Genomic DNA, 144,179 nt, shown 5'->3' with positions numbered 1-144,179 from the left:
TAAAATTTAGCAATTAATTTTTATATCATTATCTATTTCTTAAGGAATACGTTTCTTTTCCTTTTTAGGGTAAAGTTATTTGAGATATACTCCGTGAAATATTTCCTTTATTTCTTTGAGGCTAGGACATGTCAGATCCTATGGTATGCAACCAAAACATCATCAAAAGCAAATTTCCTTTGTTAAATTTATCTTGTTTCCCCTCCCCCACATAACAACAATTCTTTTCTCGTCCACTTTTTACATGTGCTTGTTATAGTATAAAAGTTCCCAAGAATATTTTTAACTTACATTTTTATTATTTGTTTCTATAGACATTACACTGTGGTCTAAAAATGTGAAATGTATAACGTCTGCTGGTTTACATTCATTGAGTGTCAGAGCTCAATAAATAATTGGAATGATTGTATATGAATTTTAGTCATCTTTGGGGCATCTTGATGGAGTTAGCTAATGTGTGGGACAAGAAAAAGGTAATTATCCTAATTTCTCTATTGTGTTCCTAGTTGCCACACATAGGGAGGAGAAACTGGAGAAATTATTTAGGTAAATGGCTTTGATCCTTAAAAAAAATGATGGAAAAATCTGGAAGAGAGACAATATACAGTACAGTATATTATTATGGCTCTTATACATACTGCTTTGTCTCTTTTAGTATTTATTTGGTTTTGGATCAGTTAGGATCTTACACTGCCATATAACAGAATATCTAATTCAAACCAGCTTAAACCAAAGGAAGAATTTATTGTCTCTTTTATATGCAAAGCCCAAGGATATCCAGCTTTAGGCACTACTTGATACAATGACTCCAGTGGGGTTAGCTATCAAACTTTCTACATCTCTTGGTTCCCATTTCTCAGTGTTAACTTAATTTCTAGACTTCACATAGTGGCAAGATGAGTGCTCTTTGCTTCTGGTCTAATTTTTTCTTAATTTAAGATCAGCAAGGAAAAAATGTTTGCTCTTTCCAAAGTTAAAACAAAAAATCCTTCTTAGTATAATTGGTTTGAATTCTGCCATGAGTCTACTTCTGAGGTACTCACTATGGGTAAGAGTATACTATGTATTTAATTACCTAAGGATAAAAAATATACCAGTAACTGGTCTAGAGATTAGAATCTGTTTCACCAAACCAAATTGTTTAATTATGGGGAAGGAGTGATATTCAAGAGGAATTTTGGAGAATTAGTATCAAACGAATAGACCGTAGCTTTTGGTAAACTAAAAGAAATATGTAAATACATAAAATAAGCAAACAAATATATATCCTTCAAAGTTTGGGTATACAGTTCCAAATTCAAAATTGTTTTCCCTTAGAACTTTGATATTACTCCCTTGCCTTTATATGCAGGACTGGCAATGAGAAGTCTGATATTACCTTGATTTTTATTGCTTCAATTTTAAGAATTAATTCAATGTCATATCCAGAGCATTTTTTAGTAGTTTTCTTTATCCAAGGTCCTACTCTACACTGGATAGATCCTTTTAGATTAACTGAAGATGTAAGTCTTTTTTCAGATCAGGGAATTATTTTATATCACTTAATTGACTATTTTCTTTCTTCTATTCTCTGTTTCTTCCTTCCCCCTTTTTCTATAATTTGATTATTTCCAGTAATTCAGTATAACAAACTTCTGATTTTATGCTTCATTTCTCTGAACTTTTCTACCATAATTTCCATATTCTATATTTGTGAAGTATTTTGGAAGTATAACACAATAAAATCCTCCCACTTCTTCTGTTGTGGCTTTTCTGGCGTTCTACAGATGCCATCTATGGAAGAGTTTATTTTATTTTTATTTTGAAATTCACATTTTTCATTTATAGGGTATAAAACTGCTTTTTAAAAGTAGCATTAGTATTCTATAATTAGTATTCTTTGGATTTTACAATTAGGAAGAGATAATTGCTCCTACCCTAGCTAGTAAAGCAATCCAGATAATCTATAGAATCATAGTTTTTGTTTGGTCTTGTTTTAACTATAATGGAGTGAAAAGGCAAAGAAAAATAAATAAATGAAGTCCACAAAGCAGCCAATACTTGGCAGAGTAGAGAAGCATGGCTTCTTTCATCCCTACTGAAGCTGTGGGAGAGAATACTATGATATATGCGTATAAGGAGAAACTGGCTAAAATTTTAATTAACAATTATTTGTCATGTGTTGGCTTGAATAATGGATAATAATCATCCACAGCCATAGATGAATCTGTACTATTCTACTAACTCTTTTTTCTACGAACCTTCATTAAGTGCATAGCTCATACACTGAAGACTCGAGGCAGGGTATATTTGAGGCTTATGGACGCTTTACCAAATGCAAAGTAGTAGCCTCTTGAAGGGTGGGTGTAAAGCAACGGAGTTGAGACCAATCTCTCCAAAGTAATTCTCTTCTTCACCAAATGCTGAAAACTGGGAGGAGGGCAGTAGAGTGGAAAGGGACCTCACAAGGTGTAAAAAGAGACCTCTCCTGGTTTGGAAAGTTTATACGTAAGCAATAAAGCACAAACAGTACACCAATCATCTTATCAATAATGGCTGACAGAAGGAGGGGCATGTTTTATACTGGGAGTATATCTTTAATTTCTACTGAGCTTTATTTTTAATCATAAAATGGCTTGTATAAATCAAAAGTTACAAGATGCACAAGGAAGCAGACACAAGTGACCCGTGAAAGAGAAGCAGCAGTCAATAGCAGCATGCCCAGAGATAGACCAGCTATTGTAATGATCAAGCAGAAATCTTAAGCTATGAGTATAGATGTTGGGGCCTAATGAAAAATTTGGACATCACGAGAAGAGATGGGCGATTTCACTAGGGAATAAGGGTATAAAAATGAAATATACATATACATTTATCAGAAATGAAGCATACACTGACAGGATTAACAGCAGCGAATTTAAAGATAGGTCACTAGAAAATTTCCAAATAAACATTAAAAACTTCCGGGGTGTTTTGGTGGCTCAGTGGGTTAAAGCCTCTGCCTTCAGCTCAGGACGTGATGCCAGGGTGCTGGGATTGAGCCCCACATCAGGCTCTTTGCTCAGCAGGGAGCCTGCTTCCTCCTCTCTCTCTGCCTGCCTCTCTGTCTATTTGTGATTTCTTTCTGTCAAATGAATAAATAAAATCTTAAAAAAAAATTAAAAACTTCAAAACAAAACAAAAGAACAGAGCATCTAGCACCTGTATTTGGAGTCCCTTAAATAAGTGTTTATAGTTTCAGAAGGGGAGATTAATACTGGGGCAGAAGAAATATTTTAAGATATAATGGCTGAGAATTTTCCATAATTAATAAAAGATCAACTTGTAGATCTGAGAAGTTTAACAAATCCCAAGTATAATAAAAACAGAAAAATGTATGTAGTCTCACTATAGTCAAACTGTTGAAAACCAAACATTAAAGGGAAATTTAAAGAGCGATTAGAGAAGAAAAAAACATATATACAGTGGAAAAATGATACCAATGACAGATGGTTTCTTATCACAAACAATGGAGACCAAAATAAAATGAAATAATATTTTAAAATAAAGTGTTAAAAAATAACCATCAGCACAAAATTCTACACTCAGCAAAAATATCTTCCAAAAGTGAAGATGGGATATAGATTTTTTTCAGACAGACAAAAGCTGAAAGAATTCTTTCCACAGATATTTTCTACAAGAAATAATAAAGAAAGTTGTTCTAGCTCTAAGGAAATGATGTGAGAATGGAAGTTCATATATGTGGGAAGGAATGAAAAACATAAAAATGGTTAATATGTAGCTTAATGAAAAAATATTTTTGCTATTGTTCATTTTTGCCTATTTTAATAAACTTTATTATTTACTGATTAAAGCAAATAATAACATATTTTAGAATATATAGCACATGTAAAAGTAAAATCTATGACAAGAACTCAGTGAGAAGGAAAAAATCTTATAATACTATGTTTTTACAATTCTTCGTATTACTTGAAGGTAGAATGTAAAAAGATAAAGTATCTATTAAAATCATTAAAGCAATATTGAAAAAGTAACACAAAGAAGTGTAGCATAAAATTTAATAAAGGAGATAAAAATGCTGATTCATCTAAAAGGGAAGAAAATAAACACAATGGAGGAAATATCAGATGATACAAATATAAAATAAATATGATAAAAGGCACAAAGCTATCAATAATTATGTTAAGTATGTAAGAATTAAATATCATGTAAATAAGACAAATACTGTCAGACTTTTTAAGGCAAGATCTACCCTATGATGCATATAAGAAAGACACTTTACATAGAAAGATACATTCACAGTGAAAGTAAAAGTATTTGAAAAGTACACCAAAAATAAGAAAGCTCAGACAAAAGGAATGTGTCTTAACAGAAATAAAGATAAAAATTTTATGATAGTCAATTTATCAAGAAGACATAATAATCCTAAATGTGTGTATACTTAATAGCAGAACTTGAACATTGTGATATTGTGTCTTATAATAAGAAATATGTGGTCTTTTTTGCCATTTCTGCCACAGATCTCCTAAAACACTTCTAATTTCCTAAGTGATAAAAGCAATAGGAGCGCCTTGTGTTAAAATATTTGGTCTTTTGTCCTGAAATATCTTCAACACCATAAAGGTAAAAGAAGTGTCTTGTTATTCATAGTAAACTGATTCAGTCACACTTGAGTTTAGTTTAATGGGGTGACTCTTGGAAAGCCCCTACGGATGGGGGTTCATTGCCACAGGAACCAACCATGATTAAAGGGTTGGAACTTTCAGTCCCACCCCTCAATCTCTGGGAAAGGGAGAAGGGTTGAAGTTTAAATCAATCGCCAATGGCTAATGATTTAATCAATTGTGTCTATTTATTAAAGCCTTCATTAAAAAAAAAAAAAAACAACAATGGGGTTTGGAGTTGGTTGAACACATGGAGGTGCTGAGAGTGGTGCATCTGGAGAGGGTCTGCAATCTCTGTGCTGTTTCCCATATAGCTTGTTCTATACATTTCTTCTATCTGGCTGCCCCTAAGTTATATTCTTTTATAGTAAATGGGTAACCTACTAAGTAGAATGTTTTCCTGACTTCTCTGAGCCACTCTAACAAATTAATACAATAAAGGCTATGGGAGCCTCTGATTTATAGCTTGTCATTCAGAAACATGGGTAAAAAGTTAGATTTGTGATTGGCATCTGAAATAAAAAAGGAGCAGTCTTGTGGAACTGACCCTTAACCTGTGGCATCTGACCCTATGTCCAGATAAATAGTGTCAGCATTGGAATAGATTGTAGGATACCTAGCCATTGTGTAAGAATTAATTGGTGTAGGACCAGAGGTATCAGAATTGAAGTATTTTGTGAATAGAGTGTTAGTGTAAAGGAGAAACAGGAGCAATATTTCCCCTCCTACCTTCAGGTCACAAAACTTGATAAAACTGAAAAGACAAATAAAACAAATCCACAAATATAATTAGAGATTTTAATACCTCTTTATCAGTAATTGCTAGAATGGGTAGTAAATTTTTTTTTATAATGAGCTTATATATTATAAACCATTTCAACCAACTTGATTAATATTTATAGAGCATAATAGCCAACAATTTCAGATTACCCATTCTTTACAATTACAAATGCAACATTCACTGAGATAGAACATATGCTGAGTAACAGGCGCGCCTGGGTGGCTCAGTGGGTTAAATAAAGCCTCTGCCTTCGGCTCAGGTCATGATCTCAGGGTCCTGGGATCAAGCCCCACATCAGGCTCCCTGCTCTGTGGAGAGCCTGCTTCCCCCCCTCTCTCTTTCTGCCTGCCTGCCTCTCTACCTACTTGTGATCACCGTCTGTCAAATAAATAAATAAAATCTTAAAAAAAAAAAAAAAAGAACACATGCTGAGTAACAAAACAAGTTTTAATATGTATCAAAGGATTAAAATCATATGAGGCTATTCTTTACCAGGAGGAATTTAAGTTAGACATCAGTAATGGTGAACTAACTGCAGATGCCAAATAATTTAATTTAGAAAATGTACACTTGTTTCTTTTCTTTTTTTAAAGATTTTATTTATTTATTTGGAAGACAGATCAGAAGTAGGTGGAGAGGCAGGCAGAAAGAGAGGAGAAAGCATGCTCCCTGCTGAGCAGAGAGCCCAATGCAGGGCTTGATCCCAGGACCCTGGTATCATGACCTGAGCCAAAGGCAGAGGCTTTAACCCACTGAGCACCCAGGTGCCTCTTTTCTTTTCTTTTTTAAATTCCGTTATGTTCGTCACCATACAGTACATCATTAATTTTGATGTAGTGTTCCATGATTCATTGTGTATAACACCCAGAGCTCCATGCAATCCATGCCCTCCTTAATACCCATCACCAGGCTCAAATAATTGATGGATTAAAAAAGAAACTAGAAAGGGAGATAGGAAATATTTCAAATTGAATTATAATGAAAACAAAACACATAAAAACTTGTGGGATGCTGCTACTATTAAACCATTACTTAGAGAAATATTTATAGATTCAAATATATATATTCTAAAAGAAGAAAGGCATAAAGTTAACACTAAAATTCAACCTTACAACACTAGAAAAAAGAAATTAAACCCAAAGTAAACAGAAGAAAGTATCAGAAATAAGACCAGAAATTAATGAAATAGAAATGGACAAACAAATCTGACTCTTCATAGTCATTAATAGAATTGACAAAACTATGGCAAGATTGATTAAAAAGAAAGGAGAACAAACAAAAAAAATACCTATTTGAGAAATAAAAAAAGAAGAAAGGAGACATCATTATAGTTTCTACAATTTATTACAACTGAATCAAGAAGAAATAGAGACAATATGAATAGTTGAAAATCTATTAGGGAGCTTGAATTAGTAATTCAAAAACTTACCACAAAGAAAACCCCAGGACCAAAGCCCTCATTGGTTAATATTTTCAAGTGTTTAATGAATATATAACCCCAAACTGAAATTCTCAGAAAATAGAGTAAATGAGCATTTTCTTCTTTTCTTCATGAGGTTAGCATTACCCTGATACCAGAACCTGATGAAACTATAACAAAAGAAAATTAAAGTCCCATATTCCTCATGATTACAAATACAAAAATGCTTAACAAAATATTAGCAAATTGAATCCAGCAATACATTATGTTAAAGTTTTACTTCAGAAATGCAAGTTTGATTTAACATTTTTTAAATGTTCATTTTAATTAGATTTTATTTTAATTTAGTTTTAAATACATTTAATTCACAACATTGATGTTATTATCTCAAAAGATGCAAAAAATTTTTGACCAAATTCAGCACTCCTTCATAACAGTGTCAGCAATGAGAAACATAAGGAAACCTCTTAAATCTGATAAAAAACAACTATTTCCAAAAATCTTGCAGATAATTACATTCCTAATAAAAGAATAATAAGCTTTGTTCCCTGAGATTGAGATCAAAGCAAAAATGTATGTTTTCACTATTTCTGTTTAACATTTTGTTGTAAGTCCTAGCCACTGTAATAAGTTAAGAAAAAGAAATAAAAGACTTCTTCAGAAGAGAAGTAAAAGTGTTGTTAATTGCAAAAGGTATGGTTGTTTACATAGCAGATCCAAAGGAAAACCAAAAGCTGTTCTAATAACTAAATTTAGCATGGTATGGTGTTGAAGTTCAATATAAACTATTTTATTTCTGTATACTAGCAATGAACAAATAAAAAATTAATATTTGTAATAGTGTTGGAAAATATTGACTACATAGTAATAAGGTTAGTAAAAGGTACAGGACCTCTGCACTGAAAATTATAAAATATTAATGGGAGAAAGTAAAGAAAACCTAAACAAACAGGGATCAAGACCATGTTTATGGTTTCAAAAATTCAATATTGTTAAGATATCAGTTTTCTTCAAATTGATCTTTAGTGTCAAAGCAAGCTTGGAACATCTGGGTGTCTCAGATGGTTAAGCATCTGCCTTCAGCTCAGGTCATGATCCTGGGATCATGACCCAGGTCCTGGGTCAAGCCCCATGTTGGGTTCCTAGCTTAGTAGGGAGACTGCTTCTCCCTCTCCTTCTGCCCCTGCTTGTGCTCTCTCTGTCTCTGCCTCTGTATCTCTCTCAAATGGATTAAAAAAAAATCTAAAAAACTAAACAAAGTTTTTAAAAAAAATAGATTCAAAGCAAACTCATTCAAAAGCCCCAATAAATATCTTCCCCTTGGAAACTAACAATCTATTTCTAAATTCATATGAACATACAAAGAATCTAGACTACACCAAGCAATCTTGGAAAAGAGGAATAAATTGGCAAACTTTAGATTATTTGTCTTTAAGACTTAGCGACACTTACAAAGCCCCAATCATAAAGACGGTGTGATATTGGCTACTTTTAGAGAAGTAGGTAGAGTCAAGAAACAAGTCCATATATGCACAATTGACTATTGAACAAGGTACCAGGTGAAATATATACCCATATCCACTAGAACTGCTAAAATAAAAATGATTGACAATACCAAATGTTGGTTAGGATGTGGGGCAAACAGATATCTAACACATTGAGAGTTGGAGCGTAAAATGGCACAGACATTTTTGAGAACTGTTTGGCATTTTTTAAAATAGGGCTAAACTTCTATTTACCCTGTGGCCTTGAAATTCCATTCTTAGCCAAAAATACTTCTACAGGAATGTTCATAGCAGCTCTAGTCACAGTAGCCTCAAATTGGAAACAAGTCAAATGTCCTATGGCAGGAGAATGGATCAGTAATATGTTATAATTATACAACAGAATACAATTTTTTGACTAAAAAAGTACGCAACAATGGTGAATGTCAAAAGCATTTGGTTGAAGGATTGTATACTTTATGATTTCATTTATATTACATCAAGAACAGATAAAATTATTCTATGCTAATTTAAATCAGAAAGTTTTCTCTCTTGGGGAATTGACTAAAGAAGCAAAAGAAGTTCTGAAGTGATATAAATGTTTCAAACTTGTTTTGGGTGTTAGTTACACAAGTATGCACAATTATAAAAATTCACCGTACTGAATTCTTAAGATCTAGGTATCGATATAAATTATACTTCAATTTTAAAAAGTTTGTGGGCGGTCTCTTGCTTGCTCTATTAAGTTTATTTCTTCAGGTGTTAATTCCTTTAATTCTTAATTTGTTGCTTTTATTTCATGATGTTGATTTTCTTGAAATCTCTTGTGATTTGTGGTTGGATGTTATCGTCATATTAGAGAGTCTTTATTTACCTATGTGTCTGTGTGGTTCTGTTTCCTATTGCCTGCCTAATTGTAGAGCAATGGTATGACATGGTGGTGGTGGTATATACTAGTAGCTCATTTCTCAATGATAGATTCTTTTCTCCCCGTGACAGTGGGGTTCCTCACTGCCTCTTTGTTCCATGTGTATGCAGTCAATGCTGCAGTCTTCCAAAGATCTCTGTTATTGCTCTGTGTGTGTGTGTGTGTGTGTGTCTTTATTGAAGGCAGAGAGATTGGTTAATCTGCTAAACTACTTCAAATGTGTTTACACACCAAATAACCCTGATGGTTGCTCGGCTCTCTGAGTGTGAAACAACCTTGAAACTTCTTCTACCTTCTGTGGCAATTTTCTTCATGCATATTTATTTTAACTGCTTTCCATGTGGTGCAGATTTCCTAAAATTTCTGGCCCAAATTAACTCCCTTATGTTTTTCCAGTGCTGTAATGAACTTACAATTAAGGAAAATGGGTGTGTTTTCTGTCATTTGTGGAGACTTAGAGACAAACACATTTGCTCTATTTGCCATCTTAATCCAATTCCTGAAGTCACTTTTAATTAGCAGCTTTGTTGATACTTTACATATTGATGTACCTTAGTGACTCTCATAATTACATTTATGTGGCCCTGTATAATGGTCTATTGACCTGCACTCTTGCTATTTGTAAGATAGATATTTGACAAGTACCAAATAGTAGACAATAGATTGATCTCTAGAGTACAGGCAGTTTTGAAAAGGAGAAAATTACTTCAACATGTTTGTGTTTGCAAGAAATGGGATTGATCTTTCAGAATCTCTACCTGGAGATTCAACTCAATAGACAACCCTAAAATGAGAATAAAGGAGAGACCTCCTCAAAATCACCAAAAAATCTTCCCAAGCAACATGGCCCCTGACTATTTATCATTCTACTGTTGACTTAACACTTGAGGAGGTTGTGTCTATAAATGAAGGATGAATTTATGTACTGAAGTCAAGTGCTATTTGCTGAGGATACTGTGACTTTGATTTGACTTTTCTGGCTGATAAAAGCAGATGGGGAAGGTTTTCTCTTATTGTTTGCTTTCCCATTAAAAATAAATACTGCCAAAAACAAGGATTGAAGTACACAGTTCCTTCTCTCAGCTGTTATTTAGAGGTGGTCCAAAACTCTTCTCAGAACATTAGATAGTACAAATTCATAAGAAGCCAATAGTGAAAACAGCATTTGCTAGTTAGTTCTTTATCTGCCCACTGTACACAGATTGTTTGTAACATCAAGAGCTGATATGATATTGTTCATGAAGTGTGCTATTCTATTGACAACTTTCCATGTTATAGAAAAGGAAACTGAATGAAGCATAATTAGGCAATTTAGATTCATTTTTAAAAGAATATAGAAAAGATTTGATGAAAATTTAAGGCCTTCACAATGTTATTTAAAGGAAGTCTAACTTTGGTGGTTATTGGCATTAAATCATTTTTATCTAATAAAAATTTGGTACTGTATTTATAGTTTCTAAAAAGTAGTTTAACAGACTCTTCTGACTTATATGCTTTTATCAACAGATTTTATTTAATGTTGTATCTTTAAAAAATTAGTAGGAGCACCTCGGTGGTTCAGTCAGGCATTCAACTCTTGATCTCTGCTCAGGTCTTGATTTCGTGGTTGTGAGTTCAAGCCCCATATAGTACTCCACACTAAGTGTGGAGTCTACTTTAAAACAAAACAAAACAAATCCTTTAATACACCTTTAATGTATATTAATACGAACAGGCAGTCATCCCTTCTACAGGACAGCTTTGTTTTTCTCTTTTCTTTTATAAATTACAGTGCAACCAACATCTTTGCAAATAAGTATATGGGTGTATATTCTGATTATTTCCTAGGGGTTTATTCAGAGAAGCAGAATCAACCGTTCAAAAAGGGGTTGTATAAATAATCTAGTTGTGGTTTCCATCTCCTAAATTATTTCCAGGATTTTGGTAGTGCAAGGAGCTGGCTATTTCTTTTTTCCCTCATCAATCCTAATGCCACTTCCTTAAAAGTTGAAGAAGATGACCCATTTTTCCCTTCATAGTTATAGGAATAGTTGTGCTCTCTTACTGGAACCTATCAACAAGTTCCAAGACCCATTTGTATGATTTGAAGATCTTTTTAAGGCTTCTGAAAACTATAATCAAGTTATTTCTGGAAATGTTGCTTCAATTTATATTCCCACCAGTGTTATTATAACCATTATTGGATATTATGATTTCTTTAGAAATTTTGATAAATTAACATTTTAAAAGTGACATTTGTGTATTCTCATTTTAGTTTACATTTATTTGTTTGTTAAAAATTTGAGTCATTTATATTTTTACTTTTGTGAAATAGATATTTATGCCATTCATCCATTTATGCTATCATGGTTTATCTTTTATCTACAAATAATTTAGATTAATTAAAAGCATGCACAACTTGACACAGTTCATTGTCCATTTGGTAAAGATGTTCTGATCTGATGTATTTTATAAATTGGTTTTATATTATTTTATGAAATATGTATATATATGTATCCATAGTCAAGTGTATAAATTCTTTTCAATTGCTTTTATCTATAAAAAGTACTTACTGTTTTTTAAATTTTTAAAATTATGATTAAAAATGTTTACTATTGAGGTGTAACTGACACACTATGTTTTATTAATTTTGGTGTACCACAAGGTGATTAGACAGTTCTATACATTACAGAAGACTCGACAGAAATGCAGTTATCATCTGTCACTATAAATATTAATACAATAGTATTGACTGTATTTTCTATGCTGTACTTTCCATTCCCGTGACTTATTTATTATATAACTGGAAATTTGTACCTCCTGAACCCTTTTATCAATTTCTCCCATTTCCCCCAAATCCCTCACCTCTAGCAACCATAAGTTTTCTGTATTTGTGAGTCTGCTTCTGTTTTGATTTTCCATTTTAGATTCCCCATATAAGTGAATGGTACTCATATGGTACTCGTATGGTATTTGTCTACTCTTGTGGGACTTATTTCACTTAGCATAATACCCTCAGGTCCATCCATGTTGTTACAAATGACAAGAGTTTATTTTGATTTATGACTAATATTCCATTGTGTGGGGTGTGTGTGTGTGTGTGTGTGTGTGTGTGTGTGTGTGTGTGTATGTGTGTGTGTAGTATGTATCATGTCTTCTTTACCCTTTCATCTGTTTATAGAAGCTTAGGTTGCTTCCCTATCTTGGGTATTGTAGAAAATACTGCAATAAACATAAAGATACATATATCTTTTTAAATTAACATTTTCATTGTCTTTGACTAAATGCTAAGTAGTAGAATTAATGGACCATACAATATTTCTATTGTTATTTTTTTTTTTTGAGGAATCTCCATACTGTTTTCTACAGTACTTCATCAATTCTACCAAAAGTTCATGAGGGTTTCTTTTCCTTCACACCCTCACCAACACATGTTACTTCTTATGTTCTTGATCCTAGCCATTCTGAGTGGTATGAGGTGATATGTCATTGGATTTTTATTTGCATTTCCCTGATAATTAGTGATGTGTTGAACATCTTTTCCTGTGTCTGCTAACCATCAGCATGCCTTTGGTAATATGTCTATTCAGGTTCTCTGCCTATTTAATCAGATTGCATGCAGTTTTATGGTCTGAGTTATATAATTTCTTTATATAGTTTTATATTAAACTTTTTTTTAAATTTATTTTTTATTTATTTTCAGCATAACAGTATTCATTATTTTTTCACCACACCCAGTGCTCCATGCAATCTGTGCCCTCTATAATACCCACCATTTTGTACCCCAACCTCCCACCCACCTGCCAATTCAAACCCCTCAGATTGTTTTTTAGAGTCCATAGTCTCTCATGGTTCACCTCCCCTTCCAATTTCCCCCAACTCCCTTCTCCTCTCTAACTCCCCATGTCCTCCATGTTATTTGTTATGCTCTACAAATAAGTGAAACCGTATGATAATTGACTCTCTCTGCTTGACTGATTTCACTCAGCATAATCTCTTCCAGTCCCGTCCATATTAAACTTTTATCAGGTGGATCATTTGCAGATATCTTTTCATTCAGTAGGTTGTCTTATTCTTTTGTTGATGGTTTCCATTGCTGTCAAAGCTTTTTCTTTTGGTTTATCCCCAATAGTTCATATTTTCTTTTGTTTCCCTTGACTGAGGAGACATACCTAGAAAAGTATTTCTATGCCCAATATCAGAGAAATTACTACATATGTTTTCTTCTAGGAATTTTGTGGTTTCAGGTTTTACCTTTAGGTCTTCAGTTTATTTTAATGTGTAGTGTAAATAAGTGGTTAAGTTGCATTCTTTTGCATGTAGCTGTCCAATTTTCCCAACACTTGTGGAAGAGACTGTCTTTTTCACATTGTATATTCTTGTCTCCTTTGTCATAGTTTGACTATATAAATGTGGGTTTATTTCCAGACTCTATTCAGTTCTATTGATCTACTTTTTGTGCCAGTACTATACTGTTTTGGTCACTACAGCTTTGTAGTATATCTTGAAATCTGGGATTGTGATATCCCCAGTTTTGTTCTCCAGATGTCTTTAACTATTTCATGTCTTTTGTGATTCCATACAAATTTTAGGATTTTTTGTCCTAGTCCGGTGAAAAATATTGTTGGTATTTTGATAGAGATTGCATTAAATCTGTAGATTTCTTTAGGTAGTATGTATTTGTTCTTCCAATCTATGAGCATGGATATTTTCCATTTGTGTCATTTTCAGTGTCTTTCATCAGTGCTTCATAGTTCTCAGAATATATATCTTTCACCACCTTGGTTAAATTTATACCTGGTTATTTTATTCTTTTTGATGAAATTGTAAATGGAACTGTTTTCTTAATTTCTCTTTCTGCAACTCCATTGTAAGTATATGCAAATGCAATGGATTTTTGGATATTAATTCTGCATTGTGTGACTTTACTGAATTCACTTTAACAGTTCTTTTATGTTTGGATGGAGTGTTTAGGGTTTTCTGTATATAGTATTATGTCATCTGCAAAGAGTGAACATTTTACTTTTTCCTTACAATTTGGATGCCTTTTATTTCTTTTTGTGGTCTGACTATTGTTACTGGTACTTCCAATACTGTATGAAATGAAACTTGTGAGAGTAGACATCCTTGTTTTGTTCCTGATCTTATAGAAAAGGCTCTCAATTTTCTAGCATTGAGTATGATGTTAGCTGTGGGTCTTTCACATATGGCCTTTATTATGTTGTGGTAAGTTTCCTCTAAAGCTAGCTTGTTGAGATTTTTTTTTTATCATGAATAAAAGGTTATACTTTGTCAAACAGTTTTTCTGCATCTTTTGAAATGATCATATGACTTTTATTCTTTCTCTTATTTGTAATGTAACATGATGATTGATTTGTGAATATTGAACCACACTTGCATCTCCGGAATAAATCCACTTGATCATGGTAAACATCTTTTTTTTAATGTGTTGTTGGATTTGGTTTGCTCATATTTTGTTGAAGATTTTTTCATCAGAGACATTGCCTTATAGTTTTCTTTTGTTTGCAGTTGTTTTTGTTTTTTGTTTTTTGTTTTTTTGTTTTTTTGTTTTTTAAATCTAATCTTAGTAGCTGGCTAGTATTGGCCTAGTGGAATGAGTTTGGAAGCTTTACTTCCTCTTCTACTTTTTGGAATAGGTTGGAATAGGTGTTAATTTTTCTTTAAATGTTTGGTAGAATTCACCTGTGGGGCCGCCATCCTAGACTTTTGTTCTTGGGAGTTTTTTGATTATTGATTCAATTTAGTTACTAGTAATGGGTCTGTTCAAATTTTCTATTTCTTCCTAATTCAGTTTTGGAAGATTATATGTTCTAGGAATTTATCCATTTCTTCTAGGTTGTCCAATTTGTTGGCATATAATTTTTTTGTAGTATTCTTTTTTTTTCCTTTTTTCTTTTACTTTATTTTAAAAAAATTTTTAATATCTTTTTTTTATTAATTTTTTATTTTTTATAAACATATATTTTTAATACTTTTGTATTTCTGTGGTGTTGGTTGTTATTTCTCCTCCTTCGTTTCTGATTTTATTTGAATTTTCCTTTTTTTTTTTTTTGATAAATCTGGTTGAAAGTTTGTCAATTTTGTTTCTCTTTTCAAAGAATAAGCTCTTGGTTTCATTGATCTTTTCTATTTTTTTTAAATCTCTATTTCATTTATTTCCACTCTGATCTTTATTATTACTTTTTCTTGTACTGACTTTGGGATTTGTTCTATTTCTAGTTGCTTTTGGTATATTTTTAGATGGTTTATTTGAGATTTTTCTTGTTTCTTGAGGTAAGTCTATATCACTACAAACTTCCTTCTTAGAATTATTTTTAAGGTCTCCCAAAGATTTTTGACTGTTACACTTTCATTTTCATTTGTCTCCATGTATTTTTTAATTTATTTTTTGACTTCTTCTTTGAATGGTTTGTTATTTAGTAACATGTTATGTAAATGTTCATGGTTTTGTTTCTAGTTTTGTTTTGTTTTGTGTTTTTTCCCTGTAATTGATTTGTAGTCATATACCATTATGGTAGGAAAAGATGCTTGATATTATTTCAATCTTTCTAAATGCATTGAGACTTGTTTGTGGTCTAACATGTGATCTATCCTGGAAAGTATTCCCTGGGGCACCTGGGTGGATCAGGAAGTTAAGCATTTGCCTTCAGCTCAGGTCATGAGGTCATGATCTCAGGGTCTTGTGATTGAGCCCAGTGTCAGACTCTCTGCTCAGTGGTGAGTCTGCTTCTCCCTCTCCCTCTGTGATTTCTCTCACTCTCACTGTCTCTCAAATAAATAAATAAAAGTCTTTAAGAAGAAAGAAAGGAGAAAGAAAAAATGTTCTCTGTGCACTTGAAAAGAATGTACATTCTTCTGTTTGGGGGTGGAACATTTGATATATATCTGTTAAGTTTATCTGGTCTAAAGTGCTATCCAAAGCTGTTGTTTCCTTATTGATTTTTTTTCTCAGCATGATCTATCTATTGATTTAAGTGAGATGTTACTGTCCCCAACTATTATTGTCTTACTCTCACTTTCTCTTTATGTCTTAATATTTACCTCCTGTATTTAGGTGTTCTTATGTTAGGTGCATATATATTTATAGTTAATTTATCCTCTTGTTCAATTAATCTGTTTATCATTATGTAATGCCTTTTGTTGTCTCTTGTTACAATTTTGGCTTATAATCTTTTTTGTCTGATGTAAGTATTGCTACCATGTTACCCCTTCCACTTCTATTTAAATAGAATATCTTTATCCATTCCTTCATTTTCAGTCATCTCTATTAGTGTCTCTAGGTCTGAAGTGAGTCTCTTGTAGACAGTATATAGATGGGTCTTGTTTTTTATCCAATCAATCAACTTGTATCTTTTGATTGGAGCATTTAGCCCATCTACATTTAAAGTAATTATTTACAGATATGGACATACTGCTATTTTTTGTTTTTTTTTTTTTTTTATAGCTCTCTGTTCCTTCCTTATTCGCTTTCTCTTTGCCCCTGTGATTGATGACTTACATTAGTGTAATGCTGGAATTCCTTTCTCTTTATTTTTTCTGTATCTACTTAGGTTTTTATCTGTGGTTATTATCAGCTTTATATATAACAGCCTAAATATATAGCAGTGTACATTAATTTGATGGTCACCTAAATTGTACAAATTCTGAAAGTACTGTATTTTTACTCCCCCCTCCATGTTTTATGTGTATGGTTCATGTTTTAAACCTTTTTAGCTTGTGTATCTCTAAATTAAGTTTTGTAAAAATAATTGATTTGGGTACTTTGGTGTTTTAACCTCCATACTGGCTGTATAAATGATTAACATACTGTTTGCTATATGTTTGCTTTTACCACTGAGATTTTTTCCTTTCATAATTTTGTTCTAGTTATGACATTTCATTTTTTGCATAAAAATTCCATTTAACCTTTATTGTTAGGCTGGCTTAGAGGTGATAAACTCCTTTAATTTTTGTCTAGGAAACTCTTTATCTTTCCTTCAATTTTGAATGCTAACCTTACTGAGTAGTATAGTCTTTATTGTAGGCTTTTTCTTTTCAGTACTTTGAATATACCATGTCACTTTCTTCTGCCCTGCAATTTTCTTCTGGAAGATCAGAATTATCTGAAATCTTTATGCTATTTCCTTTTATGTAACTCTTTGCTCTCTTGTGCTTTTCAGATTCTTTTTATTTAATCTTTGACATTTGGATAATTATGTGTGTTTGTGTGGACTGCCTTAGGGTCATCTTGATTGGTGTTTTCTGTGCTTTCCAGACCTGGATGTCTCTTTCCTTCCCCAAGTTGGGCAGATTTTTAGCTGTTATTTCTTGAAATATTTTTTTCTGCCTCTTTTGCTCCCTCTTCTCCTTCTGGAGCTTCTATAATGTAAATGTTAGTATGCTTGATATTGTTCTACAGATCCTTTAATCTATCCTCATTTTTAAAATTCTTTTTTCTTTTTGTTCTTCAGCTTAGGTGCTTTGTTATATCCTCTCTTTGAGGTCATTGATCCATTCTTCTGCATCATCTAATCTGCTATTGATTCCCTTTAGTGTATTTTCATTTCAGTTTTGTATTCTTCAATTTTGATTAGACTTTAAAATTTTTTTTTCTTTCTCTTTGTTGAAGTTTTCACTGAGTTTATTTACTCTTTCTCCAATCCAATAAGCATCTTTATGACCACTACTTGGAATTCTTTATCAGGGAAATTGCTTATCTCCATTTTGTTTAGTTCTTTCTTCTGGTTATGTCTCATGTTTCCATTCGGAACGTATTCCTCTCTCATTCTGATTTACTTCCTAGGTTTTTATGAATTAGAACAGCTACTTCTGATCTTCAAGGAATGGCCTTGTATAGGACAGTTTCTGTGTAGATTTCTTTTGCCTGGTGGTATGGCTGACTGGGTGTGTAGCAGGCATGGTCAGGGTATTCTGGGGTGCTCTGCACCATGGCCACTCTGGTGGGATGCCTGGAGCTAATGAAGGTGTAGGCCTGGGGTACCTGTGTTGCTTTGGTGAGGTGGCTGAAGCTGTAGTGGGCATTGTCCTGGGGAGTCCTGGTGAGTCTTTCATGCTCAGTACCTTGGTGGGATAGCTGGATCTAGGGTCAGTGGAGGTGGCTGCCTTGAGAGCCACCTGTGTCTGGTGAATAGTAGGGACCTGAAGCTCCCTAAAGTGGCTGCCTGGCCCTGGTGCTGATACCCTGTTCCCATTTTCACTATGACATTGGTGGAAAAGCATATGGCTTTCACTAGTCCCTCCAACTCTGGAAAGCATTACCTCAGCTCTCTAGGGTTCTTTCTTTTATTTTCTAGTTCTTTGAAACTATGTGTTTGTTTGTTTGTTTGTCTCTTTCTTTCTTTTTTTATGTGATCCAGAGTAGCTGGATCAGGCCAAGCTGAGGTGCCTTGACTTTGCTCAGTTTGTGTTATCAAGATGGAGTGGAAGCTTAAATAGTTGTACTTACCTGATCCTCCAACTCTAAAGAGTATTTTATAGATACCCCATTGTTTGGCAGACTTTTAAATGTTGGTTCCTTTAAATTTTCATTGCCCTTTCAAACTGAAGCTTTTTTTTCTGCACCCCAGGGTGGATGAATCTTCTTCCAGCCCCTCAGTACTATCCCTTTCCACTGCAGACTGCAGCTTGGGGGAGGATTCCAAGGGTTACTGTGTCTCAGACTCCCTAGCTGTTCTCTTTGTGGTCCCACATCATTTATTATGCAGAAGCTGTTCAGTCAGCACTCAGTTGCTGTTCAGTCAGCACTCAGTTTTATCCAGGAGGAATGCACTATATTAGGTACAGATTCAGTGTGTCCGTGGAGAAGGTGAGTTCAGTCTTCTTAGATTGCCATCTTAGACGCTGCCCCTTTCTCCTTTAATTTTTAACCTAGTTTTTTTCATGATATAGATATAGCTAATGTTAGTTAAGTGTTGTCTTTTAGTAGATCTTCCTTCAAAGAATATTCCATTATATATTCTCTGTTATTTATAATTAACTTTCTTCAAATACAATTTCAAAACACTTTACATGCATTTATCATTAAGTAGTGATTAATGATCCACATGCAATTTTTAGAGACTTCGTAAAATTCTTTTCTTCTCTTCTAGCTTCTAGCCTCAGAAATTTTTAATGTGAAAAGATAGGCCATCCCAGATCAGTTTTATCTTAGAACTCCCCCAAATGTTTGGTTTGAAGTTAACAGACTAGGTTCATAAAAGTTTTGATGGATAGGGTCTGATGAGTTGGAATTTTGGGTGCTGAGTTGTGTTTTGTTTTGTTTTTTCCCTAAAGTGGGTAAGATGCTCTCCGTTTTGCATTTCAAGCAAATGCAGCCCAGTTGTGTCCATGGATCTGTCATCAAACACAGCTCAGATTTCAGCTTTAACTTATCTAAATATAGGCTTACTGTGAGTGACAAGATCCTGGTAAATGGCATTCTCTGCCATCCTCTTTGATATTGTTTCTAGTAGGATGACTCATGGCTATGCTTTGCCCTAGAAAAAGTCTCACTACACTAGAGAGTTTTCATTGAGAAAAAACATCATTGACAGATCAGCTGCCACCTTGACAACCCGGGTTGTTATTCTGCTGTCTGGCAATCAAACAGTGTTTACTTTTCTAACACTGACCATCTGAAGGGAATTTTAACTGGATTACTCTGCTGTCAGGTAAAAAGACAATTGAAAGTTCACAAATACAGAGATGCCTTGGTTTCTTGGTGGGATCCCATAAAATTCTCAATATTAAAACACTTGGGTATTTTGTTGTATCATGGATTTTTTGAAGAGTACAAAAATAGCTATTTTGATTTTGTATTTTATTTGGCTAACAAATGCATATACAAACATAGGTTTAATATGAAACTTTCTTGCTATACTTGCAATATACTTCATGCTATATGGAACTACAATACCTTGAGGCATGGGTTTCATTAAGGAAGCAGTGTTCTTCGGTTCCATTGATGATTCCTTTTTGAATGAATGACAAATGCCATTAAGCCACTGAATTTGAGTATTTGGTTTCTCATTCAAAATGTTACCCAGTGGCTAAAAAATGGTCATGAATTATCCATTCTAGCCTTTGGTGCAGGTGTCCGTTGTAGTATGATCTTTCTTTGTCTTGAGGGACTTTGACATCCTCATTTCCCACTTGGAGCATCATGCAATTTGAGTGTACACTGAGCTGAAAAATGATTCCAGCAAGGAGGATTCAATTTCCCCTTAGCATGTTCTCAGGACATTCAGGATGCTTTCCTTTCTTCAGATGTGGAACACAGGAGGTTTCTTGTTGATAGGTTTTATGATTGATAAGGTTACACTGCCTTACTTACTCCCTTTTGTATTTTCATGGGTGGGAGGAGGTTCAGGGAGCAAGTTAAAATACCATGTGAATATTCCAATAAGAAAACTGTCCTCTCCTATCATCTTTGTTTGTTTGTATCATCTTTGATTGTTACTTCCTCATCAGCTCCTCACTTTTTGTCCCAGAGTTCTTGAAGGATAAACTGCTCTCACTTTTGAAAACCAGAGATGTGGAAGAAATCACATTTGAGATTTTATTACTCCCTTCAATTTTGCAAATTAGTCTGAGTGGGTAGGGAGATCTTTGAAGATTAGTATGTGTTTTATAAGGTCATGCAGTGGTTGGTGGTTACTCAGACCTGTGTCTTAAGGTCAGTCTGCCCCATATATTTAAATTATTCCCGTTAAATACCTCTAGTCCATCAGGAATCTGGAACAACAGTCCTAGCCTCCTTAAGTCCTGAATGGATGAAGGCTCTCTGGAGTCAGTTCTGAGATTGAAAAGGTGTTCAGTTGATACTTTAACCCTGCCAAAGGCTGGGATCCAATTTCCCTCTGTGAGCCCTAGTAACCGACAAGGCTACTAACTCTCAGTCTTCTGCCTGTAACTTCATTAGACTTTGGTGGATTCTAGGTACTTCTGCATTTGCCTTCATTGTCTCCCGACCTCTCTTCCTACACACACACACACACACACACACACACATACACACTATGTTTTACAACTGTATTAGTATAGGGACAAATATAATCCAGGCTAAATTCATTAGTGTATGTTTATTACTATTATGTTCATTTTTCTTCTAATTTTAAAATAAAATGAAAAATATTCAGAAACTCATAAAAGTATTATGGGCTCCAGACACTGTGTCTAAAGGATAAGTATGCTCTGCTCTCATGTATTTGACCAAATATATTTTCCTTATTCTATCATTTAAACTACAGCCTTTCCCTATTATCAAGCCCAGACCCTGCTCAAACCCTGCAAAGCATTTTGTGTGGGATTCTGCCAAAACAATCAGCTGCCAACTGGTGATGTATTTTTTACTGAGAAAGATCACCCACAACCATGGCTCTGCTATCTAATTCCAAGCACTGCTTCTTGCTAAGAACCTTTAGTGCCTCACTCAGTTCTTAAATATGACCCCCTTGGATACTGACACAGGCCTTGGGTACACTTGGGTTATATCAGCTCTGTTATTTGTGCCACCAGATTATTTTTTAATGAGGCCAACCCTACAGACAGTCCCTCTTGAGCCTGATTTTCTTCCTTCCCTGTGTCTTTCAGTGGCATTGCAACATGCCTCACTGAAGAGTCTACTATTTATTCTCTGACTGCTGGCAAGATGATGCAAGCCAAAAAAAAAAAAAAAAAAAAAAAAGCTATTATGCGTAAATTCTGTATCTTAGAAAATAATTTTGTATTTCTTTGTGGCAATGCAAACATGAGATAGAGCTCTTGGTTCCGCTATGCTATTCCTCCCAATTTCCCATCTACTCATTTTCCTGAAGAGTTGTTTATTTCACCTGTGACCACTTTTGTTCATGCAGTGAATTTAGCAAACACTTGTTGAGGGCCTCCTTTGTGCCAGGAGCTTTGCCACTGCTCCCTTGTTGCCTACAGATTCTAAGAGCAGGTACTCTAAAATTATGGGATTAAAATTAAAGCTCAATTAGTTGTTTTTGTTGTGTTGTTGGGTCTTTTATTATGAAAATAAAATACGCTTTTGGAAAACACACTCAAATAATAGCTAAGTATAAGATTACATGGGACAGTGTTGGATGTCTCTCTGATTCTTCCAGTGATATTTCTTAAAGGGCCCTGATCTTCATTTTCCTTGTGCTTTTCTCTTTTGCTTTCAAAACTTTTCATTTCTCCTTCACTCTTAAACGTTTTTGTCCTTCATCTATTATGACAGTATTTTAAAAATCTTAAACTTTTACTTCCTTTTCAAAGGATTTTTCCTATCAATTATGTGACCCTCAATTTTTATCTTGAGATTTTTTCTAATTTACTTGTTGGTTTCTTCTAATTCAGTTCTATTAATGTGTCTTCAAGTTTTAAGGACATGGGGAATTGTGCTTATAAATATGTTATCTCTGCTGTCTTGGAAACAACTTTTTTTAACTCATCTGTATATATCTCCATTTTATAAATCTAAAATCCCTATGATTCTAATAGTGTGTCTTTGTGTTTCAGAATATGTGTTTAATCAACCTTTATCCAAAGATTTCATATATGACATCTTTTTGCCAGTAATTTCAAATTTCCTTTTGGCAGTTGGGAAATCATTCATTCATTCATTCATTTCATAGTTTCAAGTTTTTATTTAAATTCCAGTTAGTTAACATACAGTGCAATATTAGTTTCAGGTGCAGAATTTAGTGATTCATCATTTACATACAACATCCAGTACTCATCACAAGTGTACTCCTTAATGCACATCACCTGTTTAACCTATCCTTGCCCACCTCCCCTCCAATAACCCTGTCCTCTAGTTAAGAGTTTGTCTCCTGGTTTGCCTCTGTGACCCACCCTTCCTCCCTTCTTTCTTTCTTTCTTTCTTTCTTTCTTTCTTTCTTTCTTTCTTTTTTTCCTGCTATGTACATCTGTTTTGTTTCTTCAATCCCATATACGAGTGAAAGTATTTGGTCTTTTTCTTTCTCTGACTTATTGCACTTAGCATAATACTCTCTAGCTCCATCCACATCATTGCAAATGGCAAGATTTCGTGTTTTTTTTTTTTTTTTTTTTATGGCTGAGTAATATCCCACTGTATACGTTATACCACATCTTCATTCATTCATTAGTCAGTGGACATTTGGGCTCCTTCCATAATTTGACTATTGAAGATAGTACTGCTATAAAGATTAGAATCAATATATTTGTATCCTTTGGATAAATACCTAGTAGTAGAATCACTGGATCGCAGGGTAGTTCTATTTTTAACTTTTTGAGGAACTTCCATACTGTTTTCCAGAGTGGCTGCACCAGTTCACATTCCACTGTATATATACACTGTAGGTGCCGATATGTTCTATTTGCCCTTGCAGACATACTCTCCCTTCATCTTTTTTCACACTGCCTCTGCCCCAGGAGGCAAGGACTACTGCAAAGAGCTTTCTTCTTTGTTAGCTTACAATTTGGTTTAGCCAATGGGTGGGGGTGGGGTGTGGAGGTGTTCCAGGAAGTTGGAGAGTAGGGAGGATTTGAGGTTAGTGTGTTTATTCCTCAGCATCCTCCCTGCCAGGTTGTTACAGGTTGGCCATGTTCCTCTGTTGAAGTGTACGGCTCCTGTCATAAAGCCTACACCATGAAGTTTCCCTCTAAGTTTCTGGTAACTGATTCTTTCCCTTCTCCTTCTGGTCTGAGATTTGTAAGCATGGGTGTGAACACTCAGATATTTCAATCCTCCTTGTTGCTTTTCCTAAGCTCTTCCCACACTATGATAAATAACCACTTTCTTAAATTCTTTTTGATTATGTAGTTTGAATGTGCCATTTTTGTTTCTGCCAGGGCCTTAGTTTGTGTTTTTAAAATCTACTGAAGGTATTCAGAGGATATTCTCTAGGTTCTCCTTTATATTAAAACATAGATTTTGTTTGCTGTTTGTTTTAAATTCTCTGTCTATAATTGCTATCATGGTCTGCCTGCTGGAATCTCTGCCATGAACAGCATTCCGGGGACTATGGTGATGTTGGCAGTGAGAGGAAGATTTTTATTCTCTGTTTACTTCAGAACATCTTTTCCTTGGTGGGATCTGAGATGAAAACAGCTCTCCCATTACAAACCTCTAGAACATTTCCTGTGTAACATCACTACATATCCTTCTGGCAAGACCATCTCAGGATGTAACAATTTAACCACCTCACACCCAGGACAGGTACAACTAAAAGAGCACCTTGACTTAGGAAAGCCTACTATGACGGGGATGCTGACCATCTGCACCCCATTCACTGATTGTAATAAAGCAATCATCTCTTTTTTTCCTTATAATGTAGGGGTGAGAGGAGACACTCTCGTCTCCTCCCATTTACATGGAAAAATATGTCACATTTTGGATTTGTTAGTTAACAGCAGGGACAACTTTGCACATTAAAGTTTTCTAGCAAAAACTCTCTAATTTGTACAATATTTAAATGCTTCTTCTGACATATCATGATTTTTTAAGTCACTGTTTGTCTTTTACATTTTAAATCAGATTCAATTATGAAAATACCTTTTCTTTTCCATGAATATCAGAAGCCTCTACTAACTACTTGTTTGGAAAGAAATTTGCAAATTATTCTACTTACATATTTATTTATAGTATACATTACATTTATATATTTTATATGTTATATTTATATTATATTTATGTACTTACATATAGCCTATTATTTTTAATTTTCTTTTTATTAAAGTATAACTGATGTATAATATACTAGTTCCAGGTATCTAACATAATGATTTGATATTGGTATACACTGTGAAATGATCACAATAAGTATAGGTACCATTTGTGACCATAGAAACTTATTAAAAAAAATTTTATGATGAAAACTTTTAAGATTTACTTTTTAGCAACTTTCAAATGTGCAATAGAATATGATTGACTGACCTCACCATGCTGTATATTATATCCCCATGTCTTACTCATTTTATAGCTGGAAATTTGCATTTTTGATCCTTTTTACCTATTTTATTCACATCCCCAAACTCTGTCCCCTTTAGCAACCACAGATCTATTCTCTGTAAATATGAATTTTGTTTTGTTTATTCATTTGTATTTTAGATTCCACATATAAATGAAATTATATAGTATTTGTCTTTCTCTTTCTGACTTATTTCACTTAGCACCATACCCTCAAGGTCCACCCATGTCATGAAGGGCAAAATTTCATTCTTTTTTTATGTTGAGTAATATACATCATGTATGGCTATACCACATATTTTTTATCTACTCAACAATTAGCAACACTTAGGTTGTTTCCATATCTTGGCTATTGTGAATCATGCTTCAGTGAAAATTGGGGAGGGGGGCTGGGTCATGTATGTTTTCAAATTAATGTTTTCATTTTCTTTGGATAAATACTCAGAAGTGAAATTGCTGGATCATATGATGTTTCTATTTTTAACTTTAGAGGAACCTCCATACTGTCTTCCACAATGGCTATACCGTTTACATTCCCACCAAGAGCACACAAGTGTTCCTTTATATAGAATATGGCTTATGTATTTTTAAGTTTAGCATTCTTAGTTATTAATTTGAGTCTTCTTATAAAGTGTGTTATTAAAGTCATTGATAAATAATCAGATTTCTAGATGGAAAGTTTATGGCTGGTAAAATGATTGTTTTCATGTTCAAGAGACCTCTACATGTCCTTGCAGTCCTTTAAAGAGATTTCATACATAAATTGGACAACCTTTACTTGATTAGAATACTTCATTAGTGTGAATATATCTCACCTTGAACTTGTCAAATAATTGAAGTATTAATTTTTTTCCTTAGATACTTCAGTCATGGACAAAGTGATGGTCAATAAATTATGTGATTTTGAGGAATGCGAGGAAAGGAATTTTTAACACTTTCTGGCATGCAATGAAGTGTTGTTTTTCTGACAGCCATGGTCTTTTATTCCTATGACATTTAAAACTGAGTTTTAGACACTCTGGGGTGTTGATATTTAGCGAAATATATTCCAAATTGGTGTTATTTCTTTAGATCAGTGGATGGTAAACTATGGTCCCTGGGTCAAATCCTGCCTGTTTTTATATGACTTCTGGGCTAAGAATGGTTTTATATTTTTGTCATATTAAAATTAATTTTATAAATGTGAAAATGGTATGAAATTCAAATTTCAGTGCCCATAAATCAACCTCTATTAGAATGCAAACCACATTCATCAATCACATGCCCAGAGCTGCTTTTACAATGTAACAGCAGCATTGAGTAGCTGAGGCAGAGACTGCAAATTGTGAAAATCTCTGGCCCTTTACAGAAAAGTTTGATTACTGTGTTTTAGATAACCAAATATAGTTTTTCTTTTCCTAAAATAATAATCTAACTGAAAGTGTCTTGGTATCTATTGAATCAATGATTTTCAAAATATCATCCCATGTTTAAGTTTTTAACCAATATTTTTATAAAGGATAAGAAGTATGCCAGCATTACTCCAACAGCAAGAGCCATAACTGTGAAGATGATAGAATCATATGAAATTTTTTAGAGGTTATTCTCTTGCTTGGTTATCAAGTATGACATATGACATTGTACTGTATATTTGATAGCGCTTCTGAATATCTTCAAAACTTTATACAAGAAAGAGTACTAAGCCTCTTTTGCTTCAATCTCATCATATCCTTATGAAGTAAAGACTACTGCTGTATAAAAACCATTACTACACATGCCCCCTTTGTGTATAAAAGATACATTTATAAGCATAGTATCAATATATTTTCCTCATCTTTGTATTCAAAATGGGCCCCAGCAAGTGTGAGAACAGGTGTTTCAATTATGGTCTTATACAGGACTCTTGATTCTTGATGGACAATTGCACATAATATCTTTATTTGTTTTTTTTTTTTCCCCTTGCAATCTAGTTCCCAGCAGGAAATTTACTGAGCTGCCAACTTAAGATCATCTAATTGACTCAGAAAGAATCTGAATGAGTTTCTAAATATCCAACTGAAATCAATTGTGACTCTCTTTATTTTAGGCCCCAGGCAGATTGAAATTGAGACAATAAATGGAAGCACCTCATTCTGAAAGAAGGAGAGTTGGCAGCTTCACAGCAAGCACCACATACATACACTCACTTACACCCATGTATATACACACACGGACACACTCACACACACTCATTTGCCAGTCATATATTCAGAAGGACTACATGATTAGATATATGTTTGGCATTTTAAAATCTCTAGCTTTCTAAGAGCCATGATTTCAACAATCTAGAAAACATTTCCTTCAGTAGAAGGATAATATTGAGAAGCGTTGGTGGTAGTGGGAAACTATGACTAAATGTATTTTAATTATATAAAGACTTTTGTGCTCTTAGTTTCTACCAAAGGTCTTGAGACCCTATTTTTTTTTAATTTTTTTGTAGTGTATTTTACACTTTACCGAGGGAAAAAGGTCTCCCCAAGGTTCGTCTATTTGTGTACATTTTCTGTTAACTGTTTCATTAAATCCCAATTTACGTGAATTAGAAACAAGAATTTCAAACAGCATTGTTATGGGTTTAGTAGCCCATCTGCTGTTCTCTCCTCTTTTCCTAACAGAGAAGGAATGACTGTGAGAATAAACAATGTGTTTAACTTCACCCTTCAATGTTAGAATTTTAAGTCTCTGAATCTTCAGGACAGAGGGACCTGAATGTTCAGTTTTTACTGTGTTTTGTAATGATGATCACTATTAGAAATTCTGATGAGAGGGGTGCCTGTGTGGCTCAGTGGATTAAAGCTTCTGATTTCAGTTCAGGTCATGATCTCAGAGTCCTGGGATCCAGCCCCACATCAGGCTCTCTGCTCCGTGGGGAGCCTGCTTCCTCCTCTCTCTCTCTGCTGCCTCTCTGCCTGCTTGTGATCTCTGTCTGTCAAATAAATAAATAAAAATCTGTAAAAAAAAAAAAAATTCTGATGAGAGGTGAAACATTATAGCACAAATTCTAGTGAGCATTCTGTAATTACACAAACATATAGCATGAACTGTTGTTTCCAGAAGGAGGTTTAATGGTGGAGCACAGAAGTCTGGTGCTGGGCAGAGAGGAAACTATTTCATTTCAGATTCTTACAAAAGAGGTTCTTTTTCCAGCAGTGGAGTTCAACATGCCCTATCCCTCCAAGAGGAAAAGATGGTGCTGAAGAGAAAAATACAATAGCCTGATTATACACAAAGAAAAGTCATTTCCAACTCAGCTAAGAAAGCAGAACCCAGCATTTTGCAAACCATGTTGGAGGGAAGAACATCATTAGGGAAAAATTCAAGACAAAGCTTGGAAAAAGATTTTATCCGCAGGCCCATTTTATGCTCTTAGACCAATAAATACCAAATAGAGTGTAGAACTGTGGACACCACACTAGACCAGAGCACACTGGTTAATGGTTATTTTTAGGTGTTTCTCACTGGAAGTCGATACCATACAATTGCATAATTTTCTTAGTTGTTATGTGATTATACTAAGCTAAATGTATTCAAATCTAAGGACTCTTCTTTTTAAGAAAATGGAGAGACTTAAGTTTTAAAAATTGTTAATAATCATTAATAAGTATTAAGACAATATTTAATCCTGATATTTAGTCTCATATGAAGAATATGCGAACATATGTAACATTCTTTCCCATCATCTTCAAAATTACTGCATCCAATATTAGATATTGTAGGTGGTTAAGATAAAATCAAACAAAACACATGTGTATTTTAAAGAGGATACTAGGAACCTATCTTTTCCCATAAAATCAGGGCCCTATTAAAGACAACATTGTGAGTCCTAAAGTCAGGCAGAGTTCCAAACCTGGTTCTTCATTATCTATCACCCTAAGCAAAGCATTTGGCACCCCTAGATATTTCCTTATCTGTTATAAGGGTTTATGGATTTACTAGGACTGTCATAACAAAGAATCACGAACTGGATGGTTTAAAACAACACAAGTTTATTGTCTCCATTCTGGAGGCTAGAAGTCCAAAATCAAGGTATCAACAGGTGAGTTCTTTCTGAGGGCTCTGAGGGGTAATCTGTTCCATGCATCCCTCCTAGCTTCTGGTGAGGACTGACAATCATTGGCATTCCTTGTCTGCAGAGTCATTGCTCCAATCTCTGCCTCTGTCTTCACATGGCATTTGCCCTGCATATGTGTCTAAATTTCCCTTTTTTTTTTTTATAAGGACACCAGTTATATTGAACTAAGATCTACCCTAATGACCTAACTTTAACCTGATTGCATTTGTAATTTCTCTATTTCCAAAGAAGTTCACATTCACAAGTAGAGGGGCTATGACTTCAAACACATATTTTGAGGGACACAAATTCAACTGTAACAGTAGTTAATAATCAAATACCTTCCTCACAGCAGTAAGAAAAGGAATAAATAAATTAATGATGCAAAGGCTACTGAGAACAGGTTTGTGTCCATGAAAAAAACAGTTTATGGGCTCCCGAAGTCCATCATGTTTAGCTCTGTAATATAGACAGACTCTGGGCTTTATCCACAGGACAGCTCAACTCCACTTGTTATCTTGGCAAATTATTATTATCATTATTGTGATTTATGACTTATAATGTTGCCTTAACATTGCTGCTTCTGTTTGGGTGTGTCAGCTCTTTGCAAAGCTTGATGCTGTCCGTGCACTTTCTTTCTGTTCTAACTGTTTAAAGTTCTGCTTGGAAGTGGTATTGAGCTGGTATGAACTGGAAATTTGAGAGGCTGTGTGAACACAAAGACAGATGGCAGGATCCCCACTGGAATGTGTGACCAGCACATGGCTGCTATTTGTTTTCACTCTCTGGTAGTCAGCAGACACACTGCAACTGTACTGCAGCTGATTTACTTCTATAACTTTTCAGGACTGTGAGACAGTGAATAGCAGAGGTTCCCTGGACAGGCTAGTTTCTTAAAAGGGAGCGAAGAATCTTTTCATTTTTGGGAAACAGGATATATAAGGCAAGGTCCCTAGTGACAAAGTAGACTATTTTTTATTTTCAAAAGAGACTTGGAAGCCATACTCTGCTTCCCGTATAATTCTGACTTGTTTAACTTTTTCAGTGTTTTCCTATCATTTTCAGGCTAATTTCTGGGTTTCTTTTCATCCTTTGCAATCTAGTTCACAATCTGCCTCCTGAAACTTTTTCCAGATTCATCCAGATTCATTTCTTGCCTCTCCTGTTACCAACTTTCTTGTGTTCCTGAAACATTTACAATTTCCTTGGAACAAAATTTTCTTCACTTGGATGGATAATTTCTACTTTCTTAAAACTTCAGCTCAGGTTACACCTCTCCAGGGAGTCTTCATATCCCACCATCTCCTCTGCCCCCACATGGCATCTATCTTACTATTTCTCAAATTATGTTAAACTGTTTTCATTTTTCATCTGGGCTATATCTTTCTTATTTTGAATTTTTGGGTCAACAAACTAGCGCTCAATAGCTTTTAGCAAAATTGAGTTTCATAAGAATGTGTTTTTTAATCTCTTTTCTCTTTCTCTTTTTATATCACTTAGAGAAAGATAATCAAATATGTGAGAACCTATTTATTCCTCTTTTTAAAGAGTAAACTTTTATCCTTCAATTTAGGAGGAGGGCATACAAAAATTTCTAGAGAACAAGAGGTAGACTAAATCATATCTGAAAGGCATTAATTCACTCAGCAGATACTTATTCAGTATCTTCCATGCAGTCTTTGTCCTGAATCATAGGGAGCTCTCACTATAAAAAGGGCAAAACATGCAGAGATAATTTTAGTATGGTGGATGAGAGCACCAAGAAGTTACCTCCCATATTAGTATAATCAAGGTTTCCAAAACCTGAAAAGGAAGTCTTGCCTTAAAACTAGCTGAATGAATTTGTTTCAGCTTTTTCCATTGTTCATATGTTCCACAACTATCTCTAATCCTGTTTTCACCCTTACTATTCCACTTAAATGGTTTTGTTAATATCAACAATGACCAATGTGTTGCCAAATTGAGTGATTATTTTTCTTTTTATCTTATTCAACCTGTTGGTGAAATTTGTCATAGTTTCTCATGCCTTTTCAGAGAAACCCTATTTTTTTTTTAGTTTTTAAAATACCCCACTTGGTTTTTCTACCATACCTCTGACAACTCATCTTCAGTCTCCTTCGCAGACTCCTTTAGCTGACCTAGAGGCAGATATTCTGTGATTCTGGGGAAGCCTAAGCTTCAGGACCTCTCCATCACATGGCCACTTTCCAAGTCCCTGGACAAAGGGCTCATGTGGTTATAGCTTTTTGCAAAATTCGCTAAGGTAAATGATTTTAACCACGAAGGTTGTGGCAATAGTCGTAGAAGTCTCTTTCCAGTCTAAGTTCCCCATCCCACTTGCCATCATATTCAGTGCTATTGGATTAGCTATGAGCACTATTAGCATCTGGTTAAAGGAAAATTGAGTGGAAGATCTGCTTCCTTTGGATTCAGTGGGTTACATTTCTATAGATCATAATCATGTCTGGTTAGTGAGTTTATTGCCAGATATCCCAGTGGCCAGCTCACCAGCTCTTGTGACAGGAGGGTGCAGAGTAAAGGTAGTGCTGTGAAATGAATGTGGTTCTAGCATTGGATGCCCGTGGGTAGTAGAGGAAAATAAGTGCTAGAGGAAAGACCCAATTACTTTTTTATTCTTCCAGTGAAAATTAATATTATAAGGTCTGTGTAATATGCAAAAGCAATCAAAAGATGCAAACAAAAAGTGGGAAAAATGAGCATTTAACATTGTACCAGACAGTTAAAACTTGTAAATATTATACAATTTCCCCAGATTTTGTTATGTTGGTAGTATTGATCCTCCTTTTTATATCTGAAATCTATTGTAATTAATTTATCATTTTAATGTACCTAATTTTGTATTAATAAATTTTTCATAATCATCTCTGAAAAGGGCCTCCCAAATTGCATAAGCCCAGTAAAACCTAAGTTTACTTCTGAGTTGCCCATGCCTGCCATCTTAACCTACATATTTTTTAAATCCTTTCCTCAGTCATATTGTCCATTCCCATCATTTAAAAAATTATTTATATGCATATTTGTTGATTGGTTTGACTGATTTTGATCATGAAAGACCTGGAACCTGGAATTTTTTAAATTACCTTTTTAATTTCTATTATATTTTTAAACAATAAAAATAATTCCATTATTTTTAGCAGTCCATCACCTTAACCACTCAGCCACTTCGTCACCTAATTCCATCATTTTTAAAAAAAATTCTCTCCCCAAGGGAAAGAGGGAGCCATAATTTTTAGTCTGCTTACATGTTTACATTATTTATTCATGTTGAAATGTGTATATATATATATGTATATATGTCTCTATTCTTATATCTATGTCTGTATCCACATATATGTTATCTGTATATCTATACATATATGTACCCTAAATATATACCTAAATATTTAGATATAAGTGAACACACATATACAAACTCATAAAATGTAAAAATGGGATCATCTGTAAGATTCTAATTATTTTAGAAATATATATAATATCATCAATTTATTTCCATGTCAGACCATACAGACATAATTCATTTTTTTCATTCCCTGTAATGACTGCAATTTTTAACTGGTAGAACCATTTTATACTATCAGAAGGTGTAATGGAGATCTCTACCTCAGAGCCCTATGAAGGCAGGTGATGACCAGTGACCTTATCCATATGCCATTGTAAGCATATAATTTAATGTGTGATTTAATATGTGGCAAGGGAACAAAATCAGGAAGCTGTGGGTTGGTTTATTAACTAGAGTCTTAAAAACAATCAAGGTGGTAAACAAGTTTTTCTTTCTGATTTCTGACTCATTTGGCATTTGACGTTTATTAAAGGGTGATAACTGAACATAGCCTTCAGGACAATATTTGTCTTGTCCCTAAGGCTAGCAGATTAGGCTATGAACTCTGGTTCCAATTCAATGTATAACCCTTAGAAAATGATCCAACCTCTTTACTCCTCCTCATGTCATCTCCAAATTTTTAAATTACACAGCAGTTAGATTCTAAAGAATATAATTAAAAACATTATTTCAGGGCTTATGATGATCTGAGAAATAAACAGTTCTTTTGTTTTTATATGTTTAACTAAATTAAATGAGTGCAACCTGCCAACCCCTTTAGCATTTGAATTTTAAGATGAGGAAGCAATTCTGGGGGAAAGGAAGTTTTCAGAAGCAGGTGTAGAGACATGGAAGTAGGCTGGAACTGACTGAAAGAAGACAGATTTATTGGCAGGTTGGTAAGAGTCTGGAACACTTGGAAGGGGTTACCAATATTCTTGAGATAGAAGAGGGACTCCAATTAGTAGCATAGATATACTTTGAATTCATTCCAAAGGGTTGCTGTTCTGAGTCAGAATCATCAACAGCTTTACTTTGTATATATATATGCAGGCGTTATTTATTTCAGTTAATTATGGTATCAATTCCTTTAAGATTTTGGTTCGTATATATACCCTATTTTTGTGGCATTTTTTTTTCTCTTGTCTATTACATTCCAGAGAAAAGCAATTATTTTAGGTCTGTACATAGACTTTGGGATGTCAAGTGTTGAATTCAGATCCTACATAGGTATAAGGTTTACCTTCAACTTGGCCTTTGATGCACATTTGCCAGTTAATGGGAAGGATGCATGTATGGGAGGTTTAGGAGAGGCTATTAACTGTGAATGGGGCCTGGTTGGATTTACCACAGAATAAAGGCACCCTAAGAATAAGAAAAAGTGAGAGGAATTCCAGAGTGTATAAGCAGAAAATAATTGATAGTGTGCAGAGTAAAGGAGTGCTACTGAAAAAGCGTGTGCATCACTGAATGTCTGAATGTCTTTTACCTCTTGTACATGCTTGTGTATTTGTGTCTTCCTGCCTATATATTATTATGTGTCTAATGTGTTTTTACATATATGAAGAACAAAGGGGTTCAACCAAGTGGATTCTGAGGCCTCTTCAAGGTCTGGAGTTTTATCACTCTGTGATTCTGTGTTCATATATGTGTAAGTGTATATCTGGTATAAATTTATTCTGTGTGCTTATTTGTTGCAGTGTATATGCATAGTTGCACTGCAAGTTAGTGGGAAGAAGTTTCTCCCTCATCGTATGACCTCATTGGAGTCGATGAATCTCTGACTTGCTTTCTTGCTTGACACTGTCACAACTTGGGAATTGTCATGGAGTGAATCAAAGTTGATAACAACTGTGATGGTGGGTAACTTTATGTATCAACTTGCCTGGGCCACAGCGTGTCCAGATATTTGGTCAAACATTATTCTGGGTATATCTGAGGAGTTTGGGGGATTAGATTAACATTTGCATCAGTAGACCCAGTAAAGCAGATTGTCCTCCCCATGTGGGTGACCTTCATTTAATTAGCTGAAGGCCTAAATAGAACAAAACAAAAAATGAAAAAAACAAAACTGACCACCCCATGACTAAGAGAGAACTCGGCCTGCCTGATTGTTTGAGCTGGGACATCCACATTGGTCTTGACCTGCTTTCAGACTCAAGCTGAAACATCAGCTGTTCTTGGATCTTGAAGACTGCCAGCTAGAACTGAAACAACATCACTGGCTGTCTTGAGTCTCCAACTTGCTGACTGCAGATCTTGGTATTTTTAAGCTTCCTTAATCACATGAGCCAATTCCTTGATTATATATATATATATATGATTATATATATTGATTGTATATAGATACATAGATAGATACATTGTATATATTTAGGATATATATATATAGATTGATTATCTATATATATAATTAAAAATTATATATATATAAGTTTTTAATTAGTATATTATTTGCTTTGGGGGTACAGGTCTGTGAATTATCAGTCTTACATAATTCATAGCACACACCATAGCACATACCCTCCCCAATGTCCCTAACCCAGCTACGCTTTCCCTCCCTCCCAACCCTACAGCAACCCTGAGTTTGTTTCCTGGGATTATGTCTCTTATGATTTAATGTTTATATTTAAGTATAAATATATATATTTATATATTGCATTTAATATATATATTTATATATTGCATTTTATATGTATGCAAAATATACCTTATATTTTATATATTATATATTAAATATATATAAATATAAAATGTTATATATTGGTGTATTTATAATATATAAATAATATATATGAATATATACTATATATAATAAATATGAATACATATACTTTATAATAATGCATATTATACATGCATGCATGTATATACATATACATATACATATATATATGTGTGTATATATATATATATATGTGTGTGTGTGTGTGTGTGTGTGTGTGTGTGTGTGTTACTGGTTCTATTTCCTTGGCACACTGACTAATAAAGCATCCAAAAAACCTCTCAGGATGTAGTATGTTTCTGGTAACTTGCTTAGCAATGGGGCTTTAGGAGTGACTTCGGGGAAGCCTAAAGGAAGGGAGTTGGGTCTGTGTGATTCACAACTCCTTCCCACCTCTTCCACCTGGCATTAGTTCAAGAAGGGACACAACTCAAATCAAGATTATAAGAGTTTGGACTTGCCTAAAATATGTGCAAGGGAAATTTTAAACATATGTGAGGAAGGGCCCCTAAATTTCTTACACCTAAAAATGGCCCATTAGGGAGTAAAGGGGATAACCTCTTTTTTTCTATTTATCCCTTACCTTCACCTTGAAATATAACTACGTATTTAAACCTCTTATGATTTTGACATTCCTAAATATTGCAAATGTTAGAAATGGGAATAAATTGAGGCATTTTTAAATAAGGTCTTATTGCAAGTATTTCTTTGTCAAGTTCTAATTTGTTTTGACTTAGTCAATCTCATGAAAGAGTATTGGAAAAAATGAAACGAGATGTTTCAGTCCTTCTGTCTTCTCTCTTATTCTGTTTTCTTATATTTTAACTCCATAGAAGAATACCATACTAAAAGCTACAGCCCATTCTTTTTTTATTTTAAATTTTTTATTTTTTATAAACATATATTTTTATCCCCAGGGGTACAGGTCTGTGAATTGCCAGGTTAACACACTTCACAGCACTCACCAAAGCACATACCCTCCCCAATGTCCATAACCCCACCCCCTTCCCCCAAACCCCCTCCCCCCAGAAACCCTCAGTTTGTTTTGTGAGATTAAGAGTCACTTATGGTTTGTCTCCCTCCCAACGCCATCTTGTTTCATTTACTCTTCTCCTACCCACTTAAGCCCCCATGATGTATCATCAGGGAGATCATATGATAGTTGTCTTTCTCTGCTTGACTTATTTCGCTAAGCATGATACGCTCTAGTTCCATCCATGTTGTCGCAAATGGCAAGATTTCATTTCTTTTGATGGCTGCATAGTATTCCATTTGGTATATATACCACATCTTCTTGATCCACTCATCTGTTGATGGACATCTAGGTTCTTTCCATAGTTTGGCTATTGTGGACATTGCTGCTATAAACATTCGGGTGCATGTGCCCTTTGGATCACTACGTTTGTATCTTTAGGGTAAATACCCAATAGTGCACTGGCTGGGTCATAGGACAGTTCTATTTTCAACATTTTGAGGAACCTCCATGCTGTTTTCCAGAGTGGTTGCACCAGCTTGCATTCCCACCAACAGTGTAGGAGGGTTCCCCTTTCTCCGCATCCTCGCCAGCATCTGCCATTTCCTGACTTGATTTTAGCCATTCTGACTGGTGTGAGGTGATATCTCATTGTGGATTTGATTTGTATTTCCCTGATGCCGAGTGATATGGAGCACTTTTTCATGTGTCTGTTGGCCATCTGGATGTCTTCTTTGCAGAAATGTCTGTTCATGTCCTCTGCCCATTTCTTGATTGGATTATTTGTTCTTTGGGTGTTGAGTTTGCTAAGTTCTTTATAGATTCTGGACACTAGTCCTTTATCTGATATGTCATTTGCAAATATCTTCTCCCATTCTGTCAGTTGTCTTTTGATTTTGTTAACTGTTGTTAACTGTTCCCTTTGCTGTGCAAAAGCTTTTGATCTTGATGAAATCCCAATAGTTCAGTTTTGCCCTTGCTTCCCTTGCCTTTGGCGTTGTTCCTAGGAAGATGTTGCTGCGGCTGAGGTCGAAGAGGTTGCTGCCTGTGTTCTCCTCAAGGATTTTGATGGATTCCTTTCGCACATTGAGGTCCTTCATCCATTTTGAGTCTATTTTTGTGTGTGGTGTAAGGAAATGGTCCAATTTCATTTTTCTGCATGTGGCTGTCCAAATTTCCCAGCACCATTTATTGAAGAGGCTGTCTTTTTTCCATTGGACATTCTTTCCTGCTTTGTCGAAGATTAGTTGACTATTGAGTTGAGGGTCTATTTCTGGGCTCTCTATTCTGTTCCATTGATCTATGTGTCTGTTTGTGTGCCAGTACCATGCTGTCTTGATGATGACAGCTTTGTAATAGAGCTTGAAGTCCGGAATTGTGATGCCACCAACGTTGGCTTTCTTTTTCAATATCCCTTTGGCTATTTGAGGTCTTTTCTGGTTCCATATAAATTTTAGCATTATTTGTTCCATTTCTTTGAAAAAGATGGATGGTACTTTGATAGGAATTGCATTAAATGTGTAGATTGCTTTAGGTAGCATAGACATTTTCACAATATTTATTCTTCCAATCCAGGAGCATGGAACATTTTTCCATTTCTTTGTGTCTTCCTCAATTTCTTTCATGAGTACTTTATAGTTTTCTGAGTATAGATTCTGTGCCTCTTTGGTTAGGTTTATTCCTAGGTATCTTATGGTTTTGGGTGCAATTATAAATGGGATTGACTCCTTAACTTCTCTTTCTTCTGTCTTGCTGTTGGTGTAGAGAAATGCAACTGATTTCTGTGCATTGATTTTATATCCTGACACTTTACTGAATTCCTGTATAAGTTCTAGCAGTTTTGGAGTGGAGTCTTTTGGGTTTTCCACATATAGTATCATATCATCTGCGAAGAGTGATAATTTGACTTCTTCTTTGCCGATTTGGATGCCTTTAATTTCCTTTTGTTGTCTGATTGCTGAGGCCAGGACCTCTAGTACTGTGTTGAATAACAGTGGTGATAATGGACATCCCTGCCGTGTTCCTGACCTTAGCAGAAAAGCTTTCAGTTTTCCTCCATTGAGAATGATATTTGCGGTGGGTTTTTCATAGATGGCTTTGATGATATTGAGGTATGTGCCCTCTATCCCTACACTTTGAAGAGTTTTGATCAGGAAGGGATGCTGTACTTTGTCAAATGCTTTTTCAGCAACTATTGAGATTATCATATGGTTCTTGTTCTTTCTTTATTGATGTGTTGTATCACATTGACTGATTTGCGGATGTTGAACCAACCTTGCAGCCGTGGAATAAATCCCACTTGGTCGTGGTGAATAATCCTTTTAATGTACTGTTGAATCCTATTGGCTAGTATTTTGGTGAGTATTTTCGCATCTGTGTTCATCAAGGATATTGGTCTATAGCTCTCTTTTTTGATGGGATCCTTGTGTGGTTTTGGGATCAAGGTGATGCTGGCCTCATAAAATGAGTTTGGAAGTTTTCCCTCCATTTCTATTTTTTGGAACAGTTTCAGGAGAATAAGAATTAGTACTTCTTTAAATGTTTGGTAGAATTCCCCCGGGAAGCCGTCTGGCCCTGGGCTTTTGTTTGTTTGGAGATTTTTAATGACTGTTTCAATCTCCTTACTGGTTATGGGTCTGTTCAGGCTTTCTATTTCTTCCTGGTTCAGTTGTGGTAGTTTGTATGTTTCTAGGAATGCATCCATTTCTTCCAGATTGTCAAATTTGTTGGCATAGAGTTGCTCATAGTATGTTCTTATAATAGTTTGTATTTCTTTGTTGTTAGTTGTGCTCTCTCCTCTTTCATTCATGATTTTATTTATTTGGGTCCTTTCTCTTTTCTTTTTGATAAGTCAGGCCAGGGGTTTATCAATTTTATTAATTCTTTCAAGGAACCAGCTCCTAGTTTTGTTGATTTGTTCTATTGTTATTTTGATTTCTATTTCATTGATTTCTGCTCTGATCTTTATGATTTCTCTTCTCCTGCTGCGCTTAGGGTTTCTTTCTTGTTCTTTCTCCAGCTCCTTTAGGTGTAGGTTTAGGTTGTGTACCGGAGACCTTTCTTTTTTCTTGAGAAAGGCTTGTACCGCTATATATTTTACTCTCAGAACTGCTTTGTTGTGTCCCACAGATTTTGAACCATTGTATTTTCATTATCATTTGTTTCCATGATTTTTTTCAATTCTTCTTTTATTTCCAGGTTGACCCATTCATTCTTTAGAAGGATGCTGTTTAGTCTCCATGTATTTGGGTTCCTTTCAAACTTCCTCTTGTGGTTGAGTTCTAGCTTTAGAGCATTGTGGTCTGAAAATATGCAGGGAATGATCCCAATCTTTTGATACCGGTTGAGTCCTGATTTAGGACTGAGGATGTGATCTATTCTAGAGAATGTTCCATGTACACTAGAGAAGAATGTGTATTCTGTTGCTTTGGGATGAAATGTTCTGAATATATCTGTAATGTCCATCTGGTCCAGTGTGTCGTTTAAGGCATTTATTTCCTTGTTGATATTTTGCTTGGATGAACTGTCCATTTCAGTGAGGGGAGTGTTAAAGTCCCCTACTATTATTGTATAATTGTTGATGTGTTTCTTTGATTTTGTTATTAATTGGTTTATATAGTTGGCTGCTCCCTCATTGGGGGCATAGATATTTAAAATTGTTAAATCTTCTTGTTGGACAGACCCTTTGGGTATGATATAGTGTACTTCCTCATCTCTTATTATAGTCTTTGGCTTAAAATCTAATTGATCTGATATAAGGATTGCCACTCCTGCTTTCTTCTGATGTCCATTAGCATGGTAAATTCTTTTCCACCCCCCTCACTTTAAATCTGGAGGTGTCTTTGGGATTAAAATGTGTTTTCTGGAGACAACATATAGATGGGTTTTGTTTTTTTATCCATTCTGATACCCTGTGTCTTTTGACAAGGGCATTTAGCCCATTAACATTCAGGGTAACTATTGAGAGATATGAATTTAGTGCCATTGTATTGCCTGTAAGGTGACTGTTACTATATATTGTCTCTGTTCCTTACTGATCTACCACTTGTAATCTCTCTCTTTGCTTAGAAGACCCCTTTCAATATTTCCTGTAGAGCTGGTTTGGTGTTTGCAAATCCTTTCAGTTTTTGTTTGTCCTGGAAGCTTTTAATCTCTCCTTCTATTTTCAATGATAGCCTAGCTGGATATAGTATTCTTGGCTGCATGTTTTTCTCATTTAGTGCTCTGAAAATATCATGCCAGCTCTTTCTGGCCTGCCAGGTCTCTGTGGATAAGTCAGCTGCCAATCTAATATTTTTACCATTGTATGTTACGGACTTCTTTTCCTGGGCTGCTTTCAGGATTTTCTCTTTGTCACTAAGACTTGTAAATTTTACTATTAGGTGAAGGGGTGTGGGTCTATTCTTATTGATTTTGAGGGGCGTTCTCTGAACCTCCTGAGTTTTGATGCTCGTTCCCTTTGCCATATTGGGGAAATTCTCCCCAATAATTCTCTCCAGTATACCTTCTGCTCCCCTCTTTCTTTCTTCTTCTTCTGGAATCCCAATTATTCTAATGTTGTTTCTTTTGTTGGTGTCACTTATCTCTCGAATACTACCCTTGTGGTCCAGTAGCTGTTTGTCCCTCTTTTGCTCAGCTTCTTTATTTTCTGTCATTTGGTCTTCATATCGCTAATTCTTTCTTCTGCCTCATTTATCCTAGCAGTGAGAGCCTCCATTTTTTTTTAAAGATTTTATTTATCAGAGAGAGAGAGGGGGAGAGAGCCAGCACAGGCATACAGAATGGGAGGTAGAGGCAGAGGGAGAAGCAGGCTCCCTGCTGAGCAAGGAGCCCAATGTGGGACTCGATCCCAGGATGCTGGGATCATGACCTGATCCGAAGGCAGCTGCTTAACCATTGAGCCACCCAGGCATCCTAAGAGCTTCCATTTTTGATTGCACTTTATTAATAGCTTTTTTGATTTCAACTTGGTTAGATTTCAGTTCTTTTATTTCTCCAGAAAGGGCTTTTATATCTCTCGAGAGGGTTTCTCTAATATCTTCCATGCCTTTTTCAAGCCTGGCTAGAACCTTCAGAATTGTCATTCTGAACTCTAGATCTGACATTTTACCAATGTCTGTATTGATTAGGTCCCTAGCCTTCGGTACTGCCTCTTGTTCTTTTTTTTTGTGGTGAATTTTCCCACCTTGTCATTTTGTCCAGATAAGAGTATATGAAGGAGCAAGTAAAAGGGTGGTACTAAAAGGGTGGCAACAACCCAGGAAAATATGCTTTAACCAAATCAGAAGAGATCCCAAATCGTGAAGGGGGAGAAAGGGGATAAAAAGAGGTTCAGAGGTGGAGGAGTTAAGATGGCGGAGAAGTAGCAGGCTGAGACTGCTTCAGCTAGCCGTAGATCAGCTAGATAGCTTATCCAAAGTATGCAAACACCTGAAAATCCATCGTCAGAATGAAGAGAAGAAGAACAGCAGTTTTGGAAACACAAAAATAACCACTTTCTGAAAGGTAGGATTGGCGGAGAAGTGAATCCAAAGCGACGGGAAGATAGACCGCAGGGGGAGGGGCTGGCTTCTGGCAAGCGGTGGAGCAACGGCACACAAAATCAGGACTTTTAAAAGTCTGTTCCGCTGAGGGAAATCGCTCCAGATGCTAAACCGGGGTGAAGCCCACGCAGGGTCAGCGTGGCCTCAGGTCCCGCAGGGTCATAGAAGGATTGGGGGTGTCTGAGTGTCGCAGAGCTTGCGGGTACTGGAACGGGAAAGCCGGCTACAGAGACAGAGCCGACACTAAGCTCCAAGCTCCATGTTACCTTGAACCGGTCGCAGGCTCGGTGAGCTCAAAGCGTGGCCGGAGGACAGGCAGATGGGAGTAACTGGGCGCTGTTCTCTGAGGGCCCTGGGCTCTCGGCTCCTCCAGGCTGGAGACCAAAAGGCCGCCATTTGTATTCCCATCCTCTGGAACTCTACGGAAAGCGCTCAGGGAACAAAAGCTCCTGAAAGCAAACCTGAGTGGATTACTCAACCAGGCTCCTGATAAGGGCGTTGCAATTCCGCCTGGGGCAAAGACACTTGAGAATGACTACACAAGCCCCTCCCCCAGAAGATCAACAAGAAATCCAGCCGATACCAAGTTCACCAACCAAGGAGTGCGGTTTCAATACCAAGGAGAGCAGCAGAATTCCAGAGGAGGAGAAAGCAAAGCACGGAACTCATGGCTTTTTCCCTGTGATTTTTTTTAGTCCTGCAGTTAAGTTAATTTTTTTCTTTTTCATTTTTTTTTTTTCTCGCCTTCTGGTAAAATTTTTTTTTAACTTTTACCTTTTTCTTTTTTTAACGTTTTTTAACTAGTTTATCTAATATAAATATTTTTTCTTTTTTATATTCTTCTTATTTGTTTTTTTAAATTCTTTTCTTTTTTTTCCTTTTTTCTATTTTTTTCTTTCTTCCTTTTTGAAACTCTTTTTATCCCCTTTCTCCCCCCTCAGGATTTGGGATCTCTTCTAATATGGTTAAAGCATATTTTCCTGGGGTTGTTGCCACCCTTTCAGTATTTTACTTGCTCCTTCATATACTCTTAACTGGACAAAATGACAAGATGGAAAAATTCAACGCAAAAAAAAGAACAAGAAGCAGTACTGAAGGCTAGGGACCTAATCAATACAGACATTGGTAATATGTCAGATCTAGAGTTCAGAATGAACATTCTTAAGGTTCTAGCCAGGCTCGAAAAAGGCATGGAAGATATTAGAGAAACCCTCTCGAGAGACATAAAAGCCCTTTCTAGAGAAATAAAAGAACTAAACTCTAACCAAGTTGAAATAAAAAAAGGTATTAATGAGGTGCAATCAAAAATGGAGGCTCTAAATGCTAGGATAAATGAGGCAGAAGAAAGAATTAGTGATATAGAAGACCAAATGACAGAGAATAAAGAAGCTGAGCAAAGAGGGAAAACAGCTACTGGACCACGAGGGGAGAATTCAAGAGATAAGTGACACCATAAGACGAAACAACATTAGAATAATTGGGATTCCAGAAGAAGAAGAAAGAGAGAGGGGAGCAGAAGGTATACTGGAGAGAATTATTGGGGAGAATTTCCCCAATATGGCAAAGGGAACGAGCATCAAAACTCAGGAGGTTCAGAGAATGCCCCTCAAAATCAATAAGAATAGACCCACACCCCTTCACCTAATAGTAAAATTTACAAGTCTCAGTGACAAAAAGAAAATCCTGAAAGCAGCTCGGGAAAAGAAGTCCGTAACATACAATGGTAAAAATATTAGATTGGCAGCTGACTTATCCACAGAGACCTGGCAGGCCAGAAAGAGCTGGCATGATATTTTCAGAGCACTAAATGAGAAAAACATGCAGCCAAGAATACTATATCCAGCTAGGCTATCATTGAAAATAGAAGGAGAGATTAAAAGCTTCCAGGACAAACAAAAACTGAAAGGATTTGCAAACACCAAACCAGCTCTACAGGAAATAATGAAAAAGGTCCTCTAAGCAAAGAGAGAGCCTACAAGTGGTAGACCAGAAAGGAACAGAGACCATATACAGTAACAGTCACCTTACAGGCAATACAATGGCACTAAATTCATATCTCTCAATAGTTACCCTGAATGTTAATGGGCTAAATGCCCCTGTCAAAACACACAGGGTATCAGAATGGATAAAAAAACAAAACCCATCTATATGTTGCCTCCAAGAAACTCATTTTAATCCCGAAGACACCTCCTGATTTAACGTGAGGGGGTGGAAAAGAATTTACCATGCTAATGGACATCAGAAGAAAGCAGGAGTGGCAATCCTTATATCAGATCAATTAGATTTTAAGCCAAAGACTATAATAAGAGATGAGGAAAGACACTATATCATACTCAAAGGGTCTGTCCAACAAGATGATTTAACAATTTTAAATATCTATGCCCCCAATGTGGGAGCAGCCAACTATATAAACCAATTAATAACAAAATCAAAGAAACACATCAACAATAATACAATAATAGTAGGGGACTTTAACACTCCCCTCACTGAAAAGGACAGATCATCCAAGCAAAAGATCAGCAAGGAAATAAATGCCTTATATGACACACTGGACCAGATGGACATCAGAGATATATTCAGAACATTTCATCCCAAAGCAACAGAATACACATTCTTCTCTAGTGCACATGGAACATTCTCCAGAATAGATCACATCCTCGGTCCTAAATCAGGACTCAACCGGTATCAAAAGATTGGGATCATTCCCTGCATATTTTCAGACCACAATGCTCTAAAGCTAGAACTCAACCACAAGAGGAAGTTTGAAAGGAACCCAAATACATGGAGACTAAACAGCATCCTTCTAAAGAATGAATGGGTCAACCGGGAAAGTAAAGAAGAATTGAAAAAAAGCATGGAAACAAATGATAATGAAAATACAATGGTTCAAAATCTGTGGGACACAACAAAGGCAGTCCTGAGAGGAAAATATATAGCGGTACAAGCCTTTCTCAAGAAAAAAGAAAAGTCTCAGATACACAACCTAACCCTACACCTAAAGGAGCTGGAGAAAGAACAAGAAAGAAACCCTAAGCGCAGCAGGAGAAGAGAAATCATAAAGATCAGAGCAGAAATCAATGAAATAGAAATCAAAATAACAATAGAACAAATCAACGAAAGTAGGAGCTGGTTCTTTGAAAGAATTAATAAAATTGATAAAACCCTGGCCAGACTTATCAAAAAGAATAGAGAAAGAACCCAAATAAATAAAATCATGAATGAAAGAGGAGAGATCACAACTAACACCAAAGAAATATAAACTATTATAAGAATTACTATGAGCAACTCTATGCCAACAAATTTGACAATCTGGAAGAAATGGATGCATTCCTAGAAACATACAAACTACCACAACTGAACCAGGAAGAAATAGCCTAAGCAGTAAGGAGATTGAAACAGTCATTAAAAATCTCCAAACAAACAAAAGCCCAGGGCCAGATGACTTCCCGGGGGAATTCTACCAAACATTTAAAGAAGTACTAATTCCTATTCTCTGAAACTTCCAAAAAATAGAAATGGAACGAAAATTTCCAAACTCATTTTATGAGGCCAGCATCACCTTGATCCCAAAACCACACAAGGATCCCATCAAAAAATAGAGCTATAGACCAATATCCTTGATGAACACAGATGCGAAAATACTCAACAAAATACTAGCCAATAGGAATCAACAGTACATTGAAAGGATTATTCACCACGACCAAGTGGGATTTATTCCAGGGCTGCAAGGTTGGTTCAACATCCGCAAATCAGTCAATGTGATACAACACATCAATAAAAGAAAGAGCAAGAACCATATGATACTCTCAATAGATGCAGAAAAAGCATTTGACAAAGTACAGCATCCCTTCCTGCTCAAAACTCTTGGGCGCCTGGGTTGCTCAGTGGGTTAAGCTGCTGCCTTCGGCTCGGGTCATGATCTCAGGGTCCTGGGTTCGAGTCCCGCATCAGCCTCTCTGCTCATCAGGGAGTCTGCTTCCTCCTCTCTCTCTGCCTGCCTCTCTGCCTACTTGTGATCTCTGTCTGTCAAATAAATAAATAAAATCTGTGGAAAAAGTAAACTCTTCAATGTGTAGGGATAGAGGGCACATACCTCAATATCATCAAAGCCATCTATGAAAAACCCACCGCAAATATCATTCTCAATGGAGGAAAACTGAAAGCTTTTCCGCTAAGGTCAGGAACACGGCAGGGATGTCCATTATCACCACTGTTATTCAACATAGTACTAGAGGTCCTGGCCTCAGCATTCAGACAACAAAAGGAAATTAAAGGCATCCAAATCGGCAAAGAAGAAGTCAAATTATCACTCTTCGCAGATGATATGATACTATATGTGGAAAACCCAAAAGACTCCACTCCAAAACTGCTAGAACTTATACAGGAATTCAGTAAAGTGTCAGGATATAAAATCAATGCACAGAAATCAGTTGCATTTCTCTACACCAACAGCAAGACAGAAGAAAGAGAAGTTAAGGAGTCAATCCCATTTATAATTGCACCCAAAACCATAAGATACCTAGGAATAAACCTAACCAAAGAGGCACAGAATCTATACTCAGAAAAATATAAAGGACTCATGAAAGAAATTGAGGAAGACACAAAGAAATGGAAAAATGTTCCATGCTCCTGGATTGGAAGAATAAATATTGTGAAAATGTCTATGCTACCTAAAGCAATCTACACATTTAATGCAATTCCTATCAAAGTACCATCCATCTTTTTCAAAGAAATGGAACAAATAATTCTAAAATTTATATGGAACCAGAAAAGACCTCAAATAGCCAAAGGGATATTGAAAAAGAAAGCCAAAGTTGGTGGCATCACAATTCTGGACTTCAAGCTCTATTACAAAGCTGTCATCATCAAGACAGCATGGTACTGGCACACAAACAGACACATAGATCAATGGAACAGAATAGAGAGCCCAGAAATAGACCCTCAACTCAATGGTCAACTAATCTTCGACAAAGCAGGAAAGAATGTCCAATGGAAAAAGACAGCCTCTTCAATAAATGGTGCTGGGAAAATTGGACAGCCACATGCAGAAAAATGAAATTGGACCATTTCCTTACACCACACACAAAAATAGACTCAAAATGGATGAAGGACCTCAATGTGCGAAAGGAATCCATCAAAATCCTTGAGGAGAACACAGGCAGCAACCTCTTCGACCTCAGCCGCAGCAACATCTTCCTAGGAACAACGCCAAAGGCAAGGGAAGCAAGGGCAAAACTGAACTATTGGGATTTCATCAAGATCAAAAGCTTTTGCACAGCAAAGGGAACAGTTAACAACAGTTAACAAAACCAAAAGACAACTGACAGAATGGGAGAAGATATTTGCAAACGACATATCAGATAAAGGACTAGTGTCCAGAATCTATAAAGAACTTAGCAAACTCAACACCCAAAGAACAAATAATCCAATCAAGAAATGGGCAGAGGACATGAACAGACATTTCTGCAAAGAAGACATCCAGATGGCCAACAGACACATGAAAAAGTGCTCCATATCACTCGGCATCAGGGAAATACAAATCAAAACCACAATGAGATATCACCTCACACCAGTCAGAATGGCTAAAATCAACAAGCCAGGAAATGGCAGATGCTGGCGAGGATGCGGAGAAAGGGGAACCCTCCTACACTGTTGGTGGGAATGCAAGCTGGTGCAACCACTCTGGAAAACAGCATGGAGGTTCCTCAAAATGTTGAAAATAGAACTGTCCTATGACCCAGCCATTGCACTATTGGGTATTTACCCTAAAGATACAAACGTAGTGATCCAAAGGGCACATGCACCCGAATGTTTATAGCAGCAATGTCCACAATAGCCAAACTATGGAAAGAACCTAGATGTCCATCAACAGATGAGTTGATCAAGAAGATGTGGTATATATACACAATGGAATACTATGCAGCCATCAAAAGAAATGATATCTTGCCATTCGCGACAACATGGATGGAACTAGAGCGTATCATGCTTAGCGAAATAAGTCAAGCAGAGAAAGACAACTATCATATGATCTCCCTACTATGAGGAAGTGGTGATTCAACATGGGGGCTTAAGTGGGTAGGAGAAGAATAAATGAAACAAGATGGGATTGGGAGGGAGACAAACCATAAGTGACTCTAAATCTCACAAAACAAACTGAGGGTTGCTGGGGGGAGGGGGTTTGGGAGAAGGGGGTGGGATTATGGACATTGGGGAGGGTATGTGCTTTGGTGAGTGCTGTGAAGTGTGTAAACCTGGTGATTCACAGACCTGTACCCCTGGGGATAAAAATATATGTTTATAAAAAATAAAAAATTAAAAAAAACGGGTTCAGAAAGAAAGAAAGAAAAAAAGAAAAAAATATAAAAGAAAAGAAAAGAATTAAAAAAAAATGAATAAATAAAAATATAAAAACGAAAAAATATATATATTAGGTAAACTATTAAAAAATGTTAAAAAAGAAAAGGGTAAAAGTTAAAAAGAATTTTAGCAGAAGAAAATATAAAAAAAAAAAAAAGGAAAAGAAAAAAATTAACTACAAGACTAAAAAAATCACAGGGAGAAACCCATGAGTTCCGTGCTTTGCTTTCTCCTTCTCTGGAATTCTGCTCTCCTTGGTATTGAAACTGCCTTCCTTGGTAGGTGAACTTGGTCTCTGCTGGATTTCTTGTTGATCTTTTGGGGGAGGGGCCTGGTGCAGTGATTCTCAAGTGTCTTTGCCCCAGGCAGAATTGCACCGCCCTTACCAGGGGCTGAGCTGAGTAATCCACTCGGGTTTGCTTTCAGGAGCTTTTTGTTCCCTGAGCACTTTCCGTAGAGTTCCGGAGGATGGGAATACAAATGGCGGCCTCCTGGTCTCCCGCCCAGAGTAGCCGAGAGCCCAGGGCCCCACTCCTCAATGCGCCCTCAGAGAACAGCGCCCAGTTACTCCCGTCTGCCTGACCTCTGGCCGCGCTTTGAGCTCACCGAGCCTGTGACCGGTTCAAGGTAACACCCAGCTGCGAGCTTACTGTCGGCTCTGTCTCTGTAGCCGGCTTTCCCGTTCCAATACTCGCAAGCTCTGCGACACTCAGACACCCCCGATCCTTCTGTGACCCTGCGGGACCTGAGGCCACGCTGACCCTGCGATGGCCTCAGCGGAACAGACTTTCAAAAGTGTTGATTTTGTGCTCCATTGCTCTGCCGCTTGCCGGGAGCCGGCCCCTCTCCCCGGGGTCTATCTTCCCGTCGCTTTGGATTCACTTCTCCGCCAGTCCTACCTTTCAGAAAGTGGTTGTTTTACTGTTTCTAGAATTGCTGTTCTTCTTCTCTTCGATCTGCCGATGGATTTGCAGATGTTTGCAATATTTAAATAAACTATCTAGCTGATCTCCTTAGTAGCTGAAGTAATCTCAGCCTGCTACTTCTCTGCCATCTTGACTCCTCGCTACAGCCCATTCCGAAGGAACATTGATTCTTTACCAGGACTTTGACATGTTTCTGGGCTGTTGTAGCCAGGGATTCGTCAGGATTATCGGAAACCACATAAGAGTTGCAGAAAAGAAACGGGAATCTGATTATTAGAAAGTGGTTACATTGAATTCAGTACTCAACACTTCTGAGCTGGAGGTAGAATTCCTTGGTGGCTCCTCCTCCTTTGGCCACATGGCCCAGATCTAGACCAGTACCACTTCTTTCGCTGATTTCTTTCTCACTTAAAAATGATCCTTTGCTCTCAAGACAGGAGACAGCATTTTCAATTGCTTGAACATTTTATGTTTTTATTTGCTAGTTGATTGATTGTGAGTAAAGCTATATAAGTTTATTAAGTGAAGATACAGAAGAAGCTTTTAAGAGGGGAGGGCTGCCTGGGTGGCTCAGTAGGTTAAAGCCTCTGCCTTCAGCTCAGGTCATGATTCTGGAGCCCTGATATGGAGCCCCGCATCGGGCTCTCTGCTTGGCAGGGAGCCTGCTTCCTCTTCTCTCTCTCTCTGCCTGCCTCTCTGCCTAGTTGTGATTTCTGTCTGTAAAATAAATAATTAATTAATTTAAAAAAAAAAAAAAAAGAGTGAGAGGGGTCCTGCCAGGTTTGGTCCTTTATAGAAAGCTATCCAGGAAATTTAAATCCTTTTAACATCTTCTACTGATAACACCTTCAATGACTTACTTCCTTTTTAGGGTCTGGATATTCTTTGTTGATCACAGGTGATTATCATAAAGATACCCACCCCACATGACCCACCCCACACACCTAGGGCAGGGTGGTCCTCCACCCCACATTTTTAAATTTTTCATGCCTTTTTAAATTCTTCCTTATGTTTTTATCTTATTATTATTTTCCATTTTAAGCCCAGTATAGTTAACATATAGTGTTATTATAATTTCAGGTATATAATATAGTGATTCAACAATTGTATATATATTACTAAGTACTCATCGTAATAACTGTTCTCTTATACCCCCTTCATATTTCACCCATCAACCCACCCATCTCCTCTTTGGTAGCCATCAGTTTTTGCTCTACAGTTAGGAGTCTGTTTTTGGTTTGTTTTTTTTTTTTTTTTTTTTTTTCTCTTTTATTCATTTGTTTTGTTTCTTTAATCTACATATGAGTAAAATCAGATGATATTTTTCTTTCTCTGACTTATTTTTCTTAGCATTATATTCTCAAGCTCCAGCCAGGTTGTAAATAACAAGATTTCATTTCTTTTTATAGCTGGGTAATATTTCACTGTGTATATTTTTTTCTTTTCTTTTCTTTTCTTTTTTATTTTTACTTTTAAAACTTAGTAGTTTATTTACTTTGCATAGCTTTTTAAGATACAGAAACAGCAAATCAAAGGTTATATTCTCATATTTTATTCCTGGTGATAGGGAATTTTTTAGACAACTAGTAACTTAAAAATTATAATAATCTGCTGGGGATGTCATAAGCCCTTTACATTCCCAAGGTAAAAGAAAAGCAATGTCCAGCATTTAGCCCCAAGCAACACCAAACTTGAATGTTAACTTTTGATTAACATAATGAATAAATTCATATCACTGCAGGAAGGGAAATTGAAGAGCATACATTCTCTACCTTCCTCTCTCACTGTGATTATTCTTTATCCATTCATCTATCTCTGGACACTTGGGTGGCTTCCATAATCTGGCTGTTGTAAATAATCCTGCAACAAACATAGGAGTGCATATATCATTTTAAATTAGTGTTTTTGTATTCTTTGGGTAAATGCCCAGTAGTGAAATTACTGGATCATATGGTAATTCTATTTTTAATTTTTTGAGGAAATTCCATACTGTTTTCCATAGTGGCTGCACCAGTATGCATGCTGACCAACAGTGCAGAAGCACTCCATTTTCTCCATGTCCTCACCAACACTTGTTTCTTGTGTGTGTGTTTTTTTTTTTTTATTTTAGCTATCTGACAGGTATGAGGTGATATCTCATTGTGATTTTGATTTGCATTTCCCTGATGGTAAGTGATGAGCATATTTTCTTATGTCTGTTGGCCATCTGTATGTCTTCTTTGGAGAAATACCTGTTCATATCTTCTTCCCATTTTTAACTGGGTCATTTGGGGGTTTTTTGATGTTACATTGTTTAAGTTTTTTAATGCATTTTGTATACTTATCCTTTACCAGATAGAGCATTTGCAAATATCTTCTCACATTCAGTAGTTTGTCTTTTGTGTTTTTTGTTGTTGTTTTTCTCCCATTGCTGTGCAGAAGCTTTTTATTTTGAGTAGTCTCAGTAGTTTCTATTTGCTTTTGTTTCCCTTTTCCTTGCCTCAGGAGACCTAGCTAGAAAAAAATGTTGCTATGGTCTATGTCAGAGAAATTACTGCTCTCTCTCTCTCTCTCTCTTTTTTTTTTCTTTCCTTTTATTTATTTATTTATTCCCCCCACATTTTTTTTTTAATTTTCAGCATAACAGTATTCCTTGTTTTTGCACCACACCCAGTGCTCCATGCAATACGTGCCCTGTCTAATACCCACCACCTGGTTCCCCCAACCTCTCACCCCCCCCCCGCCCCTTCAAACCCCTCAGATTGTTTTTCAGAGTCTATAGTCTCTCATGGTTCACCTCCCCTTCCAATTTTCCCCAACTCCCTTCTCCTCTCTAACTGCTCTCGTATAGGATTTTTATTGTTTCAAGTCTCACATTTAGGTCTTCAATCCATTTTGAGTTTTGTTTTTGTTTTTGTTTTTTTGGTGTGTGTATGGAGTAAGAAAGTGGTCCAGTTTCATTCTTTTGCATGTTTCTGTCCAGTTTTCCCCACACTACTTGTTGAAGTGACTGTCTTTTCCCCACTGCATATTCTTGCCTCCTTTGTCAAAGGTTAATTGACCATATATTGGCTCTCTGTTCTGTTGCATTGATCTATATGCCTATTTTTGTGTCAGTACCATACTGGTTTGATTAATATAGCTTTGTAGTTTATCTGGAAAACTGGGATTATTGTGCCTCCAGTTTTGTTCAACTTTTTCAAGAGTGCTCTGGTTATTTAGGGACTTTTGTGGTTCCATACAAATTTTCAGATTGTTTGTTATGGTTCTGTGCAAAATTCTTTTGGTTTTCTGATAGGTGTTACATTAAATCTGTAGATTGCTTTGGGTAATATAGATATTTTAACAATATTCTTTCAAACCATGATTATGAAATATCTTTCCATTTGTGTCATTTCAGTTTCTTCCATCAGTGTTTTATAGTTTTCAGAGTATAGGTCTTTCACCTCCTTAGTTAAGTTTATTCCTAAATATTTTATTATTTTTGGTACACTTATAAATGACATTATTTTCTTAATTTTTCTTTCTGCTATTTCATTATTAGTGTATAGAAATACAATGGATTTCTATATTTTGATTTTGTATCCTGTGGCCTTACTGAACCCATTTTTCAATTGTAATAGTTTTTGGTGGAGTTCTTAGGATCTTCTATATATAGTATCATGTAATCTGCAAATAGTGAAAGTTTTATTTCTTCCTTACCAGTTTGGATGCTTTTTATTTCTTGTATGATTATTGCAGCTAAGACCTCCAGTACTATATTGAATAAGAGGTGAGAGTGTACATTCTTGTCTTGTTCCTGATTTTAGGGGGAAAACCTCTGTTTTTCAGCACTGAGTATGTTAGCTGTGGGTTTGTCATAAATGGCCTTTATTATTATGTTGAGGTATTTTCTGTCTAAAGCTACTTTGTTGAAAGCTTTTTATCAAGAATGGATGTTGCACTATGTCAAATACTTTTTCTGCATCTATCAAATGATCATATGGTTTTTATCTTTTCTCTTATTAATGTAATATGTCATACAGATTTTGTGAATATTGAACCACCTTGAATCCCAGGAATAAATCCTCTTGATCATGGTGGATGATTTTGTAATGTATTGTTGGATTCCATTGGTTGTTGCTGTTGTTGTGTTTTTTGTTTTGAGAGAGTACACCTGTGATTGGTAGAGAGGGCTGGGGGTGCAGAGAAGCAGAGGGAGATGAAGATAGAGGATATTAAGCAAGCTCCACATTTAGCACAGAGCCCAATGCAGTACTCATGACCCCTGAGACCATGACCTGAGCCGAACCGAAAGCAAAAGTAGGTTGTTCAAATGACTGAGCCACCCAGGTGTCCCTAAATTCATTTTTTAATATTTTGATACATTGGCCTGTTGTTTTCTCTTTTCTTTTCTTTCTTTTCTTTTCTTTTTTTTTTTTAATGTCTTTATCAGGGAAATGCAACCTCAAAGAATGAATTTAAAAGCTTTACTTCCTCTTTTATTTTTTGGAGTAGTTTGAGAAAAATAGGTATTAACTCTTCTTTAAATGTTTGGTAGAATTCACCCCTAAAGCCCTCTGGTCCTGGACTTCTGTTTGTTGGGAGTTTTTGATTAGTGATTCAACTTCAATGTTGGTAATCAGTCTGTTCCAATTTTCTATTTCTTCCTGATTCAGATTTGGGTGGTTGTGTTTCTAGGAACTGATTGATTTATTTGAGGTTGTCCAATTTGTTGGCATATAATTTTTCATATTCTCTTAAAATTGTTTGTATTTACATGATGTTGGCTATTATTTCACCACTTTAATTTCCAAATTTAAGTTCTCTCTTTTCCTTTTAATGAGACTGGCTACTGGTTTATTAATTTTGTTCATCTTTTCGAAGAACCGGCTTCTGGTTTCATTGATTTGTTCTATTTTTTTTTAGTTTATTTTTCATTTATTTCTTCTCTGATCTTTAGTGTTTCCTTCCTTCTATTGGCTTTGAGTTTTGTTTATTCTTTTTTTCTCTAGTTTCTTTAGATGCAAGGTTAGGTTGTTTGAGGGTTTGATTTGTCTGTTTGTTTTGTTTTGCGTCTTAATGTAGGCGCATATAGCTATAAACTTCCCTAGAATGCTTTTGCTGCATCCCAAAGATTTTAGGTTCTTTGTGTTTTCATTTATATTTGTCTCCATGTATTTTTTTCATTTCCTCCTTGGTTTTTGTTGACCCATTCATTGTTTAGCAGCATATTATTTAACATCTGTGGTTTTGTGCTCTTTTCAAATTTTTCTTGTGGTTTATTTCTAGTTTCATTGAAGAAAAGGTGTATGTATGACTGATCTTTTTTAATTTGTTGAGACTTGTTTTGTGCCCTAATGTGTGATCTTTTCTGAAGAATGTTCCATGCCCTCTTAAAAAAAATGTATGCTTTTCTGTTGTAGGATTGAACTGAATATATCTGGCAGGTCCATCTCGTCCAAGGTGTTATTCAAAGCCAACTTTTTGTTATTGTTGATTTTCTGTTTGGATATGTCCATCATAAGTGGGGTGTTAAAATCCCCTACTATTACTGTATTACTATCTGTTATTTCTTTTATGTTTGTTATTAACTGCTTCATGTATTTGGGTACTCCCATGTTGGGTACATAAATATTTACAATTATATCTTCTTGTCAGACTGTTCCATTTATGATTACATAGTGTCCTTTATCTCTTGTTACAGTTTTGTTTGAAAGTCTATTTTGTCTGGTATAAGTATTGATACCCTGGCTTTCTTTTCACTGCTATTTGCATGATAGATCTTTTCCCATCACTTCACTTTCAATCTGCATATGTCTTTAGGACTGAAATGGTCTCTTATAGGCAACATATAGATCGGTCTTGGCTTTTTATCTATTCCCTCATGCTATCTTTTGCTTAGAGTGTTTAGTCCCTTTACATTCAAAGTAATTATTGATAAGTAAATATTTATTGCCATTTTGTTGTTGTATGGTTATTTTTGTAGTCTTTGCTATTCCTTTCTTTTGTTCTCTACTCTCGTGCTTTGTAGGATTTCTTTTGCAATATACTTGAATTTCTTTCTCTTTATGTTTTGCATATCAGTTACTGGTTTTTATTTGAGGTTACCATAAGGTGTGCGTACAACATCTTATGCTTACAGCAGTCTGCATTAAGTTGATGATTGCTTAAGTTTGAACCCATTCTTACTGCTCTACCCTCCTTCTCCCACATTTTAGATATACGGTGTCATACTTTACATTGTTTTATTTTGTGAATTCCTTTACTGATTTACATAGATATGCTTAATTTTACTGCCTCTGTGCTTTCTGCCTTTCTCACTCTACCTTGTGGTCTTTCCCTTCCATTCAGAGTCCCCTTTAATATTTCTTGTAGGGCTGATTTAGTGGTCGTGAATTTTTTTAAGTTTTGTCTGAGAAACACTACTTCTCCTATTTGGAATGATAGCCTTGCTGGATAGAGTATCCTTGATTGCAGTTTTTCTCTTTCTTTCAGTAGTTTGAATATATTATGCTACTTTCTTGTGGCCTGCAAAGTTTCTGCTGAAAAATGAGCTGATAGCCTTATGGGCTTTTTCCTGTTTATAGGTGTCTTCTTTTCTCTTGCTGCTTTAAAAATTATTTCCTTTTGCTACTTTTTTTTTTTGCTATTTTAATTACTATGTGTCTTGATGTGGACCTCATTGTGTTGACTTTTGTGGGGGCTCTGTGCCTCCTGTATCTGGATTTCTGTTTCCTTCTTCAGATTTTGAACATTTTCATCTATTATCTCTTCCACTAAGTTTTACTTGCCTCCTTTTCTCTCTTGTCTCCTTTTGGAATCTCTACAATGTAAATGCTATTAGTTTTGATGGTGTTGTTGTGTTCCTGAGTATATTTTCATTTATTATTTTTTTCTTTTCTCTCTTGTTCGGCTTGATTGTTTTCCATTACTCTGTCTTCTAGGTTACTGATCCATTCTTCTGCTTCCTCTAGTCTATTGTTTATTCACTCCAGTGTGGAATTTATTTCTGTTTTTGAGTTATTCAACCCTTCCTTGTTTTTTTGTTTTGTTTGGTTTTTTGTTTTCTATGTCTTTGTTGAGGGTCTTACTGAGTTCCTCTGCTCTTTGTGAAGTCCAGTAAGTATCTTTATGACTATTCCTTTAAATTATGCATCAGGCATAATACTTATCTCTGTTTCATTTAACTCTCTTGCTGTGATTTTCCTATTCTTTCACTTGGGGCATATTCCTCTGTCTCCTTACTTTATCTAACTCTGTGTCTGTTTCTATGTATTAGGAAAGTCACCTAGATTTGCTTTTGAGAGTAATGGCTTTATGAAAAAGATGCATAGTGCAATGTCCATGTTCACAAGAGTGAGGCACTTCAGGAGTATTTTATATATGTTATATGTGCCCTATTGTTGTTAAGCCATATTTGCCTTCAATCCAGTCATTTGCAATAGCTTTTTTTGCCTGTTGTGAGCAGCATTTCATCCTTGTGCTTTTAGTATTCCAGTATGGGGCCACCTTGGGCTTGATTTGGGTCAGGCCAGACATTTGCCAGAGGTATGTTGCAGTGAACTTCAAGATACTCTCCCTGTGGTGTCCCCTGGTAGGATTTCATTAATGGGTAGGGCCTGCAGTCAGACCAGATGTCTGTCCCCATTGCACTGCTAGGGCACAAACTGTGTGTGGTTATATTCTCCTTTCCCTGGGCAAGAATTACGTTTGAATTGAGTGGTCCCTGTCAGTCTGATTACATACTGTCAGGCTTATGACACCACTTTGGATGGTCTCTGGCCAAGGGCATATTGGAGGGGGCAATTGCACAGAATTCGAGAGTAGGATTCTTAATGCTGGCAAGGTCCATGCTGGTCTGCTGTGGAAGGGGAGCTTTGGCCATCCAGTGAAACCTGCTGATATTGGTCAGGTTGGATGGCATGGATGCACAGAAGTGTGTGGATGGGGGTGGGGGGGAGGGTCCTGCTGTCAGTGAGCTAGATGGAAATTGTTGGTGCTACACTGGTTCTTGAAGGCATCTGTGTATCTAGGCAGGAGGGCAGGAAGTGGGGGAGTGAAATAGCAACTGCCAGCTCTTTTGTTCTTGGAGAGTTCTCTGAAAGTTACCCACACCTTCCAGTTAAGTTTCCTTCCTGTGTTACCCATGTGTTTTTCAAACTGCTGCTTCTAAGCTTTATCTCAGTGGGACTCATTGTTGTGCTATCTCTTTAAGGGCAGGGACTCAGTTTCCTATTGCTCTCTGTTTTTCCAGATCTGAGCCAGCTGATTTTTATTTTATTTTTAAACATTTTACTTATTTGACAGAGAGAGAGTAGGCAAAGAGGCAGGCAGAGAGAGAAGAGGAAGCAGGCTCCCTGCTGAGCAGAAAGCCCGATGTGGGGTTTGATCCCAGGACCTTGGGACCAGGAACCAAGCTGAAGGCAGAGGCTTTAACCCACTGAGCCACCCAGGTGCCCGAAACCAGCTGATTTTTAAAGTCCCAGATATTAAGCCCCACTGATTGTAAAAACATGTGAAGCCAGGTCCCTCTGGCCTTCAGAGCCAAATTTTGATAGGGATTTGTTCTCCTAGTGTGTGCTCTGGCCATGGCTGGGATACCCAGTGTGAGATACTCTTCTTTTCCTCTCTGTTCTCACAGCATCCCCAATTCCAGAAAACAATCCCACAGGTCTCTTTGTCTCCTGATCACATCTATGTCCTTTCCTACCCTCTTCAATACAGACTTTCCTACATTGGGCTGTGGAGAGTCTGTTCTGCCAGTCTTTTGATCATTTTCTGGGTTATTTATACTGCCTCCTACTCTGCCATATTTCTCAGAAATTCATGTCTTATTTCAAAAAGGCAGTGATAATACCTCACTGGTCCCTCAGTTCTTGGAAACCTACCTCCAAGCTTCTAGACTTCTCTATCCCTCTAGGTTTTATCCACCAGATGTGTGTTTTTGAGAACTGATAGGTCATATGTATATGATACTGATGTAGAGTCTGTAAACTCAAATATCTAACAGGAGCACTTTAGATGACATAAATGGGCGTGTATATACTGTGATGAGGTAGATGAGCTGTAGAACCCATGGTCTGTTAGAAGAAAACAGGGAAAATATGAGTTTATGTGAAACATTCCAGTTTGAAATAAAGCTTCCTAATTAAACATATTTTGAAAGATGTGGACCAAATTTTGGAAACTGATCCTCTATTTTGTGACTTCTATATAGAAATGATCTTTTCTTTGACATGTTCTAAGAAGTGGGATAAAATGTGATGATAATGTACTAGAAATTTATTTTTTATTTTTTTAAAGATTTTATTTATTTGACAGACAGAGATCACAAGTAGGCAAAGAGGCAGGCAGAGAGAGAGAGAAGGAAGCAGGCTCCCTGCTGAGCAGAGAGCCCGATGCGGGACTCGATCCCAGAAACCTGGGATCATGCCCTGAGCTGAAGGCAGAGGCTTTAACCCACTGAGCCACCCAAGCGCCCACAGAAATTTCTTTTAAAGAAATGTTATAATCATTCTCAGAATAACTTTGCTTTCTTTTGCCTTTTCTTCTATCTCACTTCCTTTTTGCTTTCTTAAAATAATAATGTAAATAATTTTATCTTGCTGGTTAATCATAATGTGGTTATATATTCTGTTAATGTAAAAAATATATATATTATGTATATGCATGTATATATGATATATATGTACATACACATATATATTCATGTATATATGAATGTAATATATATAACATGAATATTAAGTGCATACATATCTGTATACAATATCATAATATATTTGCATATATTGTATAAGAAATATTACATATAATAGCTAATCTTATATTTATAAGTGGTTTGAAATATATAATTTTCTCCACTATTTGCTTCATTTGGAAATCAGATATTTGGCAATATAAGCATTTAGAATATAATTATGAACTTGGGAAAAAAGTTAAAAACTGTCATGAAACTTCTGCACTTTCTTTGGAAAGAAAAATAATTGTCATCTTCTAAACAATCATGTATAAAGAAAGGTAGCCCATTGGAAGGAGCACAGAGGCAAAACTGGAAGCTAGGATGACTTTTTAGGAGGCTGCACATTTAACTTTTCAAAAGGAGGTGGGCTGGCATTAAAGCGAGATCTTCAACTGTCAGTTTGCAGGCCCAATTTCAATGTTCTTAAGTGATTTGAATTTGATGGCTTTCCAATTTTATTGTCCTAACTGTTGTAATACCAGCCAGAGTTTTCCTTATTTAAATTACACGCCAAGCATTTGAAGGCATTTGAATTTGTATTCCTTGTTCTAAAATGGCATTATGGGATTCAGGAAAAAAAGGAAGACCTCTGTAGAGAGGAGTCCAAGAAGTATTTCATAAGAGAAAAAAAAAATGCTATCTTTTTTCATTTTCCAAGATATTTGGGACCTGTGTTATCAGCCACCTTTCTGTGTTGGACAAGATCATGACTCACCATAACTTTCTTTCCAAGGAAATCTTTTCTAAAGCAGTAGCCACTGTTTTTTGGGTTACTTTCATTCACTCGATGAGCAGAGTTTTCTTAGTTGGTCTGGTCTTGCTGTCCTTCAGAGTGCAGAACATTCTAAATTTGTGGACATGGGATGTGTGTGTGTGTGTGTGTGTTTGTGTGTGTGTGAGTATTCATTTCCAACCTCTAATACAGGGGGTAATGACAAAATTAGTCAAAAGAAAGTAACAATACTTAAAGAAATTGAAATTTTATTGAAATTCTAGTCAGCTTTTTTAGTTTTTTTTTTCTGAATCCCGTTCTTGCATAGTACTGAAAACTTTTAACAACATAGAAAGGATTTTATTTTAGATCTTGTTACGTTAAGCTATGTAGACTTCAGCCCAAAGGAGAATTAGATTAGAACTGTTGCTGCCTCAGTGGAAGACTCTATCTCTGATAAACTCTGTTTACCGATCTTGCTCCTATGCGAAACCACTTCTGTTGCCCCCTCAAGGTTCCTGAAGGAGGAAATAACTTTTCACACTTATACTGATGACTCTCCGCTCAGGCGTCCTACATATTCTATAATCACTTCCCTTGGAGACCCCTCAAGGTGGGAATGGGATAGACCCTCTTGCCTCTGGTCTAAAGATCCTTCTCCTGATGCTCAGACTTTCCTACAGCCACTTTTCTGGAAACCCCAACAAAAATCTCCCTTTGTCTAGGTTTTTCTGTCAGGTATAATTTCACTAGTGGGTTGTTGAAGCTGCTTTTTTGTCTTTCCATATTGTTCAGGTTTTTTTTTTCACTTATTTAAAATCCACATCTAATCTTAGCCTCATTAGAAGACATAGAATTCCCAGAAGGCTGGCCATGACACATCTCACAATGACTAGTGTGTCTCATCAGATTCGTCAATTATTAGTCTTAGAGCCTCATTCTCTGATGGGCCATGACTGATTATTCTATTTCTACTTCAGAGGAGCAGAGGCTTACTTTACCAGACCACACAAATAATTGTAGCTAGAAATCAGCAAGTGATTTAACCCAACAATTTTCCAAGTCATGTTTCCTAAAACCCTACTAATATTCCACAATCAAATACATTTATGATGTAATGCATACTGTAACCCATTAAGGAAAACCACCATTTATATAACTCATTAAAGGCCCTGTGAAGTCCTTCAGTAAAGCTATTTGATGAGTTTTTATACCATGTATATCCTAACCTAATTTTCCATGGAATAACTCCTTTTTTTCCTAGTAGAAATACCTTTTTGAAATATTTTTATTTTTTTTATTTTTTTTTTTATATTTTTATTTTTTTAATTACTTTTCGTTGTACTAGAATTCATTGTTTATGCACCACACCCAGTGCTCCATGCAATACATGCCCTCCACAATACCCACCACCAGGCTGGCCCAACTTCCCACCCCCTGCCCCTTCAAAGCCCTCAGGTTGTTTTTCAGAGTCCATAGGCTCTCATGGTTCATCTCCTTCTCTAATTTCCCTCAACTCCCTTCTCCTCTCCATCTCCCCATGTCCTCCATGTTATTCCTTATGCTCCACAAATAATTGAAACCATATGATAATTGACTCTCTCTGCTTGACTTATTTCACTAAGCATTTTACTAATCTGTAGACCATAGATAAGGAAACATGGATTTAATGCTTTATGGTGTCATCTCGCAGTACTAATACTTTTCCCAATCAGTACCCTTTCTCACTTTCCTAGGTGACTGTTTCCCTCCGTTGCCTTTTTCTTCAAACCTGCAGTAGCCCTTCCACTCTTACTCTGTACTAATGACTTTATTCTGACCACTCACTGAGAAAACAGAAGCTATCAGAAGAAAACTTTTATATCCTCCATCACCAGATTTAGCAAGTGACTTGCATCTGTGCCCTATATGCTGTCTTCTTTCTTTTTAATAAGTCAGTTGCCCATACTCTGTTATCAGGCTGATGATGCAACTGGCACAGTGAAGCCCATCCCTTTCTGGCTACTGGAGAACTTTGTTCTTGCAATGATGCTAGTTATTTCTTATGTCATTAATTTTTTATTGTCTACTAGATAATTTCCCAGCATACAAACATATTATCTTAACTCTTGTATTTAAAAAAGAACAAAAACAAACAAAAAAATTTATTGATTCCCATAATCTTTTTTAGCCCAAACCCCTTTTCTCTACTCTGGTGTAGAGCAAAATTTCTTGAAGGGATTTTCTATACTTATTGTCTCTACTTTATCTCATTTCATTCTTTCTATAACCTACTCCAATCAAGATTTTGTCCATAAAAACTATTATTTGGCCACATGATCCCCAATTTGCCAAATCAGTCAATTCTCAGTCTTCATTTACTCGTACTCAGACTTTGACACAATTAATCACTTCTTCCTTCTTGAAATACTTTTTTCTCACAATGCGCCCAAGAGGATCTAGACATTTTGTTATTCTTAGCACAGTAGGTACTATGAGCTTTTTGTTTCCATCAGTTTCTCTTGTCCTCTTGATTCCTTGGGGTTGTTGCAAAGACAAGCCTGATTGGGTGGTGTACACACAATGGTCTGTGTCTCATTTCTGGAACTTGGGTCTTAGAAAACCCCATCTTTAAAAGTGACCCCTTGCAAACCTGCCCAACATTTGCCTTATACGGAGAGCTGAAATTTTTTATCCGAGACTGTAAACAAACCTGCCCTTTGCCACAGAAGGCAACACTCTCTCTAGCCTCCAAGGCTGTTTGCTATACATAGAAAGTATATATATATAGAAAGTCCTTTCCAACAAAGTTGTCACAAGACATGTAGAAACGTCATGGAGAATTGTTTCCCTATCAATACTTCTTCTGTCAGAAGTTCTCCTCTCGGGACGCCTGGGTGGCTCAGTTGGTTAAGCAGCTGCCTTCGGCTCAGGTCATGATCCCAGCGTCCTGGGATCGAGTCCCACATCGGGCTCCTTGCTTGGCAGGGAGCCTGCTTCTCCCTCTGCCTCTGCCTGCTATTCTGTCTGCCTGTGCTCTCTCTCCGGCCCCCCTCTCTGATAAATAACTAAAATCTTTAAAAAAAAAAGAAGTTCTCCTCTCCCAAATGTCTACATGACTTTCTACTTTATTTCAATCAGATCATTGTTCAAATGTCACCTAATTAGAGATGACTTCCTTGACAACCATATCACTCTCATCCTCTTTGTTTTTCTTTGTAACACTTAGCTCTGATGTTGTATTGCATATGAATTTAATGTTGTATTAGCTATCTGCCTTATTAAAATGCAAGCTTCATGGTGTCCAGAACTTTGTATACTTTGTTACTGTTAAATTCCCAGCCCTTGGAATAGTATCTGATAGAGTAAGTGGTCACTAAGTAGTTGTTAAATTGATGTACAAAAAATGCTGCCAAGTAACCCCACCCACCTCCTCAGTTTTTTAGAATGAATGGCTCTGGTGCTTTCCCCGTTCAAGGAAGTAATTTTTTTTTTTTTTAAAGATTTTATTTATTTATTTGACAGAGAGAGATCACAGTAGGAAAGAGGACGGGAAGAGATCACAGAGAGAGAGGAAGGGAAGCAGGCCCCTGCTGAGCAGAGAGCCCGATGTGGGACTCGATCCCAGGACCCTGAGATCATGACCTGAGCCGAAGGCAGTGGCTTAACCCACTGAGCCACCCAGGCGCCCAAGGAAGTAATTTTTTTATTATATTCTTTAAAATGAAAAATAAGGGATGCCTGGATGGCTCAGTTGGTTAAGCGGCTGCCTTCGGCTCAGGTCATGATCCTAGCATACTGGGATTGAGTCCCACATTGGGCTCCTTGCTCAGCAGGGAGCCTGCTTCTTCCTCTGCCTCTGCCTGCCACTCTGTCTGCCTGTGCTCACTCTCTCTGACAAATAAATAAATAAAATTTTTTAAAGATGAAAAATAAGTAGCTTAACCACAAATAGAATATAAATGTACATAATTTACACAAAAAGAAGAATAATGCATCTATCCCTTTGTGAATGATGAGTGTTCTCTGGATCTTGGGTGACAATATAGGGAAGTGTATGTTTTAAAATAACTTCTAGCAAAAGTGGTTAAATATTTTTAGAAAGTCTTAAATCTTTAAGAAAAGCTTGAGTTATCAGTAAAATTAACTAACATGAAATATAACTTTATGTAATTAACTTGGTTAATGAATGATTGGTTCTCTATTGAACTAACTGGTTCAGTCCCTGACAGCCCATGTTACTAAAAATAAACAGTATGCTTTGCTCTAACCTGGCCTTGCAACTATGTTAAAAAAAAATACATAAAATTGATTCACATAATTTCCGGTGGATGTTGTTATGCATAGCAGCTATGTGTCCTAACCACAGAATCCTTGGCAAGTATCTTTTTTATTTTTAAAAAAATCTCTGTCCTCTCTCCGATTTATTTAAGACCCAGGTTCTGACTCCATTCAGATACTGGACCTGTTGACTTCTGTTGGTCTCACTTCTCACCTGCAAGGCAGCAATCATTTACTCCTGAGCCCAGATCTCTGTGGTCTTTTTTTTTTTAGCTCTCAAACTTAAGTTTTGTTGTTTTTTTTTTTTTTCTTTTTCCCAGTAGAGTTACCTAGGTGTGAAGCTGATGGGCTGCTACCCACTAAACACTAGTTCTTTGGTAGATTAGAAGCTCAGGAATGGGAAGACAAGATTTCACCAGCAGCAAACTAGGAACCAGAGCTCTAGGGCCTATGGCTGAATCACTGATTGAATCATCCATGTGCCTGGACAGCAGGCAGGCTGATTTCAGGCCACCATATGGGTGTGAGGCCTGGCTGTGTTCTCCCGGACTTTCCTCTGGGTGCTAATTGCTTTAGTAAGAGAGACTGTGCAAAGCAATTAAACAGCCCCTTTCTCCCACAGTCCTAGTTCTCAGAAGCTAAGGGCTGGGACAGGGCTCCTGCTCTCCCAGTGGGTTGCAAATTGCTCAGAGTGAATAAATACATTTGTTCACTTTTCAAACTGTGACCAGCCACCTGGTCTCTTGTGTTGCTCTCAGAGCAGAAAAGGCAGATGACGGCTCCTAGTCGCTGAACTCCAGCCTATAAAAATGCTTCACCGAGCTCTGAGCTATTTTTGCAAGGACATCTGTTGCCAAAAAAGAATTTTAATTAAGCAAAAACACATCTCTGTTTTGTCCATGGCAAGGAGGCTTGTGAAAGCTTTCTTGTCTCAGATGCATGCTAAATCTGGAGAAATGAAAGCTTTAAGGTATTTTGTGAGGGGTATTTTGCTGCTCAATTTGAGGGACACAACAGATTTTCCATGGGAAGGAAATTATTGGAAGTGCATGTTTGTGCTTTTCAAACTAAGGCTCAGCCTGCATTAATAATTAATCATACGTAATATAATCTGACATGTTACCCCATGGTTTGATAAAGTCGAAAGCTATTTTCACGAGGCAACTTGCCAGTTCTTTTGCTCTCGTCCAATCTTCTTCCCAGGTGATATTCATCATTTTAACATCAAGCTTCCAGAATACCACATTAACACATAAATTAGAAGGCCCAGTGCTGTGCTGGCTGTTACAACAAGTCTGGGTAAAATTGTCCAATCAGAAAGGGGAAAAAAGTGATAAATAAAATTGGAAAGCAGGTTGTAGACATTGATACTGCACAAATTGCTTAATATTGGGTTAGAAAGGGAGGAGGCAGCCTTACTCTAGTATTCATAAAAGCAATTAAATTGGTTATTTCCGCCCTCTTCAAACACTGACATAATGGTAGATAGAAATCCTTCAAATATGAAAGTGATTCTACAACCATATAGCCTTCTAACACCTTAAGTCCTTTAGGGGCACCCTCTTTGGCAGCACAAGCATATGGGACAGCTGATTATAAGAGGGACACTTTCAAGTATCAGGTACCAAGGGAGATTGCTGGGCAGCATACGGGAATGCTTGCCTGATATATTAAGACTTTTTCTAGCCACTTCTGTTATTGGTTGGGCACTCTTTGCCCTCTTGGAGGGTAGACATATATCATTTAGGTTAATGCAACAAGGAGTATATATTTTTGAATAATAAGATCTTTGTCAACTGGAATCTAGTCTTTACACTAAGGATTAGAATACAGAATCCCATGTTGCACAACAAATTTAGAATGTTTCTCTCTACTCTAGAAACTTTCTTATAATTCACTACTCACTTTTGGGATTTACACATCATAAGGGGGAAAAAAGAATCCTCTCCTCTACCTCTACCCTCAGCATGCACCCATTTTACACAAAGCTTTCCTATAGGAATGCAGTATTAATATGTTCTACTCTAGCATAGTATCTCATTTTGACCCACTATTTTTTTTTAAATTTTCCGTTAAAAAAATGTAGTTATTTTGTCTGTGTTTGCTAAGAACCATCCCCCTCCCTAGCTCTTAACAAGATTTAACTTTGTTTTACCTAATCTCTAATGTAAATAAATAGAGCATGGATGTCCCAGGCCTCAGTTCCTTTGTGTAAAGAAATATTTACAGAATTAAAATATATACCAAATATATATATATAAATATATAAAATATATATTCATATATATCAATTAAAATTATTATTAAAATATTAAATTATATGTATCAAATATATTAAAATATATAATATATATCAAATATATATGTGATATATATTTTAATTCTATAAATATTTATATATATTTATATACATAAATGTATATAACATATAATATCTATGTGTGCATGTACACACATGTATGTATACTTCCATATACTTCACTAATTCTTTCCATACCAGTTTCATGATGATTCTTCTGAGGGCAGTGAGTGATAGCTGCTTATGTGAATTTAATTTAAAATTTGGCTTCCAACTTAGTTTTCTTGAGGCTTTGGTTTGCCATTTCCTTGTCTTATTACTGAGGACTTTTTGATTATAAGAATCCATTGAAAAGCAAGTTAAGAAAAAAAGAGAAATTTATTAACTAACAGAACTGTCAACTCCCAGATTAAAGACTTCAGAAACTGATACAACCTCCATCAATATCATTGGAACTCTATCTGTTCTTTCATTTACTTTCCTCTATGATGACTTTTCTTCATGCAGGTGTTTCTACGTAATGGTGTCCTGCTTTCATCTACCTTTGTAGTACTTTCTTTCCTATTATTCTAGCAAAGGATTGAACTCTCAGTACCATGGTCAGAACACAGTCTCATGTGGACTGCTAAGGTTTCTATTCAGTTTTACCACTTACAAGCTATTTGACATCTGGCAGAAAACTGACCCTCTGTGCTTCAGTTTCCTCATCTGCAAATTAAAGATAATAATGGTCTCTACTTTTTGAACTTGTTGAGAGTTTTTACTATATGCACCAAGCACCCAAGTTTTAATGATCATTATTGTTAAACACAATCCATGAGCTCTATTACCATGAGCAGGGGATAGAAAATATTGATTGTACATACCTGAGTCATGTGTCTTCTTTAAAGACTTAGATGAGGGGTGCCTGGGTGGCTCAGTGGGTTAAAGCCTCTGCTTTCGGCTCAGGTCATGATCCCAGGGTCTTGGGATCAAGCCCCACATCGGGCTCTCTGCTCAGCAAGGAGCCTGCTTCCCCCTTTCTCTCTGCCTACCTCTCTGCCTACTTGTGATCTCTGTCAAATAAATAAATAAAATCTTTAAAAAAAAAAAAAAAGACTTAGATGAGATCATCTCCCAGTTAAAACACCAGAGCCAATAATCAAAAGGGAGTGAGTGATTTGTCTCTTATAAGAAAAAATAAAGAATGTAAATAATCTTAGTAATTTATATAATTAGCTAAGATACTCTGCAATATTGGTATCATTTGGAACATAATCAAGGAAAATGGTGGAGGTGAAAATATTTTTGAAATGACAAAGCACAGTGAAATTTCAACATGATTGCATTGGTGACTTGTTCTAGGGACTCAAAGCCCAACACTGTATTGAATCCTTAAAGTGGTTCCACAGCAGATCTGGCCTCTTTTGTCATGTACTTCACCATATTATTGATAACAGAGACATTTAGTTAGAGATCTGACATAGATTCAGTAAGAAACAAGGGCAAAAGAGTCATATAAATAAATACTGTTGGGGTTGACAATTTTTAAGAAATCAGAGTAGCTGGTTGTAATCAGAAAAGACTTACTCAAGAAAATAATTTTCTAATGGAAATTTGAAATCTCCAAGTAAAGCAGTATTGAACTATTAACCCTCAAAATAATTTTTCGACCCCTCCATAATATTCAACTCAAAAGATCTACTACTGCATTAAATCTAAATTCAAGGAACAATTCAACCATTTAATCAATCATTAAAACATTTAACATGATTTAGACACTGTGGACAATTTCCTCAGCCAAGTTATGAAATTTAGTCTTCCTGGTTTCTTAGGAGTGATCACAGGGCCATACCAGTTTCTTGCACAATACCAGAATCTTTGGGAATGGTGGGGTAAAAGATGAGAAGTCTTAGTGTCCATCTTTAGTATCCCCTAGTCTTGCACAATATATTTTCATGTATTACAAGTGACCTGTTTTTTTCATTTTCTGAATACATGATAATACATGAAAGAAAAAGTTAATGTTTTACTGATTGACCATGTTTATTCATGTTCTTTTGAAGGCAGTCTGTTCAGCTGTTGATACAGTAATGTCAATTGAGATTATCTTTAGGAAATCATGTGCTAACAATGCCCATTTACTTATAAAGACAACTCAGCACAATAGTGATGGGTCCTTAGATGGCTGCTCTATCTCAGAAACAGTTTATATAAAGAATGGAGTATAGTCTTCGGTTAGGCCATGCCCTTTGCAACAGTAAATATTTAGTCTTAGTTGTTACATTTATGGGAGCTGCTAAAGCTATTACATAATTACAGTCCCTAGCTACACTATATTTTGTGTAGCTTTATTATTATAAAATAATCTCAGCTCTCTCTTTCATCCTTAGAGGAATAATGTGAGGTAAATAGAGGCAGTAGCTATGCCAAGGTGTGGTTCCTGGAAGATCATCAATTGCGCTCATATAAAGGCCTTCAATGAAAAGGTACGCTCAGTAAAATATATTTTCAATATAAGTACAGCTTCTAGTCAAAGCCTTTCCTAAGTCACCCCAAATAAACATTCAATATAAATAAAAAACAGTGTCTTAGCTATATAAACTTGGTTTCAAGACAGATTCCCTGATCCTCTAGTTCCAACCTGATAACTGCTTACTGCCAATCTAAAAAGAAATTGTGGAGCTACTATTGGATAGAAGCAAATGGTATAATAATCACTTTAGTACTGGAGAATGTGGAGCAGACTTGTAGAACACAAATGGGGATTTCTCTGTTCTATTTTTTTTATCCTAAATATGACAGTGCTTAGGAAAGAATGTTGTAGTTTTTAGTATGAAAAACAATATTCAAGGTATTACCTAGCCACGTGTGGTAGGATTTTGCACAAAGTTACTGAAGGCTGTGATCTTAACAAAATTTAAGTGAAGGTGATCAGACTTTCAGAATGGTGGAGTAAATACTTACAAAAATTCACTCCTTCATAAAAACAATACAAACCCTGCAAAAATTATCAAAGTCAAATTTTTCAGAACTCTGGAAATTAGCCAAAGTCTTGAAACAATCTGAAGAGAGTTTATCCAAGAAAACCAGTGAATCTTGGTAAACACAGTGAGCTTTCTGGAATTTTAACATGCCCTATTTTAATAGCTCTCTCCCAAGGTGCATAGCACTCTTGAAGGCAACAACCTTGCAATCACTATAGCCATGAAAATAGAAGTCTAACATCCACACGAAAGAGCAGAACTAACTAGGAGCTCCTCAAAGTTCAAAGAACTAAAGAAAGCTATGTCTGTGTAACTAAATAAAAGTAGAAGAGAATGAAAATGACATCTCGCTAATAGAGGATATCAAAAACATAGAAATTATTTTTTAAAAACTTCAGTAGTTGAAAGCTGTACAATAAGTGAAATAAAAATTCACTGGATATACTCATCAGTGATGTGAACTGAAAACTTTCCAAAATTGGATGAAAAAACATTAATCTAAACATCCATGAAACTCAATGAACTTCAAGTAAGTTACACTTGTTGAGATCCACATGGAGGCACATTATAATCAAACTGACAAAACTACTTAACATAAAAGTAGGCAGTAGTAAAGAAATAAAAAATACATAAGTCTTAGAAAACAGAAAAATGTCATCATCTGTAAATCCTTCCTTATAAGTAATTATATGAGATGTAAAGACACTAAACACTGCAATCACAAATCGGAGATTGGAAGAATGAATAAAAACATGTTACTTAACTACATGCTATCTATAAGAAACATACTTTAGAATCAAAAAGACAAGTGAGTTTAAAAGGAAAAAAGATATACTATACAAAAAGAGCTGGAATGGCTATATTAAGATCAGACAAAATAGAATTTAAGACAAAAATTACCTGAGGACCCCCCATCCCAAAAATAAGACATTAAATGAAGAAAGTGTCAATCCATTTGGAAAAAAATCACAAATATAAAAATATATGTACCTAACAACAGAGCTCAAAAGGCATGAAACAAAAGCTGATAGAACTAAAGGGAAAATATGTATCATTCAGAAATAATTTCTGAAGACTTTGATGTTTCACTTTTAGTACCAAAAAGACTATATAAATTAAAGATCAAATGTAATGATGCTCAATATCATTAACCATTAGGCAAATAAAAATCAGAGCTACATTGAAGGAGGATTCTGGGAAGACTGTTGAGTAGGAGACACCGGAAATCAGTCTCCCCATCTATCAGAATAATTGTACTGGCAGACTCTAAGTGCTATAACTATTTTGAAACTCTGAAGTCTTACATTTTCTAGAAGAAAGTTTGGACAGTAACTTGTCATTAATTTTAGTCATCTTCAGCTATTAACATAGTAGTAACCACCTGTCTCCCATTCTCAGTGTATGGTAGGCAACATATGCATATGTTTGTCCATTAAATGAGCCTTTAAATGTACTTTAAATGGAGCAGTTTGTCCACAGCTTATCAAAGCCAGGGTGGACAATAAGGACTCTGTCCTCCAAATACTGAGGGTCTGTGCTTTTATCACTAACTTTTGCTTCTGATTATGGAAGTGCAGATAAACTGTTGGACAGCCATTGTTTCAGGCCCCTCCACCTCCAGCTGTAGTGAAATACCAGAGCATATTGGTATGCTTTTTTCTCCCTTACCTTTTCTCTTTTTCTCCTTTTTGTGTTCCAGATATTTAAGGACAAAGACATTCAGAGGTAACCGTATATATGAGGGAATATAGAAAGTCACCATGCTTTTTTCAGGTCTTTCCAGATCTTCTCTGAGAAGACCTTAAGTCTATGCATCAGACTTACCCATGGCTCACACCCTCTCTCCAACGATAAACAAACAAACAAAAACAAAATGGTAAACCTGGGGAAGGGAGAACAGGAACGTTACTATGTTCCAACTGTCCAATTTTCAATAACAAAAAAATAACAGGGCATACAAAGAAATAAGAAAGTATGGCTCATTTAAAGGAAAAAAAAAAAATCAACAGAAACTGCCCCTGAGAAAAAACCAGATGGTAGACTTAGGAGTCAAGGAATTTAACACAACTGCTTTAAAGATGCTTAAAGACCTAAAAGAAAGCGTGGAGAAAGTCAATAAAATTATGTATGAACAAATCAGAAAATCAATTAAAAAGATAGAAAACATTAAAAAAAAGCAATTCTGGAGCTGAAAAGTACAATAACTGGAATGAAAAATTACTAGAGGGATTAAAAAATATATTTGAGTATGCAGAAGAAATAAAGTGAATAGAGCCTGAGGGCTCAGTGGAATACTACCAGTTAGACAAACATATGTTTTTTGAGAGTCCTAAAAGGAGAAGAGAGAAAAGGGCAAAACAATTATTTGAAGAAATGACAGTTGAAACTCCTCAAATTTGATGAAAAACATTGATTCAGACATACAAGAGGCTCAAAAAATTCCAAACATGATAAACTCAAAGACCCATGCCAAGCACATTATAATCAAACTGTTGAAAGACAAAGACAAGGAGAATTTTGAATGCAGCAAGAGAGAAGATACTTGTCACATAAAGTGATTCTCAATAAGAATATTAGCAAATTTCTTATCAGAAACTTTGCAGGTCAGAAGGAAATGGGTTGACATATTCAAAGTGCAGAAGGGAAAATATTATCAGCCACGAATTCTATATAGAGCAATACTGTCCTTCAAAAATGAGGAGAAATTAAGACATTCCCAGAGAAACAAAAGCTGAGGGAGTTTTTTGTTTGTTTGTTTGTTTGTTTGTTTTACGACTAGACCTGCCACATAAGAAATGCTAAATGGAGTCCTTCAGATTGAAATAAAAGGACACTAGACAATAACTGGAAGCCCTAGTAGAAAATAAAGTTTTCTGGTAAAGGTAAATACATGAACAACTACACTGTTGTTTGAATGTTTGTGCTCATCTCTCCATGTTGATATCTTAATGCCCAACATGATGTTATTAGGAGATCAGGCCTTTGGGAGATATAGGTCATCAGGGCAAAGCCCTCATGAATGAGATTATAAAAGAGACATGAGAGATATCCTTTACCCTTTCTACCTGTGAGGACACAGTAAGAAAATACAGGAGTAGAACCTTTATCAGAACATCTTCATCCTGGAAACTTGATCTTAGATTCCCAACCTCCAGAACTATGAAAAATAAATTTGTTTTATTTAAAAGCTACACAATCTGTGGCATTTTGTTACAGCAGCCAGAATGGACTAAGACTATAAAAGTTGGTTTTATTTTAATTTTTGGTTTTTAAGTCCTCTTTTTGTTTTCTACATAATTGAAGGGACTAATTCATTAAAAAAACAATTATTAGTCTCATTTTAGTCATACAATGTATAAAGATGTAATTTTGTGACATCAGTAGCTGAAAGGAGTGGTCAGATAACTATATAGGAGCATATTTTTCATATTGACATTAAGATGGTATAAATTGATATTAAATTCTTATAACTTTAGGATGTTGAATGTAATCCCCATAGTAACCACATACACACACACCAACTATAGAATTCAAACTTATAAAGACAAAAAATATAATGTGGTTGCCAGAGACTGAGAGGATTGAGGTGTTACTGTCTAATGAGGGCAGAGTTTTAGCTTTGCAAACTGAACAACTGTCTGGGAATGGACAGTGGTGATAGTTATATGACAATATAAATGTACAATGAACAATGAACTACACACTTAAATGGTAAGTTTTATGTAATGTGTATCTTATCATAATTTACAAAAAGTAATTTTAAAAATGCACTGAGATACTATTTCATGCTTGCTATAGTTTAAACTTAAAGATAATAATAGGTATTGATGAAGATGCAGAGAATGAACCCTTGTACATTCCTGATGGGATCATAAAATATAGAATTATCATATAATACAGAAATACCACAATTTTTAGTTATGTAATCAAGAGAATCAAAAACTTAAGTCCACATAAAAACCTATACATGATTATTCATATTGGCATTATTTAAAGTAGTCATATAACTGGGAAACAACCTAAATGTACATCAACTGATGACATGGGTAAACCATATGTGGTATATTCATAAAATGGAATGTTATTCAGCTATTAAAATAATGAAATATTGATACATGCTATAATAGGTATGAACCTTGAGAATACTCTTACATGAAATAAGCCAGGCAAAAAAGACTGACTATATTATTCTATTTATCTGAAATGTCTAGAATAATAAAATCTAAAAAAAAAATAGAATTTAGATTATTGGTTATGTGGGGCTTGAGGGGAGAAGAAATAGTCATTCTACTAGGTATGCGGTTTCTTTTTGCAGTGATGAAAATATTCTGAGGTTCGAGGTGATTGTTGCAATACTCTATGAATATACTAAAAAATGCTTAATTTTACACTTTAACAGTTTGAGTTTTATGGTACATGAATTATACCTCTATAAAGTGTTATTAAAAAAAAACACTGAGACTGAGAATTTCACTGTTAGCACTTGTTCAGGAAACCTTGGCTGATGAAACAAACAAATGATGTTAGTAACAGTAAGTAGTACTATTTATTTTTCATTAGGAAAATGATTATAATTTCAATAGAATAATTATATAACGTATTAAAATAGTTTCTCCTTTTCACCCTCAGATGTGTTTCACTGATGGTTCTTATTGCATAAGTGAGTACAGATTTGCATAAATTACACAATGTAAACCCTTTCAACCATATCTGGAACAAGGCTTGTCCAGGGCAGAAATGAAGGAGCAGGCTTATCTTGGTGAATCACAAGACTGAGCCAGACACACCCCTTGTTTGGTATCTGTTTTCTCATACACCCATTTCTCAATAGGTATTTTCAAAGAGTTGAGAGAGAATTCTAGGAGAACCAGGCCAAGTTCTTGCTGTCCAGAGACAGTATCTCAAACGCTCTTTTCTCTTCCTGGCATCTTAGGATGGTTCTTATCTTGGAGTTAAAACTGTGTGTGCCAATTCCTAACAACTTATGGTGTTGAGGGTGAAACAGTCTTGGCAAGAAAATATGCAAGTATAGTGATGGACCCTCGAAGAACCTGGGGTGGGTTTCAGTGAGAGGAGGATAAGCTAAGAGCTAAATGTAGCCCTCTTTACCACCAGCCTAGAAGTGAACCGCACACTTCTCTGGCTTTTTGCCTTACTGATACTGTGCTTCCCAAGCACAGTTAGCATGTACATTAGCAGCATGAAAATACAAGTTTGGTTGAAAGTTGGTTTGGACATTATTTTGATGTTGTGGTTTTGTTATAAGTGTGTGCTTGTTTTTTAACTTTCTAAATTTTTTTCTTAAATCATTTCTCAATCGACACTTCAGTTAAAAAAGTGAATTTATATAAAAATTTTTCTAAAAACATTTTGTTCTAGTTTTTTTGTTATTGATTCATTTGTTTGAAAATAATGAAATTAATATGTAATATTTATACAAATTATATACAGATGCTAAATATTTATAGTATCAAATAATCAGACTACATGTATGTATGTGTGCACGTGTATATATATGTGTGTATGTGTGTATATACACACATAGTGTATATGGGTCTATGTGTGTGTATTAAAAATGGAAGATGGTATCGATTTGAAAAGTATTTTTATGCCCAATAATATAATAGGATAATTAGTATTTTCTGCATCTCTAAAATATAAAATTGGTATATAACTTCAGAGGCCTGAGTGTAGTCCAATTACTGTGGAGGTTGTATGTACTGGTTCAGCACTGTGATCAGAATTTTGCCTTTCATACTGATTTTCCTGTGCGATGGTTAACAACTCCTATGGAGACAATGAGGTGCTGGAATATAGGATGAATAATTATAGCCAGAATTAGAGAGGTTAAGCCTTAGATTTCCACTTCCAGATTTACTACCACTGGAGGTCTTGAAGGAGATACCATGTAAGTTCTTAAAGGTTGATACCACATGCCAAGGGCGGTACATAAAGAAACAGCCAGAATAGAAGCACAGGTGAATGAAATGTTGTCCAAGAAAACGTCCAAGAGGAAGAATTGAAGTTAAATTTAAAATGATCTTAGGTAAGTCAGAGATCCATGAAAAGAAGGAGATCAGGGTAGAAGTCTGAATTGATGAACAGAAATCCAGAATGAACCCTATGCAGTGTTAGTGGAGAATAGATTCAGAGCTGAGAATGGAGGTAAAGACACAAAGTATAATATTCAGGAGTTAACTGCATGTAAGTCTGGATCAAAATCTAGGTGAGATTGTTGAAAGTCAGCAAAGCCTGGTAGCAGATTCTGAGAAGGAAGGTGGAACACATAAGGTAGAGGAGCCATTGGTTACACTCACTGAGATCTATCTCTGCTTTTCTGGGGATCTTGGAGACCTATGAAACTTCATCTAAGAATTGGGGCTGTCATCACCAGCACCATCATCATCACAGTTTGCACCATTTATTAGTACCTAATTTACATTCCAGAAACTAAAAACCTAATACACACACACATACACACACACAAAGATAGTCCTCTGTTTTTAATTTTATCTCATTTTCACATAAACAAACAAACTAAATCGCCGCATAACAAGACAACTTGGTAAAAGTTACTAGGTAGTAAATAATGAAGCTGTTATGCAAAGGGCAGAAATGCTGTCTTAAACACTTTTTTCTCAATACTAGTACCTAACACAGAGTAATATGTAGTTCTCAAAACTTACTGAGTTGAATTTCATATATGACTAAGTTCTAAAATATTAAGCAATTTGTTTAAGTCACATGTAGATTCATAGCAAGGACCAAGAAAAATTTCTCCTACTCATAATTTATAATACTATGACCCTCATCTGGGGTATTTCTCTCTCTCTTTGAATGAGCTATATGGGGGTGTTTGACTTTCTAACCATCCTCCCCTGAGCATGCTGTTATCACTCTCAGGTTATTCTTCAGTGTTCTTTTTCTGCTGTGTTGGCACCCACAAAACAAGGATGGGATTTTAAAAATTTACTTAGCACAATATCAAGCACAGGGCCACTTTACTGCCTTTTGTCTTTGATGAAAAGATCAGAACCCTAATTCAGAAGAAGCTGAATTGATTTTTATACAATGTTTTTAAAATTTATTTTTGAAGCACAGTTGACATACAATGTTATAATAGTTGCAGGTATACAAAATAGCAATTAAATGATTCTATCCATTATTCAATGTTCACCACAGTTGTTTAGTCATCATCTATCACCCTAAAACATTATTACAATATTATTGACAATATTCCTTATGCTATACTTTGAAGAATCTCTGTGACTTATTTATTGTATAACTAGAAGTTTGTATTTCCTAATCCCCTTCACCTATTTTATGGGTAGAGGGCTACCCATTTCCCCTCTGGCAACCGACTGTTTGTTCTCTATATTTAAGATCCTGGATTTTTTGTTTGTTATAGAAAACCAGTGACAAGTTGAAGTTAGAATTTAAGAGTTTTTTGTTTGCTTGTTTGTTTATGATTTTATCTATTTTAGAGATGGAGTGTCAGGGGTGAGGGTGCGGAGCATAGGGAGAGGGACAAGCAGACTCTGCCCTGAGCACAGAGCCATGATCCTGAGATCATAAACTGAGCTGAAATCAAGGGTCAGAAGATCAATTGGCAGAGCCACCCAGGCACCCCTAGAGTTTTTCTTTTCTTTTTTTTTTTTTAAGCTCTAACCATGTTGAACCATACCCTGAATAGTCTCAAAAAGAACTTAAAAGAAGTATGTTATGAATATAAATGCTATGAACATAAATGCTTTAAAAAGTAATATTTATAACCAAACCAAAAAGATTGTGTGTGTGTGTGTGTGTGTGAGTCTGTGTGTGTGTGTGAGTGAGTGTATGTGTTTTACCAGTATGGAGAAAGATGTAGGTGTTCATACTTTTTGCCTTGGAGAAAGAATGATGGGGTTGGAAGATATTTCAAATGGAAATTATTGACTTTTTATTAATAGTCATATTCATGTGGCTTCCCAAAAAATTAATTTACAAAAATTTATGAATCTTCATTGACTAAATTTGAACTTTGAAAACATTATTTTCATCTAGGCTCATATAGTCTGTTCCTTTATCCTAAGGAACAGAAATGACTCAGACTAGCACATGTAAATGAGATTTGTTATATTAATAAGTGAGCCATGACAGTGTAGGACCAGGGACAGGAGCACAAGTACAGCCTGGCTTCTGAGAAACTTAACCCAGAGGGTGAATTTGGATTCAAGAAGACTTTCAGAACTTCAAGAAAACCTGCATGAACCTCACTCTTGTGCTCACTTTTAGCAGTAGAGCCATACTTCCTGTGGTATCTTCTGTAACTGTACCACTATCAGGTGACAAATACTTTCCAATTTTCTCCATTAAAATTCCTGAGAAGGAGAAAGAATTGGATTCACAATCTCTTGATGTGACACCTCATAAAACATTATTCTTCTTAGTGTATGTGGGCTACAACGATATTTATCAGATGGCCCCTCCCCTGATAAAACCTACTGCCTGGGAGGTAGACTTCTGTGTTATAAAATTCGTATGGATGTGGAAGGGATGGGGGCGCCTTTGGCTAGCTCTTGCTTTTGGTAAACCCATTCAGTATTTACTTTTCTTGTCTATTTTGGCCCCTGCAGAAGAAATATTTTTACACATGTGTCTGACTTGTTATTTCTAGTTCTGTAGTTATTTCTTGGCTCTACTTCTTGCTTAACTATCATTACATTCTACTGAGATTGCTTCAGTAAAGAGCCTAACCATCATTAGACTGCAAGCTCTCTAAGGAATGGGATTATGATTGCTTAATGTGGTATCCCAGGCATCTATCTAGCCAGTTCATAGGTCTTTAGCAAATATTATTTACATGAAGAGATGGCCTGTAGGATAACCAGAGAATTCTTTGAATTTGTTAAAACAATTTCCAGGAACCTGATTTTCTTCCTCTGTTAATCCATACAGATATTTGTATTAGTGATTCTACTATACAACCTAGAGCCCAGCTGGTCTTCAGGGTGTTGACATGATTTTGAGTATCTTGGAAATGGTTATGAAAAGATGGTAGTAACTAACAAGGTGGGGCTGGGGAAGCATGAATGAGGTGGGCGCGTGGGTGGGTGACTTGTTGGGATTGGTTGTGTAACATGAAAGGTTACCTCCTCATCTGGAAATGTAATGCAAAAGAAGTCTATATAGATCTTATCTGTTTCTCTTTCTGATCTGAAAAGCTTAGAAACAGCTGTCAAACCCTGCTTGGGACCCACTCATTCTCTGCTTGTGATACGAATCCTAAGGGGGTGATACCCACACAATCATGGCATTGTTCCAAGCAACACAATAAGCTTGCCATAGCCTTGGGCTCTCACGCACTTTGTGACAGCTATGTACAGAGACACCAGAGCTGTCTGAAGGGCCATTTTCTTTCTGCATAGTTTTCAGGATACTTTTAAATGTCACCTATCAGAATTTAGTTTCTTCCCACGGTACCTTGCCTGGGAAAGTATTCTTCAGGGTGCATTTAGGTGGGAGGCATGACGTCAGTATAAAGTCACAGATTGCCTAGAGGTCAAGACTCTCCTTTGTCCCTAAGCCCTGGTCATGCTAGACTGTCAATCTTCCTGTTCTCTAGCCTGTTAGGAAACGTGTCAGTGGCATGAAAGAACACAGAGCCTACATCTATTTTAGCAAGAGTCATATAAAAGCCATTCACAGTAGCAAAAGTCAATGACATTTCAGGAAGTATTTCAATTCTACAAATCCTTTTTGGGTCCATCTAACCTACACAGCTTATATATTATAGATAGGAAAGTAAAAGGACTGGGGTAGAGGTAAAAAGATGTTATTATTTTTAAAGTTTGTACACAATTATTGCTAAGTGGTAGTGAATGAAGACAAGATATGGATATTTTATTTTTTTTATTTTTTAAAAGATTTTATTTATCTCTTTGAGAGAGAGAGCAAGCAGCAGCCTGAGTGGGAGGAGGAGCAGAGGGGCATAAGCAGACTCCCCACTGAGCAGGGAACCTGACACAGAGCTCAATCCCAGGACCCCAAGATCATGACCTGAGCTAAAGGCAGATATTTAATCAACTTAGCCCCACAGGTGCCCCAAAATAGATATTTTAAAGAGATATTTGACCCCTCTGCCTCAACATTCTAAACAAATAAAGGGAAAAAATTACACTTAATATCAACAATCATTTATTTCTCAATAGCTTTGTGGCAAAGAGCATACATTTTAGGGGTGTCATAAGAAACTGGGTTTGAATCCATACTTGAATACTTAGCAGCTGTGAGGTCTTGGCTTTAGGGTAAGAGCCCAAGTTCCTTCACATGTAACAGAGATAATCAAATATCCCTCGAATGTTTCTTGTGAGGATTAAATACATTGAGGTAAAATACAAGGACACTCCCTGGTATGCTGATTGCTCAAAAAATAGTAGTTTGCAATAAAATTCCATGTGGAGAGTATTGTCTTACCTAAGGCCCACCTGCCTACCTTCTTAGTCTTATCCAGGCTTTTATACAGCATATGACTGATGGAAACCTGCAGAGAAACATTGAACCAGGGCTTGCTTCCTTCTGTGCTTCTTAGACACAGCATTGACAAGTGATCTTGGGGAACAAGGCCTTATTGAAGCATTGACTTTGAACCCCATCATGGCTGGTGCCAGTGCCTCATTGTAAAATGTGGTGTTACCCACTCTCTGCCTCAATTTTGTTTGAATGACTTAACAAATACACCCACAGGTATCTGTCAGGCTTGGAAATACATGTTGCACTTGTTCTGTGTACCACTATAAAGAACCTTTTTATTGCCATTTGAATTTGTCTTAAGTTGACTTAAGTGTTTACCAACATTGGTGTTATGATTTCTTTCTGTTCTGGCTACTATGTCTTAGTTTCCCAACTGTGAACCTGGTTAGATATTAAGAACTAACTCCAGTCATTTCCAGCACTGAATTAACTGATTGGTTTCTATTGTCTAAATGCTTTAGTATATAAACTGAGGACTTTAATTGTGAGGTGATGTATTTTACTAACTACCTTATTCTTATGAGTCTATATATGGCATAGTACAGCAGTTAAGAGCATGAACACTAAAGCAGATTTTTTAGGTTCTAAATCCCAGAACTTACTATGAATGTGACCTAAGACAGGTTACTTACCCCCTCTGAACCTCAAGTTACTCATCTTCATAGAATGCTTATATGGATTAAATGTGTTCATATGTGTATTAAAAACAATTTTTGAAACATAGTGCTACAGAGGCAGTGCCTGTTATCATTGTTCTGCATATAAAACGGGCTGCCTCTTCCTTTTCTAGGAAAGAGCACTAATCAAATTGTACTCACAGTGCTGTTGTATTCAGTTCTAAAATCTCAAAGGTGATTGTTTTGATCTCCCTAATTACAAGTACGACTGGAGGTTAGGCTGGCATCTGCAGAGCTAAGCATGGTAGAATCTTCTGGTACTCAGAGCTGTGTATTTGCTAGATACAAGGCAGAATGACACGTTGAAAGTAACTGGAATGTTAAAGAATAGGACTCACACAAGTCACAAAAACAAGTTAGGCATGTGAACTGGTATGAGAAAAGTAAGAGAGAAAAGAGTCATATGCATCATAAAAGGGAATTATAGAATGACATCAGGAGCTAGTACCAGGGAATTTTTAAAGTGGCGTGGGGATAGGTTAATTACATTGAAAGAAAATGGGCAGAACAGCCATAATGAAACACCAGTTCTCTTCCTTATTTATGTAATTCAACATTTCCCTTAGTTCACCTACTAGAAAATCTTGACACATTCTAATATATAGCTGAGATAGGGAACACTTTCCCTTGGCTATACATATGGCCCATTAAATCAGGTTCTAGGTTGGTTATGGTATTCATAGGGGTCCAGGACTTCTTCAAACAGTGGTTTAGCATTTGTAATAAGGAGAATTATGAATCATATTCTGGAATATTTGGAAAATAATAATTCATGGTTATAACATATTTCAGAAATTATTAAAAATTAACCTATTTATGCTACTATAATTTAACATATTGTGTGTTGAATGTTATAGTTGTTTGTGTCTATTATCTTGAGCTTCAAATCAACCAAATAAAAAATATTTTATTAGATTCTTTTTTCATATGATCAATGTACTCCTTAGAGAGATTATATGATTTGTCACAAGATGTTATGTGTACTGGCTGAGTTTGAAAAACCTCATTCTGAAACAAGTAGGGGACAAGAATGAAGTCAGTGGGACTAGTTAGGAGGCTACAGCTGCTCTAGATAAGATGTGATTATAGCTTAGTCTAAGGTGGAAGCAGTGGAGATGGTGAGAAATTGTCAGATCCTGGATATATTTTGAAGGCAGAACTAACAGGAATTCCTGACAGAATGGGGTGGGTAATGGGAGAAGGTAAGGAATCAAGAGGGAATCTAAGTATATTGGCTTGAAGAAGTAGAATACTGAAATCACCACAACTGAGATGGGAAAGGCCATAGGGAATGGGGTTTAGAGAGAAAGAACATGAATTCTGCTTGGGACCTGTTATGTTTGAGATGTATATTCAACATCCAAATGGAGATGTCAAGTAAAACTACCTGAAAGTCAGAAGTGAAGTCTTGGGTGGAGATAGAACCAGGACTCTGGTACATAGATATTTTTAAAGACACAAGCCTTCAAGAAAACATGATAGGGAGTGAATAGAGATAGAAAAGAGAAGAAGATCAAAGACAGAGCCTTGGGCTACTCTGAAATTGGGGGAAGGAGGACGAATCCATAAAGTTGAATGAGAAAGAATGGCCGATAGATAGGAGGGAGGAAAAAAAAAAAAAAGATTGTGGTGGCTGGAAGCTAAGTGCAAAAAGTGTGTTAAAGAGAATTTAACTGTATCAAAATGCTGCTGTAGATCAAGATGAAGAGTGGCTATTAACCATTTTGACTTAACATAGAGTTCACTGGTAACCTTGAAAGGAATTGGTTGGTATGTGGGACTCTTCAGTAAACAAAGGTCTGACTGAAGTAGACTTAAGAGAAAGTAGAAGGAAAATATTTGGAGTCACTAAGGGAAGGGGGAATAGATATACTACTGGAGTTACAAGGTTGTATATTTTCACAGAGGTGGGAGAAGTTGTATGAGAGAGTGGGAGTTTGACCTTGATCACATGATCAGTTCATTATGATACCTCATCCTGACACTTGTACAGATTGGACAAGCATGTTCATTTTTTCTTCCCTCTTTTAGCCACCACTAAACAAGTCACAGTATAGTTGTATACTATCTTACTATCCCATCCTAAATGGAGTTGTTATGTTCTGAGTTTGTCATATTATGGTGGACTATAGAAACCTCTCTGACAGAAAGGCAACAACTAATCTGTCCACTGTGTTCCTCTGATTGACTGGTGAAGTGAAAATACTTTTTCCAGAAAATGGGAGCCTAACTGGTCATCTGAATAAGATTGAGAACTGCTCTGTAATCTCTGAGACTAATATCAGGAGCTGGACTTTGTTGTCTGGGCATTGAAGGATCAGGAGAATGAAAGTCTGGAATAATGTTGAGTCCATCAGTGGAAGAGGAACCTGAGGGGGAAAATAAGCATCTAAGACTGTCTATGACTGTGTTCCCTAAAATAAAGGATAAAGATCTAGAGAGTAGAAAACAGCTATACATATATGCCAACAGATGAGCAGACACTGTTTAGGAAGGCAGTTGTTATTTGAGGATTTGATTATCTCATCATTGTGGTAAGTAACCTTTATGGGCCATTGGTTGTCTGCTTTACTAATGTCAGGATTAATGTCAGGATTCTTTTTCCTCATTAAATAGATTTAAAAATTTAGAGAAGTGTTGCCCTGTATGTTTACAGGGTCTCCAGCAGATTACAAACTCTTTGGGAGAAAGATCAGTTGTTGTTGTTCTTTCATTAGATGCCAATTTACCTGCTCAGGGGTTCTTAAGTTATTGTACTTTCTGGTCAAATTTTCTGATGAGTTCTCTCATTATGTGATGAGCAGTAAGAGGTGGCAACCAGTCTGGTAATCTGATAACTGGGAAGAAATCTTCAGTTGTCTTGGCAGTTATCAGGGAGTGTTATGGGTGAGTCTTAAGATTTTCTTTTGTTTATTAAAATTTCCTTGTGAGAATTAATCATTGTTAAATTTGTCACGTTTTCTACCTGAAGAGATTTATTTCTCACTAAGACTTAAACAAACAAACAAACAAACAAACAAAAAAATTTCATACCTTATGCCCTTTACTTTGTGGCCAAAGTTATATTTTTGGGTTCCATGTAGCTTGCATATTAGGACAAATTAGCATTTATGAATTAACATGGGTTCATGATACCTATTTGGTCTAAAGACTGTAACAATTATATAAGGTGATAAGTTAATGAACTGCTAATTTAAACTATTATTTTCTACTTCCATCTCCAGTATTTCATTGATTGAGTCAACAAGTATTAAAATAGTAAAAGAAAAACCCCCAAATCCTTAATGGTTATCTACATTATACATAGTACAAATGCATCATTCTTTGTTTTTTAGACTTATTTTCTACTGATAAATATTTAGACTATTTCCATTTTTTACTACCATAAACAATGCTGTAATGAATAACTTTGTTAATTATGTTTTTTTTTAATTTTTAGGAATTCTGTTTTACATTTATTAATCCTTTCTTGTATACCTTTTAAATAGTTTCTTTCTGTATTCTGCCCCTGCTCTTGACTGCTTATCTTTATTAGGTCTAATTGGTAGCATAAACTAATCTCTGATACAAACAATATCAAAACTATCCAAGTTGTGATTACCACTAAAATTTCCATAACAGCCAGTTCAACAGAACTGAACTGTCATTCAGTTCTGAATGACACATATTCGGAACAAATGATCTACTAAGGCACAGCTCTAACATCAGCTCTAACTCTGACTCAACACCAGTTGCGGTGCTTAATGTTTTATATTGTGCTAGTGGCATAATTTGGGGGTTTTCTTTCATTTGTCTAAAAGAACTTTAGGAAAATCCCTGAGTGTATTGATCCTGAGAGGACCTGTCTCTCAGAGATGTTGTGAAAAATGATTTATAACATAAAGTTTGAAGTTCTTAGAGAATGATGTGTTTTTAGAATGAAAAAAAAATGGTGTATGCATTTAAACATAAATATGGTTATTATTTTAATATGTTAATAATATAATATTTTAATGGTCAATTCACCATTTCTCACATTGCTATCCTAATTAAGCTTTCCACTTATATTTTTAATCTTATATGCTCAAATCTCTGGCTGACACCTGTAAGAGATGGTCATTACTAAGTTGCACTCTCCTCTTCTCATCATTGGGCAACTGTTTCATTGCTTATGAAGAAGTATATGAACTTTAAATATATATTTTTTTTATTTGACAGAGAGAGGTCTCAAGTAGGCAGAGAGGCAGGCAGAGAGAGGAGGAAGCAGGCTCCCTGCTGAGCAGAGAGCCCCATGCAGGTCTTGATCTCAGGACCCTGAGATCATGAACTGAGCTGAAGGCAGAAGTTTAACCCACTGAGCCACCCAAATGCCCCAAGTATATGACCTTTAATATGATCAACTATTCATCAGATTTTATTAGAAGCCATTATGTGTGTCACTAGTTTGGTCTGACTTCTCATACAGTGAATCCTAGGGCTGGTCAAGTGATGGGTTAGTAGAAGCAGAATCTTCATAGGAAGATTAGTATACCCAATACCCTATCTTCCCATTTTACTAATTCCAAAGGCCATTAAAGCTAGGAGTAGTGTTTGGATTATTTGTTGTTGTATGCTTTCCAGGATGTAGGTAACTGGAGGCTGAGAAAGAGATCAGGGACAGTGGGATGATGACTTTTTCTTCCCTCCTGCTCTCATAAGGGTGTGGTATCCAAGCACTCTTAAGTTTGGTTCAGGGAACAAGAAATTGTCATGCCTGTAAACCTTCTTAAATGCAACTGTCCAGGCCATTAATTATATAAATTCTTTCTGAATAGTAATATAAACCCAAGGTGCAAAGGGGCTGTGGCAAAGCACAAAATTAAGTCTTGCCACACTCTGCACAGACAGTAACATTGTTACCATCTCCCTTCTAATAGGTTGAGTGGGACCCTGTCAAGAATGCTGCACTGATACACTTTATATTACTGGTTTCCTCACTTGCACTACATTTTATAATATTTTCTAAATAAATCAAGAATCTACTACATGAGCAGTCATTTTTTTTTCTTTTTTTTCTTCTCCAAGTTCATATTCACCTGAAATGCTGAAATAATATTTGAGGAAGTTGGATTGTTTCACGTAGGATCAATTTTAAACCTGATTTTAAGTTTTTGAATCAGATACTATGGTAATAACTTTTGTCTTCTTTTCCTTGTTAGTAACAACTTTACTTATAATTTGGAATGTCTTTGGAGCCCTTTAGACTATAATTCCCAGTCTTACAGGAAGCAGTAGTCATATTACTAACTCTGACCATTGAGAAGAAAAATGAAATTTTTAAGTGTGGCCTCCAGAAAGGTTAAGAAAAAACAAAGGCAAACTTTTGCACACATAGCCTCTGTAATTCATTCCAATTTCCTGGAATGAAGATGCAATGGATGAAGCTCCAGCAGCTATCCTAGAGTATCAATGAGATTAAAAGTCACATACTGAAGATTTTTTGGATAAAACCCAAGACTGTGTCTTTGAGAACCACAGAGCTGATAACTGACTCTGGACTGTCTAGCTTCAGAGTTCTTTTATATGAGGAAGAAATAAAATTAAACCTTGTAAACTGTTTTTAGGTTTTCTTTTATATGGAACTAACTAACTTTCTTTCTTTCTTTCTTTCTTTCTTTCTTTCTTTCTTTCTTTCTTTCTTTCTTTCTTTCTTTCTTTCTTTCTTTCTTTCTTCTTTTTCTTAATTGCAAACCAGAAACAAGGTAGCCAAAAGACAGAAATGTATTTAGTTCAGGAGATGCTGCAATTTTTCCTAACTGTTCATATATTAAATATACACTCCTGAATATATGTGCTATTGTCTAACTAAGAAAATGGATTTGATGTCTTAGCACCAAATATGGGAGAAAGGCTGCTTTGTAATTGAGGTTTTAACTTGTGGGTCTACTTTCTGAGTACTTGGGCATATTTTGATTACCTTTGGAATATCTAGCACAACCAATAATAACATCTACTTTCTATATTAATATTCTCCCATTTCTCTTATCTAATTTCCATATCCAGGGGTTTCTAAGAATACAACTGCAGCCTATTATTGATTTGTTATTCACTTTTGACACTGACCAGGTAACCAGCCATCGATGAATTCAGTAATTCTCCACCTCCTAGAAAGTATAAAAACTGAACCAGACAGAAACTCTGGAGTTCTACATGTGTATTACTGGGGCCAGTGGCACATAACTGCCTATTATCAGAAGCCCAGCATCTTCATTATCCTGCTGCTATGTTACAGATGGAACCAGGTACCAGGTCCTGAGGGAACTGCCTATCACCAGTGGGAGTGCACTGGGACTGGATGGGTCACTGTTGGATGCACAAGGAACATCTGGAAAAACTGCTGGGAAAATGCCTTAGCAATTCCTTTTCTCTACTACTGTATTTTTTTCAATGTTAACAAATACTGTTTCCTTTTAAATTTTCTTTCATATGGACAACCTGAAATTAAATTAAAAAGGTCCAGAGTTTAACATGGAGAATGAAAATTAAAAAAAAAAAAATAGCTAAGGATTTATAGGGAAGGTGGCAGAGTAAAGGACCCTGAGCTCACCTTGTCCCACAGATAAAACTAGATAACACCCACATCAATGTAAATAACCCAGAAAACAAACTGAAGACTGGCAGAGCAGACTCTCCACAGCTATGAAGAGGCCACATCAAAGAGGACAGGAAGGGGAGAGACATGGTCAGGAGCTAAATGTAACCATAGGACTGTCCATAAGTGGGAGGCACACCATGGGCATTGAAAGGGTCATTCCCTTGCCCAGGCAGAAGGAACCCATATAGGGGAAGACAAACTCCCAAAATATTTGGCTTTGAAAACAAGAGGACCATAATTTTGCAAGTTTGTATAATCAGTGGGTCTTAACATTTGGAATTTTCTTTAAAAAAGATTTGATTCTGGTAGTCAGGAGGGCAAGAGAAAACAGTTCCCACACTTAAAGAGATAGCACAATGAATAGCTTTACTGAGATACAGCATAGAAGCAGTTGTTTGGGAAATCATTTGTGGTATATAGTAGGGATATTTATTTACTGATCTCAGAGTATGGCAGGGATCATTGGAAGACTACTCCATGAACAGAGGAGCTGGCAGCTACCTATTCCCTTCCCCCTTCCCCCCCAACTACAGTCTAGACACACAGACACCTATGGGAAGCAGTACAGCACAAATATTCTCCATCTAACTTGAGACCACCCCCATGCTCTTCTGTGGATCGGTGCCCTCCAACCCAACAGCCTAGCAGGAGTTTTGGGTGGCTGCAGGTCCCCAGTGACAACTATCAGTGCAAATCTTGCTGGCATCATTTTTCTGTAGACCTGCCCCCTGAAATATACCCCAATATACCCTTGGCCTGGAGCCCATTCAAAGTTGTGTGTTGTGTGCAAGCATACCTGACAGGGGCCAATACCACTCCAAAGTGACTCCTTCCCTGGGGAGAGAGGAAGGTAACTACTCACACTGTTCCAATTGTTACCCAGAAAATGGGCTGGGAACCAATAGCTGGACTGAGTGCAGGCTCTACACACTAATAAAAGCTTCTCAGGAAAAGATACAGGGAAAGTGCCCTCAAGTTCAGTGATCCTGCATCTCTGGTAAATACCTGGTCTGTTTCAAATCAAGTCCAAGAAAAACCCAGACTGGCCACTAACAACAAAGACCAAACTGTACCCATAATAGGCAAAGAGAGCCACTGCACACAGCTGAGCTGAAGGTAAATGTGGTTCAGCCACATAGTAGGATGCATGCAACATACACAGGAGAAACAACTGAAAGGCCAGGCCAGGTTCTGGTGAACAGGGGATGCCATACTTCAGGGCATTACCAGACCTTATCTTCATAAGGCTACTATTTTTTTTTCTTTAATCACTATTTTTATTTATTTTTTAAAATTTGTTTTCAGTGTAACAAAATTCATTGTTTTTGCACCACACCCAGTGCTCCATGCCATGCATGCCCTCCTTAATACCCACCACCTGGCTTCCCCAACCTACCATCCCCTGCCCCTTCAAAACCCTCAGATTGTTTTTCAGAGTCCATAGTCTCTCATGGTTCACCTCCCCTTCGAATTTCCCTCTACTCCTTTCTCCTCTCCATCTCCCCATGTCCTCCATGTTATTTCTTATGCTCCACAAGTAAGTGACTTACTTAAGTGACTTACTTATAAGTAAGTTCACTTACTTATCAAGTAAGTGAAACTATATTATAATTGACTCTCTCTGCTTGACATATTTCACTCAGCATAATCCCTTCCAGTCCTGTCCATGTTGCTACAAAAGTTGGGTGTTCATCCTTTCTGATGGAGGCATAATACTCCATAGTGTATATGGACCACATCTTCCTTATCCATTCGTCCGTTGAAGGGCATCTTGGTTCTTTCCACAGTTTGGTGACCGTGGCCATTGCTGCTATAAACACTGGGTACAGATGGCCCTTCTTTTCACTCCATCTATATCGTTGGGGTAAATACCCAGGAGTGCAATGGCAGGGTCATAGGGAAGTTCTATTTTTAATTTCTTGAGGATCTCCACACTGTTCTCCAAAGAGGCTGCACCAACTTGGATTCCCACGAACAATGAAAGAGGGTTCCCCTTTCTCCACATCCTCTCCAACACGCATTGTTTTCTGTCTTGTTAATTTTGGCCATTCTAACTGGTGTAAGGTGGTATCTCAATGTGGTTTTAATTTGAACCTCCCTGATGGCTAGTGATGATAAACATTTTTTCATGTGTCTGATAAGGCCACTTCTTTTAAGAGCAGGAGATATGGCTAACTTTCCCAACATATAGAAATAGACACAGAGAGTTAGACAAAAATGAAGAGACAGAGGAAAACATCCCAAATGAAAGAACAGGACAAAATCACAGCAAGAGACCTAAATGAAACAGATAAATAATATGTCTGATAGAAAATTTAATGTAAGAACTATAAAGACACTCATTGAACTTGAGAAAAGAGTAGAGGATCTCAGTGGAACCCTCAACAGAGACAGAAAACATACAAAAGAACCAGTCAGAGATCAAGAACTCAATAACAAATTTATTTATTTAAGATGTATTTTTTAAAATTTTTTATTTTTTATAAACATATATTTTTATCCCCAGGGGTACAGGTCTGTGAATCACCAGGTTTACACACTTCACAACACTCACTAAAGCACATACCCTCCCCAATGTCCATAATCCCACCCCGTTCTCCCAAAACCCCTCCTCCCAGCAACCCTCAGTTTGTTTTATGAGATTAAGAGTCACTTATGGTTTGTCTCCCTCCCAATCACATCTTGTTTCATTGATTCTTCTCCTACCCACTTAAGCCCCCATGTTACATCACCACTTCCTCATATCAGGGAGATCATATGATAGTTGTCTTTCTCTGCTTGACTTATTTCACTAAGCATGATACGCTCTAGTTCCATCCATGTTGTCGCAAATGGCAAGAATTCATTTCTTTTGATGGCTGCATAGTATTCCATTGTGTATATATACCACATCTTCTTGATCCATTCATCAGGTGATGGACATCTAGGTTCTTTCCATAGTTTGGCTATTGTGGACATTGCTGCTATAAACATTCGGGTGCACGTGCCCCTTTGGATCACTACGTTTGTATCTTTAGGGTAAATGCCCAATAGTGCAATTGCTGGGTCATAGGGCAGTTCTATTTTCAACATTTTGAGGAACCTCCATGCTGTTTTCCAGAGTGGTTGCACCAGCTTGCATTCCCACCAACAGTGTAGGAGGGTTCCCCTTTCTCCGCATCCTCGCCAGCATCTGCCATTTCCTGGCTTGTTGATTTTAGCCATTCTGACTGGTGTGAGGTGATATCTCATTGTGGTTTTGATTTGTATTTCCCTGATGCCGAGTGATATGGAGCACTTTTTCATGTGTCTGTTGGCCATCTGGATGTCTTCTTTGCAGAAATGTCTGTTCATGTCCTCTGCCCATTTCTTGATTGGATTATTTGTTCTTTGGGTGTTGAGTTTGCTAAGTTCTTTATAGATTCTGGACACTAGTCCTTTATCTGATATGTCGTTTGCAAATATCTTCTCCCATTCTGTCAGTTGTCTTTTGATTTTGTTAACTGTTTCCTTTGCTGTGCAAAAGCTTTTGATCTTGATGAGATCCCAATAGTTGATTTTTGCCCTTGCTTCCCTTGCCTTTAGCGTTGTTCTTAGGAAGATGTCGCTGCAGCTGAGTTCGAAGAGGTTGCTGCCTGTGTTCTCCTCAAGGATTTTGATGGATTCCTTTCGCACATTGAGGTCCTTCATCCATTTTGAGTCTATTTTTGTGTGTGGTGTAAGGAAATGGTCCAATTTCATTTTTCTGCATGTGGCTGTCCAATTTTCCCAGCACCATTTATTGAAGAGGCTGTCTTTTTTCCATTGGACATTCTTTCCTGCTTTGTCGAAGATTAGTTGACTGTAGAGTTGAGGGTCTATTTCTGGGCTCTCTATTCTGTTCCATTGATCTATGTGTCTGTTTTTGTGCCAGTACCATGCTGTCTTGATGATGACAGCTTTGTAATAGAGCTTGAAGTCCAGAATTGTGATGCCACCAACGTTGGCTTTCTTTTTCAATATCCCTTTGGCTATTTGAGGTCTTTTCTGGTTCCATATAAATTTTAGAATTATTTGTTCCATTTCTTTGAAAAAGATGGATGGTACTTTGATAGGAATTGCATTAAATGTGTAGATTGCTTTAGGTAGCATAGACATTTTCACAATATTTATTCTTCCAATCCAGGAGCATGGAACATTTTTCCATTTCTTTGTGTCTTCCTCAATTTCTTTCATGAGTCCTTTATAGTTTTCTGAGTATAGATTCTGTGTCTCTTTGGTTAGGTTTATTCCTAGGTATCTTATGGTTTTGGGTGCAGTTGTAAATGGGATTAACTCCTTAATTTCTCTTTCTTCTGTCTTGCTGTTGGTGTAGAGAAATGCAACTGATTTCTGTGCATTGATTTTATATCCTGACACTTTACTGAATTCCTGTATAAGTTCTAGCAGTTTTGGAGTGGAGTCTTTTGGGTTTTCCACATATAGTATCATATCATCTGCGAAGAGTGATAATTTGACTTCTTCTTTGCCGATTTGGATGCCTTTAATTTCCTTTTGTTGTCTGATTGCTGAGGCTAGGACCTCTAGTACTATGTTGAATAGCAGTGGTGATAATGGACATCCCTGCCATGTTCCTGACCTTAGTGGAAAAGCTTTCAGTTTTTCTCCATTGAGAATGGTATTTACGGTAGGTTTTTCATAGATGGCTTTGATGATATTGAGGTATGTGCCCTCTATCCCTACACTTTGAAGAGTTTTGATCAGGAAGTGATGCTGTACTTTGTCAAATGCTTTTTCAGCATCTCTTGAGAGTATCATATGGTTCTTGCTCTTTCTTTTATTGATGTGTTGTATCACATTGACTGATTTGTGGATGTTGAACCAACCTTGCAGCCCTGGAATAAATCCCACTTGGTTGTGGTGAATAATCCTTTTAATGTACTGTTGAATCCTATTGGCTAGTATTTTGTTGAGTATTGTTCATCAAGGATATTGGTCTATAGCTCTCTTTTTTGATGGGATCCTTGTGTGGTTTTGGGATCAAGGTGAAGCTGGTGTTATAAAATGAGTTTGGAAGTTTTCCTTCCATTTCTAGTTTTTGGAACAGTTTCAGGAGAATAGGAATTAGTTCTTCTTTAAATGTTTGGTAGAATTCCCCCGGGAAGCCATCTGGCCCTGGGCTTGTGTTTGTTTGGAGATTTTTAATGACTGTTTAAATCTCCTTACTGGTTATGGGTCTGTTCAGGCTTTCTATTTCTTCCTGGTTCAGTTGTGGTAGTTTGTATGTTTCTAGGAATGCATCCATTTCTTCCAGATTGTCAAATTTGTTGGCATAGAGTTGCTCATAGTATGTTCTTATAATAGTTTGTATTTCTTTGTTGTTAGTTGTGATCTCTCCTCTTTTGTTCATGATTTTATTTATTTGGGTCCTCTCTTCTTTTTGATAAGTCGGGCCAGGGGTTTATCAATTTTATTAATTCTTTCAAAGAACCAGCTCCTAGTTTCGTTGACTTGTTCTATTGTTTTCTTGGTTTCTATTTCATTGATTTCTGCTCTGATCTTTATGATTTCTCTTCTCCTGCTGGGTTTAGGGTTTCTTTCTTGTTCTTTCTCCAGCTCCTTTAGGTGTAGGGTTAGGTTGTGTACCTGAGACCTTTCTTGTTTCTTGAGAAAGGCTTGTACCGCTATATATTTTACTCTCGGGACTGCCTTTGTTGTGTCCCACAGATTTTGAACCATTGTATTTTCATTATCATTTGTTTCCATGATTTTTTTCAATTCTTCTTTACTTTCCCGGTTGACCCATTCATTATTTAGAAAGATGCTGTTTAGTCTCCATGTATTTGGGTTCTTTTCAAACTTCCTCTTGTGGTTGAGTTCTAGCTTTAGAGCATTGTGGTCTGAAAATATGCAGGGAATGATCCCAATCTTTTGATACCGGTTGAGTCCTGATTTAGGACCGAGGATGTGATCTATTCTGGAGAATGTTCCATGTGCACTAGAGAAGAATGTGTATTCTGTTGCTTTGGGATGAAATGTTCTGAATATATCTGTGATGTCCATCTGGTCCAGTGTGTCGTTTAAGTCCTTTATTTCCTTGCTGATCTTTTGCTTGGATGATCTGTCCATTTCAGTGAGGGGAGTGTTAAAGTCCCCTACTATTATTGTATAATTGTTGATGTGTTTCTTTGATTTTGTTATTAATTGGTTTATATAGTTGGCTGCTCCCACGTTGGGGGCATAGATATTTAAAATTGTTAGATCTTCTTGTTGGACAGACACTTTGAGTGTGATACAGTGTCCTTCCTTATCTCTTATTATAGTCTTTGGCTTAAAATCTAATTGATCTGATATAAGGATTGCCACTCCTGCTTTCTTCTGATGTCCATTAGCATGGTAAATTCTTTTCCACCCCCTCCCTTTAAGTCTGGAGGTGTCTTCGGGCTTAAAATGTGTTTCTTGGAGGCAACATATAGATGGGTTTTGTTTTTTTTATCCATTCTGATACCCTGTGTCTTTTGACAGGGGCATTTAGCCCATTAACTATTGAGAGATATGAATTTAGTGCCATTGTATTGCCTGTAAAGTGACTGTTACTGTATATGGTCTCTGTTCCTTTCTGATCTACTACTTTTAGGCTCTCTCTTTGTTTAGAGGACCCCTTTCAATATTTCCTGTAGAGCTGGTTTGGTGTTTGCTAATCCTTTCAATTTTTGTTTGTCCTGGAAGCTTTTTATTTCTCCTTCTATTTTCAATGATAGCCTAGCTGGATATAGTATTCTTGGCTGCATGTTTTTCTCGTTTAGTGCTCTGAAAATATCATGCCAGCTCTTTCTGGCCTGCCAGGTCTCTGTGGATAAGTCAGCTGCCAATCTAATATTTTTACCATTGTATGTTACAGACTTCTTTTCCCGGGCTGCTTTCAGGATTTTCTCTTTGTCACTGAGACTTGTAAATTTTACTATTAGGTGACGGGGTGTGGGCCTATTCTTATTGATTTTGAGGGGCATTCTCTGAACCTCCTGAATTTTGATACTCGTTCCCTTTGCCATATTGTGGAAATTCTCACCAATAATTCTCTCCAGTATACCTTCTGCTCCCCTCTCTCTTTCTTCTTCTTCTGGAATCCCAATTATTCTAATGTTGTTTCGTCTTATGGTGTCACTTATCTCTCGAATTCTCCCCTCGTGGTCCATTAGCTGTTTTCCCTCTTTTGCTCAGCTTCTTTATTCTCTGTCATTTGGTCTTCTATATCTCTAATTCTTCTTCTGCCTCATTTATCCTAGCAGTGAGAGCCTCCATTTTTGATTGCACCTCATTAATAGCTTTTTTTTATTTCAACTTGATTAGATTTTAGTTCTTTTATTTCTCCAGAAAGGGCTTTTATATCTCTCGAGAGGGTTTCTCTAATATCTTCCATGCCTTTTTCGAGCCTGGCTAGAACCTTGAGAATTGTCATCCTGAACTCTAGATCTGACATATTACCAATGTCTGTATTGATTAGGTCCCTAGCCTTCGGTACTGCCTCTTGTTCTTTTTTTTGTGTTGAATTTTTCCTTATTGTCATTTTGTCCAGATAAGAGTATATGAAGGAGCAAGTAAAATACTAAAAGGGTGGCAACAACCCCAGGAAAATATGCTTTAACCAAATTAGAAGAGATCCCAAATCGTGAGGGGGGAGAAAGGGGATAAAAAGAGGTTCAACAAGGAAGAAAGAAAAAAAAAAAGAACAAAGAAAAAAAAAGAATTAAAAAAAAAGAAAACAAATAAGAAAAATATAATATATATATATATATATATATTAGATAAACTGGTTAAAAAAACGTTAAAAAAGAAAAAGGTAAAAGTTAAAAAAAAAATTTTACCGGAAGGCGAGAAAAAAAAAACAAAAATGAAAAGGAAAAAAATTAAATTAACTGCAAGACTAAAAAAAATCACAGGGAAAAAGCAATGAGTTCCGTGTTTTGCTTTCTCCTCCTCTGGAATTCTGCTGCTCTCCTTGGTATTGAAACTGCACTCCTTGGTAGGTGAACTTGGTCTTGGCTGGATTTCTTGTTGATCATCTGGGGGAGGGGCCTGTTGTAGTGATTCTCAAGTGTCTTTGCCCCAGGCGGAATTGCACCACCCTTATCAGGGGCCGGGGTGCGTAATCCGCTTGGGTTTGCTCTCAGGAGCTTTTGTTCCCTGAGCGCTTTCCGTAGAGTTTCGGAGGACAGGAATACAAATGGCGGCCTCCTGGTCTCCGGCTCCTCGGTCGAGAGCCCAGGGCCCCACTCCTCAGTGCGCCCTCAGAGAACAGCGCCCAGTTACTCCCGTCTGCCTGACCTCCGGCCGCCCTCCGAGCTCACCGAGCCTGGGACCGGTTCAAGGTAACACCGAGCTGTGAGCTTACTGTCGGCTCTGTCTCTGTAGCCGGCTTTCCCGTTCCAATACCCACAAGCTCTGCGACACTCAGACACCCCCAATCCTTCTGTGACCCTGCGGGACCTGAGGCCACGCTGACCCTGTGTGGGCTTCACTCCGGTTTAGCCTCTGGAGCGATGTCCCTCAGCGGAACAGACTTTTTTTTTTAAATTTTTTATTTTTTATAAACATATATTTTTATCCCCAGGGGTACAGGTCTGTGAATCACCAGGTTTACACACTTCACAGCACTCACCAAAGCACATACCCTCCCCAATGTCCATAATCCCACACCCCCTTCTCCAAAACCCCCTCCCCCCAGCATCCTCAGTTTATTTTGTGAGAACAGACTTTTAAAAGTCCTGATTTTGTGTGCCGTTGCTCCGCCGCTTGCCAGGAGCTGGCCCCTCCCCCCGGGGTCTATCTTCCTGTCGCTTTGGATTCACTTCTCCGCCGGTCCTACCTTTCAGAAAGTGGTTGTTTTTCTGTTTCCAGAATTGCTGTTCTTCTTCTATTCGATCTGCCGATGGATTTTCAGGTGTTTGCAATCTTTAGATAAGCTATCAAGCTGATCTCCAGCTAGCTGAAGTATCTCAGCCTGCTATTTCTCCACCATCTTGACCTCAATCCAAGATGTATTTTTTTTTTAAAGTGTATATGCACATGAGTAGGAAGAGGGGCTGAAGAAGAGAATCTTCAAGCAGAGAATCTTCCCCCACTGAGTACAGAGCCTGATATAGGTCTCTATCCCATGACCCATGAGATAATGACCTGAGCTGATATGGAGTCATATGTTCAATGGACTGAGCCACACATGTGCCCCCAAAACTGAAATATAAAATATATGAGAATGAATAAGCAGTAACCTAGAGGAAGGAGAAGAATGGATGGATCAGATATCTGGAAGAGTAGTGCACCTGGAAGGGTGATGAGCAATCAAGTTACAAATGAGAGAAAAAGTAATAAAAAAAATTATATTTAGAGAATTCACTGACACATCAAATGTAATAATATTTGTATTATAGAATCCCAGGAGAAATAAGGCAAGAAAAGGGAGCAGAAATTTTCAAGAAATAATAAGTGAAAACTTCCTTGATCTAGGGAAGGAAACAGAAATCCAGATCCAGGAGGCACAGACAGCTCCCAACATCTACAACCCAGGGAGGTCTGCACCAAGAAACATAGTAATTAAAATGGCAAAAAGAAGTGATAAAAAAAAATTTTTAATCAGAAAGAGAAAAGAAAACACGTGCAAGGTAAAGCCCATAAGGCTCATTTTTCAGGAGAAAATTTGCAAGTCACAAGTAAGTAGCATAACATATTCAAAGTGCTGAAACAAACAAACAAACACTGCAGCCAAGAATACTCCATCCGGCAAGGCTATCACTCAGAACAGGAGAGGTAAAGAGTTTCCCAGAGAGACAAATGTTAAAAGAATTCATTACCACTAAGCCAACCCTATAAGGAATACTAAAGGGACTCTTTGAGTCCCTTACTCCACAAAGAGGAGTAAGAAAAGTAGGAAGCACAAAAGCAGTAAAATTAAGTATATTTATAAAATACAGAGGATTCACAAAAGGAATTAAGGTGCGACAGCATATACTTAAAACATGCAGTGGGGGGGAGAAGAGTAAAGAATGGATTAAACTTAAGCAACTAAAAACTTAATATAGACGACTATATGTATAAGATGTTATATATAAACCTACTAGTAGTCACATACCAAAAGCCAATAATAGATATGGAAAAAAACAAAAAGAAAGGTATCCAACATATCTCTAAAGAAATCCAATAAACCATGAGAGAAGAGAGCAAAAGAACAGAGAACTACAAAAACAACCACAAAACAAGTAAAAAAAACAAGTACATACCTATCAATAGTTACTTTAAATGTCAATGGACTAAATGCTTCAATCAAAAGATATAGGGTAAGAGAATGGACAAAAAGCAGGGTCCATCTGTAGTCTCCCTACAAGAAATTTATTTCAGACCTAAAGACACATGCAGATTGAAAGGATGAATGGAAAGCTATTTATTATGCAAATGGAAGTGAAAAGAAAGATGGGGTAGCAATATTTCCATTAGGCAAAATAGATGGTAGAACAAAGGCTGTAACAAGAGACAAGGACTGTGTATATATATAATATATAGTAAATATATATAATATATGAAGGGGACAACCTAGCAAGAAGATATAACAATTGTAAATATTTATGCACCCAACATTGGACCACCCAAATATATGGAGCAGCTAGTAACAAACATAGAGAAACTAATTGATAATAATACAATAACAGGGGACTTTAACACCCCCCACTTATATCAATAGACAGATCATCCAAACAGAAAGTTAAAAAAAAAAAAAAAAAGTGACTTTGAATAACCCAGCAGGCCAGATGGATTTACCAGATATATTCAGAACATTCCATCCTAAAACAGCAGAATACACATTCTTTTCAAGTGCACCTGGAACATTCTCCAGGAGAGATCACGTTTTAGGCCACAAAGTAAGTCTCAACAAGTTAAAAAAAATTGAAGTTAAAAAAGATTGAAGTCATACTATGGATCTTTTCTGACCACAAGGATACATAATTAGAAATCAACCACAAGGAAAAAAAAATCTGAAAAGATAACAAATACATGGAGGTTAAATAACTTGCTACTATGCAATGAATGTGTAGACCAAGAAATAAAGAGGCAATTTAGAAAAATACATGGAGGCAAATGAAATTGAAAACAGAATGTTCCAAAATCTTTGGAACACAGCAAAAACTGTTCCAAAAGGGAAGTTTATAGCAATACAGGCCCACCTCCCAAAGGCAAGAAAAATCTCAGCCTAACCTTACCCCTAAAGAAGCTAAAAAAAGAAGAACAAGACCCAAAACCAGTAAAGGGAGGAAATAAAGATTAGAGCAAAAATAAATGAAATTTAAAAACTAAAAAATAATTAAACAGATCAATGAAACAAGGAGCAGTTTCTTTGAAAACATTAAAAAAAAAAACTGATAAAATTTTAGCCGGATTCATTTAAAAAAGAGAGGGGGCTCAAACAAATCATAAACAAAGGAGAAGAAATAACAACAAATACAACAGGAATACCAAGGATTATAGGAGACTATTATGAAAAATTACATGCCAATGAGTTGGAAGACCTAAGAAGAAATGAATAAATTTCAAGAAACCTGTAATCTCTCAAAATTGAATATAGAAATTTAGACGGATTACCAGAAATGAAATTCAATCAGTAATCAAATAATTCCAAATAAACAAAAGTACTAAACCAGACAGCTTCACAGGTGAGTTATACCAAACATTTAAAGAAGAGTTAATGCTTATTTTCAGATTATTCCAAATAATAGGAGAGAAGAAGAAGAAAAGTTTCCAAATTCATTCTATGAGGTAATTACCCTGATACCAAAACCAAACAAAGACCCTAAAGAAGAGAACTATAGGCTGATGTCTCTGATGAACATAGATGCAACATCTTCTACAAAATACTAGCAAGCAGAATCCAACAATACATTCACCAAATCACAAATCACAAAATCATTCACCACAATCAAGTAGGACGTACTCCTCAAATGTGAGAGTGATTTAATATATGAAAATCAATCATGATATATCAACAAGAGAAAGGATAAAAACCACATGATCATTTCAATAGATGCAGAAAATGCATTTTATGGGTATAACATACACACACACCCACACACCACACACACACTCACAGTAGGTTTATAGGGAACATACTTCAACATAATAAAGACCATATATGATAAATCCACAGCTACCATCATACTCATTGCTGGAAAACAGAGACCTTTCCCCCTAAGTTCAAGAACAGTGCATGGATGTCCACTCTCATCACTTTTATTCAACATAGTACTAGAAGTTCTAGCCATAGCAGACAATAAAAAGAAATTAAAAAAAAAAACATTCAAACTGGGAAGGAAGAAGTAAAATTCTCACTATTTGCAGAAGACATGATACTATATGAAAAACCTTAAGACTCCACCAAGAAACCACTAGAACTGATCAATGAATTAATTAAAGTCACAGGATACAAAATCAATGTACACAAATTTGTAACATGTCTACTCACTAATAATGAAGTAGCAGAAAGAGAAAATAAGATAACAATCCTATTTAGAATTGCACCAAAAAAAATAATAAAATCCCTAAAAATAAACTAACCCAAGGACGTGAAAGACATATACACTGAAGACTGTAAAATATTGATGAAAGAAACTGAAGATAACCTAAGCAAATGGAAATACATTTCATGTTCATAGATTGGAAGAATTGATATTGTTAAAATAACCACATTACCCAAGCAATCTACAGATTTAGTGCAATCTGTATCAAAATACCAACAGCATTTTTTCACAAATAAGAACAATTCTAAAATTTCTGTAGAACTGCAAAAGAACGTGAATAGTGAAGGCAATCTTGAAAAAGAAATACTTTTTTTGAAGGTATCACAATTCCATATTTCAAAATATACTACAGAGCTATAGTAATCAGAATAAGTGTGGTATTTGTACAAAAATAGACTCAGAAGTCACAGAACAAAATAAAACTCCAACAATAAATCCACAGTTATGTGGTCAGTTATATTCCACAAAAGAGGTAAGAATAGGCATTGGAAAAAGACAGTCTCAACAAATGATGTTGGAAAAATGATACCTATGTGCAGAAGAATGAAACTAGACCACTTGTTTTTCAACATACACAAAAATAAACTCAGAATGTGAGACTTGAAAGCATTACAGTTGTAGAAGAGCACAGTCAGTAATTCCCTGACATCGACCATAGCAACATTTTTCTAGATATGTTTCTTGAGGTGAGGGAAACAAACAAACAAAAACAACTATTGGAACTACAGCCATATAAAAACACTAATTTGAAGAGATATGTGCACCTCCATGTTTATTGCAGCATTATTTACAATAGCCAAGTTATAGAAGCAGCCCAAGTGCCCATTGATAGCTGAATGGATAAGGAAGAAGATATATATACACAATGGAATATTATCATTAAAAAAACGAGCTTTGCCATTTGCAACAACATGACTGGATCTAGATAATAAAATGCTAAGTGATATAAGTCAGTCAGAGAAAGACGAAGGCTATATGATTTCATTTTTATGTAGAATTTAAGAAATAAACCAAGAAAAAAGGAGATAAACAAAAAGGAGACTCTTAAATATAGAGAACAAATCATTGGTTACCAGAAGGAAGGTGGGTGGGGTGATGGGTGAAATAGGTGAAGGGGATTAAGAGTGCACTTATCATGAAGAGCACGGAGTAACGTAGAGAATTGTTGAGTCACTCTATTGTACACCTGAAACTAATATAACACTGTGTGTTTACTGGAAATAAAATTTTTTTAATCACCAAAAAATAACAGCAAGAACACAGCTAGCACTAAACTTTCTAGCACCCATGAACTAGAGAAAGTATGAAACTACCTTCTTGCCCTGGAAATGCCTGATGCTGCTAAATTAGTCCATGTAGATGATTACATGCCATGTCATCCCTGTGTATATTTGTGTTTGCATGTGTGTGTCTTTTATCATGGTCTTTCCATTTGCATCTGAAGATGTCTTTCTAATTTTCTCCTCTGTATGTCTTTCCTTTTTTCTATATTTCTCTATCTCGTTTTCCATGTGAAGTTCAGGATATATTGATATTTATGAGTTACTATTTTAAAGTCCTATTCTCTACATTTCTCTCTAGTGTTAACAATAGCTCTCTAATTTTATCTCTCTTTGCCCATCTCCTTCATATCACCTTTTTGTTCTATCTACTGACCACAAGGTCATAGAACTAAAGTACAATATGTCTTTTCCTTTTCCAAAAACAAACATACAAGTGATTTTCAGTTCAAAATAGTTGTCTTAACACATTACCTTTTGTTCCTCTCTAAGCTTTAATAAAATAACATTCAGTAATATAAAAATAATACTGCACTGACATCACTGAAGGACTAGATGGGGTGTTATTCTCAGACCAAAACAATTGAGTGATGTCTGTAAGATAATAAGCAGATGGAATCAGTTCCAAAATATGTTTTGGAATTTTTAAAATAGATCTCTTAAGTTATCTGAGGTCAAGAAACTGTAGGCTGGGGAAAAAAGATGACTATAAAGAGTTGGCTGTATCATGGCTTTATCACTACCTCTTGCTAAAACAGGATGGGGTTTCATTATTTGTCAAGTATAAACTGGAGTACACCTCACTTGCCAAATATATTTGGTAGTCCTAATGCAAGAAATTCCAAGAATGAGTACTCAGAACTATCAAAACAGGCAAGTTCTCTATCCCACTCAGAACTGCTAAGAGGAGAAAGAAGCTGATAACCAGAAGAGTAATTGCCAACACTTGTTAAGAAACCCCAGTAAATTTATGTGCTCCCTTTCACCTCCTGCACACACTAGCACAGCATGGCTCAGGTTCTTGTAATCAGAATCTTGATTCTCTGCTATTGGAAGAGCTATTTTCACTTGGAGATAGGACATATACATGATTTCCTAACCCAGAAATAAGTTAGGAAAGCTAAGATCAGGAAGGAGTACTGTAGAAGTACTGTAGAAGTACACAGCACATGCAGTAGAAGAAATTAAAATATTAAGGGAAAATGTTGGTGATGGGAATAAATGATTAATATAAATGTAATTATTACCCTTAAATAATTTTTTTGGAGACATGAGAAATGCATTAAAACTCCTGAAACCAATAACAGATTGCTGTAATAAAAGAAGTTCTCTAAATTCATGAAACTTAGTCACATTAATTTTAAAGAAGATGTAATAAGTAAGCTTAATACCAGAATATACAAAGTCCATGAATAAACTGGGTGAAATTAAAAAAAAAAAACAACTAATAAATTATTTTAGCATTAAAAAACCAGAAAGGATGCAAAAAAAAAAAAAACCCAAAAACATTAAGAGACAGGAAATACAGTAGATTCATTATAAGTCAAAGGAAGGTTTTAGAAAAGATAGAGGGGAAGTAATAGTTGTAAACATTATAGAAAAAAAAAAAAACTTTCCTGAAGACTGATTTTCCTTAATACTTAAAGAATTTTTTGGATATCAATAAGAAAACAAAACAAAACAAAACACAAAAAGGGAATACATAGAATCTCCCTGGTGAAATTTCAGAATACTATGAAAGAAAATCCTATCCTTCTCCCTGCTCCAAAAAAACAAACAAAAATACACAAAAAAAAACAAAAAAAAAAAGAGTTTACTATAAGGAATAATCATCAGATATCAGACTCCTCATCTACAGTACGGTGGTAAAGGATGAGCAGAAACGTTAAACTAACATTTGAGAGAAGAGGCCAAGGAAACATGCTCAATCATAAAAGGATTTAAGAGAATTTATCCTTCTCTTTTCGCTACTTCATTATTAGTGTATAGAAATTTTAAAAATGTCTGTACATTGATTTTGTATCCTGCAATTACTGAATTCATTTTTCAGTTGTAGTAGTTTCTTGGTGCAGTTTTAAGAGTTTTCTATATATAGTATATATCATCTGCAAATAGTATCACATCATCTTCGTTCCTAATTTGAATGCTTTTTATTTCTTTTTGTTGTTTGTTTGTTATGGCTAGGACTTCTAGTACTATGTTGAATAAGTGATGAAGTGAACATCCATGTGTTGTTCTTGACCTTAAGGGAAAGCTGTCAGTTTTTCAGCATTGAGTTGGTTATAATATGGTCTTTATTACATTGAGGTATGCTATCCTTTCTTTTTCTCTAGAGTTTTTGTCTGGTTTTGGTATCAGGGTAATGCTGGCCTCATAGAATGAATTTGGAAGCTTTCCTTTTCTATTTTTTGGAATAGTTTGAGAATAGGTATTAACTCTTCTTTAAGCATTTGGTATAATTCTCTTGTGAAGCTGTCTGGTCATGTACTTTTCTCATTTGGAGTTTTTCTCATTACTGATTCAGCTTCATTGCTGGTAATCAATCTGTTCAGAGTTTCAACTTTTTCATGCTTCAGTTTGGGCAGATTATATTTTCTAGAAATTTATTCACTTTTAGGTTTTTCAATTCAGGGAGGTATATTTTTCATAATATTCTCTTACAATATTTTGTATTCCTGTAGTGTTGGTTGTGTCTCTTCTTTCATTGTGATTTTATTTATTTGAGTCCCCCACCCCACTTTTAAATGAGTCTGCTTATAGGTTTATCAATTTTGTTGGTCTTTTCAATAAAGCATCTCTCATTTCTTTGATCTGTTCTATTGTTTTTTTTTCATTTCTGTATCATTTATTTTTGCTCTAATTGTTATTATTTTCTTCCTTTTACTAGTTTGTTGTAGTTTTGTGTTTTGTTCTTTTTCTAGCTCCTTTAGGTAAGGGTTGGCTGTTTGTTTGAGATTTTCTTGCTTCTGGAGGTAGGCCCATATTGCTATAAACTTCCCTCTTAGAATAGCTTTTCTTTATCCCAAAGATTTGGGATTGTTGTGTTTTCATTTTTACTTATTTCCATATAATTTTTATTTATTCTTTGATTTCTTGGTGAAACTATTTCTTGTTTAGTAGCATGTTATTTAACGCCCATGTATTTGTGCTTCTTCCAGATTTTTTTCTTGTGGTTGAATTCTAGTTGCATAGCATTGTCAGAAAAGAAGCATAATGTGACTTTTATTTTTATTATTTTTTTAATTGTTGAGACTTGTTTTATGGCCTAAAATGTGATCTCTTCTGAAAAATATTCCATGTGCACTTGAAGAGAATATGTATTCTGCTGTTTTAGGATAGAGTGTTCTGAATATATCTGGTAAATCCCCCTGGTCCAGTGTGTCATTCCAAACCACTTGTTTTCTTGTTGATTTTCTGTTTGAATGATCTGTCCATAATGTAAATAGGGTGTTAGAATACCCTAATATTTTTGTATTACTATTCATTAGTTCCTTTATGTTTGTTATTAGCTGCTTTATGTATCTGAGTGCTCCCATATTGGGTGCATTAGTTTTTACTATTGTTACATCTTCTTGTCGGGTTCTTCCCTTTAATTATTATAGAGTGTCCCTATTTATATCTTGTCAAGTCTTTGTTTTAAAGTATATTTTGTTTGATATAAGTATTGCTTCCTCAGCTTTCTTTTGACATCAGTTTGTATGGTCAATGTTTCTTCATCCCCTCATTTTCCATCTGCAGGTGCCCTTAGGTCTGAAATGAGTCTCTTGTAGGTGGCATACAGATGTGTCTGGTGTTTTTAATCTACTCTCTCACCCTATGTCTTTTGATGGGAGTGTTTAGTCCGTGTACATGCAAGGTAATTATTGATAGATATATATCTACTGTCATTTTGTTACTGGTTTTGTTGTTATGTTTTGTAGTTTTTCTCTAATCCTTTCTTCTCTTGCTTTCTTTCATGGTTTGTTAGCTTTCCTTACTAATATACTTGGATTCCTTTGTCTTTATTCTTTGCATAACTATTACTAGGTTTTGATGTATGACTAGCATTCAGTTTATAGATAACTTTTTTTCAGTTTATATGTAACATTTTGTGCATATAGCCATCTATATTAAGTTGATGGTTACTTAAGTTTGAAACCATTCTTTACTCTTCCCCCGCCCCCGACATGTTTTAGGTACATAGTGTCATATTTTACATCTTTTTATTTTGTGAATCCCTTGACTGATTTTTACAGATATATTTAGGTTTACTACTTTTGTGCTCCAACTTTTCCAACTCTCACACTTGGTCTTTCCTTTACACTCAGAGAGTTCCCTTTAATATTTCTTTTAGGGCTAGTTTAGTGGTCATGAACTCCTTTAAGTTTTGTTTGTCTGAGAAAATTTCTCCTTCTATTCTGAATGATAGCCTTGATGTATAGTATATTTTGGTTGCAGATTTTTTTCCCCAACATACTGACTATATCATGCTACTCTCTTTCAGCCTACAAAGTTTCTACTGAAAAATCTGCTCACGGCCTTATGGCCTTTCCCTTGCATGGAACTATCTTTTTTGCTCTTGCTGTTATTAATTTATTTTCTTTAGCTTTGCCATTTTAATTACTATATTTCTTGGTTGGGCCTCCTTGGGTTGATTTTGTTGGGGGATCTCTGTGCCTCCTGGATCTGGGTATCTGTTTCCTTCCTCAGATTAGGGAACTTTTCAGCTATTATTTCTTCAGATAAATTCTCTGCCACCTATTCTCTCTCTTCTCTTTTGGGGATCCCTATACTGCAAATGTTATACTTTATGGAGTCACTGATTTCCCTAAGTCTATTCTCATTTGCATAATTCTATTTCCCTCATTTGGTCAGCTTGATTACTTTCCATTACTACATCTTTTAGGCCATTAATTCATTCCTCTGCTTCCTCTACCATGCTATTTGTTCTGATAGGTTTATTTTTAATTTCATTTATTGTCTTCTTCATCTCTGATTTTTTAAAGTCTTTTTGTTAAGGGTCTCACTGATGTCCTCTATTCCTTTCTAATGTCCTGTGAGTATCATTATAATCATCAATTTAAAATCTCTATCCAATATATTATTTATAACCGTTAACTTATGTCTCTTGCTATAGTTTTGTCCTTTTCTTTCATTTTGGGTATATGCCTCTGTCTCCTCATTTTGTCTAACTGCCTGTCTGCTTCTGTGTGCGAAAGGTCAGCTATGTCTCTAGCTCTTGTCAGTAATGGCTTTATGAATAAGAGCTCCTATAGTCTCCTGCTGTACAATGTTCCCTGTTGCCTAGGACCTGGAGCTTCAGAGTGTCTCCTATGTGCATGGTATGTGCCCAGCTGTTGATTCCTGAGTATTTTTTTCCTTCAGTCCAGTTGTCTGCAGAGCATCTCTGCTTGTTGTGTATAGTGTTTGGTCCATGGGTGAATGAGCCTCATTTTAACAAGGTGTACACTGGTCTGCTTGTGAAATAAGACCTCTACTGCCGCCAGAACTGAGGTCCCACAAGATGCACTGGTTGTGAGATGAGATGTTAGTGATGTTTGGGTGTGTCTCCTGGGGGAGGGCAACAGAACCATGGGGACAGAGGAAAGGGTGACTGGAAAGGGCACGTCCACTGAAGCATGGAAAGGCAAGGTTTGGTGTAAGCAAGTTAGGTAGCAAGTGACGGCACTATGCTAGTTGCTACAGATGGCCTTGTATTTATGCTAAGAGGTTGTGGAGGGAAATGGTGTCTGTCAACTCCTTTGTTCCTGGAGGGGTCTTTCCAGGACACTGTCTCTCCAGACTACACTCTATGTTGAGTAAATAATGCTCCCTCCCCTATGGCCTCAACATTTTTCAAACTGCTACTTCTGTGTATTATCTCTGTTGGCTGCTCTTATGCTGTCTCTATAATGGTGAGGACTCTACTTCCTGATGCCCTTGGGATTTTCCCAGAATCAAGCCTGCTGATTTTTTATAATTTCAGTCTTTACATCCCGCTGGTTGTAAGAAAGCTCAGATTTGGCCCTCTTTCAAAGCCAAATGTTATGGGGATTCCTCTTCTCTTTGTGGGCCCCAGGGTGTAACAGTTTTTTCTCACCCTTCACTGCAGACCAGCTTCCTCCCAGCCACAGTCTGTTTCACTCTCAAACCATGTCTTTCTCCTTTCCTACTTTCTTTGATGTGGCCCTCTCTACCTTTAGTTATGGAGTTCGTTTTGCCCATTTTGGGGTCATTTTCTGGATTATTTACACTGATTTGAGTGTTATCTAGCTGTATTTGTGCAACAAGACAAGCTTATGGTCCTTTTACTCTGCCATCTTCCTACTATGAAAAATTATGTGCCAAAAAAATTGGACAACCTAGAAGAAATGGATAAATTCCTGGAAACATATAATATTCCAAAACTGAATCAAGAAGAAACAGAAAATCTAAATAGACTGATTAATAGTAACAAAATTGAATTGGTAATAAAAAATAACTCCCAAACAAACACAAGTCCAGGATCAGATAGCTTCACATAGGAATTTTATCAAACATTTAAAGAAGAGTTAATACCTGTCCTCCTTAAAATTATTCCAGAAAAATAGAAGAGGAAAGAAAGTTTCCAAATACTCTGAAGCCAACATTATCCTGATACCAAAACCAGATATAGACACTACAAAAAAGAAAACTATATGTCTCTGATCAACATAGACCAGAAATCCTCAACAAAATATTAGCAAAGTATATTAAAAAATACAGTAACCCAATTATTCACCACAATCAAGTGGGACTTGGGGTCAATATATCACAAACACTGTAAACAACACACTAACACAATGAGAGATTAAAAAAATCATATATTTTCAATAGATAAAGAAAAAGTATTTGATGGAATTCAACCTCTGTTCATGATGAAAATTCTCAAAAAAGTAGGATTAGAGGGACAATACCTCAATTTAATAAGGGCCATATATAATACTCACAGCTACCACCATACTCAGTGGTGGAAAATTGAAAGATTTTTCTTTAAAATCAGGAATAAGATCACTTTTATTCAACATAGTACTGGCTACAGAAATCAGATAAGAAAAAGAAATAAAAAGCACCCAAAATGGTAAGGAAGAACTAAAATTTTCACTATTTGCAGAGGACATATAGAAAATGCTAAAGACACCACCAAAAAACTACTACAAGTAAAAGCTATATTTTAAAGTCACCCATTATGCCTAACAAAAAGACAAAACAGAGAACATTGAGTAAATGGAAAGAAATATGATATCTGGAGGTACGATTCTCTATTATAAAAATAATAATTCTCAAATTAATCTGTGATTTCAAATAGCTTCAATTAACTTCTCATGGGAAATGGAGGTTTTCTTTTCTTTAAGTTGAGATGATTTTAAATTCATAGAAGAGTTTACAAATATAATACAGAATTCCCATATACTTTTCACTCAGCTCCCCCTTAATATTGTACCTGAAGTTAGAATATTTATCACAAGTAAGAAATTAGGGGCACCTGGGTAGCTCAGTCAGTTAAGAATCCACCTCTTGATTTTAGCTAAGGTCACAATCTCAGGATTGTGAGATTGAGCCTTTTGTTGGGCTCCTTGGTGGGTATAGAACCTGCTTGGGATTCTTTCTCTCCCTTTCCCTCTTCCTCTCCCCCACTTAAAAAAAGTAAGAAATTACCTTAGTATATACTAATAATTTAAGTAGAAAATGTCTGAGATTTCACTGATTTTTTTGATGAATAATTTGTCCTCCAGGGTTTAATATAGGATACTACACTGAATTTAGTTATCATTTCTCTTTAGTCTTAAAAGACTAAAGACACTCATTTTTTCCTTTGTCTTTTGTGTCCTTGATACTTTGAAGAATCAATTATTTTGATCTGGGTCTGTCTGAATCTTTTTTTTTTTTCCCATTAGATTGTTGTTCTCCATTATTGGGAAGGATACCACAGAGGTGATATGCTTTTTTCAGCACATCACCTCAGGGGTACATGAGGTTGAAAAACACTAGTTATATTAACCTCAATTCTTTGATTAAGGGATATCTGCTAGGATTCTGAACTCTAATTATTTACCCCTTTGTAGTTAAAATTTACAATATATAATGTTTGAGTATTGTTTAAGCTTAATAGTATCTACTAAAAACTGTTTTCCAACATTACTTAATCAGATCTTTAAAGTTATTTAATTATAATCATGTGATTCATTTTTTCTCCCTTAATTTGTCTCTCCTTAAACTTTCATCCATTAGTTTGGAATCCTTTGGTGGATCTTGCCTATATTAATTACTGTAGTGTTCTATTCCAACAGTGATTTTTAGTTACCTCCATTTATTCTGCATTTGTCAGTTGGTATTTGTCATAGGAAAGAGGTGTCATGTTATTTTTCTTTTCATTTTCATTTATATCCATATAATATGGATTAATGAATATATTATTTGGAGTATAATACAATATTATAATTTAATTATTTACTTTGTTGCTCAAGATGTTCAACCTTTGGCCATTGGAAGCCTTCAGGTGGGGTTTGTGAGCTTCTGATACTTTTTTTCCCCTTTTTTAGTACTTTCTTGCTTCCCGGCACCACAAGATGCTTTGGGGTTCAGCTTGTATTTTGTATGGTCTGGTTTTGGACTAAACCAGTTCTCCAGAGTTCTTACACTAAAGAATAGTTTTTAGAAACCAAGTAAAGTCATTGCTACTGGGTTCTTACTACTTCTAGTCCTGTCAGTAGATAGTGTTAACACACACACACACACACACACACACACACACTCTCTCTCTTCTATCCATCTTACGTGTATGTTTTAACCATACATCTGTATTGATGCTTTTGTCTCTTACACTACAGGGTTCATTCTACTATCTTCCTTTCATTAATTGTAGTAACCTACTCTGGCTCTTCTTATCTATAGTACATTTATTTGTTTCTCCAGGTATAAAAATGAAGTAGAATTAGAATTTTGAACTCATATTTCTGTGAAAAACAATGTACCAACGACAGTACAGTATTTGAGTGCAGGGTTGTTGTTGTATCCAAAGTATTATTTTTCTACATTATCTTAATTATCTTATTTCCTATCATTCCTTTTAATATGCTTATGTGATTTATTTATAATGCAGCTAGATTCATTAATTTTTATTCTATCTTTCTCCTCCCCCCAGTCCCACATGCATTCTGGTTGACTTATTTTTTAAAAGTTCATATTCAGTGAGTTTTACACTTAGTGGTTTGTATATCTCTGAAAAATGTATACAGTCATGTAACTACCACTGTTCCCTCAACATTTCTTATGTAGACAACTCCTCTCCTTAACCCCCAATTTAGCAACTATGTTTGCCTTCTCCAAAGCTTCAGGTAAATGGAATTATGTACTATGTAGCTTTTTGGGTTTGACCTCTTTAATTTACCAAGATGTATTTTCTGATTCATGCATGTCATGTGAGTTCATAGTTTGCTATTTTTATTACTGAGTAATATTCCACTGTACGGGTATTCCATACATTGTTTATTCACCAGTTGAAAGAGAGAGGGGTTTCCCCCCCAGTTTTTTGGTGCTTATGAGTAAAGTTCCTGTAAGTATTTGCATACAGCTTTTTCTGTTAACATAGTTTTTATTTCTTCATGGTAGATAACTAGGAGTGGGATAGTTGCATATTAAGTTCATAAGAAATTGGCATAGTATTACCAAATTGACTCTAGCATTTTGAATTCCCACTAACAACTTATGAGAGTTCCAGTTGCTCCACATTCTTCTCAGCACACACTACGACAAGTTTTTGTTTTTTCTTTTTTTAGACATTGTAATAAGTGTGTAGTATTACTACATTGCAGTATTAATTTGTATTTCCCTATTTACTAATTTTGAACATCTTTGCAGCTATCTTACTGAAGGGTGTGTCTTTTGCTCATCTTTTAAATCAGATTGTCCATTTTTTCATTAAGTTTTGAGGGCTTTTATATATTCTGTATACAAGTCCTTTTCAGAATTCTGATATATGCTCCCAGTCTATGTCTTGTCACTTGTTTTCTTTTTTTTTTTTTAAAGAATTATTTATTTATTTGACAGAGAGAGATCACAAGTAGGCAGAGAGGCAGGCAGAGAGAGAGGAGGAAGCAGGCTCCCCGCTGAGCAGAGAGCCCAATGTGGGACTCGATCCCAGGACCCTGGGATCATGACCCGAGCCGAAGGCAGTGGCTTGACCCACTGAGCCACCCAGGCGCCCCTGTCACTTGTTTTCTTAAAAGACTCTTTCATGTAGAAAAATTAATTATAAAGAAGTCCAATTTATTTCTTTTGCAGAATTTTGAAGTTATATATAAAACTTCTTTACCTAACCTAATGTCATACAGATTTTCTCTGGCAATTGTTGATTATTCTTGTTTCTTAATGGAGATAGAGAAGATGCCCAGAATTTCTTGCCTTCTCACACAGCTGCTTTTTTCCTACAAAACATACTCCTTAGGGCTTGGTTCAATCTTTTCTGTGAGTATACCCCAAGAGGTTCATGGAGAGAGAGCCTCTAACAACACATAGACAATTTCTGTGGTCTCTATTGGTTCCACACTATTCTGCAGGCCAACACTTACCTTTACCAGTTTTTCAAATATTCTAGCTTAATTTTTATTACTGTACCTGGTTCCTAGCTACCTCAGATGAGTGAATGCTTGCTCTCCTCTCTCCTGGCAGGGGCCATCTCTCCTTAGGTATTTGAGACTATTCATTGGAATTCAACTCTCTGATGGGCTCAAAAAAAAGTAATAAATTTGAAGTTAATCTGGTTCTTTTTTATAACAAGTGTGGGTGTGATCTCCTTTTACTTCTGTATCTCAGGTGGAAGCTGGAATTTAAGAAACCAGAATACTTGATTGCCTATACATTAAAGAAACTAGCCAAGAAGAATTTTAAAAAGAGCAATAAGGTAAGAGTTTCCTTCAAACATTTAAAGTTACCTTATTATGTTTTAAATAATATTTTATTATGTTATATAGCTATCTTAAATGAAACAGTGTGAATTGGGTAGAGAAATAAGCATGATCTATCAATGGAACAGAATTGATTTTTCAGAAATGGACTACAAATACGATAACTTAATATATGATAAAGAAGATAATTCAAATCACCAGAGACACATATTGTTTACTAAAAGATTTAGGGACAATTGGCTATCCATTAGAATAATAAATTACATTTTCTATATTACAACATTCACAATATATTCCAAATATACTATACTTAAGATCAAATATAAGGGAAATTAACAGTAAAGGTATTATCTGTATAAAATTATAGGAGAATGTTTTTGTAATTTTGACATAAAAACAGTTTTTAAAAAATTAATTTGTTTTAAAATTTCTTTTCAGCGTAACAGTGTTCATTGTTTTTGCACCACACCTAGTGCTCCATGCAATATGTGCCCTCCTTAATACCCACCACCTGGCTCCCCCAACCTCCCAGCCCCCGCCCCTTCAAAACCCTCAGGTTGTATTTCAGAGTCCATAGTCTCTCATGGTTCACCTCCCCTTCCAATTTCCCTCAACTCCCTTCTCCTCTCTAACTCCCCTTGTCCTCCGTGTTATTTGTTATGCTCCACAAATAAGTGAAACCATATGATAATTGACTTTCTCTATTGACTGATTTCACTCAGCATAATCTCTTCCAGTCCCGTCCATGTTGCTACAAAAGTTGGGTATTCATCGTTTCTGATGGAGGCATAATACTCCATAGTGTATATGGACCACATCTTCCTTATCCATTCGTCCATTACCCCAAAGATATAGATGTAGTGAAAAGAAGGGCCATCTGTACCCCAATGTTTATAGCAGCAATAGCCACGGTCACCAAACTGTGGAAAGAACCAAGAAACAGTGTTTCTAAGGATGACACAAAACCCAGACACTACAAAGAAAAAGACTAAAAATTCTCACCATCTAATAATATTTTAGAAATGTCTGTATAACATGAAACACTATAAATGAAGTTTTACAAACAGGTACAAGACAGGAGAAAACGTTTTATTCTTTTAGCTTTTTCTATAGGACTCCACAAGTTAATAAAATTACCCATTAGCCAAATAAAATAATTGGCAAAAGATATAAATTGACAATTCACAGAATTGAAATGGGCCAATAAACAAAGAATAAGATACTGAACTTTCTGACAATCAGAAGGAAAAAATGAAAATGATGAGATGGCAGTTTTCTCAAAAGAATGACAATTTTTAAAGAAGCATATGAACAATTCTTGTTGATGATAGTGAAAGGACCTGGAACTTTTATATTCTATTGATGAGGAAGTATGTTTAAAATGCCTTTTAGGGAGCTTCTGGGTGGCTCAGGGGGTTAAGCATCTGCTTTCAGCTCAGGTCATGATCCCAGGGTCCTGGGATGGAGCCCCACATCAGGACAGAATCCTGCATCAGGATTGAGCCCTACAAAATTAGGCTCCCTGCTCCTCAGGGAGCCTTCTCCCCCTCACTCGTCAGCTTGTTCTCTACCTGCCCACTACCACTTTTTCTCTCTATCAAATAAATAAAATCTTCTAAAAAAATAAAATAGAATGCCTTTTAGGTGTTAACTCAACAGTTTCTTTCAGACTTTCACATAAACATATTTTTTTAAAGCCTGGATTCCTTTCATCACAAGGAACAAGTCCTATTTAAACTTGCTTATGCAATTCAAACAAATTATTGACTATTTCAACTAAAAATTTCAGTTGAAAGGAATTTAGCAAAGGAACAATAGCTTTAAGTGAAGCTCAATCAGGAAGCACCCATTTCCTACTGATCTTCAGCTTTCCCATCTGTCCTGGAGTTACCTCCCACTGTGATCCTGAGATGGTATTATAAGCTAAATTATATCCTCAAAATTTATATGTGGAAGTTCTAACCCTAAGTATCTCAGAATGTGACTGTATTTGGAGATACGATCTTCAGAGAATTAGTTAACATGAGGTCTTCAGAGTGGACCCTAATCCAGTATGACTGGTATCCTTACAAGAAGTGAAAATTTGGACACAACACAACACACACAGAATGAAGACAACATAAAGACTCAGGAATAATTAGGCTATAAACACAGAAGAAAGGCCTGGGGCAGATTCTTCCTTCACAGTCTTTATATGGAACCGAATTTGCTGACACCTTGCTCTTGGACTTCTAGCCTTCAGACTGGTGAGAAAATAAACTTCTGGTGTTCAAGCCACCCACTTTGTGGCACTTTTTAATGGCAGCCCTAGCAAAACTAATACAAATGGCATCAACATCTCCCAGGTCTACATCATTCCTATATGTGTACAGTAAGAAAGAATAAGTATCTCAGAATTCCTATCAAAATCCTTGAGTTTCATTTTGATTAGAACAGTTCTAAGATATGTGCCATTCTCTATGTCCATCGTTGTGATCTGAGTTCTTAAATAAGCTCACTGCCTTAGGCTACCTCCTAAGCTCCACTTCTTTTGCACTTCTGATGCCCGACCACCCAAAAAGATTGAATGGAATATGAGGGCTATTGCAAATGGAGGACAAGGAATGGATGCCAGGCAAATGTCTTCTCTGTTTTTCATCCTGCAACTTCTCTTCTCACTAACAAGAGGAAATAATGACATATATGTTTAAAAGGCTTGTATGAACTTTTTTATTAGGACATTCTTTCTTACAGTGAAAAAGTAGGATCAACTTCAATGCCACTCAGAAGAATGGCTTATCTGTGATGAAACCGCAGAATGGATTAGCATGTCTTCTATGCAAATGTTAAAAAAAAGAAATGAATTGTATTTACATGGTTTTAAATGGAAAGATCTCTATGACCAAAATGGAAAATGTAAGCTGTACACAATAGTTATAGAATGATGATAGTTAGGAAAAAAACAAACCCATTATATTTTGGCATATACATACAGGCATATATATATATATATATTTTTAAAATGTCTAGGATACCTACCTAACTGGCAACAGTGGTCATGTCAGAGGAGGGGTCTGGGATTCGTAGGATTAACCCTGGGGACTTTTCTTTATTTGTGTGTGTGTGTGTGTGTGTTTATCATTTATGAGAATACATTCAAGTAACTAGTATTTGTAAAACTAAAAATAATAAAGTGCTTGGTATCATATCTGGAATACAGAGAGCACCTATTAAATATTAGCAGTTACTACTATCATTAAGATAGGTGAGAACTTCCCAAATCAGATTCCTGTTGACAGGTATACATTGGACAAGGGAAAACTGTTTGACGAGAGGGCCAGGCAACCACATGACCTGTACATAATGTATAGGTGTGTGGATATAAATGCACAATACAAAAGCACTTCATCATGCTGGTAACTGTGATTACCATTGGGGATAAATAAAGTAGGGAGGAGATGAAGGCAGATTTAGTTTTTATCCTTTTATATTTTTTAACTTTCATAAACATACATCATTTTACTATTATTTGAAGTAATCAAAATTATATAATCCCTTATAGCTTCCTTATAATCTTTATCTTCATTTATTTAAAAACTAATCCTAACAAAGAAGAGCAATTTGCAAGAGCATTTATTGAGTCCTGTTTGTGTTCCTATATTCTGGGCAATTGAATGAGAATGAGAATTGTTTGTCAAACGGGCACCAGCTGGGATTCTCTGGCTGACTCCCAGGCGCAACTGTGAAGAAACGGATATTGGGTGCTCTCCCACCTCGTCAGGAGCAGCGTTTCTCCTGTCTGCTCTTGGCACCCCCTACCATCCTGTGCCCTGCTAAGGTGCTAACTGACAACTGACAGATTTTACGAAGAACTTACTCTTCTCGGTAATAGTACTTGCATTTTTAAAAGTTGACTTAAAAGACTAAAACAAAGCCACTCAAACTTCTGAGATTGAGGCATAAAGTTCCTTTACAATAGCCAGTTCATACTACAAGTCTCTTAACTTTAAATCAAATAAACAAATGCTCTCTTGACCACTGAGTTCCCATTAGTTACCACCCACTGGTGATCAATTTTTATGCAAAATTTACAATAAAACAGTTTCTCTTTTTCTTTACTGACCTCCCAGTCAGTACAACTCCAAAGTAATCTGGTTTTTATCTTCTCTCCTGAAACTCCTCTCATTAGGATTGCTATCAAGATCTAATTGCCATTGTGAGGGACTTTTTTTTTTTTTCCTTCAATTTAATTCAGTACTCTCTAGGAGAGTGGTGTTAGCATTTGTCTTAGTTTTTAATTTGTCTGTTTATCTGTCTCCTCACCTTAATGGTGAGCTTCTTAATGTGTGAATCTCTGATCCATTAGTCTTTGTATCATTATTGTCTTTATAATACTTAGCCCTGGTAATGCTGAAAATAGAAGTACTATTTGATACCTGCTGGAAGACTGGGTGATTTGGGAGTCCTAGTGCTGATCACATGAGAGGAATGAATTAAATAAGTGCAAAAACTTGACAGGTGGTGGGAATGTTAGACTGGGGAGATAATTTGAGCTGGTACATTCTCCTAGCAGCTCTTCCACAATGCTACTTATCCACTCTCCAGGTGGTCTCTGATTAAACAAATTAGGAAGATGTGAAGGTATAGCTTTGTGCAAAAAGCACAATTCCTGAGATTTGGTTGAAATAGAGGAGTTGCATTTCCTTCATAACATTGGGTACAATCTAGGAAGAGTGTTTATTCCAAGATTACAGCAAGAATATAACCTCAGTGTCCAAGTTTTTCATACATTATTCTTAGGTCTATCTGCCAACCACACAGGCCAGATCTCTTCCATACTGTAAATACACTTAAATATTAAAACAATGGAACTGAAGATGGCTTTAAGTAACTTTTATCACCTTTCCAAGCAAGACTTGGGCTGTGCAAAAGAGATAGGTACAGGATTTTTAGCTGTGAATGTGAGTTTTCAAAATGCTATACATAAAAAATACCACTTCTGAACATTATCCCACCCCTCATACATCTCCTGTACTTATTGACTCGTGTTCCTATTGTTTTAGTCTCTGAATGGTGCAGATCACATTTTGGACAGTGCTAGGAAGGGGTAATGAGTGGTGGAGTGCAGGGAGGACTTCATTAATTCTGCATACAGGTGGTAACTATGCTGAGAAGCACTGACTGGCTTTCTCCAAACACTTCTAAATTTAGAATAGCTACAAGTTTAGCCTGCTCTGTAACAGAAATAAAACCATTGTAATAGAAATGTGTCATAAGATCAATGTCTTCTACTTCTAAAAGAAACATCTTTGCTGTGCCACTGTTTGTTTTGGCTTTGGAAGCTGAGTCCTTTATCAAACAGTAGGAGACTATTATCCTGTGGTAATGTATTTTGATTCTATTGTTGCTATCTGAAAACTGGCTTTCTCTGGGCCCATCTTTCTGGTATGTTTGTTTAATGACATGTTTAAAAATCTTTGTAAGAGCTGTATTAAAATGACAGATATTTTATATTGCCAACATAAACCACAATCTTCAAGGCTGATGATAAACTCCATCCGGGTCTCAGCTACTATATGCTTTAAAGCTCTTAGCTGCGTTTCAAATGCTGGCATAGTTGTCAATCATTCTGTATCATGCTTAGAGTTTGTGTGAGGAAGCCATTTGTCAAATTGCAGCCTTCTAGACTCAAAGAACATTTACCAAATGCTTTCAGATAAAATACCGCCTTATTCTGTAAAATACTGGGAAATGTCTAAGGAGAAGAAATACCTGAGGAAAACAAAAATTACAGGGGAGAGAAGTAACAACACATTTCTCCATTCTCTGTTAAACTTTGTTTTTGATGTTTTTTTTTGTTTGTTTGTTTATTATTCTAGATAGATAAACAGCTACCACATTGGTGGACTCTCTCCAGAGTTTCCTCATATTCTATCATCTTTTCCCCTCCTTTTGGTAGACCCTACTTCTCCTCTATAGCCAGAAGGTCCAGAATGGCCGAGATGGTAAAAGGAAAGTGAATATTCCTTTCCCCTCCCAAACACTATAACCAGTCCCCTACTCTAGATTGCTCGTAGCTGGTCCCATCAGTCTCATAATATTTTCATAAATCTTCTTTATACTTACCCTTCTAATCCTGTTATTTTAGTTGAATATGCAGAAGACTCAGGCTGATCTTCCTTGTGAAGTGCCAACTCAAATGTTTATTATTATCACCTTTAACCTACGAGATCCAAGTACATGGTTGCCAACCAGAGGATAGCACATATGCACTAAGCAGTGTGTGAAAACTGAATAATACATCTCACAATACATATTATGCATGTTTATATATCATGATATAAAATTATTATTATTTTTAAGTATATGGTTGCAGTAGGTAAAGCAATATGTGACAAGTTAATAGCTTCTAAGTTCAGAGATGGGAATTGCAAGTCATCTCAGAGAAGAGTTCTCTCATGTACTTCAGTGAATCTTCCTAGTTAAGCAGTTGTAAAATAAGAAAGTTCTATTGTTCTGGAAGAATCTCTTAGAAGCATTTTTGGCATCTGACTCTTGGTTTTCAGAGTTGTCTTTTTGAGAGAAGGATGACCAGAAGTCACCATTTGGCTGGTAAGGTAGCCAGGTAAGGATGAATCTAAGATCCCAACTCTTATCCTTGAGATTAGAAATTAAGGAAACCTATCTGGGTGGACAAAGGTGACCAGTCTTTGTTTAGGCTGCTATCACAGATCCTATAGATTAGGTGGTTTATAAACAATATAAATTTAGTTTTCTCAGTTATGAAGGTTGAGAAATCTAAGATCAAGTCCCAACACATTAGGTGTTGGGAAGAAAGCACTTACTGGTTCATAGATTGCTTTCTTTTCATTGTATCCTCATACAACTTAAGGGATTGAAGGTGCTCCCTGGGGATCTTTTATAAGGAAAATAATCTTTTATTTTTTAATTATTTTTAACTTAAAATATAATTGACAAACAATGTTACATTAGTCCCAGGTATACAAAAGAGTGATTGAACTATCCATATGTTATGCTGTGCTCACCACAAGTATAGCTTCTGTCACCATACAACACTATTTATTACAATACCATTGACTATATTCTCCATGCTGTACCTTTCATTCCCACGACTTATTCATTCCTTAACTGGAAGTGTCTACCACTCTCTTTCATCACTTTCTTCCTATCCTCCCCAACACTCTCCCCCTAGCAACAACCAGTTCTCTGTATTTATTTATTTCTGCTTTCTCTTTCTTTTCGTTTTTAGATTCCACATATAAGTGAAATCATGGTATTTGTCTTCTCTGACCTATTTTTTTGAGTATAGTTGATACATAATGTTATATCAGTTTCAGATACACAATGAAGTGATTCCACAACTTTATACATTAAGCTATGTTCAACACAAATAATTTCACTTACACAATACACTCTAGGTCCATCCATGTTGTCCAAATGGAAGATGTCTTTCCTTTTTATAACCAAATAATATTTCATTGTATATATATTCCATATCTTCTTTATCCATTTATCTATCAGTGGACACAAGTTGCTTCTATATTTTGGCTTTTGTGAGTAATGCTGCAGTAGACATAGGGGTGCATGTATCTTTTTCAATGAGTTTTTGTTTTGAGTAATATTCATCAGTGGACTACTAATCATATGGTATATCTATTTTTAATTTTTACTCCGTACTGTTTACCACAGTAATTGCACCAATTTACATTCCCATCAGTAGGGCACAAGGGTTCCTTTTTCTCCACATCATTATCAGCACTTATTTCTTCTCTTTTTGATACTCATCATTCTGACAGGTATGAGGTGAATCTCACTGGGGTTCTGATTTCCCTAGTTATTAGTGATGTTCAACATATTTTCATATGTATGTTTTTGGCCATCTGTATGTTGTGGGAAAACTGTCTATTCCAGTCCTCTACCCATTTTTGGAACAGATCTTTTTGTTTGTTTGTTTGTTTGTTTGACTTGTATAAGTTCTTTGTGTATTTTGGATATTAACCCTTATTAGATATAACATTTGTAAATATCTTTTCCTATTCAGTAGGTTGCCTTTTTGATTTATTATTTACTTTGCTGTGCAGAAGATTTTTAATTTGGTGTAATCTCTATAGTTTAATTTTGCTTCTGTTTCTCTTGCCTGAGGTGACACGTCTAGAAAATGTTTCTACAGCCAATGCCAAAGAAATTACTGCTTGTTTTCTTCTAGGGATTTTATGGTTTCAGATATCCCATTTAGATCTTTAATTTTGCATTTGTTTTTGTGTGTGGCATAAGAAAATAGTCCAGTTTCATTCTTTTGCATGTAGCCATCTAGTTTCCCAACATCACTTGTTGAAAAGACTGCCTTTCCCCCCGTGTATATTATTACCTCCTTTCTCATGGATTTGTTGACCATGTAAGTGTGGTTTTATTTCTGGGCTCTCTATTCTGTTATATGATATATGCATCTATGTTTGTGCCACTATCTTGCAGTGTTGATTATTATAGCTTTGTAGTATATCTTGAAATCTGGGATTGTGATACCTTAAGCTTTGATCCTCTTCTTCAAGATTGCTTTTTCTATTCATGATCTTTTGTAGTTCCATACAAATTTTAGAATTATTCTAGTTCTGTGAAAAATACTACTGGTATTTTGATAGGGATTACATGGAATTCCTAGATTGTTTTGGGTAAAACAAGCATTTATCAATATTAATTCTTCCTATTCATGAGAAAGGTATGTTTTTATTTGTGTCATCTTCAATTTTTTTCACCAGCGTCTTATAGTATTCAGAGTACAGATCTTTCACCCCCTTGGTTAAATTTATCCTGGGTAAAGGGAATTGTCCTAATATCTATTTCTGCTATTTGTTATTTTTCTAGAGAAATTCAACAGATTTCTGTATATTAATTTATTATACTGTAACTTTACTGAATTTACTTATTATTTCTAATAGTATTTTGGTAGACTCTTTAGGGTTTCAGTTCTAGTATTAAGTCATCTGAAAATAGTGAAAATTCTACTTTTCCCCTCCCAGTTTGGATGCCTTTCTTTTTCTTGTCTGATTGCTAGGGCCAGGACTTCCAGTACTATGTTGAATAAAAGTGGCAAGAGTATATATCTTTGTCTTCTTTAAGATCTTCTGATAAAAGCTTTCAGTTTCTCACCTTTGAGTGTGATGTTAGCTGTGGGTTTATCACATATGGCCTTTATTATGTTGAGATATGTTTCCTCTAAGCCCACATTGTTGGGAGTTTTCCTCGTGAGCAGTTGCTGAATTTCATCACATGCTTTTTCTGCATCTACTGAAATATGATTTTCATCAATTTTGTTAATGTGGTGTGTCATGTTGGTTGATTTATGAATAGTGAGCCATCCTGTTACCTAGGATAAATCCCACTTGATTGTGCTAAACTATCCTTAAAATGTATTGTTACGTTCAGTTTGCTAATATTTTTTGAGGATTTTTGCATCTTTGTTTTTCAGGCATATTGGCCTATAATTTTCTTTTTTTGTGGTGTCTGTGTGTGGTTTTAGTATCAGGGTAATTATGACTTCATAGGATGTGTTTTGAAGCTTTTTTTCATCATCTATTTTAGAATATTTTGAAGAGAAGAGGTATTAAGTCTTCTATAGTTTTTGGTAAAATTCACCTGTGAAAATATTTGTGGACTTTTGTTTGCTGGGTTTTTTGATTACCAATTTTATTTTATTTCTACTTACAAATCTTTTCATGTTCCTTTTTCCTTCAAATTCCATTTTGGAAGATTGTATGTTTCCATATATTTATTTATTTCATCTAAAATTTCCAAATTTGGCATCTAATTTCTGAGAGTAGTCTCTTATAGTCCTTTTTATTCCCATGAATTCCAGTGGTGTCAGCTGTTGCTTCTCTTATTTCATTTTGCGATTTTATTTGGGTCTTCTCTCTTTCTTGATTAGTCACACTAAAGCACTAAAGCTTTATCAATACTATTTACATTTTCAAAGAACCAGGCTCTTGGTTTCCTTTTTTTTTTCTTTTTTTTTTTTTGGTTTGGTTTTCAGTCTCCATTTATTTTTGGTCTGTTCTTTATTATTTCCTCCTTTCTACTAACTTTTTTTTTTCTTTTTTAGTTCTTTTAGTTGTAAGCTTACATTGTTTGAGATTTTTGTTTCTTTGTTTCTTGAAATATGTCTGTATTGTCATATGTTTCCCTCTTAGAACTGTTTTAGCTTCATCCGAGAGACTGGGCCATTGTGTTTTAATCTTCACATTCTCCTGTGTATTTTTTTTTTTTATTTCCTTATTGTCCTATTAGTTATTTAAACTCCATATGTCTGTGTTTTTTCCAGTTTTTTCTTGTGATTAATTCCTAGTTTCATACCGTTATGGTTGGAAAAAATGCTTGATTTGATTTCAATTTTCTTAAATTTATTGAGATTGGTTTTGTGGCTTAGCAAGTCATCTGTCCTGGAGAATGTCTCATGTGCTCTTAAAAAGAATGTGTATTCTACAATTATTAGATGGAATGTTCTGTATGTATCTATTAAGTCCATCTGGTCTAACGTGTCCTTCAAAGCCACTGTTTCCTTATTGATTTTCTGCCTTGATGATCTTTCCATTGATGTCAGTAAGGTGTTAAAGTCCTCTATTATTGGGGTGCCTGGGTGGCTCAGAGGGTTAAAGGCCTCTGCCTTTGGCTCAGGTCATGATCCCAGGGTCCTGGGATCAAGCCCCATATCGGGCTTTCTGCTCTGTGGGGAGCCTGCTTCCTCCTCTCTTTCTGTCTGCCTCTCTGCCTACTACTTGTGATCTCTGTCTGTCAAATAAATAAATAAAATCTTAAAAAAAAAAAAAGTCCCCTGTTATTGTATTACTCCTAATTTCTTCCTTCATGTCAGTTAATAGTTGCTTTATATATTTAGGTGCTCCAGTGTTGGGTACAGAGATACTTATAATTGTAATACCCCCTTATTGATTTGATCCCTTTATCATTATTAATGCCTTACTTTGTGTCTTGTCATAGTCTTTAAGTCTTTAAGTCTTTAAGTATTGGTACTCTGGTTTTTTTGTTTGTTTGTTTTCATTTGCATGGAATATATTTTTCCATCCTTTCAGTTTTTATGTAGCTTTAGGTCTGGAGTGTCTTTAAGCAGCACATTCATGGGTCTTGGGTCTTTTATCCATTCTGTCACCCTAAATCTTTTGATTGGAGCATTTGGTCCATTTATATTTACTTATTGATATGTATGTACTTATTGCCATTTTGTTAATTGTTCTCTGGTTGATTTATTTTTTAATTTCTCCTTTGTTCTTTTTTTTTTCTTACTCTCTTTCCATGTGATTGACAACTTTCTTTGGTGTCACACTTGGCTTTCTATTTATTTTTTGTGTATCTAGTATAGTTTTGGTTTGCAGTTACCTTCAGGTGCATATATGACATTCTAGGTATACAGCATTCTATATTAAGTTGATGGTCATTTAAGTCTGAACACATGCTAAAGGTACTTTATTTTTACTACCTTCTCCACATTTTACGTATGTGTTGTCATATTTTACATATTTTCTAAGTCTTCTCATATAATATTTTAGATATAATTGCTTTTACTTTTTACTATATAATTGCTTTACTTTTGTTAGCCTGGGGAATTCTACCTCCCCTTTAATTCTGAGTGATAGATAAAATTACCTGATAGAGTAATCTTGGCTGTAGATTTTTTTTCCTTTCAGCACTTTATTTTTTTTAAGATTTTATTTATTTATTTGACAGAGAAAGAGATCACAAGTAGATAGAGAGGCAGGCAGAGAGAAAGGGGGAAGCAGGCTCCTGGCTGAGCAGAGAGCCCAATGTGGGGCTCTATCCCAGGACCCTGAGACCATGACCTGAGCTAAAGGCAGAGTCTTAACCCACTGAGCCACCCAGGTGCCCCAGAACTAATCATTCTTAATGAGAGCACTCATGAATTAATGGCCTCCCAAGACCACACCTTCAAATACTATCATTTGGGGATTAGGTTTCAACATCGGCACTTTGGAGGAGATTAATATTCAGTATCTAGCAGAATCCAAAGCTAGTTTATGATAAAGGATACCAAAAGCCCTAGAGGGGTTCTCACTCTGAGGGAAATAGCTGGCAACTTAATCTTAATACAGATCTAGGTATTTTTATGAGATTAGAGCTAGCAGAACATGTTTCTGAATGAGGATGTACCTGCAGGTACTGAACCCTTTGAGGCAAGAAACAGGCCATCACTGTACAATACATTAGAGTTCCTTGTAGAGTGCCATTGTTCAATAGCAGCCATTAAATAGCAATATGGCAGTAAACCTGAACTGACAGGATTTTACAGTTCTCTACCTGGTGTTTAGGAAAATAAATTGTCTTCTTTTTTCCAAGTGAGCCCCACCATTATTTATTAGGTTTCAGGAGAGTTTTCAAATAGAAACCTAGAGTAATTTGATGGTTAATAGAAAAAATAAGAGTTGACTATACATAAATGGGTAATTCTACTTGTATATGGATACTCAATATTCAAATGTATTACTGAATATATAATGTTTTGACATTTTTTATTTTATTAATTGGCAGATGCCATGTGGGAGTTTGGGAAATTAATATAAACAAAGGGATTTCTATTCTTCCCCAAAATTACTGAACTAAGAAGAAAATTATCTTAGATATTCTATAAGATTTCCTCCTTGTTCTTACTCCTCAAAAGTCTTCAACATAAAAAAATGGCTTTCCTTCATTAATGTCTAAATGCATTTCATACTCAGGGAATAGAGAAATCATATTTGAAAAAATCAGTGGGAATTTGCTAGTCTTTAAAGCCCTTGGAGGAACTGGGAGGTGACAGATAGCCAGGTATATTTGCTAGGGTTGCTTAAACAACAAAAACTTATTTTCTCCCCATTCTGGAGGACAAGATTTAAACCAAAGTGTTCACAGTTTTGTTTAAGATCTCTCTCCCTGGCTTGCAGATGGCCATCTTCTCACTGTATCCTCATATGGTCATTCCTTAGTCCATTTAGAGCCTAATCTCTATTTGTAAGGACATCAATCATATTGGAAAAAGACTTATATATGTGAACTTGGTGATGGACCACCATTTTGCACACTACATGATGGCTTCAGGAAGATCCAGAGGCTCCTAGCTTTTTATCCTCTGTATTTGATGCTGTGTTCTTAGTATCTAATAGCCCTCAAATCTCTAAAATTCATGATCTTACAGTTATGGGACAGGGTGGTTCAGCTCCTGTTGAATAGTTGAGGAAGAAGGGAAGGAAGGAGGTATGTGGGAGTCACTAATGTATGAAGTTGGTTCAGCCATCCCAAGATCATAGTGAAAATCAGTTCAACACAGGAACATTTTGTTATGTTAGTTTCTTTTATATTATCAGTTCTCTAATTCAGATATGTAACTGATTAAAATGGGTTTTATGGGGAGGCAGTTTCCCGTAATAATGTGGCATATTTGCTGACAACAAGAAGTAAACATTAATTATAAACTATTCACACAGGGAGTCTGATTGTACACAATTTTTGTTTTCCCTCAGGGCCTATCATAGTGTTTCTTAAATATGTTTTGATTGATTACTTTCTGGTTCACCTAGTTTTACAAAATACCTCAGGCTTCCTCAGCTGTGTGTAAATGTTTCTTATGGATGGTCAAATTTTACAAACTACAGGAATGACTCCATTTTATTTTGTTCTTTAATTCTGATGGCCATGATTGATCAACTAGATTGAATTGACTTATTAGACTCATGAATTTATGCAAAAAATTACTTTTTTTCCTTAACAGAAACAGCTGGTGTCAATGATGCGGATGGCTGAAGTTTTATTTGGAAAACAGCAGTTGGTACAAAAACTCTTCTGCTGCTTATAGTTAAAATATCCCATAAAGACACATGCCATGGAAATGATGGCAAGACTGAAATTTTCCAATATGGTACTTAAACTCTAGCTTGGACTGGAACTCTGCAGGAGGGAGGAACACTGCAAGAGTCATTCTTCTTGGATTGGACCTGGCAAGTCGGGATTTTTTTCTCAGTTAAATGTACCCATGATTTATCCATTTGTATGTGGACCTTCTTATTTTTAAATGAATAATATCACTATATTTCATTTTAAATGAAAAATTGAAGAAAATGGAAAATTAAAATTGGAAAATTAAACATTAAAATGGGCTAGTTTTTTAAAGATAATTTTAGTTGTAGCTAAAAACATTTTCTTCCTGAGTTTTGTGGGAAATTTCATCCTTATAAGAGACTGAGAAATTCCCTGGCTAGAATAAGAACTTAAGGCATAGTGCCTCCTGGATCCTTTATGGATCTCTTCAAGGAAGAGGAGAATAATGGTGGTGCAGTAGCTACAATTGTTATGTACTTTCAACCTGTAGGTGTTTTACAAACTTTACTATTTTTATGAACATATAATATATTATTTGTTTCATGGGTACAGGTCTGTGAATCATCAGTCTTAAACAATTCACAGCAATCACCATATCACTAAAGATCAGAAAGCTTGAGTAACTGCCCCATGATCACAAAGGTAATATGTTAAATCAAGAGTTCAAACACAGGCTCTGGCTCCAAAGCTGCTGCATTTAAGCATGTTCTTAACCTGTTATATTTTGCCACAGGTCACCTCCAAAATGTCCCTTATTTGGATTAAATTTAATTCTTCTCAGCCTTGACTAGTTAAGAAATAAAAAAATGGGGTACCATCATCCTCCTTTGCCCACTTTTCCCCATGCTGTGTGACTCCGTAGCTTATATACTCCACCAGTCCTGCTTCAGACCTTACTAAATTTGAGGAAGAAACTCAGCAAAAATTAAGGCTGAACCATGGTTTAGGAGCCTTATATGGGAGAAGATGGTAGAATATCAGGATCCTGAGTTCTGCTCATTGAGGTAGGAATATATGTACTGCAATCAACACTGAAAACCACCTGAAGAGTGGTATAGTACATCTTCTACAGCTAGTCATAAAACACATTAAAAAGGGAAGGGTATAGAAACACAGTTGGGAAACAAATCCATAGTGTGAATACACAAACGAGAGACATCACAAGCACAGAGAAGAAAGAATACCACACCCCACCCCTGGCACCCCCTCCAGCCCTGGGGATGCATACAGGGAACAGGAGCCTCCATAATGTCTGGCTTCAAAGGTCAGTTCAGCTTAACTCAGAGAAAGCTATAGGAAATGAATTGCACCCTTAAAAAAAAAAAAGAAAGCATACTAAATAACTCAGCCTGAGACAAAACTTAGAAGAAACAGTTCGAAATGTGCCTAGGATACACATGAAGGAAATTATTTTTATTATGTATGCTGGAGGGGTAAGGACCTACAGAAAATTTCTCTAGAAATAAAAGTGCTCGTGGGTGCCATTTCTTTTCTCCTCTAGTAAATAGGTGGATGCTTATAGAATCAGCACTAACCTTCTCCAAATTCCCCACTCCAAAGTTTTCCTGAAGACATATTTTACAAACTCCTGTAGATGCCCCTCCAATGTGGCTCCCACCATGGAAATTGGGAAAGCAAACTTTATACATCAGCACATTTGCAGTTCCTATGCAGGGACTGTCAGCTACTGGCACAGAGAACAAATCTTGCTCTTTGGTATACCCACAGGTATCATAATAGGTCATTGTAGCCCACAGGGATAATAGCTAACCCCACCCACCACAACAATCATGGTTTAACCACAAAATAAATGAATATACACGTAGCCCACAGAGGAGATCCTCCCTAGAGCACCTGGTTCTGCTGAGCAGGGGGAAATGCATTAAAGGACAATTTCTATAAGACCACTGCTTTCAAGATCCGTATATTAGCTGGCCTACCTAATAGAATACATATAATACATATCCATATTCTCAGAATATCCATATTCTCAAAGCATCCACAATGCTTTGAAACTGGAATTCAGACACTTGGAAGCTAAAGACCATCCTGCTCAAGAATGTTTGGATCAACCAGAAAATCAAGGAAGAACTTAAACAATTCATGGAAACCAATGAGAATGAAGACCCATCAGTCCAAAACTTATGGGATACAGCAAAAACAGTCCTAAGGGGGAAATATATAGCCATCCAAGCCTCACTCAAACAAACAAACACCTGAAAAATTCTGAATACATCAACTCTCTTTACACCTTAAGGAACTGGAAAATCAACAACAAATTAAGCCAACCCACACACAAGAAGGGAAATAATATTAGAACAGAGATCAATGAGTTAGAAACTAGAGATAGAGTAGAACACATCGTCAAAACTAGAAGCTGGTTTTTTGAAGAAATTAATAAGATTGATAAGCCACTAGCCAAACTAATCCAAAAGAAAAGAGAGAGGACCCAAATTAATAAAATTTTGCATGAAAGGGGAGAGGTCATAACTAACACCAAAGAAATAGAAATTATTATCAACAGCTATATGCCAGTAAGTTAAGCAACCTAGAAGAAATGGATGCATTCTTGGAAACCTATAAACTTCTGACACTGAAACAGGAAGAAATGGACAACCTGAGTAGACTGATGTCTAGTAATGAGATCGATGCAGTGATCAAAAACCTCCCCCAAACAAAAAGCTCAGGACCTGAAAGATTTCCTGGGGAATTCTACCAAACATTCAAAAAAATAACACCTCTTCTCCTGTAGCTGTTTCAAAAAATAGAGACAGAAAGAAAACTTCCAGACTCTTTCTATGAAGTCAGCATTACCCTGATCCCCTAACCAGCAAAGACCCCATCAAAAAGGAGAACTTCAGACCAATATCCCTGATGAAAATGGATGCCAAGATTCTCAACAAAATCCTAACTAATAGGATCCAACAATACATTAAAAAGAGTATCTACCATGACCAGCCTGGATTTATCCCTGGGATGCAAGGATGGTTCAACATTCACAAATCAATCAATGTGATAGAACAAATCAATAAGAGAAGGGAGAAGAACCATATGTTTCTCTTAGTTGATGCAGAAAAAGAATTTAACATGATATAGCATCTGTTCCTGATTAAAATGATTCAAAGTATAGGGATAGAGGGAACATTCCTCAACTTCATAAAAGCTGTCTGTGAAAAACCCACAATGAATATCATTCTCAATGGAGGAAAAGCTGACAGCCTTACCATTGAGATCAGGAACATGACAAGGATGCCCATTATCACAACTGTTGTTCAAGATAGTACTAGAAGTCCTAGCAACAGCAATCAGACAACAAAAAGAAATAAATGGTATTCAAATTGACAAAGAGGAAATCAAACTCTCTCTCTTCACAGATGACAAAATGCTTTATATGGAAAACCCAAAAGACTCCACCCCTAAACTACTAGAACTCATACATCAATTCAGTAATGTGGCAAGATATAAAATCAATGCACAGAAATTAGTTGCTTTCTTATACACTAACAATGAAAATATAGAAAGGGAAATTATAGAAGCAACTCCATTTACTATAGCACCCAGAACTCTAAGATACCTTGGAATAAACCTATCCAAAGAGGAAAATTATCTATACTCAAGGAACTACAGAACACTCATGAAAGAACGGAAGAAGACACAAAAAGTTGGAAAAGCATTCCATGCTCATAGATTGGAAGACTAAACATTGTTAAAATGCCTATGCTGCCCAGAGAAATCTATACTTTCAATGTCATCCTGATTAAAATTCCACTGGAATTTTCAAAGAGCTGTAATAAACAATCCTAAAATTGGTATGGAACCAGGAAAGACTCCAAATCACTAAAGAAATGTTGAAAAAGAAAAAGGTGGAGGTATCATGTTGCCTGATTTCAAGCTTTACTACAAATCTGTGATCACCAAGTCAATATGGTACTGGCACAGAAACAGACACATGGACCAGTGGAACAGAGTAGAGGGCCCAGATATGGACCCTCAACTCTATGGTCAAATAATCAACAAAGCAGGAAAAAATACCCAGTGGAAGAAAGACAGTCTCTTCAATAAATGGTGGTGGGAAAATTAGACAACTATGTATAGAAGAATGAAACTCGACCATTCTCTTACAGAATTCATAAAGGTAAGTTCAAAATGGATGAAAGACCTCAAAGTGAGGCAGGAATTTATCAAAATCCTAAAGGAAAACATAGACAATAACCTCTTTGACATCAGACACAGCAAATTCTTTCAAGACATGTTTCCAAAGACAAAGGAAACAAAAGCAAAAATGAACTCTTAGGACTTCATCAAGATCAAAAGCTTCTGCACAGCAAAGTAAACAGTCAACAAAACAGAGAGACAACCCATAGAATAGGAGAAGATATTCGCAAATGACACTATGCACAAAGGGCTGATATCCAACATCTATAAACAACCCCTCACACTCAACACCCAAAAAACAGATAATCACATCAAAAAGGGGCAGAAGACACAAACAGACACTTCTTCAAAGAATACATACAAATGGCTAACAGACACAGGAAAAAATGTTCATCATCATTAGTCATCAGGGAAATTCAAATCAAAACTTCATTGAAATACCACCTTACACTAGTTAGAATGGCCAAAATTATCAGGACAGGAAACAAGTGTTGGAGAAGATGTGGATAAAGGGGAACCCTCTTACACTGTTGGTGGGGATGCAATTTGGTGCAGTTACTTTGGAAAACAGTGTGGAGATTCCTTAAGAAATTAAAAGTAGAGCTACCTTATGATCCTGCAATTGCACTACTGGGTATTTACCCCAAAGATACAGATACAGTGAAAAGAAGGGCCATCTGTACCCCAATGTTTATAGCAGCAATGGTCACAATCACCAGACTGTGGAAAGAACCAAGATGTCCTTCAACGGACAAATGGATAAGGAAGATATGTCCATATATACAATCGAGTATTATGCCTCCATCAGAAGGATGAATACCCAGCTTTTGTATCAACATGGATGGGACTGGAGGAGATTATGCTGAGTGAAATAAGTCAAGCAGAAAAAGTCAATTATCATACGGTTTCACTTACTTGTGGAGCATAAAGAATTACATGGAGGATATTAGGAGAAGGAAATGAAAAGTGAATTGGGGGAAATGGGAGGAAGAGTTGAAGCATGAGAGACCATGGACTCTGAGAAACATACTGTGGGTTTTGGAATGGAGGGAGCGGGGGTGGGGGTGTTAGCCTGGTAGTGGGTATTAAGAGAGGACACATATTGCATGGAGCACTGGGTGTGGTACATAAACAATGAATCTTGATGCTGAAAAAATAAAAAAAAAATTAAATAAAAGAAGAACTTAAATTAGATAAGCATTATGCCTGATAAAGAGCTCAAAGTGATGGTAATAAAGACTTGAGAGAGGAGTGGGTGAACTCAGTAAGAACTTCAGAAAGGATTAAAAATATGAAAAGGAATTAGAGCTGAAGAATAACTGAAATGAAAAATACATTAGAAGGAATCAACAGCCAATTACAAGATGCTGAAGAATAGATCAGTGATCTGGAATCTGCAGACTAGAAAGTGACCAAACTGAAGAGCAAAAAGAAAAAAATAATACTGTAGAGGTCACTGAACTTATTTTATTATCAAGCATAATAACATTCACATAATAGGGATGCCAGAAGGAAAAGAGACAGAAGGAAGCAGAAAATTTAGTTGAAGATATAACAGCTAGAAACTTACCTAATCTGGGAAAAAAAAAATAGACATACATATTCAGGATTCACCAACAGCCCCAAACAAGATGAATCCAAGGAGATCCACACTGAGACACACAAAAATTAAAATGGTGAAGTATAGATAAAAAGAATTTTTAAAACACCAAGAGAAAAGAAAACCATTATATACAAGGAAAACCTCATAGTATATCAGCTGATATTCCAGCAGAAACATTACAGACCAAAAGGAAGTGGCATGATGTAAAGTACCTAAAGAAAAAACCTGCAACCAAGGTTACCAAACAAGATTATCATTCAGAATAGAGAAACACTTTCCAAGATACACAATATTAAAGGAGTTCATCACCCTTAACCCACCCTCACAAGAAATGTTAAGGCAATTTAAGTGGAAAGTAAAGCCAATAGCTAGAAGAAAATTATGAAAGGAAAAAAATTACACATAACAACAAACATATAGTCAAAGTAATAAGTACAATATAAAGCCAGTATGGATGTTAAAACATAAGAACAGTAAAGTCAATTATAACTACAATAATTAGTCAAGGGATACATAAAATATAAAGTTGTAAGATGTGACATATACATAAAACTTGGAGGGGAGAGTAAAACTTTAGTGTTTTTAGAATGTGTTCAAACTTAAGTGACTATCAGCTAAATACAGACTGCTATACACACAGGATGTTATGCATGAACCCAGTATTAGCCACAAATCAAAAAACATTGATACACAAACAAAAAAGAGAAAGGAATCCAAGAATAATACTAAAGGAAGCTATCAAACTGCAAGAGGAAAAGAAAGGACAGAAGAACTACAAAAACAAACAAAAACAAACAAACAAACAAAAAAACCCCAGAAAACAACAAAGTGGAACAAGTATGTACATATCAATAGTTACTTTAAATATAAATGGACTAAATTCTCCAATTAAAAGACATAGGCTAACTAAATGGATTTTTAAAAGACTCGTCTATATACTACTATAAGAGACTCACTTCAGACCTGAAGAATAAAGAAAAGAAAAAATATACCATACAAACATAGAAGAATTGCTACTGAGTTTCTGTTTTTTAATTAGACAAAAGAGACTACACAACACAAAACAATGTCCTTCAAGGATCATTCTAACTGGAGGTATACAATTGTAAATATTTCTGCACTGAAAAAAGGAAGACAAATATATAAAGCAAATACTAACAGAAAACGTCTCCTACTATTATTGTTTTACTATGAGTTTGTCACTTTAACACCCACTTACTTCAATGGATAGATCAGGCAGAAAATAAATGAGAAACTGGCTTTGAATGACATGTTGGACCAGATGGACCTAATAGATATGTACAGAACATTCCATCCAAAAACAGAATACATATTTTCATGTGTACATGGATATTCTCCAGGACAGATGACATGTTTAAGACACAAAACAATTCTCACTAAATACAAGATTAAAATCATATCAAGCAACAACACTATGAAACTAGAAATCCCAAGAAGAAATCTGGAAAACAACAAAAATACACTGAGATTAACATATTACTAAACAACAAATGGGTCAACCAAGAAATAAAAGAAATTTTAAAATAGGCAAATTAAAATGAAGTCACAATCATCCAGAATGTTTGGAATGCAGCAAAAACAATTCTAAAAAGGATGTTTATAACATTATAGGCCTACTTAAAAAATGAGAAGAAAATCTCAACCTACTAACATACAAAAGAGATTTTTCTTTTTTAAGAGATTTTTTTTTAAAGTGAGCAAAACCAGGGCATCTGGGTGGCTCAGTCACTTAAGGCAGCTACCTTTGGCAATTCCTCACCACTATCAAATGGGATTTATTCCAGAGATGCAAAGATGGTTCGATAATCACAAAACCAATGTGCTATATCACATTAACAAGAGAAAGAATAAAATCCATATGATCATCTCAATAGATGAATAAAAAACATTTCACAAACTAAAACATCCATTCACAATAAAACCTCAACAAAGAGGGTTTAGAGGAAACGAACCTCACATAATAAAGGTCATGTATATCACAACTAACACATCATACTAAATGGTGAAAAACAGAACTTTTCTTCTAGATCAAGAATGAAAGAATATTGTCCATTGTGACTGCTTTTATTCAACATAGCACTGAAATTCCTAACTACAATAATCCTTCAAACAAAAGAAATAAAAGTCATCCAAATTGGTAAGGAAGCAGTTTATGTCTTCCTTAAACCTTTAACTTCCTTAATCTTCCAGTAAACTGTCATAATCTCCAGATAACACAATATTATATGAATATTACATAGAAAGCCCTAAGGACTACCCCCCCCAAAAAATCTTAGCATAAATTCAATATAGTTTCAGAATGCAAAATTAATATACAGAAATATGTTGCATTTCTACACAGTAAAAATGAATTCAAAGAAAAAGAAATTAGGAAATTAAGAAAGACCTTGAATAGTCAAGGCAATCTTAAGAAAGAAGAACAAAGCTTGAGATAATACAATCCCAGATTATAGGATATACTATAAAGCTATAGTAATAAAAGCAATAAGGTACTAGCATAAACACATAGATCAGTAAAATGTAATCAAAAGCTAAGGGATAAACACAATTACATGTCAACTCACAATTACATCTACAAAAAAGAAGCCAAGAATATACAAGGGACAAAATTTCTTCAATAACTGATATTGGGGAAGATGACAGCTGCATCCAAAAGAATGAAACTGGACTACTTTCTCATGCCATACAAAAAAAATGAACATAAAAATGGATTAAAGATGTAAATATTAGACCTGAAACTATAAAATTCCCAAGAGAAAACATAGCAGTAATCTCTTGGGCATTACCCTTAGCAACATATTTATGGATATGTCTCCTTAACCAAGAAAAATAAAAGCAAAAGTAAAGTATTAGAACTACACCATAATCAAAATATTTTGCAAAGCACAGGAAACCAACAATAAAACAAAAGGCAGCTTCAGGAATGAAAGAAGGTATTTTCAAATAATACATCTGGTAAAAGGTTCATATCCTAAATATAGGATTAACTTATACAACAAAAAATTATATCAAGGAAAAAATCTAACAAGAATGTGCAATCAACATGCAGGGACATTTTTCTTAAGAAGACAGATAGCCTACAGACATATGAAAAGATGCTCGAAGTTACTAATCATCAGGAAAATGGAAATCAAAACCACAATGAGGTATCAATTCTTACTGGTCAGAATGGCTAATATCAAAAAGACAATACAATGTTGGGGTAAATGTGAAGAAAATGGAGTCCTCGTGCACTCTTAATGGGAATATAAATTGGTATAACCACTGTGGGAAACAGCGTGGATGTTTTCTCCAAAAAATAACTTATAAATACCACATGATCCAGTAATTCTATTACTAGTGTTTACACAACAAAAATGAAAACACTAATTCAAAAAGATATGTATGCCTGTATATTTATTGCAGCATTATTTACAATAGCCAAAATATGGAAGAAACCTAAGTGTCCATTCATAGATGAGTGGGTGAAGATGTCGTATATAGAAATACAATGGTCACTGATAAAAAGACATTTTTGTCATTTGTCACATCTATGGATGTAAGGTATATTATGTTAAGTAGAAAAATAAGAGAAAGACAAATGCCACATGATGTCACAGATATGTGGAATCTTTTAAAAATAAGATATCTAGGAATAAACCTCACCAAAGAGGCACAGGATCTGTACTCTAGAAACTACAGAACACTTATGAAAGAAATAGAGGAAGAAACAAAGTGATGGAAAACCACTCCATGCTCATGGATTGGAAGAATAAACATTATTTTAAAAACCTGTGCCCCCCAGAGTGATCTAGAACAATACAGTGCAATCCCTATCAAAATACCATTGACATTTTTCACATAGCTGGAACAAGCAATCCTAAAATTTGTATGGAACCAGAAAATATTGCAAATCACCAGGGGAATGCTGAAAAAGAAGACCACAGCTGGGGGCATCACAGTGCCTGACTTCGAGCTGTATTACAGAACTGTGATCATCAAGACAGTATGGTACTGGCACAAAAGCAGACACATAGATCAATGGAACAGAATAGAGAGTCCAGGAATTGACCCTCAGCTCAATGGTCAAGTAATCTTCAACAAAGCAGGGAAGAATATCCAATGGGGATTGAAATCTCTTCAATAAATGGTGCTGTGGAAATTGGACAGTCACATGCAGAACAATGAAACTGGATCATTCTCTTACACCATACACAAAGATAAATCCAAAATGGATGAAAGATGTAAATATGTGATAAGAATCCATTAAAATCCTAGGGGAAAACACAGACAGCAACCTCTTTGACCTTGGACAAATCAACTTCTTGCAAGATATGTCTCTAAAGGCAAGGGCAACAAAAGCAAAAATGAACAACTGGGACTTCATCAAGATAAAAAGCTTCTGCACAGCCAAGGAAATGGTCAACAAAACTAAAATGCAACCTACGGAATGGGAGAAGGTATTTGCAAATAACATTACAGATAAAGGGCTGGTATCCAAGATCTATAAAGAATTTATTAAACTCAACATCAAAAACCCAAATAATCCAATCAAGAAATGGGCAGAAGACATGAACTCTTCTCCAAAGAAGACATATAGTCAACAGACACATGAAAAAATGCTCCACATCACTTGGTATCAGAGAAATACAAATCAAACCACAACAAGATATCACCTTACACCAGTCAGAATGGCTAAAATTAACAAGACAGGGAAGAACAAATGTTGGCGAAGATGTGAAAAAGGGAGCCCTGTTTCACTATTGGTGGAAATGCAAGCTGGTATAGCCACTAAAAAGAAAACCAGATTCTTAAATACAGCAAACAAACTGGTGGTTGCCAGAAGTAAAATGAATGGGGTGACTGGTGAAATAGAATTAGGAGGTAAAACTTCCAGACACAGAGATGAAAAATACTATGTAAGTAATACAGTCAATATTTTAACAACTTGGGTCACAGGTGGTAACTTACCATGGTGAGCACTGAGTAATATAGAATTGTTGAATCAATATGTTGTACACCTGGAATATAAATCTATATGTTTATTATATTTCAATGTAAAGAGATACAACGTGCTGAAAAAGAATATCCACAACCAAGAATCATCTATGCACCAAAGTAATCATTCAGAATTGAAAAAGATACAGGAGTTCATCACCACTAAGCAAGACTTAAAAAAAAAAAGTTAAAAGGAATGTGTTAAGTAGAAAGAATAGGGCATAACTAGAAAGAAGAAAATTATGAAAGAAAATTTCACTGTTAAAAATAAACATATAGGAAAGATAGATTAATCACTATAAAACCAGTACAGAAATTAAAACACAAAAGTAGTAAAGTCAAATACATCCACAATAATTTTTCAAGGATACATAAAATAAAAAGATACAAAATAGAACATTTTATGTTTACACAAAAAATTGGAGGAGAGAGTAATTTTGGTAGTTTTAGAATGTGTTTGAACTTAAGTGACCATCACCTAAATACAGACTGCTATATACATAAGATGTTATACATGAACCTAATGGTTACCATAGGTTTTTGATTTGTGGTTGATACACAAAAAATAAAGAGAAAGTCATCCAGACATAACAGTAAAGAAAGTTATCAAACCACAAGGAAAGAAAGCAAAAGAAAGGAACTGCAAAAACAAAACACAGAAAATAACATACAAAATGGTAATATACAATAATATAATAATAACATACAAAATGGTTAATAATTACTTTAAATGTAAATGGGCCAAATGACAAAAGACATTGATTGGATGACTACATGGATTTAAAAAAAAAAAAAAAGTGAACATCTATACGCAGCCTACAAAGACTCACTTTGGACCTAAAGACATATACAGACTGAAAGTTAAGGGATAAAAAAAGATATTCCATGAAAATGAAACTTTAAAAATGAAAGCTGGGAAAGTAATACTTTTATCAGAAAAAAAAAAGACTTGAAAACAAACAGAGGTCATTACATAATGATAATTCAATGAAAGGATATATAATTTTAAATATTTATGCACCCAATATATGAACACCTAAATACATAAAGCAAATATTAACAGATGGAGAAATGGTCTGTAAAACGATAATTGTGGGTAAACTTACACCACATTTATATCAATGGATAGAGCACCCTAACAAAAAATTGATAAGTAAACAGTGTCTTTGAACAACACATTAGAATGGATTTACTTCATAAGTAAGCACAGAATACTTCATCCAAAAACAGAATACACATTCTTTTCAAGTGCCAATACTCCCTAGGATACATCACATGTTGGTATACCAAATAATTCTTAAGTTCAAGAAGACTGTAATCATATCAAGCAACTTTTCTGAGCACAGTGGTATAAAAATACAAATTAATTATAAGAACAATTTTGGACAAAACACAAACACATGGGGGCTAAACACATGGGGGCTAAAGAATATGTTACCAACAAGCCAATGGCTCAACCAAGAAATCAAAGAGGAAATACAAAAATACAAAGACAAATGAAAATGAAAACTTAACTGTTCAAAATCTTTGAAATACAACAAGAGCAGTTTTATCAAAGACATTTTTAGCAAAACCAGCCTACCTGAAAAGATGAGAAATCTCTAATAATCTAACCTGATACCTATTGGAAATCGAAAATGGAGAAACAAAGCCTACAGTTAGTAGAAGGAAGGATATAATAAGAGCAGAGTAGAAACAAATGAAATCGAGATTAAAAGAGTAAAACAACAACAACAACAACAAATGAAACCAACAGCTTGTTCTTTGGAAAAATAAAATTGATAAAGTTTTTGTCAGTCTCACCAAATTTTTTTTAAAAAGGGTTCAATTAAATAAAATTAGAAATAAAGGAAAAAAATAAAGGAATTGAGAAAGAGTGCCCAAGATGGTGACATAAAAGACTCCAAATATACATCTTCCTTGAATATACCAAATCACCAAGAACAGTTACTCCTGAAAAATAACTGAGGGTTGAATAAGCAACTTCTACACTATGAAGATAGAGGTGCTACATAGATAGTAGGAGAGATGGCAACACAGTAATGACTGTGAATCCCCACAATGGGGAGCATTTTGAACTACAATGGGGAAGGATAGTACTGTGTGACTGAGTGGATTTATCCACCTCAAGTCATAGGGAAAAAAGAAACTCTGACTTGAAAGGCCAACCAGAATATAAAATAATTTTAGCCCTCTGCCGAACAGTGGGGGACCTCCTGGATAACTTTCTGGGGTCAGAGGAGCTGGAAGCACCACAGTTTATGTTCCTATCCACTTTGATAGCACACATGAGAGCAGTAACTAAGTGACCTAACCTGCTTCTTCTGCAACTCTGGGCCCTTAACCCCTGCCAGGACCAGGTGCTCTGGGCCATAGGAAAAAAAAAAAAAAAAAAAAAGAAAAAGAAAACAGCATTTTAAAAGATCAACTAGAGGGACACCTCGGTAGCTCAGGGTTAAGCATCTGCCTTTGGTATAGGTCCTGATCTCAGGGTCCTGAAATCAAGTCTCACATCAGGCTCCTCTGCCAGCCACTCCCCCTGCTTGTGCTCTGTCTCTGACAAATAAGTCAATAAATTTAAAAAAAAAAAAAAAAGAAATAAAAGATCAACTAGAATATCAAGGAACCAGCCTTCCCCTATAGCTACAGCCATGTGTCCAAGGTGACACAGGAATAAAGCATCCTGGAATCTTGTGGGCCTGCACAGTTTCACCTCTGGATGACTTGCCAGGGCACCCTAGGATCTTCCAGCCACACTTGATTTATCTCCAGTTGTTTCCCAGGGCTTCCCTCTGTGAGGGCACCCTCAGACCTCTCAGCCAGTACCCCTTTTATCTCCAACTATCCTTCAGAACAACCACTGTATGGAACAGCCCAGGATGCCTCTAGCTCATACCCACTTTAGCTCTAGTCCTCCTGTTTGGTAACCCAGAAAGCTCCAAGAAGCCCACGTTTATAACCACTTTAGCTGTCATGCTTATTAGCTGTCATACTAAAGGACCTAGTGAAAGGATTATTTGTATCTTATCCATTCCTTTATTAATGTAGTGTATCGCATCGATTTATTTGCAAATATTGAACCTCCCTGCAGCCCAGAAATAAATACTTCTTGATGTGGTGAATGATTCTTTTTGGGGGGGAGGGTCGTCTTTGGAAATTATTTATTTATTTATTTTGTGAACGATTATTTTAATGTATTGTTGGACTTGATCTGCTAGTATTTTATTGAGGATTTTTGCTTCCATGTTCCTCAGAGATATTGGCTGTAGTTTTCTTTCTTGGTGCAGTCTTTGGTTTGGTATCAGGGAAATTCTGGCCTCACAGATTGAATTTGGAAGCTTTTTTTTTTCCATTTCTGTTTTTTAGAACACTTTGAGAAGAATAGGTATTATCTCCACTTTAAATGTTTAATCAAATTCCCCCTGCGAAGCCATCTGGCCCTGGACTTTGTTGGAAGATGTTTTCTCACTGATTCACTTTTTTTTGCTGGTTATCAATTTGTTCAAGTTTTCTATTTCTTTCTGTTTCAGTTTTGGTAGTCTAATAAAAACTTGGAGAAATAAAGAGAAAGGAAGCCAAGTATAACATTAAAAAAAAAAAAGAACAGGGGAGAACTACAAAAACAACCAGAAAATATTAACAATATGGTTATAAGAACATATGAATCAATAATTAAATGTCTATGGTCTAAATGCTCCAGTTGAAAGACCTAGAAATGCTGAATGGATATAAAAACAGTACCCATCTATATGCTGCCTACAAGAGACTCACTTCAGATCTAGAAACATCTATACATTGAAAATGAAGGGATGGAAAAAATATATGACATTCAAACAGAAGTAAAAAAAAAACAGTGTAGCAATAATTACATCAGACAAGATAGACTTGACAACAAATGTTGTAACAAGTTACAAGGAGGGCATTACATAAAGATATTGATCAATCCAACATGAGGATATAAGAATTGTAATTATCTGTGAACCCAAAGAAAATGTAGTTAAAGAAGTTCTATGAGAGAAATTTAAAGCATTACAGGCTTACTTCAAGAAATAAGAAAAAAACTCAATCTAATTTTACACCTAAAGAGATTAGAAAAAGAACGGTAAGGAAAGCACAAATCTGGTAGAAAGAGATAAATAATAAAGATCACAGTGTAAATAAACAGAGACCAAAAAATTGAAAAGATAAACAAAATGGATAAATTCTTAATCATACTCATAAGAAAAAAAAAAGAGGACCAAATAAATAAGACTAGAAATGAAAGAATTAACAATCCATACCACAGAAATAAAAAGGATTATAAAATATGAAAATTTATAGAACAATAAACTGGATAAGCCAGAAGAAATATAAAATTCTTGAGTATACAAAGTTCCAAAATAAATTAAGAAATGTAAAATCTGAGCAGATTACTGGCAACAAAATTGAATTAGTAACCAAAAAACTCTCAACAAAGTAAAGTCCAGGACCAGATAGATTCATAGGTGAATGTTATCAAATATCACTTTTAAAAAGATTTAATACCTATTCTCCTAAAACATCCCAAAAAACAGAAGAGGAAGGAAAGCCTTCAAATTTATTCTTCAAGTCCAGGATTATTATAATTCCAAACCAGAAAATGTGCAACTTGTAAAGGAAACTGTAGACCAATGTCCTTAATGAATGTAAGTTCAAAAATCCTTTTAAAAATCAGCAAACTGAGGGAGCCTGGGTGGCTCAGTGGGTTGAACCTCTGCCTTCGGATCAGGTCATGATCTCGGGGTCCTGGGGTCGAGTCCCGCATTGGGCTCTCTGCTCGGAAGCAGGGAGCCTGCTTTCCCCTCTGTCTCTCTGCCTGCCTCTCTGCCTAATTGTCATCCCTCTCTCTCTCTGTCAAATAAATTTAAAAAATATATATATATTTTAAAAAAATCAGCAAACTGATTTTAACAATACATTAAAAGAATCATTCAGCACGATCAAGTGGCATTCATTATAGGGATACAAAGATGTTTCAATATCAGCAAATCAAGCAACATGACATACCATGTTAACAAGAGAAAGGGAAAAACACATTTCAACAAATGCAGAAAAAACATTTGACAGAATTCAACATCTGTTTATGATAAAATTTCTCAACAAAGTGGGCTTAAGGATAATATACTTCAACACAATAAAGGTTATATATGAAAATTCCACACCTAGCATCTTGCTCAATGGGGAAAAATTGAGAGCTTTCCTATAAGATTATGAATAAATACGTCCACTCACAATTATTTGAAGCAGTACTGAAGTCCTAGCCACAAAATTTAATAAAAACAACTAAAATGCATCTAAATTGGTAAAGAAGTAACAAAATTGCCACCATTTGCAGATGACATGATAGTATAAGAGAATCTAAACACTCAACTAAAAAAACCTATTAGAATAAACAAATTCATTAAAAAATATACAAAATTAATACAGAGAAATCTGTTGCATTACTATATACTAATAACAAAGTAGCAAAAAGAGAAATTATGGAAAGAATTCCATTTATTATGCCAATAAGAATAAAATACCTAGGAATAAATTTAACCAAGGAAGTAAAAGGCCTCTACTCTAAAAAATGAAAGACATTAATGGAATAAATTGAAGACACAAATGAATGGAAAAATATACCATGCCCATAGATTGGAAAAATTAATAGTTAAAATGTCTGTACTACCTAGAACAATTTACAGATTCAGTGCAAACCCTATCAAAATACCAATTGCATTTTCTTGAAACCAGACAAACCTTAAAATTCCTAGATAAGCACGAAAGACCCCAAATAGGCAAAGAACAACAACAACAAAAACCCTCAAGAAAGAACAACAAACTCAGGTATCATAATCCCAGATTACAATATATACTACAAAGCTATACTAATCCAAATGGTATGGTACTAGTAAAAACAAACAAACAAACAAACAAACATATAGATCAATAAAATAGGATAAAGAGCCCCAAAACAAACCCATACTGCAATGATCAGCTGGAAAGGAAGCAAAAATATACAACAGGGAAAATATGGTGCTTCAACAAATGGTGTTGGAAAAACTGGACCACTTTCTCAATATACATAAAAACAAACTCAAAATGGAGAAGAAGTCAAAATGAATTAAATACTAAAAGTGGAACCCAAAACTATGAAATTTCTTGATGAAAACATGGGCATGAGCCGTTGAGAAATATATTTATAGATATATCTTCTCAGGTAAGGAAGAGGGGGTGGACGTGGGGAAGCAAAATAAACTATTGGAATTACACACAAACACACACACACAAATACACACACACACACACACATGCACACACACACACACACGCACACACACGCTATTAAACAGCAAAAGAAAAGACAGCCTGAATGGGAGAAGATATTTGTAAATGTTATACCCAATAAGGGGCTGTTATCCAAAATATATAAAGAATTTATATAACTCAACATCAATGAAACAATCCAATGTAAAAATAGATAGAAGACTTAAGGACCTGAGTAGACATTTTTCCTAAAACATGCAGTGGCCAAGAGACATATGAAAAGATCTTTAGCATCACTAATCGTCATGGAAATTCAATTAAAATCATAATGAGATACCACTTCTTACTATTCAGAATGGCTAGTATCAAAAAGACCAGAAATAACAGGTGTTGGCAAGAATGTGCAGTAAAGGAAACCCTCATGCACTGTTGGTAGGAATGTAAATTGGTACAACTAGTCTGGAAATGAGTATGGCCATTCCTCAAAAAATTTAAAATAGAAATACCATATGTTTCAGTAGTAATACCGCTACTGAATTTCAACCAAAGAAACTGAAAATATTAACTCAAGAAGATATATGCACCCCTATGTATATGACAGCATTATTTATAGTAGCAAAGATATGGAAGCAACCTAAGTGTTCACCAATAAATAAATGGATAAAGCCGTGGTATGTATACATAGTGTAATATTACTCATCCATAAGTAAAAGGAGGTCTTCCCATTTGCAACAACATGGATGAACCTAGAAGGTATTATGCTAAGTGAAATAGTCAGAGAAAGAAATATACCATACAAATTTCACTTGCATGTGGAATCTAAGAAACAAACCTAAAAAGATTCAAATATGGAGAACAAACTGGTGTTTGCAAGAAGGGAAGACAGTGGGAGCATGGACAACATTGGTTGTCCAAGGGGATGAAGAGCTAGAAGCTTATTAAGTATGTAAATTGGGCAGATGAAAAAATAAAGCATAGGCAATATAGTCAATCATATTATAATAATGTGTGATGACATATGGTACTTATAGTTACCATGGCTTAATGTATAGAATTGTAAAATTATGATGTAACCCTTGAATAAATATAATACTGTGTGTCAACTATACTTCAAAAAAAATAATATTGTAGCAGGAACTATATACTTTGCACTTTTGGTCCTTCCTGATTTAATTCTGTCATCACTTACAGAATATTTTCTTTTGAAGAGGAGTTGTGGAAAAAGAGTAGTACCTTTAACTAATTATGAGTGTTTAGTGAACTATTAATTACTAGTACAAGTAATGAGTCCCAGGAAATTTAGGACTTCTACTCAAAACATTTGTGATACTCCTAGCTAGTTGGAAGAAATCCTTATAGTGTTGTTGGAGAAACTTTCAGATCTCTTGCTTATATTTGCTATGTGCATTTCAAAAGCAATATATCCCTCTAAACCTCCATTTCTCATTTGTAAAATGGAAATAATTATGACTATACTAGAAGTGCAATGCTGGACAATTCATGCTTACATCTAAGTACTCGTATCATAAGACAATGTGCTCACCCAGAAAGAAGCCAGTCAATACATAACGGTGCAAGATTTGGTGTATGTGGCTCAGTAGCCTGATTTTTTTTTTTTTTTATATATGCACAGTGAATCCATCTCTCTGAGTGATAGTTAACCAAATCCCATGTATTTTGTAAATAAGAAATGTTAGTGTATTGATTCTTAATGAGTAAAACTTTTGCTAGAACA

The 144,179-nt window shown here is 35.8% G+C and overlaps 1 long non-coding RNA gene across 1 annotated transcript; it reads left to right on the top strand.

The window, feature by feature from the left end:
• The first annotated feature begins 34,281 nt into the window (after positions 1–34,281).
• Positions 34,282–125,698, top strand: LOC309844296. Its single transcript, XR_014300590.1, has 3 exons — positions 34,282–34,440; positions 111,458–111,545; positions 125,318–125,698. It is a non-coding gene; the product is annotated as an uncharacterized lncRNA (long non-coding RNA).
• The last annotated feature ends 18,481 nt before the right edge of the window (positions 125,699–144,179 follow it).

The sequence above is a fragment of the Mustela nivalis genome, assembly GCF_964662115.1.
Source record: "Mustela nivalis genome assembly, chromosome: 11".
In the NCBI taxonomy this organism is placed as follows: Eukaryota; Metazoa; Chordata; class Mammalia; order Carnivora; family Mustelidae; genus Mustela; species Mustela nivalis.
Note: the sequence above shows the minus strand (reverse complement) of the source record. Positions and strands in the feature narration are given on the sequence as shown.